Source organism: Mauremys reevesii, linkage group 1 (genome assembly GCF_016161935.1).
Source record: "Mauremys reevesii isolate NIE-2019 linkage group 1, ASM1616193v1, whole genome shotgun sequence".
Classification (NCBI taxonomy): Eukaryota; Metazoa; Chordata; order Testudines; family Geoemydidae; genus Mauremys; species Mauremys reevesii.
Window position 1 is genome coordinate 169161500 of NC_052623.1, and position 106579 is coordinate 169268078.

At 42.2% G+C, this 106579-nt stretch overlaps 2 protein-coding genes and 1 long non-coding RNA gene across 4 annotated transcripts; 2 read left to right on the forward strand and 1 right to left on the reverse strand.

Annotated features, from left to right (window-relative positions):
- Positions 1 to 338: 338 nt before the first annotated feature.
- On the forward strand, positions 339 to 12736 carry LOC120396138 (cilia- and flagella-associated protein 298-like). 2 transcript variants are annotated; one of them, XM_039521078.1, is made up of 8 exons: positions 339 to 486; positions 917 to 1100; positions 2388 to 2555; positions 3924 to 3991; positions 8046 to 8204; positions 8791 to 8922; positions 12118 to 12213; positions 12325 to 12736. In XM_039521078.1, the coding sequence occupies exons 2-8, from the start codon at positions 962 to 964 to the stop codon at positions 12433 to 12435; spliced, it is 873 nt and encodes a 290-aa protein (XP_039377012.1). In that variant the 5' UTR covers positions 339 to 486; positions 917 to 961; the 3' UTR covers positions 12436 to 12736. The 2 variants fall into 2 exon arrangements, with proteins under 2 accessions (XP_039377012.1, XP_039377011.1); XM_039521077.1 differs by lacking the exon at positions 339 to 486 and adding an exon at positions 710 to 841 and having other exon boundaries at positions 960 to 1100.
- Positions 12737 to 28994: 16258 nt separating this feature from the next.
- On the reverse strand, positions 28995 to 98212 carry EVA1C (eva-1 homolog C). Its single transcript, XM_039538976.1, has 8 exons — positions 97697 to 98212; positions 68264 to 68460; positions 64550 to 64673; positions 61561 to 61713; positions 43418 to 43561; positions 35110 to 35181; positions 33114 to 33203; positions 28995 to 29398 (listed from the first exon to the last, which is right to left on the reverse strand). The coding sequence occupies exons 1-8, from the start codon at positions 97821 to 97823 to the stop codon at positions 28995 to 28997; spliced, it is 1311 nt and encodes a 436-aa protein (XP_039394910.1). The 5' UTR covers positions 97824 to 98212.
- Positions 55616 to 68270, forward strand: LOC120405390. The gene is made up of 3 exons (XR_005598538.1): positions 55616 to 56012; positions 56913 to 56990; positions 66235 to 68270. It is a non-coding gene; the product is annotated as an uncharacterized LOC120405390 (long non-coding RNA).
- Positions 98213 to 106579: the final 8367 nt, after the last annotated feature.

The window sequence follows — 106579 nt, forward strand, 5'->3', positions numbered from 1 at the left end:
GCACAGCGGGGACCTAGGCTGGGGGAGCAGATCCCCCGCGTGGAGGTCGCTGTGCCAGGCCTGGGGCATCTGGGCCGGAGTATTGCGGGGGCCCCAGGGGCCTCTCCTAGGCCGGGCCTCCGCTTAGCCCCGGCGGGCGGGCCTGGTTCCAGGCCGGGACTGGCCCTTTAAGAACCGACTCTGCTCGGCCTCGCGACGCGGCCCCGCCTCTTGACCCGGTGATTCCGGGGCGGGCGCGCTCCCCCGGCGCATGCGCTGAGGTGGGGAGCCGGCCTGGCCCGGCCATTCGCGGAGGCTCCCGAGCTGCGCCCCGCCCCCCTCCCGGGTCAAAGCCCCGCCCCGCCCCCTCCTCCTTCCCGGCGGTTGGTTTCTAGGGACGCGGCGGTTGCTGCTGCTGAGAGGCGGCTCCGGCCCTTCCGGGGAGCGGCGGGTCGGACACGCGGCCGGCTCGTGCCGCTGCGGAGCGAATCCCGGGCCCCGGGCCGGGTGAGAGGCTGGGGAGGAGCCAGGCCGGGGCAACCCCCGTCCCGTGCGCCGCAAAGTGCGCGCCCCTCCCCCCACGCACCGCTATGGACCCCGGCTGCCCGCACGGGCCCCCCCACAGCGCCCCTCCCCGCGCGCACACACCGCGCGTCCTGACCTGCCACGCCCGGGGCTGTGAGCTCAGTCCTTGAGGGGCCGTTTGGAGAGCTGGGGAAAAATCTGCCTGGTCCTGGTCCTGGTCCTGCTTTGAGCAGGGGGGTGGACTAGATCCCTCCTGAGGTCCCTTCCCACCCCGACGTTCTGTGATTCCCACTCCTGGCTGCAGCTAACGGGGAAGTTGCTTGTCCCTTGTTAAAATGTTGGTAGCACACCATTGCCTGGCTCTCAGGGCTTTTGCTCTAATCTCTCTCTCTCTCTCTCTTTGATCTGACAGGAAATTGGAGCCAAGAACTCCCATCTTCTTTCTGTCTCTGCAGAAATGGTTCAGCTCCACGTGAAGCGTGGTGACGAGAGCCAATTCCTGCTGGAAACAACTTGCAGCATCTCCATGGAAGACTTAACGCAACAAGTCACCAGGATCTACAATAGCAGGCTCAAAGTGCAGCGTATTTGCTCAGGTACTAGCCAAATTCATACACCACACAAGCGACCGCTAATATTATCTCTTGTACTTATGTGGCCCCATTACCACAGTATCTGAAAGCCTCACAGCTATTAACGTGCAGTAGGCAAGTACTGCTATCCTCGTGTCACAGTTGGGGAACTGAGGCACAGATAGAATAACTAAGCTGGCGAAGGTCATACAGGAAGCCAGTGACAGAACTGGGAACAGAGTAGAGCTGAGCAAAAATTTTCATTGGCATGATTTTCAAAAAAAAAAATGTTTTGGAAAACTGAAATTTTTGGCAGGAAAATGTCAGTTTTGCTGAAAATCAAAATGAGAGGCTCTGTTTCTCTTCCCTCCCTCCCCCCCATAGCTTTGGGAGCTGGAGAAGCAGCTTCTTTGACCCCAGAGCATATGGGGAGGCCTGAACTCCCTGGCTCTCCCGAAATGAAATTTTTGTCAAAAAACCCATCCTGGACATTTTTTTGCGTTTTTGATGTTTCATCCTGATTCAAGAGCAGTTTTTTTTTTAATTAACCACAGAAAGGGACCCTTATGGTAATCGCTGATGATGTTACTTTGGCCAGGCCAGAGGAACAAGCAGCTTTCATTTATCTTTGCTATCCATGCTCCTGAATGAGTAGGGAACAGCAGCCATGTGCTGTCCTCACTTTTAGCTTCTGGATCAGTGCTTGTACCCATTTGTATGTGTTTCTCTTAGCTGGTGTAATTCTGTTGTCAGTCATAGGTTCTGTGTTGCTTTTTGGTATTTCAAAGTAGGGTTAAAACCCATTTCTTTATTTCAATGTATACTATTTTAATGCCTCGTTACTTTACAGTCATGAAAAGAGTTCTCAAAATTTCTCAGGCCTGACTTAACATAGAGACAGCATTTCAGTATAAAAATCAGGATATCATAATGCAACTACATTTTCCAGAAGCATGAAGTCTAAAGTTAGCAAAACCAAATTTCAATACTTTGGTGTGTTAGGTTCTCTTCCCACATCAGATTTTAAAAAAATATTATTAAACTGTATATCATAATAAAGTATAGTTGTGCCATTTTTCAAATTCGTTCCTTTAACTACTCAAAAAAAAAAAAGTGAAATTAAGCAAAGGAGATTTAGGAATTGTCATTAGAAAAAGGTGGTGGCAGCAAAACAGCAGGTGGCACTACTGTACATGTGCTTACAAAAGTTCCTCTTTGCAGCTCTTTAAAAGCTGAAACTCAGCCTCTTGTTCAAATAAGTGCCTTTGTAACATTGTTCTCTGCTTCTAAATTCTGACCTTGTTTTTTAAGAAATGGAGGAACTGGCAGAACATGGTGTCTTCTTGCCTCCTAATATGCAAGGACTGACGGATGAACAGATTGAAGATTTGAAATTAAAGGATGAATGGGCAGATAAATGTGTACCAAGTGGTGGAAGTGTCTTTAGAAAGGATGAAATTGGACGAAGGAATGGACATGGTAAACGCATCTTAAACATGCATATCTCTGTATGAGCATAACTAAGACATAGTTTCATGAGGAACTTAAAATTACTTGATATTTTGACTAAATGCTGTTGAATTTCATAACAATGAACCTCTAATTTAATCTCAAAACTCTTAAATGGGAGAAAAACAAGTAGATGTTAGCGTATAGTTAAAATTATACCAATTGGAATATCTGTCAGCCAGTCCATTTCCTGTAAAGTACATAATTATAAAGTTATTTATAAAGGCAGTTCAAGTAATATTGGACAGCAACTAAATCCATAGAAACTACTTGTTTGGCTGCAATCTCACAAGAAATGGGACTTGCCACATCAGGTCTTGGATTTAGACTTGACTTAATGCTGATATTAATCAAGAATAAATAACACTATACTGCTTTTCCTCATCATATATTTTAGATAACATCCACAAATAAATTGTTAAAAGAACAATAAGGTTGCAAAGTCAAGTACTCAAAAATTAGGAAATTTCAGAATTAAGGTTGCCTGTGCAGCCATTATTCAGCTCCTAGATACAGTTATTAATAACATGATCACATACTATTTTTTTCCACAGGACCCCAGCCTCATTTAGTGAATGGATAGTTATTTAAGATTTCTTTTTCTCCTCATTCATTCGATGGCCTCAGGCCTTATTTAATGAAGATTTCCCCCTCCCTTTCTTTTCTCTCCTTTTCCCACATCTACCTTAATTGAAATCAGGCAGCTTCCTCCTCGTTCTCACTGCCAATGTGCCAGCAGTGTAATCATTCAGATCACAGAAGAGAGAGTTTCCTTGTTCTCAGTTTCTGTGCCCAACACCATAATGACCTTTAACAAAAGGAAGGAGCAATGCCCCTTTTGTTTTTATTTTTATTTGTTTCTTTTTAAAAAAAAATAGAAAGTTACATTCATGTAACTACATTTAACATTAAAGGTCAAGAAATTCAAAGCTCTAGTTCCCATAAAAGTGTAGTTCAGAATTTTACACAGTATAGAATGACCAAAAATAATACATACAATATGAGCCAGAGCTAATACAGGAGAGTCAAGCTTTACATGATGTTTCAGTATAACAAGACCATTTAAAAGGCAAAGCCCTATCAAATTGACCTTCTGGGTGCGTGTCATAAATCTTACCTTCAATTGTAAAATAATGTTTTTGTTCCTTGTTTAGAGTACAGTCAAGAAACTTGATTATGAATTTGTAGAGTGAAACTAAGTAGGATGCCTTCTGGGTTTGTGATTTAGTAGTTTTTAAATTAACTTGCTTACAGTAGATATATATGGCATATTTAGGCAGATTTTTATAGCAAGAAATGTTCATGTATTGTATTAAAGAAGCATCTATTGTTTTTAAGCTCCAAATGAAAAAATGAAAGAAGTTTTAAAAAAGACAGTAGAGGAAGCTAAAGCACAAATATCTAAGGTAAGATTTTAAAGTGACACTGAATCTTTAAAAAATGTTACGGATGCTACATAGCTCTTCTGTTTTTCAAAAATAACTGATTTTTCATTTGAGTGCAAAGGACAGTAATTTCCAGTTGCAATGTGAAATAATTCGAATAGTCTGATTAAAAACTGTGGAACTCCTATTAATCATTTTCTTAATGACTTGTGGCAAGATTTTTTTCAGTGAGTTACAGGATCAGATATTAAACTCTGAGTGAATGCTGGCATCACAAATTTTGCATTAAATGATTAAACCACATTTCATTCCACCCACATGCTCTTCATTTTTTATTTGTTGTCGATGCATTCTCTGAGTGAATGCTTGTCAGGTTCTCTAGTGAAAAATTAACTACATTCAGAAATTTGTAGATTAAAATACATATTGCTCATTAATGTAGTGTGCTGTAGTTTTACATATAATTGAGTAAATATTAAAGTAATTGAAATGAGGTGGTCTGCAGTAACAGGGTATTGGACTCGACGACCCAGGGGTTCCTTCCAGTCCTATGTTATCACTTTTTCATACCATAGATGATTTAAGCCCCAATCCTTCCAAAGCTTATCCACATGCTTAAATTTAATCACGTGTAGCCACATTGAGTTCAATGGAACTAGGCATGCGCCTATGTCTTTGCAGGATTGAAGCCTAAATTATTCAATTCCACTTTAAGAATAGCTGCATATTTTATGTTGACACACTACTTGTTTATGACATAGAAGCACAAATGCAATAATGACTTTTTATTCATATACTTTTCCTTGTAAACCATGGCTCTTTGAAATTCTTCTAAAATATGTAAGCTGACTGAGAAATGTTGCAAACAATGGGGATTTATATTACTGTTTTTTAGTCCCCTTAGGTTTAAAATGAACATGCTAATTGATACTTTTTTTAGGTTGGGGGCTATTCTACATCTATAGTGGCATTAGTGCTGCATTATTTCTTCAGACCTGGGTGTCAATGAATCCTGTGGATTTTTTGGTCTCTGGTGCAAAGTTGTATCTGATAGCACCCCCTTGGTAGCCACAGGTATTGATCAGCTTACCAACTGCTGCTAGCTGCTAGAGCAGTGGTCTCCAACCTTTTTATGCCCAAGATCACTGTTTGAATCTAAGGGCAACCCAGGATCTGCCCCGCACCTTCCCCAAAGCCATACCCTGCTCACTCCATTCCCCCCTCTCTCCATCGCTCGCTCTCCCCAATCCTCACTCACTTCCACCGGCCTGGGGTAGGAGGTTGGGGTTCAGGAGGGGGCAAGGGCTGCAAGCTCTGGGAGGGAGTTTGAGTGCAGGAGGAGGCTCTGGGCTGCGGCAGAGTGTTGGGGAACAGGAGGGGGTGCAGACTCTGGGAGGGAGTTTGGGTGCAGGAGGAGGCTCTGGGCTGGGGCAGAGTGTTGGAGTGCAGGAGGTGCTGTCTCTGGGAGGGGGGTCAGGGCTGGGGGTTGGGGTGTGGCCTGCCACTGGGCAGCACTTACCTCCGCTCCGTTGGCTCCCGGTTCGGGGGCACATGGCTCCACACACTGCCCTTCTCTGCAAGCACTGCCCCCACAGCTCTCCAGGCCAATGAGAGCTGTGGGGGCAGTGCTTGCAGGCAGGAGCAGCACGCGGAGGGAGATCGTTGGCCGCTTCCAGGAGTGGCATGGGGCCGGGTAGGCAGGGACCCTACCTTAGCGGTAGCCACGCTGTGCCACCAGAGACCGCAATCGACCAGAAGAGCCTCTAGGATCAACTGGTTAGTGACCACTGTGCTGGGGAATGCTTGCAACTTGCTTACTGTATACTCTTTGCATCGTGTTCCCAGATGTCATAATGATTTCTCAGGAACCTATAGGATTTGGGGCACAGATTGGAGAGAAGATGTCTGGAGAGCCATCTGTAACCTGATTGTCTTCTATGCAATGATTTTATGAAGGCACACTATTGCACTGACTGAGGCGGAGATATAACTTGTCCTTGTCCATGGACATCGCAAAGAACCTTCCAGCTGAAATATTTGTTAGTGAGCAGTTTGATTAATCATGATTGACTCTTCACCCATCCCTCTCCATGTTTGTTCCTTCAGCTAGCTGATGTGATTTTTTTTTATTAGTAGTAGTAGTAAACTAGAACTCAGAATTGATCCCTGAGTCTATGACTAAGAGTGTCAGGAGTTCCTGAATTCCTGTCACGTTCAGTTTGGTTTCTTATTTTGATGTGTCTGGTGTTTTGGGTTTCCCGGCTGCATCACTTGACTCTGATACATCTTGGTTGTTTAAAACAGGTGATGTAACTATAATATCATCGCTGATAGGGATTTATCAGTGTTCTACTTAGCAAGGATGTTGAACATTTTGCAAACATGCAGTGCTTGTCCTCAAGAAATTGCTACTTGATTATAGATTTTTTTTTTCAATTGTTGTCCAGTCTCTTACCTCCCCATTTTCTGTGATGTGATTTGGAAAACAGTGACCATTCCATTCAAGGTTTAGGCACTACTGACATCTTACATGCATTCCAGTTTGGGTTCAGCAATCCCCTTGTACTGACCTTGCTTACACGAGCCAGGAATGATGATCTGGTTTTAGATTACTGCCATTCTGGTCACGCTGGACATCTCAGCAGCTCATATATATGAGGCCTCTTGGCAATATCATTTCTAAATATGAGGTAGATTATTAGAATAGTGCTGAGATGCAATTTTGTGTCCCTTGCTAAATTGAATCCTGCAAATTTGGTCTCTGCTCTAGAGGACAGCCTGCATGAAATTTGCAGCTAGATACTGTATTTTCATTTCCTGACCATAACTATTGCATAGCATTGCTGTGTTTCACCCTGGAGGATGCTGCATGTAAGTAGTGGGTTGAAATTGTTTATATATTGTATTTTTGTGAAGTGTTTTGGGTTGCTTTTGGATGAAAGGTGAAAACATGTTTTTTTTTTATTTGCATATACATTTATAGCTAAGTGCCTAAAAATATGGTCAATTTACTTGGGTTTGGAGATTAATTTGTTTTCAAATTATCAGTCCATAATGATGAAAATGAACACATACAGTACTTTTCTTGCCAAGTTTGGTCTTACAGATTGGGGAGCAATATATTGTACTTACCAGCTAATGACTCTAGTAACGTCCACAAGGAGGTATCATTCTTTTAGTCTCCTTTTTATAATTCTCTTTATTGGAAAACTTTGGTGAGGCAAAATTCATTAGTGAACTATAAAAGTTTCTTTCAGCTGCTTCCTGTTTCTTCTCATCTGTGCAATGATTATTCCAATCATATGTTGTATGCAGTGTTGGAGCTGCGTCAGTCCCCGGATATTAGAGAGACAAGATGAGTGAGGTAATATCTTTTACTGAACCAACTTCTGTAGGTGAGAGCTCTTCTTCAGGTCACCAACAGAAGTTGGTCCAATAAAAGATACTACCTCATCTACCTTGTCTCTCTTCCAATCATATGGCAATTAAGCGTCTATGCTGCTACAAATCTCTATATGAGCTGCACAGAGTGCTAAGCATTGCCTTAAGAGCAGATCCCATTTGTGTTTTGCTCATTCGTGTCTTTCATTTGCAGGTGCTCTTTTACCTGAAGTATCAGGTCTGTAGGACCCACTTTCTAGCCCTCACTGGACTTTTACTACTTTTTAACTTTTGTCCATGGATCACAAATAGTCAAAATAAGAGATTTCCCCCTCCAGTTTCTACAGTCATCGGCATGCTTATTGGAATGCCTGTGTTCAATAGACACCTACAGCAGAAACTTTGTTATTAAGTTGCATAGCAGGCATTTAATGGATATTTGAGATTTCATTTCTTTACCAATTAAAGCAAATAGAATAACAAGACAAAAGTTTACTGCTATGTGCAGCTGTTTTATGAATCGGGATAAAGAGAACGAAGAGTGATTTGCTCTGACATAAGTTTCTGTTTAGCCAGTTGGTTTCATTTAAATATCACACTGTTTATCATTATGAACTGACTGCAAAACAAATGCTTTCCTCCTAACTTAATTAGTTTGTTTAAATTTTAACAATGGCTCCTGTCTGTATCTCAGAAACAAGTTCAAGCTAACATATGTGTTAATATGGAGATGGTGAAAGATGCACTGGACCAGCTCCGAGGAGCTGTAATGATTGTTTATCCGATGGGATTGCCTCCACATGATCCAATTAGAATAGAGTTTGAAGATAAAGAAGACTTGTCGGGAACTCATGTATGTAGTAACATTTTTGGGTTATATACAGTGTCTGGGTTTAATTTATGCTCTCCAAAGAAAGGAAAGAGAAATTCTTCCTTTTTATATGACAGTGATTATTTGATTTCTTGTTGGTTTCTAAATATTTTTGTCTCTAATGGTTTTTAAAAGTACATGAAATGTCAATAAATTAATTAAAAATAAGATGAACAAACATATATTCAGTTAAAATGCCCCATACTAATGTGAGTTCGTGTGGTTTTGTTTGGTTGTCCATTTTAAATAGCTGGTATCTTTATAACACCACCTGTGAGAATTAAACATTTTGAGTGATAAAACTGGAGTCAGAACTGAGGAGGACAGTACTGTATTGGAGGAAGCAAGACACTACAGATGGAGATCAGAGGAAGAAAGATATAGCAGTAACCTTTTTTTAATAATGATAGAGTGTAAAACCAAGGGAATTTTAAATATTAACTGAGCTTTTTGTTGTTAATCCCAGAGGGATCATTTTATAAACTGACTATGGAAGGTTGCTGCAAGAGTCTCTGTTTATGCAAAAATTACTAGTGTCATTTTTTCTTTTAAATTATAATTGTCACAGGCTGGACTTGAGGTTATCGAAGAGTCTGAAGCACAATTGTGGTGGGCAGCAAAGGAGTTAAAAAGAACAAACAAACTTTCAGATTTTGTGGGCAAAAATGAAAAAACTAAAATCATTGTCAAGATACAGAAAGTGAGTATTACTGTCAGTCTCTACTTATGATTCAGCACTGACTTTTTTACAAAAGAGAATTTCTAATAGATTTAGAAAATGGATCTGGTTAATTTCAGCTTGGGTCTCTTAAAGTTATAAAACCAAAACTGACTTAAAGGCTTCAAATACCATAAGTCTTCTGTTTTCATTAATTCCTTTAGTCAGCAGTGAAATCCTGCCCATACTACAGAATATACTTTTGAAAGAACAACCAAAAATTGCAGATATTAAGGTTCACATTAGACTAAAAATGAAATTAAAATGTCATTTGATGGAAGTTGAGATTGTCCTCATGGATTCTCTTTCTGATACATGTGCATCCCATGTGCAATATCAGATTATTTTGGCCACCAGTGTCCGTTAGGGTTGCATCTGCACCTCGGATGCCTTGCCGCATCCCCTCACACCTGAAGTCATAAAGGGTGGAGTGTGCCCAACCATCCCTCCATTCCTTCTTACTGACTGTGGCTGCTAGACAGAACCCCTGCAGTGTCTGCTTCCGTGTGTGTGTGTGAGAAGATAAGTAATTGTTCCTCTTTTTATACCCATTAGCCCTCTCACTTTAAAAATAAAACAAAAACAAAATAACACTTTATTTGTGCTAGGGACTTCCCCAGTACCAGGATGTATCTAGGATTATGGCTGAAACAAAGCCCGGAGGGTTCAAAACTTACCTCGCCTTTGATGAGGCTTTTCTGGTCAATGACAGTCACTTAAGCTGCCTTTTTTGTCTTGGCGAGGGGCACATCATCCCTAATAGATGCTCAGTGTGTTGCTCCTTCACCAAGAGGACACACAAGGTGAGAGAGGCCTGTCTTAAACTCTTCCAGAGTACTCAGTGAGAGCATCCTTGGAAACAGAAAAAAGGGCTTGAACATTCTTCCTCAGAGAATGCTCTTCTGAGCTGTGGCTCAACTCCAACCTCGCTTCAAAGAGATCAAACCCTTCAGTGCCCAAGACTGTCAGCTAAGTCCTCCTCCACCACCCAGTCATGTGAAAGGCACAGGCAGGAACATTGTTCCCACAGTGAGCACAGGCCTAGGTCACCTTTCCCAGGGCCTAGTAAAATGAGGCAAAGATCTTTTCAGGACACTCACCGAAAAGGCAGTTTACAGCCCAGATTGGGTCCTCGGCTGTTTTTAGCAAAATCTGGTCACCAAGTACACATGGTACCCTCTGATATAGCAGTCCACAGTTCACTTGGTACCAACGTCTCAGTACTAAACTGTATTACTATTAGCACATGGGGTCCCGGTACCATGACTGAGGATCTGACCCCTGTAGTGCATATGTTTCTGGCACCAGCTTCCTTGATACTGACGTTCTTCTCAGTACCAAGTGATCTTGCAGTGACTACACAACATGAATCGCCATTGCTCTTCTCAGCCAATAGAACATGTTTTGCTTCATTGTTTAGTAGTACTGCGACAGTACTAGTCAGCTCTTCAGTTCCAGTGGTGGGGGGAACTCAAGATCACCAGATACGGTAGCTCAAGTCCCCTCCGAGAGATCTAAATGATTTTTACATATACCCAGATCCTGGTCACTGGTAGTGACATCAGCAGAGGCCCACAAAGATGATACTGCAAAACAAAGACCCCAAAAAGCTAGATTTATTTGGCAAAAAGATGCATTCATTATCAAGTCTGTAGATGTGTATCTCAAATTACCAGGAGCTTCTGTCAAAATCCGATTACCTTAATTTGGACAAGTTAACACAATTTATAGAGAAACTCCCTCAAGAACATAGGGAGGAACTGAAATTTATTGTCTTAAGGACTGTTCGTAGCTTGAACATCAGTATAGGTTGCATTAAGTGCTTAGGATCTGGCAGCACTCTCAGTAGCTGCTTCCATTGCCAGGGCTTCATGGCTCCAGTCTTCAGGACTACCAATAGAGTTCAAAAGGGAGATCCCTTATCTTCATTTGGAAGACTGTGATCTGTTCAGTGTGCATACAGCAGTCACGTTCCTGGCCCTGGGACAGTCTGCATAGTGGAGCTGCCTGCCCCACAGCTGCAGATCACTAGGAACAGCAGCACAATGAAACTGACTAGAATATCAATTTCATATATTTGGTTTTGGGAACACCATGTTTTGGTTTCCTAAATGAAATTTTCGATTCACCAAGAAATGTTGGCAATTTGGGTTTGTTCCTCACTGGAATGAAACCAGATTCCTGGTCATATTTGTGGATATTATACCTTAAGTATTCTACACATTAACATCCTGGACCAAGATTTTCAAAAATGAGTACCTAAATTTAGGAACATAAAACCATATTTAGACACTTTAGTAAGCAACCTGCCTTTTGCAAGTGCTGAGCAGTCACCTGCTGTCATTGAAATAGCCTATTTTATCATTTGTTATGTAGGCCTGTTTCTGGGATATGCAGAGAGATTTATCGATACTATTTAATTTCATACATAAATGTTACACTAGCATTTGTACCATCCTTCGTATCCATGATTAAAGATGAAATCTAAGTATACTTATGTTAAAATGTAAATTTTAATTTGCGTCTCATGGATTAAACTGTTTCAGTGTCATGAGTACAGTGTACATAGACAGACTGGTTGAACACGGATAAAACTAGTCTTTGAATTTAAAATTCAACCTATTTGGGGGGGAAAGCACATAATTTGTGATGCACATGTAGATACTAAGATTCTTATGCATATGAGGACAATAGTGAGACATCTTTAAGAATTTTAAATTGTGGAAAAATAGAATTTAAACAAGACATTTAAAAAAAGTTTTATTATTGAGGTTTTTGTAACCTTAAGAATTGCAGCCCTCATCCTGCACCATTAAAGCCAATGACAACTTTGCCATTGATGTCAGTGAGTATAGGCTAAAGCTTTCTGAAAGATTTTGTTAATTACTATTATAGACATTTCAATATTTTTAAGTTTGTAAATAAAATAGACAGAGGCCTAATTATCAAGCTCCCAACTCCCTTGACTTTAATGTAACTGATTGGGCCCAGAAGTAGAGGAATATTTCTCAGTTAAGTTAAACCTTAACGTTGATTCTTCAGTCTTATATAAATCCATGAAACTTGAGAAGACTTACTGCTCGAGGAAATATTTGTTTAGCACCTTAAGACTCTTGTGTACTATTTTTTTTGTACTGAACATACCATCATGAATACATTTTATCTATTTACTTCCAGAAAGGACAAGGTGCCCCATCACGTGAACCTGTGATAAGTAATGAAGAGCAAAAACAGATGATGCTGTATTATCACAGGAAGCAGGAGGAACTCAAGGTAACAAGTGATTCTACTGTGTTACATGACACAACAAATAGAGTGAAGCAAATATAACTAAGTCTCTTTTCAATTATTTCATAAAAGCTTCTTTGTTAATTTTATTTTCAGAAATTAGAAGAAAATGATGACGACTCCTATTTAAATTCAGAATGGGCAGACAGTCATGCTTTGAAAAGACAGTTTCATGGTGTAAAAGATATTAAGTGGGGACCGAGGTGAAGCTCTCCAAACAGACTTTTTGCCTCTTTAGAAATAAATAAATAATTGACCCACCCTTGTTATGTATATGACAAGCACATTAGTAAACCTCAGTTAGTATTTCTGACAAATGTTGTAATTTCCAGTTTCATAAGAGGTTCATTTTAAGCTTGAGTTTTTTAATGAAAACTTCACATTTCTATTAACTGTCTATAGCAGGACTCTTCTGTAGTATGACTATGTAGATTACACATTGTAAATTTTCATAATTCTATTTTTACAAATGTTTAACTGGAATAATTAAATCTTAAATTATTTTGCAGACAGCATTCATAGCTCATAAAAATAATTAGATGGTTGTGCTGGTAGCCTTAAAGTTTTCTTCGTCATTCTGAAAATCAGTTTTCATGTATACCATCTTGAATCAATGCAAATTCAGTGGTGTTAATTATTTGTTTGTATCTTAACAAGGTTAATTTTTAGCTATCAGTTTTTAAATGAATGGATTTTTGTTAGCAGTTATTTAAACAAAGTAGTTTTGTTTGAACACTGATAAAATGAAACTTTTTTTGTATGCTTCAGTTTCACTCCACATTTTCCTCTTTTTTCACTGATACTTATTTTTCTTTTAAAATGGCAAGCAAGGAACTGAGCCCAGTTAATATTATCTTGTTTTCATATATCATCATTTTCATGTATAGACTGAAGGAAATCCAATAGTAAATGGTAAGCATCACTTTGAATAGGATTGAGACAATGCAATAGTTGTCTATGTGAAGGTGAAATTTTTAAAATTATAAGTACTTAAGATTGTAAAACAAGCTCTGCTTTGGAAAATGTTACAGTGGTTATGTCAACATCACATTTTCTTTCAAACAGATACTTTTAATTTTAACGTTTATTATAAAAGTGGTCAGTTATAATTGAGTTTCCACTATAAGCTTGATTTTAGCCCCTCTCTGAAATCCCCACAAGTAGTTATATCACACTCAAAGTTCATAGCAGTAAGTCTGGGTTCAAGATACAGGGTGGTTGTTTTTTTTAATCAGATTTAAAGTAAACTGGACATGAGGCTTCTGAATTACGGCACCCTTCAAATAGGGATGTTCATGAGAGTTTACTTGTTGTCAAGTGGTAGAAGAAAAGGAAGATAAAACCCAGTTTATTGGATTCTGCTAGCTGAAATCCAGTGCACAGTGCCAAAGATTATTTGATTACAATCAAATTTGAAAATGTAATAACTTTTTCAGTAGGAAAATTGCTGTGGGTCATTGGCTCTGACAAATTTAGGATGTCAAATAATGGCTGCAGAGCTGTTCTTTCATTTGTTTAACTAAAATTTAAAAGGAAGTCTAGCCCTTCTTAACTTTCAATATATAACGCAAGTCATTTAGGGAGGTTTACCAATGGGAGGAGAATTTTTTTCACCAAGACTGAAGTTAAGACAACCTGTTTGTAAATTAACCCACTTTAAAGGAAAGTAGTCTTCACAGTCTTGAGTGATGGAGTCCATGTTACTGGCAGGCACTCTTTATCAGAATCAAAATTGCATAACTTTCTAGCTTTAGAACAAAATGAGACACAAAATCAGGTTAATTGGATTACTCCACTCAATGGGAAATTGGTAAAGTATGACTCCCTTTTATGGTGTCTCCCCCTCTCCAGTTCCCTGCTAGCCTTAGTACTCTTCTCTTGCACAGCTTCCTAAAATGTTCATTTCCCCTGGCTCTGAATGGTTTTGTATGAGGTGTGTAGGGGAGGAGAGCAGCTGGGAAGGGATTGGAGGCACGGAGGATTCCAGCAGAGCGGAGGGAATATAAAAAGGAACATGGGGGCAGCAGAATAGGGGACATTCCACCAGTCTTGCAAACTTCAGGAGGTTCCCCCATCTTCACGATCCTTACAACCCCATCAGATCCTATTTCCTTCCCCCCACAAGTTTTAATATTTATTTAGACTGTGCATACTAAAAAAAATGGGCCTGTCTATATACTATAGGTGCCCTTGACATATTTTAAGAAATACAACAAAATTATTATCCAGCTGTAACTAAACTGCAGCAGTACAATTAAATCCAGTAGCAGCAAACCAACACAAAAGCTTACCCTCCCACCTCTGTCAATTCCCCACACTTACCATTTTCCATTCATTTCAAATGCCTGGGGAAAAGGATGAGTTTTGCAGCATATGCTGATCTTTATGTTGTTCAGGCTACTTCAGACAAGAGGAAATTAAATTCCTCTTCATCACTCAACATGCTTGGGAGCTTTATTAGGCCCAGAAATCCCTTACAAGCCTAAACAGGGGCACTGGGAGACTGACAAGATTGCACATGCTCATGTGTCTGATCATCCATTTTAGCTTGTTGGAGGCTAACTGGTCTCCTAAGACTTGCAGTAGTTGGGGGCTGCATCCCTCCAGGAATTATCCCAAAACCTGTGAGGTTGTGGAGGCATGCATCTTCTAGTTAATAATTTACAGATTACAAAGACAGAAAAGACTACTCACTTGTCAAATGGCTGCTGAACTTACTTGGGTGGAACCCTGTTTCAGTATGCACCACCTAAGGTCTCAAGGAGTAGGTTTCCCCTCATGCATGTCTATATATATATATTGGTAGGGGAAGCAGAAGTGGAAAGAAGAGCAGCAGAACATGGACCCTGGAACTGATGGGCAAGATCCCCTGGGAGGCTATTATGAGGGGGAAAGGAGTCCAGGAGAGCTGGCTGTATTTTAAAGAAGCCTTATTGAGGGGGCAGGAACAAACCATCCTGATGTGCAGAAAGAATAGCAAATATGGCAGCCGACCAGCTTGGCTTAACAGAGAAATCTTCAGTGAGTTTAAACACAAAAAGGAAGCTTACAAGAAGTGGAAACTTGGACAGATGACTAGGGAGGAGCATAAAAATATTGCTCGAGCATGTAGGGGTGTAATCAGGAAGGCCAAAGCACAGTTGGAGTTGCAGCTAGCAAGGGATGTGAAGGGTAACAAGAAGGGTTTCTACAGGTATGTTAGCAACAGGAAGAAGGTCAAGGAATGTGTGGGACCCTTACTGAATGGGGGAGACAACCTAGTGACAGATAATGTGGAAAAAGCTGAAGTACTAAATGCTTTTTTTGCTTCAGTCTTCAGACAGAGTCAGCTTTCTCACTGCTGCACTGGGCAGCACAGTATGTGGAGGAGGTGAGCAGCTGTCAGTGGTGAAAACAGGTTAAGGACTATTTAGAAAAGCTGGACATGCACAAATCCATGGGGCTGGATGTGATTGCAGAGCCATTGGCCATTATATTTGAAATCTCGTGGTGATCGGGGGAGGTCCCAGATGATTGGAAAAAGGCAAATATAGTGCCCACCTTTAAAAAAGGGAAGAAGGAGAATCCGGGAAATAACAGACCAGTCAGCCTCACCTCAGTCCCTGGAACAATCATGGAGCAGGTCCTCAAGGAATCCATTTTGAAGCACTTGGAAGAGAGAGAGATGATCAGGAATAATCAACATGGATTCACCAATGGCAAGTCATGCCGGACCAACCTGATTACTTTCTATGATGAGATAACTGGCTCTGTGGACATGGGGAAAGTGGTGGACGTGATGTATCTTGACTTTAGCAAAGCTTTTGATACGGTCTCCGACAGTATTTTTGCCAAGTTAAAAAAGTATGGATTGGATTAATTGGACTATAAGGTGGCTAGAAAGCTGGCTAGATCGTCAGGCTCAACGGGTAGTGATCAATGGCTCAATGTCTAGTTGGTAGCCAGTATCAAGCGGAGTGCCCCAGGGGTCAGTCCTGGGGCTGGTTTTGTTCAACATCTTCATTAAAGATCTGGATGATGGGATGGATTGCACCCTCAGCAAGTTGGTGGATAACACTAAGCTGGGGGGAGAGGTAGCTACGCTAGAGGGTAGGGATGGGGTCCAGAGTGATCTAGACAAATTGGAGGATTGGGCCAAAAGGAATCTGATGAGGTTCAACAACAACAAGTGCAGAGTCCTGCACTTTGGATGGAAGAATCCCATGCACTGCTACAGCCTGGGGACCGACTGGCTAAGCGGCAGTTCTGCAGAAAAGGACCTGGGGATTACAGTGGACAAGAAGCTGGATATGAGTCAACAGTGTGCCCTTGTTGCCAAGAAGGCTAATGGCATATTGGGCTGCATTAGTAGGAGCATTGCCAGCAGATCGAGGGAAGTGATTTTTGCGTCCAGTTTTGGGGCCCCCACTACAGAAAGGATGTGGACAAATTGGAGAGAGTCCAGTGGAGGGTAATGAAAATGATTAGGGGGGCTAGGGCATATGACTTATGAGAAGAGGCTGAGGGAACTAGGCTTATTTAATCTGCAAAAGAGAAGAGTGAGGGGGAGATTTGATAGCAGCATTCAACTACCTGAAGGGGGGTTCCAAAGAGGATGGTGCTCGGTTGTTCTCACTGGTGGCAGATGACAGAACAAGTTGCAATGGGGAAGATCTAGGATGATTATTAGGAAACACTATTTCACTAGGAGGGTGGTGAAACACTGGAATGGGTTATCTTGGGAGATGATGGAATCTTCATCCTTAGAGGCTTTTAAGGCCCAGCTTGACAAAGCCCTGGCTGGGATTATTTAGTTGGGGGTTGGTCCTTTGAGCAGGGGGTTTGACTAGATGACCTTGTGAGGTCTCTTCCAATCCTGATATTCTATGAATAAAAACATCAGAGACCAAATCAGCTAAAAGTTTTTTTGACCTCCAAAATCCCTATCCACTCAGCCAGCTCCTTGGCTTTGCAACATGTTCAGAAGTCAACAGATCTGAGATCTATTGCAGCAAGGGGGAAATGAATTCCAGGTTCAGTAACTCCCCACAAAAAGTCTGGCTACCAAGGCCCAAACATACAAATCTGGGAACTGTCAGCATAAGGTGTCTCACCTGATTGACTAGTTGCAATATGACACACAGAGAAGGGATTTTCCATATATTTCTACATTATCGTTTAAATATTTAATATTCCATTTTATATATAGGACCCTTCGTTTTCTGTTTTTATTTTATTTTATTTTTCCCTGGGAATTTATCAGTGTTTATTACCACAAAAACAGGTGAAAATCAGTGCAAAAAACTATTAGTAATTTTTCTGGGTAAATATCTGGGTTTATTTTGGTGGATGGAAAGACAGGAAAAAGGTATTTAGTAGATTAATGCCTTAATGAATGAAATTCAACGTAATTTGCTGAAGAACTAAAGCAGAACTCAAAACACAATGCCACCTCTGAGTTTAAGAAAACCAATATATTTCTAGTCCCCAAATAAATTGTTTTCATTTGAATAAACAGTTTATGGTTGTAAACTTAGAACTATTAGCCTATAAATATTTACATTTAATAATTGGGCCACACCATTTGCAGCGCATACCCTCAACTTCATCCTTTTCTCCTGTTTTTGTTTTTTTAAACTTTCAAATACTTCCTTGTGTTCTGAACCATATTCTGATACAGATTTTCATTTTCTTCCCATTTTACTGTGTCAAATCTTTAAACCGTTATCTTGAAATGTGTATGTGGTGGGTGTGAGATTCTGCAGTACCTTCAAACGCGCATACACTTCAGAGCTTGCGTGCTTGTATATCGTGTGCATCTTCTAGACTAATACATAGCCTTACTTCAGCTGGCAGCTTTGCAGATCCACACAGACTAATATATTATCGTAATACATATATGCAATTTATTGTATTTTTCTAATGAAACAAGTTATTTTTCATATATTTGAATTATACAAAAGCAGGGTGAAAATTGGAAAAAATTGAATAATACTTTTTGTAAAACTCATGAATTTTTCGGTAAAAAACAGTTTAAGCTGAAAACGAAGGGGCTTAAGTGTTTTCCCCAATGATAATATTATCAGGCTACATCAAAATGTTGATTGAGCTCATGTAGCTGGAACACAACATAGTGTTGTGCTACTTAATAGATTGTTAATGGTCTTTCTACTTTGACCATCAATCAATAGTTGTATTTTTAGAAATAATTCTTCAGACTCACATATAAAGTTTAATTGATGGAAGTTGTTTGTCTCAAGGAGACACTACATAGACCCTATGGTCTTTAAGTTTCAGAATTAAAAATATATTGTCTTTTAATTGTTTAAGAAAAACTAATTTGGAATTATTTTAATATATTCCAAGAATGCAGTAGGTTATAAAAGAGTTGCTAATCTCATTTCTTCAGATGAACATCTGTGACCTTTGATAACCCATTCACATAGATCATAAAAAGTCTTCATACTATAAACATAAAATACATACTTGGTGTTACTTGCAAGGGTATAATGCGGGAAAGCCAGAAGTTCAAAAGTTGTAGCCATATTTGATTCCTTAGTGCCAATAGGATCACAAGCCACAATGGTTTGGGAATATTCATGTTCCATAGTGTCAGTTATTCCATGAGATTGTCGTTTTTTCCTTTTTTTGATGGTTTTAACCTGAAGTACGTTTTCTAAACATTCAGATAATTGAATTCGTAAATGAATAATTCACCATCATTGCAAATAGATCTATTTTTTTCCTTTTTTCTAACAATATTTTAGATATATGCAATGTACTGGAGGGGGATTGAAATGATCTTTGTTTGTGTTTTTGAGTCAGAAAACACATGAATTGCAGTCCCATTACAGTTGCTGTTTTTAAAGTATTGTAATTGGAGAGTTCTATAAAGTTTTAAGCACAATGTACCATGTATCCCAAAGAATGTTATAACCCAAAGGCAATGCCAGGGAGTACGGCTCTACTCTAAAATAATTCCTCAAAGGGATTGGCTGTGCTTCATAGTTTAAAAGGAACTTTTTTTAGTTTTATTGTCAAAACTGCATTGAGATCAATGTCCCTGGCGAGATGTTTCACAAATGTTTTGGATCAGTCTTAATGGATGCCTGAAAATAGCCAAATGCCTCCATTATTACAAAGAGGATTTTCATCTTAGATGTTCTTTTGAATAGTTTGTGCTGTTAGTTTCCAGGCCTATAAATAACTGAAGTCATTGTTGGCTTATAGCCATTTCACTAATTTCTATGATACTGTGAAAGTATAACAGAGGAAGAGGCAACAGCACAAAAAAATCAAAATGTGAATAACTGTACAGTAAAATGGTGTCTGCCCACTACACATTACTGCATTTAAACTCAAGAAGATTGTACAACTACTTTGGCTGCTTATGATGGCAGTTTTTCATTAGCATTGTTAGGTTCTTTTTTTCCAAGAACACTCCTTAGTACGCTTGGCAAACTTAGCAAGTCGAAGCAGCTCTGCTATGGTTCCATGTCTCCTTGAGAGTTGTCACTTCAGTGGAACCCCGACAGAGACCGTTTAATTACCATTGTAGGCTAGGAGCACTCTAAATGATGCCTTTGATTCTGTTGTTTACAATATATTATAATTTATTTATTTTTTTAAGAAAAAGCAAACAGTCATTGAGCTTATGGAATAAAAGTGTGAATGATTTGGGGGTGGGGCTAAAGGGTTACTGTCAACTTGCAATCTAATGATGTTTTTAAAATGAGTTCAGGCCATATACTTGCCTTTGCATCCCCTTGCTCATTTTTATGCTTTTACAAGCACATTTTCTCTTTTGTTGTGTCAGTGTGTCTGATCTTTCCCTGTTGCTGTGTGCAAAACCCACAAAAACAACAGGGGAAATTGACAGTTGGCACAATGGAAGGCTACACCGCAGTCAGCCTTGGTAAAAATAAATCTAATCCAAATTGTTCATTAAAATAAATTAGGTTTATTTTTTTGGTTTAGCTGCTTTTTCTAACCACTCTCCCTCTCAGATAGTTGTTTAATTGTGGGTTTGCTTAGTGACCTAACGGAACTATATTCTGCACTGCCATTTGGGAGACCTGGATTTGATTATTTCCAGTCTCTTGCTCCCTGAGCCAGCAGGAACTGGAAGCATGCAAAGATGATGAATTCAGCCCCTAAGGAGAGGGGTTCTAGTGAGCAATGGCTCTACTACTGAGTGGGGCTGACAAGCTCTCCAGGGAGCCCTGACAAGTTCTACTTGCCCAGAAAATTGTGGAGATGATGCTAGGCCATGAAGGTTGGTAAGAAATGAGCAGATCTTCAGGATCCTTACAAGGACATGAGGGACTCGAAGAATCAAAACACGGGAGTTTTATCTGCTTTGTTTTACACACAGGATTTCAGGATCAGTTTAACTTGCCACTCTATTGACTGACAGATAATTGCCGTTAGTTCAGTCAGAAACTGGGTGAAAACAAAGGGTCTGAGTCTCATCTCATACTAGTTTATAGTGATGTAACTCCATTGACTTCAGTGAAACTATTTCTGACTTAAGTGTAAGTGAGAAGAGAATTGGGCACAAAGTCTCTGAGCGTGCACCTCCGGGAAATATTTTCAGAAGTTGTAAATAGCAATATGTCTCTCTCTGGGATCGCCAAGAGTAGAAATGAAGACTTGTATTCCTAAAGCTCCTGCTTCCTGTCCCCATCAGGATACTGCAGGACATCATAAATGGGCTAAAACATAATAAAAAAAACCCTTTCCTCAGTAAAGTTAAACAAAATTAGTTTGTGGGGAGGGTTCCTGTGTTTTTACCAGAAAACACCTAACTGTTTCTTTCAAGGATTTGACCTGTTCTCATGTTGTAGTGAAACAAGTACATACTGTGCAGCAGTTTAAATGTTTTGGACTTAGAGGAAGTATATAGCAAAAATAGGAAATTTGGCACTTCCTTAAAAAACAGTAGCAGTTATTTTTTTATATATATATATTCCAAAGATCGTGAGAGAGATTTTCAATAGAGGGTGAGTAATAAAAGCCAAGTATAATTATGTATTAAAAAATTTCTAGTTGCAACATTTTTGTGGGGTTTATGAGTTTTCTTCAATCAACACAAAAATGCTACTCGTTACTAGTTTTGAGTCTTTTGTAGGGCATTGTCTCTTCTGATAAGTGGTTTGGTACCTCAGTGTGTCATGCTGGATTGGTATGGAAACATAACCCATACCATTTAAGAATTAATCCAACAGTTTTTCCATACTGCAGTGATCACTTCTGCTTTTGGTACCCTCCGCTTTCCTGTCTTTCCCTCAGCACCACTTTGCCTCCCATTCAGAGCAAGAACTGCTACTTCTTCATTTATCAATTCTGAATAGAGTTAGTGCTGATTTTGTGAGGGCAGGAAAAAACACAGGGTAAGGGGAACGCCTTACAGACCTCAGCTGACCTGAGGCATGTTTATTTTCTTCTCCAGAATGCTCTGCTTGTCTCAGTAGGAACTGCAAAAAAAAAAAAAAAAAAAAAAATGGGTGAAACGGATAGAACTTAAAGCTTTCAAAAATTGCAGCGGTGATTAATTAAAATCTCTCCATCTTGGAGAGTGAATGATTTAGGTTTATCTTCATCATGAGTGTATCATAGCTTTGAGGGGCCATCACTTACTGTCAAGTTTAAAAAAAATACTTAACAGAAGTCTTTGGTGGTGACTAACAAACACCGTGTCAGTTTCTCCCTACTCTCTGGGATTTTAATAAATTCTATATAACCTTTGTTCTGTAATAGGAATTGTTTACAGATATTTGCTATTGCATTTGATCTTAACCCATAGCTTTGTGGGGTAGTGTGAATGTCAACTTGAATTCTTAGGATCTAATTCTTTCCTGTTTCATAATCTGTACAAGCCTACTGGAGTCACGGGGATTGCATGGGCCGTAACTCAAATCAGAATTTGGCTCGTAGTCTATAAGGAGTTGAATATTCTGCCATTCTCTCTGCGCTTGATCTCAATGTTTTTATCCTTAGGGGAATTCCTTCTTTCCTAAGGATTAAGGAGGAGTTGCCAGGAGCTCTGTGCTGAGGGGTTGGAGGGTGGCTGATGCCAAGAGTCTGGCCCAGATCAGGACTTGCTTAGAATGAATCCCAACCCACATTTCCTCCTCCACTATGAAGCCTTCTTTCCTCTGAATTTGCTTCTGGTACAAGCTAGCTCACACTCACTGTCCCTCCCGACCCTTTCCGCCCAGGCTGGGAAACTAGCAGTGGGGTGGAGTGCACAAAGTCAAACAGAGCAGAACAGAATCAGCACATTCTTGGTGGGTTGTGTGTACCTTTAAAAAAACAAAACAGAAAAACTGTATGGGCTGCCATACTTAACTGAAATCAAGCTAGTGTGAATGAACCATTTTGCATGTGCTAGAATATTTCAGATATTCATGAGTGTACAGGTATTAAGATCAAATAGCCAGAGGTGTGCAGAGCAGAAGGTGCAATCATTCACATACACCTGTGGTTGTTACAACTGAACATATGTGCATTCATTTCTTGTAGCCACAGATATGTGCATCAGAAGGTGCAGCCATTCTGATACACACACCTGTGGTAGGTGTGTGCGTGAGGATGCTAGTATAATCAAATATAATCAGCAGTGGTTGCTGGCATGGTTAGTTAATACCCTTTATTTTAATTAGGTTTTTGGGGTGTCCCTCTCATAGGGCAAAACAGGTCACTGTAAACGGGGTCATGGATACTGGGACAGTAGCAGACCTTGGCTCCTAGGGTTCTGTGCATGGCAAAGAACACTGACCCCAGCTCTTGTAAGGGTTATGTAGAGTTTTAATGGTTTAACTTTAGGCTGCTAATATTTGCACAGTCTCAAAAAAAAAAAAATTCTTTGCTCCTGGGTTAGAATTTCAGCTTTATGGCAGTTGTGCTATTGAAGCCCACAGTGTTTGATGTGGAAAGCCAGCAGACATGTGACTGTTTACAAAGAACCTTAGAGCTCAATCCAAAATCACTATAGGCAGTGGGCAGATTCCCACTGACATCAATGAGCTTTGGAGGAGGGCCTGCGAGAGCCCTAGAAAATCTCTGCTACAAGACGTCTGCTTCACAAATGTTGCAAAATTGTTTTCATTGTGTGGTTGAACTGATCACTTCCAAGCTTGTCTGTGCTCAGCCATGTGACCAGGGGCAGCTCTAGACATTTCGCCGCCCCAAGCACGGCGGCACGCTGCGAGGAGCGCTCTGCCGGTCGCCGGTCCCACGGCTCCGGTGGACCTCCCGCAGACGTGCCTGTGGATGCTCCACCGAAGCCGCGCGGGACCAGCAGACCCTCCACAGGCACGTCTGCGGGAGGTCCACCGGAGCCACCTGCTGCCCTTCCAGGGACCAGCAGAGCGCCCCCCCGCAGCATGCCGCCCTAAGCACGCGCTTGGCGTGCTGGGGTCTGGAGCCGCCCCTGCATGTGACTATGAGAGAGGTTACACAAGGTTTCTGTGTTTGGTTTTTAAGCTTAACAATGTTTATACTGAAGTCAGGTCAGTTGAATGGTTTCTAAACCTGTTTTCATTCCCTACCTCCCAGGCACATACATTTTTATGCTTTCTCAAGTGCTTCAGGTTCTCACTTGAGAATAAGGAAAAGCTCTAAACTATTTTAATGCTGCACCGCACCTTCTGTATTGTCTTCTTCATGACACCTTTCAAGCAGCAGTGCGCAGCTTGGCTGATCACAATAGAGTCTTGCAAAACCTCTGTAGTGCAGCCTTCATGATTTTGGCTTCAGTGTCAGACAACTGTTGTACACGCACCAGCTGAGCGGATTTTGATGAAAGGCCTGGGTTTCAAAAGGATTCATTTTCAACCTCTTTCAAGCCTGGCACAGGGATTTCTGATCATTAACTTTGGGTTCCTGGGTGGTCTAGTTATTTCAAAGGAGCAAATTATTAATTTAAAACAGATCCATGCAAACTTGGAACAAAACCTTCCAGCTAACTTAATATTTCATGTTTGTTGTAATTGAATGCAATGTTTTCAAATGCAAATGTCATTCACATAGACAGGCATGTAATATAAACCTAATATGTAATGCCTTCAAAACACACACAGTCAGCCAACTAACTTGCAAGCTCTCCTTTGTAATATTTTCTTCTTATGCAGCTCCACTGAGTAGCAGCATGGAGTGTACGGCTGAGACTTCATCTTGTTATTAACTCCCGGCGATCCCTCCTGTAGTGATACTAGTGACCTATGCCACACAGGTTAATTGTGTCTCTGCCTTTAGCCTGCAAACAAAGTAGATCTTGGCTATATTTCTACTTATTGTTTCAGCTTATGTATCCCTCTGCTAGCTAACAAGAGTCAGTCACTTTTTCACATTGCTCCTGCAATGGTAAAAGAGAATAGGAATGGTACTGAAAGTGGTTCTCTCAGTACAGACCGTTTTATGTTTAATTATCCTACACGGGTATTCGCTATAAAAATTGTAAGTAATTTGTTATAGCATCTCTTACACTTGTTCCTCATTTATTTTCAGTTTCTTACACCAAATTTTGTTTTCAGTATGAGCTGTAACATCAATGAAACTGAAAGGATCTGCTCACTGCATCTTAGTTCTACCAAAAACGCTCAGGAAAAAGCAATGAACTCAAAGCTGATTAATTTTCTCCTGTTGTGATGCTAAACAACAACCAGTACAGTACTGGGAAGCAAATGAGAGACTCACTGAAACTTCACCCAATCTACTGGCTGTGAAGCTTTAGGTTTTAAATAAAAATGAAATAGCAAGTTGAACTCAAATTATAAGAAGAAAGGGAAACTTCCCTCAAGCAGGAGTGAGTCATGGTTTCCAATCTTATGCAAAAAAAACCCTCCCCTTCTACACCAGGCAATCCTGATTTTTCCTTCTCTCATCATCACTTGTCACACCGACTTAATACAAATGTATCCCTCTAATGTTTTATTTAAATACACTTAAATACCTGTCTGTAAGAACATTTTCAGGGTGCCGCTCTACAGAGACAGCGGTGGATTGTGGAACAGCTGCCGTTTCCAATCCATAGAAGTGCTTTTACCCAGTTGGGGCCTTTGGATGTTATCATAATTTAAATATTTACAACTGATCTAAGAATCTGATATGGCCCCTGCCACCGTCAGAGCTGAGCCACCTCACATCCTCCCTCTGAGAGTGGGAAGTGCTATTATCCTCATATTGTTGATGGTAACCTGGGGTACAAAGAGAAAGAACTTGTCCATGTCACACAGGTAGCTTACCTTACCCGGCAACTTGCAACATACATTGATTGGTTTTGGCTAAACTTTGAGCAGTAATTGATACCATTAACTACATTGAGAGTAACACCTGAAAGGGCCCAAACTCTCATATTCCTCCTTGGGAAGAATGTGTGAATTGAAAACTCAACCTCCTTATCACAAATTCTGGTGGAAATAGGTCTGCTAAATCCATTAGGAGCAAGTACTCTCAGGAGAGTGAAGAAGAAATTACTAACCTTCATTTTGATAGAGATGATTTTCACCCTAGCAGAGCAGAGAATTGTCAGCCTGGAAGAAATAAACCACCTCCAAATTTTGATTCTGGTAAGAGGTTAACTAAGCACAATGATGATGAAGCTAAGATCTTGCTTAGCCAAACTGGAACTTCAAAATGACCACTGCTGGACTCACATGGGCTTTGTCAGGTAACACATTGGCTTTCCTTTGTCTGCTGCCATCTTGGATGTTACCTTGTCAAGCATGATCATGGCTAGTTGTGGAGAGACTGGCCTTGTTTGTGTTCAATGTACAAAATATCCTTGAATAGGAAAACGTGTGGTCAAAAGTCAAACGCTTATGGAAGAAATAGAGAGACAATAGTCAGATGTGTCAATAGGGCTCCTTCAACTGTGCTGATGTTAAGTAAAAATCTGGGTTGAAGGACTAAGCCCAGAGCTTTAGAATACTGTCAAATGCAGTCACGTACAGGGCCAAACAAAGGAAGAGACACCGAGAGGCTGGGAAGTAAAAAGGTCTGAAGAATGTTCAACTGTCATGAAAAATGTGGTGGGCTGAAGGGGTTTCATTTCTAAAGTAGCCTAAATTACAGCTGTGGAAAGGAAGTGCGGGGTGCTGAAACGCTTCAGCAGGATAAGGGCTCCGAGGACTGTGGGGCTGCTTTGAGGCAGTCTATGTATTGCAGTACAGCAGAAAAGGACAATGTAAGCACATTGGCCAGATCCGCAGCTGGTATAAATCAGCATAGCTCTACTGATGTCAGTGAAGTTGCACTGATATATATATATTTAGCAGCTGAGGATCTGGCCTCCTGTCTTTAGTCCAAACTTCAAGCTGTTCCTGGGAACTGGTTTTAGGGCTGAGTCAACTAACAACAGTGAAAACATAAACCCGGGTCTAAGCTCTCTCCTTACACTTGGCTGCAGATGCATCTCTCTTAGGCCAGGTCTACACTTGAAACTGTTATTGCTAGAGTACTGTCTCTTAATGGTACGATATGTAGAGACATTTTTATACCGGCAAAACCATTAGGGCAGACACAGTTATGCTGGCATTAAAATGCTTTCACTGGTACAGCTTATTTAGTGTGAGAAATTGGTATAAGCTATACCGCCAAAAGCACTTTTTGGCCAGCATCGTGTGCCTCTACACTAGGAGGTTTTGCTGATGTAGCTGTACCAGAATAGCTGTACCTACAGATCTTTCCTAGCGTAGTGCAGGGTAGGCCTTAATCTGGTCAAAGAACTACTCCCATCTCCTCATAGGCAGGGTAAAGTTAATGAACCACAGCTGCCGCCCTGAGTCAGCTGGAATCAGGCAGCACTTCCCTGTGGGATAACACCTACTTACAGGGTGGGTCAACAGAAAAACCTGGCCTTCTCAGGCTAAAATAAAAATAAAAAAAGTCTTCCACTTTGCACTTCACCTTGCAAAGACCAAGTAATTCACTACATCTTTTCCAAACCGAAACCTGTTAAAGAAATGCATTAACCATAATAACTCTGCTGTGGCAAGGGGGCTCTCAAGTCCCAGCTAACGAAAAACTAGTGCGATCTCAGTGTACCCTGTATTGCATGCTTAACACAATGTGCATAATCTGGAAAAGTGGCCTAGCTCAATGAAGTGGGCTAATGTCATCCTTTCCCATCTCCTTAATCTGTGCTCCTTCCCTTAACAGGACAGTAATCAGCGTTCAGCTTTTCCAGTTCAGCATCTGATTGCTGCTAAGCCAGTTGAGCAAGTCCCCCTTCTCTTTTATAATTTTTCCCCCAAACTCAATTTTGAGTTTAAAACAAGCCATATTTTTTTCTTTCAGAGGATTCATATAACTACATTGTACATGGGGACTGAACAGGGACAGCACAGTGACCTCATAAGTATTACCACTAGGAAGTGACATTTTTCCTCCTTTTGTTCTGCTAGGTCCCTACAGACTGTAGTTTAAATATTGGAGACATTCTACTTAAAGGCAGGAAGGCTGCATTTTCAATGTAGATAAATTTCTGATTTAATTTTCTGGGTGATTGAACTAAATCAAACATGATTAGCCCATGAACACTTTTGAAGTGAAGATTGTGACCTTTATCAAAGAGCCTCATGAAGAATAACTTGAAATCAAGTTATCAGGCTCTAAAAATATACATTAGCAAAAATGAACTGAGGGCAAATAAATGGCCACAAGACTCACAAAAATATTTGTCTAACATGCTACCAATCCTAAGGGGCAGGAGGGAAGGGGGGGTTTATTTTGGCTCTTACAGAATTAAAAGGTTGCTAAACTCAAGGACAGATGTGACAACTCAATATGCCTCAGGTAAGTGCTCTATGACACTTCAATTTTTAAGCCTTTTCTCAACAGCACACGACAGTAAAGGTCCTGATGCCAGTTTACATTTCTTACCCATGTAGAGCTTCCCTGCAAATGGATTCTTTTTTTTCAGTGGGGAGGGCGTATGTGCCTGCTACCTGCATGCAGAAAAAAGAGCCAAACTGTGACGCTCCTACTCATGTTGACTAGCACCTTACTCTTGCTATTGAAATCCATGGGCCTACGTGTGGAGTAAAGCTTCAGCATACATCAGGGACTCGTGCGCTAGGCCTGTGTGCATTCTGCATGAGCATTAAGTGGGGTTTGGCTAACTCTGGTTCTGAACGAATACAGCACAGGTTTGAGAAAACACATGACTTCGCTGTGGCTTAACTGCAAGGGCTCCCACATTTTGTACCTCTTTTGCATACAACCCTCAAGAACCAAACCTGTTAACCTGCCTAAGGCTAGCAGGATTTTAGCTCCAGCTATAGTGAGCTCAGTTATATAGTGGTTTACTGGGGGGCAAGGTTGGGTTGGGTTGGGCTGGAGCACTAGCAGAAGGGCCTCAGGGAGCCCCGGCTGGTTTTGTCTAGCCCTGCCTTCCTCATTAATAATACAACTATTTTACATTGCTATAGCACATGGCAATTCCAAAGTACTGTAGAAGCCTGCCCTAATTAACTGTTAACTAATAAATGCCATGTCCTTATGGAACACAAATACCTAATCCTCTATTATGCTGCTTCATTACTTTTCTTTCTGCAAAGGTGTGTGTGTTTTCCAATTATTTACAGGAATTCATCTTCAACTAAGCCATTATAAAACCAAACAAACTATAAATCCTAGCAGAATTTGTTCCACACTGGGTAAGACAGTCAAGGGTTTGAAACAGTCCTTTTATTATTTATATATATATTTTTTACTTTACAAATAATTATATATAGTTACACATGTCCCTTCACAGAAGGTACATTAAAAACAAAAAGCTTGTGTCATCCAAAATAAACACTTTGTTGTTCATTAATATAAAACGGACTGATATTTCTAGTAGGAGACATATCCAAACCACTGTTCATCCAAATTTCTTGCATTATCTGTTCTCGGCGCTCTATCCTTTCAGCCAGTTCAGCTGCTTCTGTTGAATTATAACCCGAGTAATACGTCCTATAAAATCCTGTTAGCTCATTTGGCAAATCTGAATCTGAAGAATCTTCCTCTTCTTCATCATCACTGTGATCATCTGCTTTGTCGCTTTCCAGCACTGAATGGTCTTTCATTCTGTGCAGTTTTGGGAAGTGGTTAGTGCATGACACATGTATCACCAAAGCGCACAGTGTGAAGACTAAGCCCACACACACACTAGACACAAACAGGAGAGCCGCTCTTTCAGGGTGATCTAAAATTCAAAACAAAAAGCCAGACTTAAAACATCTGTAAACAAAAGCCGAAAACAGATAGAAAAGTCAGCGGTTGTTTCCAAAGAGCCCTACATGATGTTGAGTAAGTTTGGTGCTTTTTTGGCATTATCTGCCATGCAACAAAAAGTTTGCATACTTGTCATCTAAATCCTGCCTAGGCAATTTCTTTAATGACTGTGCAAAAAGACTTGCCCCTAAAAGTGTTACGCTGTATTTTATGAATAGTTTACTAGCACTCTTAGCCACTGGCTGGTGGCCATGCCTCCCTTTTCTAGCCCTCTTGCCATAGTGGGCATGGCCTGGGGGAAAGGGGGCATGGGCAGAGAGGTGCTGGGTTCTGGCAAACTCAGGTTGCCAGAATAGTCTCTCAGGCTGTTGCTGCCTTCAAGACAAAGGGTACACCTACATGTGAGCTGGGATTCCTAGCTAGCATAGACGTACCCATGCTAGCTCTGCTCCAGCGTACATGCTAGAAATAGAAGCGCAGCCAGGATAGCAAGGGCAGCGGCTCTGGCTCACTGCCTGAGTACATACCTGCCCAGCCCCCCTGGATACATGTTTGGGGGCTAGCCAGAACCATGGCCCTGCTAGCCCCAGATACACTGCTCTTTTTAGTGCTCTAGCATAAGCAGCACTAATGTGGGTACATCTGTCTCAGCTGAGAATAGCACCCGTTAGCTCAAATATCGATGCATTTGTAAAGCAGTCCTGAGATTGCTCTAAGTTGCCACTCAGGACCAGATGAACACTTGCAATCTGAGTATCAGGGAAACACAAAGGTATCTTACTCATTGCAGCTTTCCCATCCCCCAAGCTGTCACATGCCAAATGGCAAGTCCTGAGGAGCTAAGCCATAAGCAGCAGTCACTCCATCTCCAGCTGTGATCTTGTCAAATGTCATAAGTGAAGGCCAGGTGTGAGTCGAGAATGCCAATGTACAAGGGGGTGCAGAGGGCTACCCAAACCTCCTGATTCTGGTATATACAATCTGGTTCACCAAAGGATGTCATGGGAGGGCTCAAATAAAAGCTTGTGTCACACTGGTCAGCAATAGCATTGTGAAATGAATGTACAGATAATATGTAAGGAGTTACGTGTAGATACTAAAACTATGTTCTTAAGTTTGTTTCTAGAGATTAGTCACCAGCACAGGTGAAAAACAGGTTCTCTCCAGAAAGGTTTATCTATCTGACTGTTCTCATGTAAATTACATGTGATATGTTTCACAATGGGTCTCCTATCACCAGTCTGGCCTGAATGCAAATGAAGGAGTGCAAGAATTTTAAAAAGAAACTAACCAGGAAGGAAAAGCATGTGGGGCAGGTGGCGGGGGCAGCACAGAGAACTCCATCTGCAGGTTCACATCAAATGTTTGCCCCACTATATTTGGGAGGGAAAGAAGACACCTGGGCACCCTTCAGTGAGGAAGAAAAGGACAGCACTTTTGCTTCATGGAAAAAAAGGGGTCTCAATTGGGTTAGGTTGAAAACGCTGGAGTGAACTTGGGGTGAGATAAGCTTCTTTAGATAGAAGGTTAAGTTTCGTCTCTAGAAAGTGTGTTATGATTTTGTTTTATATGTAACCATTTGTTTCTGCTAGTATTACTCATTATCGCTTAAATCTCTGTTTCTTTGATAACAAACATCCTTATTTTCACTGTAACTAAGTGCTGGGGTGTAAAGAAAAATGCTGGTGCTTAGTTGAATCTTACAAGCTGTTCCTTTGGGAACAGCAAGTCTGGTCATTCTGTGAGTGTCCAGCGGATAAGGGGCTGGACACTGCTGGGAATGCTCTGGGAACTCAGGGGGCTGGTGTGTGCCGTCCCCACCTGTACAGCGAGACTAAGGCCTGTGGAGGCCTGGAAGGTAATGCTTGTGCTGCCAGAGGCTGTTGGTTTCAGGGAGCTGATGCACAGCAGGCAGAGACGTTGCTTTACGATTAAGGGCAAGTGCTGGCGAGGTGTCTCTCAACCCTGGCGTAACAGGGTTGGCATCCACCTCTCACATATGCCCCCTTTGGGGACAATGTGTCTGCAGTCTTTCCATTTATAGTGACCCATCAATAGTGGCTCAGGTGGTTTATTAGTGATTCAGCTCTCTGGTCGAGTCACACACACTGTGTATGTGAAACAGAACAAACCCCCTCCAGGGTATACAGTCTTTAACTTTCCCCAGATATGATATGGGTCGTACCCTCAAGGCTTCACCCCTGGAGACACTGACTTTTTGTGGCCCTCACTGGACTCAGTCCTTACTCAGTCCCAACAGCCAACCAGGAGATCCTTCTTTGCTCCCCCGGTCCCCGCCCGCAGACTGTCTTGGGCTCAATCCCCAGCAGCGACCCAGGAGCTCTCTTTTGCACCCCCAGTCCCTTCCCACACTGAGCTGTCTGTGGTCCTACTTCTCTTTCAGACAGTCAGGAACACAGTCCTCTCTCCTCCAACTCCAAGCAGCAACTGACTGCTGCTCTGCTCTGCAGCTCCTTTTATATGGCCATACTGGGCCCTGATTGATTGCTCTCTGCAGCCTCTCTCATTGGCTCTTTCTCCGCAACCACTCTTGGCTTCTTGGAGGACTTCTCTTCTGCTCCTCTCTGGGATGGAGTGTGGCAGGACCCTAAGGTCTCCAGTCACACCCGGGCACCCTTGAGGAGCATCACGTCAGGTCAGTACTTGTATGGCAGACCTCTAAAGCAAAGGTGTGCTACAGGAAGGTGTGATGGTGACTCAATAGTGAACACTCTTCTGTCTGAACTCACAACCCTGGGTTTAGCAAGCCAACGCTCTTCTGTCTGACTCACTATTTAATGACTTTCCCAGTACAGTGCTAGGGGACACTGTGCTGCAGCAGTGTCATGTTTCAAATGTGTTGTAAAACCAAAGCCGCAATTGCTTGTGCTCATTTACAGATCCCATGACCTCTTCTGAAAGAGTAGAAATGTTGGCTCCAGGGCTTCTCTCAAATTTCAACTCGTAGTGTTATATTGTGTCTGCCTACATCTTTTTCTGAGTTTTTGGTTAGCTGGTGATATTATTGTTATGAGCTAGGTGATACCTTGTTATGGGTTGAGTTAAAAGCCCATTGAGAGTGGTAGGTGTGAACTCATCCTTCATTTAACATAACTGTAAGCATAAGCCCCACCAAAGGCAAAAAGTGTGTGTGAACCCACTCAGGAGTTTTTGGCTGAATACTGTTTTGGGTAGGGCTGTGTGTGTGAGAAGAGAGTCACTGTAGTTAATCCACCTCCCTGAGAGGCAGTAGCTAAATCAACGGAACAATTCTTCTGTCCTAGCACTGTCTACACTGGGGTTTAGGTCAGTGTAGGTTTAACTATGGTTTAGGTTTGACTACGTCACTCAACGTTGTGGATTTTTCACACCTTTGAGTGATGTAGCTAGGTCACCTAACTTTTCAGTGTAGACCAGCCTTGAGAAAGACAGACAACCGAAAGGAGCAGCTGAAAGAAGGTGAGCACCCAGCTGCTCCGATTGAAATCACTCATTTTAAAAATCTTGTCTGCAACCTCTAAAAGAAGTTCCTTCGGGCTGGAACATATTACATAGATGTCAGTTGCTATGTTATGATTGTCTCATCCTCCCGGCAGTGTGGTAATGCTCTATCAGCACAATTACTAGAAGTAACAGGCTTACCAAAGACAATATAAGGAGGAAAAAAAAATCCAACATTTTCCTACCTCTAATGTAAGCAAATGTAGCCAAAGAGTTGCTAATAATAATTCCATCTTTCTTTGGAAGCCTTGATTCCCTGGGGTCAATGTTTATATCTATAATGTGAAAATACAAGACAAATGCAATTAGATTATGTTACTTTTGATAATGCTACTAAATTCTAATTTTTCTTACAAGTACACCTCTACCCCGATATAACGCTGTCCTTGGGAGCCAAAAAATCTTACTGCGTTATAGGTGAAACTGCGTTATATTGAACTTGCTTTGATCCGCTGGAGCATGCAGACCCCACCCCCACCCCAATCGCTGCTTTACTGCATTTTATCCGAATTCGTATTATATCAGGTCACATTATACCGGGGTAGAAGTGTAATTTTAAATCGAACAGGTCATCTAACTGAACTCCTGGAAAAATTTAGGACTGCCAGTGTTATGGTTTCAGGGACTTTGCAAAACATTAGATCAAACCCATGATCTACAAACAAAACATAATGGCTAGTTAGAAAACTACAAAATTGTTATTAAACAGCAGCTATGACCAATCCCATTTAGTGCCTGAACCAAAGCCCAAAGAGGCCAAAGGAAAGATTCCAAATGACTTCACTGAGCTTTCAATCAGACCCTAAATGAATCACTTCCCAAAGCAATCTCTGCAGTATCCTAGAAATGGTGGCAATAGAGGATGTGTGCTAGCCACACCATTCACTTTCTCTGCTGTTCACAAAATTACATGTCAGCCTTACTCATACATGGCTATCCAGTCTGAAACAATCATATACTCACTGTTACTGTTCACATCTCTTGACCACAGTTAAGAAAGATGTACAATAGTTATGGATGACCATGATGTGCCAATGTCCCAGCAATGGAAATGTCAAAATGCAATACGTTTAAAGTTCTGTTTAAAGTGACTTCAATGACTTAATTAAAGATCACAGTTCATAGTATGTAGTGTAAGGGGATGGTTAGCAGATAATTTGTTTTTTATTTGCAGTTTCCCCTCCACCTTATTCCAATCTAAATTTAATAAATTAATAGACAAGAATGAAATACGCTAAGACAATAATAAGATTATACTGTGCATGGCTACTTCCCAGGGAATGAAAGTGGCCAGACTGAGAAGCAGCTGAGGAGACCAGCAATGAAAATTAACAGTTCCAAGTGTTGCCACTCTGATTCTTGAGGAAATCTTGTGTGTATAAACACAACGTTGATCAAGATTGCTTTTTTTTTCAGAAAATCTTTAGCTCTGCATACAAACAACCACATTGTGTAGCTTGTTTGGTTTGAACATGCAGTTTCAGGCAAATGACTTCTCCACACTTTAAGGCACCCCTTTAAATATTCAGAAGCGCTGGCAGTGAACTACACCGCACATTGGGCATGTGCGTTCTGGAGTAGACACAAAATTCCAGGCTGTGCCTCTGTAAAAGGTGGCCAGAATGAGGCAGCGATTGGCACACTAAGGTCCTGGGGAGAATCAGTAGCTCCTCACTTAGCAGAGCCACTGAGCATCTACTGAGTCAACAGGTTCTTCCACAGGAACAGGTGTGGGAGGAATGCCGTAACCCGGCAGCTGCAAGCTTACCCGCTTCACCTCTCAAATTTAGGACCAAATCTTGCAATCCTTGCTTGAGCCAACATCTCATACATTTTTTATAGGCATTTGACCTGAGAAAAGGACAGCTGGATTTGGCCCACAATAACTTATTTAATATCAGGCCCAGAATCTTGCCTTTGTTCCTGAATGGATTTCTCATTGTGAAATTCCCACGTTACAGTATCATCAGAATCTAATTGTGTAGAACTCATTCTGTTGATGATAAAACACCTTTTTTTTTTTAACAACTTTCAGTGGTCAGAGCCAGTTTTAACACACGGTTTTACTACTTCCCCCTCTAATTATTCTAATACAACTATGTCCATCTTTCATCAAACATATTTCCTATTTTCACTTAAAGACAAATGATGGTAATAAACCATAAAAATTACCATATTTACCATTGTTCTGCTTTAGGGAAGGATTTAGATTAGAAATCATCGGATCAACTGCTGTAAGTATGATTTTGGGAACTAAAAAGAAAAAAGAAAAATTGTATACCGTCAATTTTAAGACTGTTACACTATCTGAGTTGTTATCTTAATCACACTGCAAATAGGGGAAATTCACTATAAACTATGGCCCAGAATAATAATCAAACCCATTATTAGTACATTTTAAATGTGCACAAGCAACACCTTTATGATCATTGTAACACAAAAGACCAGGGCTGTAATTCTCTGCTGGCCTTGTCTACTAAAGAACATTCATACAGAGGCTCCAGTCCTGCAGCTGGATTCGCACAGCCAGACCCTTGTGCCTGCATGCAGCTCAAGTGCAGCCAATGTGGCTGCATGAGGGTGCTAGGGTCTGCTCTTCTGGGTTGGACTGAAGGACTAGGGCCAGAGTTTGTGCTCCCAAAGCCACAGGTACTGAAAGAGCTACATTTCTCTTGTTAACAAAAGATGAATCAAATGGAGAGCAGAAGTTTTCTTTCTTTCAGGGGCAAGATCTTGCTTTTTCTGCTCCTCTTCTTATGTTCCTACTTGTAGTCAAAAGTAGTAGATGATAAAAGAAACAAGTCCTTGTTAAATCCCTTAGCGCCAGGTGAGAGCAAGGGTCTGGACTCCTGCCAGAGATCTGTCTCACAGGGCATAGTTTCCATAAGACATAACTATCTAATAGCTACATCCAGCTTTCTGGATCAAAAGGAAATACCAATGAACAGGAAATAATGAGGCACACTTTTGATAGACCTTAAATTGTGCCAATCACTGCTTTTGATGAGGAGAATAGATCAAGTCTGTAACGGTCAGTAAAGAAATGTTTGAAGCCCTGTGTGATGTGCTCTGTAACTTTCCTGACTAGAAGTTTTTGTTCTACTTCAAGTGGTGGACCCTATGGGTATGCCATTGTGGGTGTGCGTGCACTCCATATGCCAGAGAACCCACAGTGGAATATAGGGACCACACAACTTGAAGAACTCCAGTTACGGCAAGGTAAGTAACTGGAGAGTGTTCCAGATGGAATGAGCTCTTAGACCATGTCTACACTATGGTGCTGCAACTGTGCTGCTGTAGTGTAGATGCTTCATACAGCGATAGAAGGGGTTTTTCCATCACTGCAGCTAATCCACCTCTGAGTTCTGGTAACTATGTCAAAGGAAGAATTCTTTCATTGACTTAGCCATAGCTACACTGGGAGCTATTTCAGCTAAGGTGACCAGAAGTCCCAATTTTATAGGGACAGTCTCAATATTTGGGGCTTTTTCTTGTATAGGCTCCTATTCCCCTTCCCCCTCCCTCCCTCCCGTCCCGATTTTTGACACGTGCTGTCTGGTTACCCTAATTTCAGTTTAACTACAGCCCTCTGGGGTGTGAACTTTTCACCTGAGTGACGCAGCTAGGTTGATCAAAATTTTAAGTGTAGACTAAGCATTGGTCTGAGTAGCCAGAGAACTGTTTCCTTTTAATTAACTTCTTTTTCTTCTGGTGCATTTTAGTGGATTTAATTTGGAGGCTTTCACACTCTTCTTACAGGGATTAAAATGATCTAAAAGGAAGGCACATTGTGTACATGTTAAGAGCACACAATTCCTGTGTCAGATGAATGGGTTCTTCAGTTATCCTGATCTTGGCACCTATTCTCTGTACTATACAAAGACAGATTGATGGAGTTTCACACAGATTTGGAAAATGGAAGACATTTCAGGTATGAAACAAATGTTTGCCAATAAACTGTGTAAAAGAAGATTGAGAGGAACAGAGGGAGGTCCAGTCCAAGGGGCTGAAGTACAGTTTTACTCTGAAAAATAACTGTAAAAACGGCGCTTCTTACTGCCCAGCCATTCTCCATAGGTGTGGGATCAAAGTCACATCTGTTTCCTTTCCTGGTCAAGTTTTTAAAGTAAGTTTTAGTACTTTTGACTCCTGTAAATACTGCAAAGCCAACATGGATATGGGAGCGTAATTTGGCCTCTACTTTGGCTTGTGCATCATCAGATTTGTTAACTGAGTTCCAGAGGCAGAATTTTTATTATTGATGTGTGAGCCAGAAAATGAACAGCTTGATTTTCAGATTCCAGGCTGAATTTGGAGGGCTGGCACGTGTACAAAAAAAAAAAAATCTGTGTGTTCATTTGAAAGGTTGTGAGTCTGTCATGGAGATCATGGAAGTCACGGATTCAGTGACTTTCCAGGACCTCTGTGACTTCTGGCCATTGCTGGGGCAGTCTTGGGCCGCTGTGGCTCCTCCCCCGGCAGCAGCAGTAGGGGCCTGGGCTACCACCACCCGCCCACCCCGACACCAGTGGGGGCCCTGGGCCATGTGCCACTGTGCCCTCCCCCAAGCACCCACAGGGGTCCTAGGCCACGCGCTGCCTCCCGCCAGCACCTGCAATGCCCAGCTCCCCCGGGCCACCCCCAGAGCACTTGTGGCACACCCAGGCCAGCCCCCTGCCATCACCCAAGATTTAGTCAGGGGTCTATAGTACAAGTCTTGGACAGATCACAGGGCATGAATTTTTGTTTACTGCCCATGACCTGTTCATGACTTTTACCAAAAATACCCATGACTGAAACATAGCCTTATTCATTTGTAATAGCTGGTCTGGAAATAATGAGAGACACTAAACAAGGAACACCAGGCTTCTGCTTTTATCAATTCAGTTTTCAAAGTACAAGTGCATTTTAAATGAGATCTGGCAAGACATTCTTGGGATAACACTTATGATCAAAGGGGCCAAAGGCCTTGTGGTGTCTATTACCACAAAGGATGCATCTGTAGGGAGTATTTTTCTCTGTTTCTTTTAGAGAGACTCTCAGGTGGTGAGAAAGAAGGAAATATGGAACATATTCTAAAGGGAAGACCCAGCACTGCTGAGACAGAAAAAAAATCACATATTGTATTACATTTTTATTTCAGAGATCAGCCATTAAGATTTTATGACAGCATAAATCATTTATCTTGAAATTTTCAGAAAAGGGGGGTCTCCATTTTCTGTAAAACTTGGGTTTTACAGAAAATGGGTTTTGGAATTCTCTGGAAAGAACTGAGGTGTAAAACTAATACAATGTATACTACTATTTGATCATGCTGAGATGCCTTATCTAATGAAAATCACAAGTGAAGGATCTCTCCATCAGCAATCTTTGGTTTCTCCTAGTTTGGGAACCTTTCTCTTTCTAAAATAAGCAAAGTAATTCACAGCCCGAGTCCCATCTCTCTCTCTCTCTGCTGACTCTGCGTAGGGGAAGAAAGATGGATAATATTTTGTCCCATTCCTTTTTGTCAGCATAAGCAGTGTGGCCCTCATTCAGCAAAGTACATAAGGAGGCCCTGATTCAGCAAAGTGCATAAGCACTTGCTTAAGTCTGTCTTTATTCAGCACTGCATTATGGGCATGCTTAACTTTAAGCATGTGCATAAGTGCTTTGCTGTATTGGGATTTAAGTAAGAAAATTGTGAAGGATTTTGGGATCAGAGGTGCTATAAAATGTACATTAATTATTACTACAACAAAAGTGCATGAAGGAAAAGCCAATTTCCTCATCTTTCTCTGTTAGTGCAACCATACCAGTATCAAAGCCTGTGCTACATCAAAAGTTCTATTCATCGTTGCAGTAATACCAGTAAACCCGGCACTTAAGTTCCATAAATAAAGAAGACCATCAAGCTCCCATTGCTTAGCCAAGCATCCAGCAAAGCACTTCTAGAGTTTCTTCTTAATCGTTTCATAAATGTCTCCAACTCACTCGTCTTAAGAATCAGGTCTCAGTCTTGGCTCCACTGGACTTTGCTAAGAGGACAGGCTCTATAGCGAGGCTCTCTCAGATCTCTTGTCTCCACAAAACAGTTTCCAACATGAAACCTCAGCTCTTCTCTAACCAACCTGCTAACTGCTTCAAAGCTTCATGAAGCCTCTGCAGAAAACTTCTCTCCTTCACCTTGCCCTTGAGGCAATCACCTCAGTTTCCCACATAACTGAACAACAGTCATTTCTACTGAAAAGCCTCATATCCAACTTTCTTTTCTGACAATGGGGCCCTCATACTACCTCCTCCTTTTGTTCCTATGACAACTCACCTCTATATTAGTGTATGTCTACAAAGCAGCTGCAAGGGTGCTTCCCAGTGTGGGTAGACAGACAGCGTGGCCATGGTGACATGGCTGGCAGCTCACGATAGCCACCTGAGTACGAGCCTGCCCGATCCCTTGGGTACCTAGCTTCCGTTGGCCTAGCTCCATTGCTCGGGGAGGGGGTGTTCCTACAGCAATGGAAATACTACTGTCACTGGAAGCAGCGTCTACACTATCGAGTTATGCCGATATAGCTATGCCACTATAGTCCCTGTAGTGTAGACATGGCCGTGGCTCAAATTAGCACACTTGAGTTACTCCACCTGAGCTAGCTTATCTTGAGTGAGAGTGACCACATGGCAAAAAACCCAAACAAACACTTGAGCTACACAGAGTGATTGGATTAGCAGAATGATTGGACGAGCAACTGGAAGCATCCCCCACAGTGTTACTGCTCTAGCGCCATTAGCATGAGTTTCAGGCATGCTAGAGATTTTTATGTGTGGACAGGAGTTAAGATAGGTGCAAAACTTGAATTATAGATTGCACTAATGATGCAGTTAAGACAAACCCTGAATATGCACATAGGCAATTTCTTGTGTTAAAATCCTTTTTCTCTGATACTTTGGTACAACTGCTAAATAAAAATACTTTTTTAAAGAAGACTGTTGATTGCTATCACTGGTCACAGGTTCCCAATGGGAGGAAACCCTGGTGCTCAGAGCCCAGTCATACCTGTCAGATGATAAGAAGTTGGGACAAGCTGAGTAGCGTACCTGAGTCCCAGCCGAAGAGAGGCAGAATCACAAGATTCCACCCTGAGACAGGGAAAGACTTAAAGGACCAAACCCCGAGGTGGGTGCTCTCAGAGAGATCTGAAAGAGGACAGAGGTGCAGCTAGCCCTGTAACCAGGACAGATATTGTCTATGTTAAAATCCAAATCTCGGGTGGGGGAAACCATCATCTCATAGAGGAGGAGGAGGTGAGAAGAAATTCTGAGGCAAGATCAGGAACATCTCTCAAAGTACATCCTTAGTGGCCTTACAGTTGAGAACGTAGGCATTCCTTATCACTGATGTGCTATCAATTCAGTTCAGTTTGGCAGCAAGAGGCAAATTGCTTTAGCGAAGTAAAACTTGATTTACTGCCATAATCAGAAATTTCTATGGAGAGGTTTGCTTTAAAAACATATGACTGTACCTATCCACTGGGAGTCTTTCATCAAAAGGAGCTCCCACCCCGTGTGTGGAATTTCAAGAATTCCAAAACTCTTCTTTTCTCATGACTACTAGATGATCTATAAAATAATTAGAGCTGCAAATCACTTGCTAATGCTTCAGATTGAACAATTTAGTATTGTTTGGCAGAAAAAACCTGCAAAATGTGCCAGCAACACAGAAGAATGTTATCTACTACCTGGTGTATGTGTCTTTGCAAAACCACTACAATGATTAATAGTATGAGTTATCTTACCACATACACACCCCTCGGCCCACAAATAAAGAACAAGGTGTCATAATTATTAATAGAGTAATTAAAGGGAATTCCAATAACTCACTTTTATAAAAGGACCAACAATACAGCATTTACTGTCTAAGCATATTATGTATTAGCTCCATGGCAAGCCTCCAGCTCCTTCTTCATAAAAATAAATATCAATCTTAGTAATTCCTCTCACCTGAAGGCTAACATACCCTCTTTTAAGAGGGTAGATTCTTAAAAGCTCTAAAACATACCTTGAGAAATCCCCTATTGTGCCTACAAGGAACCTGCCTTCTAGATAATCCATAGATGATCATTGTTTTCTCTGATCTTCAGATATATGACACTGTAGAACTAAGTTAAGAATCAATCCCAAAATGGCTATTTATTACCAACCGTGCAAGTAAACTCCAAGTACTGCTTTTTTGGGCTGCTCCCATGGAAAGACCTGCCAGAGATAGACTCAGAAAACTCTACAGTATTTCCCCATAGAGTTAATTCAGCATATTCCTCACAGGGAGGGGAGGAGATTGCAGCTGCACAGAGAGGAAGGGGCAGGGTGCACAGCTGTCAAACCTATGAAGCCCAAGGACCTCTGGTGATATTGCCAAGTTAACACCTCCTTTCGACTGGCAGCACAGATTGCTGCTGTTGGCCTCACCATTTATACCGGTGTCTTACCTCAGTGCTCAGGCCAGGGGGTAAGAAAGAGCAGGCCTAGGAGGAGTTAATGATACTATTGCAGTTTCTGTAGTGTAGCAGCAGGGGCCTGATCCAAAGCCTTCTGAAGAAGTCATTGGAAAGACTTGGATCAGACTATGTAGGCTGCCTACAGGAGCTAGCTACTTCCCTTCTGGCTAGATGCCACCTTTACCCGGCTGCCAAAAATGCAGATCCCCAGTTATTTGGTGCTCAGGTGCAATTACATGTGCAGGCTTCAAGGGGGCACAGAGCATGCTCCCTCTCTGGTCTGGGGGCTTTTCTGCCCAGCACCCTGACCAACTGTTGGGAGCCTCTGGTGTTTTGTGAGCAGAACCATTAAAACAAACCCACTACTGGGCAAGAGCAGTTATTGATCAGGGCATACAGGAAAATGAAAACCCAGACACAGGGATGGAATTTAAAGTGGAAGGATGTTACGTTATCAATTTTTAACTTTAATGCCAATACCAAAAATGTATTTGGGTTCAATGTGGTGTTAATTGACCTCTATGCCAAATATCTAATGTTCAGGGTAGGACCTCTTTAGCCTCTACCCTAGGGCTCATGCCTCCCTCCCCATCCTCTGGCTCTCTTCCCTGTGAGGGAGAATGAGGGTACACATGTGGGCACCTGTCTGTGAAGACTTATGGTCTCCCCATTTTTCACCAGCCTAATAATTTCCCCCAGTTATCTCATGGGTCTCTTACTCTTATCACCTTTGGGAGCTGGCCCCTCAGAGCTTCTCATCCACACTGGACACTGGCCACAGCTGTGTCAAAATTACAAACTCATTTATAAACTTACAACTTTTAAATCCTGTCTTTTCTCCCTATTTACCTAAAACCAGGCCTCCAGGATGCTGCTAAGAAGGTGGAAAAACTCACCAGGAACCTTGTCAATCTTGCCCTGAGGGAAAAATTCCTTCCTAATCCCAAAACCTGGCAAACAGTTCAACAATTCAAACTATATCTCCACAACAGAACAGGGAGCAGCAACCACGGCAGAATTGCTACTGCATACTGTGAGGGTGAAGGGGAGAAGAAAGACACTGCCCGTGAGCAGCCCCCAGCCCGTGTCCCCACTCCCTGGGGCAAGTGGAGGGTTCACAGCTCCCCACAGCGGCCCAGCCCCCCCGGGTGGCTCTTACCACAGCTTGGCTCTGGCTTCTGGCCTGGCCAAGGGGCAGGAGCTCAGGGGGGAGGGGGAGAGGAGGAGCAGGGGGTGGGGTCCAATGGCAGGTGGGAGGTGTGGGGGGCCCAAAAGTTCTTTGTGCCCAGGGCCCCACTAAATCTTAATCCGCCTCTGGCTGCAGGGGTGCAGCTGCACTGGTGCTCCGCAGTAGTGCTTTAGTGGAGATGCTACTGCTCTGACAGGAGAGCTTAGTTGATCCACCTCTGAGAGTGACAGTAGCTATGTTGGCAGGAGACGCTCTCTGGTCACCATAGCACTGTCTACACTGGGGGTTAGGTTGGTATAACTATGTTGCTCAGGGGGTGGATTTTTCACATGCTTGAGCAACGTAGTTATACCCATATAAGTCTGTAGGATAGCCCTGGCCTGAGACTTTACCCAGAGTAAGGAAATTCTCTGTAGGGGGAGGAACTTAGGTTTGCCCCTGTGGATCATATTTCAGGATCAAGGCCTTTATACAGTGCTTTGATTATGTTGAAATGCTTTATAAAGGCTAACACAATGCAATAGTAGATTTTTTTTACTTAGCTTTGCTGTAGATGAATTATGTGGCAAACAATTTAATATCTAGAGCATTTGTCAAGCACTTATTTTAATTATTGCAATTTATGTTATGTAGGTCTCTAGCTATGTGATTGTACCTACATCTCAGGTATTTTGTCATGTAACTATAATAGGTTACAGATGCTAACAGGAAGGCCAGGTTTAAGAATCCAGCTCTGGGCGTGTGTGTTCATAGATGTATACACAACTTTGCATTATTATGCTCTGCAAGTAGAATGAGATCTTCAAAATTATCACATATTTGCTCTTACCACATGCATAGCTGACATTAAGATATTTTTTCACTCCAGGCAGGCACGGACTTCCAAAATGGTTGTTGTTGACAATAATTTTACACCTCTGTTTCCCATAACACTTCTTTGATAATACTTCTAAAGCTGTATAGGACAAACAGTCTGAAAGAAAAAAATCTGTAATGTTGATTATATACATATACTTATGTTATCAAAGACAGTATCTACTACATGGGTACTTATGAACCTTAACCTGTCATCCATATTCAGTCAAAACTCCCATTAATTTCCCTGAGTAGGACTGCAGAATTAGGTCTTAGGTTTGTTCATTGAATATAAACCTACCTTGCTAACTTCTACATTTGCCTTGCGTTTGTTAGGAGATGGGATTTGTATATTTCTGTTGCAGGTCAAAAATGTGCTCCCTGTTTCAATAACATGCCATGCGCAGTAATTTTATAAAAATAAACTCATCCACCTGGATTCTACATTGAAGGTGAAATTAACTGAATAGGAAAGGTTATGTACTGTACCTACCTGCTTTAATCTACTTCAGAAAAGGCAGAATAACTTTAAATGCTATTAATTTCTCATATGCACTAAACACAAATCCAACAGGAAAAAATGCATTTTTGTCTTGTTTTTTAAATACGAAACCTTCTGAAATTGCAAGTGAGAAGAAGGTCATTGTTTTCTGGAGCTCTCTGCTCCCAACCAATATTATTTCATTTCCTTTGTGGCTTTCCATGAATGATGGATGCTTTCTTTTTGGAGTCACCAGCTGGAGACTTTTAAGAGGTAAGAAATATATTTCACACCTTTTGATCACAAATATCAGACAAAGAAGGCAGCTCATTATCTTCTTCCTCTTCATTTCCATCTGGGTTGGCTAGTGCTACTTCAGAAGAAACATGTTAATGATCACAATGAGTTTAAATAGGATTCACAATAGATTTAACACAAGGCAAAAATCAGTCACTTTTGAAAAGAAAACAGATTTCATAGTGAGGTTATTGACAAAAATAAAAATTCTAAATTTGAAGTCCAGAGATGGAACAAATGTGTAATTTATAGATTTAATACTTTTAAATGCAGACTAGACTTAAGCAAAAATGAGTAACTTGTAAACCTGAGTAGCCAGTCTGAGGATACTGCATTATTTGTTTGTTTTTGGCAAATGGCTTAGTGACTGGTAATCTTGAGATACATATTCCCTGGAAAGCAATTCTTAGCTATAAGAAAAAGCTGGTGACTCTTAACTCCAGCACTGTACTTTTGATGCAAGTCGGAAAACTATTAGAAACAAAATACTTTAGTTTTCAAAATCTTCTGACCACATTACATATGATATCTGTCATAGTGGAATTTTATAAACTCAAAGCTGACAAAGAGAAGGAAGAGTTTTGATTCAATGACTCAGGGTACGTCCAGACTACCCGCCGTATCGGCGGGTAGCGATCGATTTATCGGGGATCGATATATATCGCGTCTCATCTAGACGCGATATATATCAAACCCCAAATGCGCTCCCCATCGACTCCAGAACTCCACCGGAGCGAGCGGCGGTAGCGGAGTCGGCGGGGGAGCCGCGGACGTCGATCCCGCGCGGTGAGGACGGGAGGTAAGTCGGGATAAGATACTTCGACTTCAGCTACAGTATTCCCATACCTGAAGTTGCGTATCTTACATCAACACCGCCCCCCCACCCCCAGTGTAGACCAGGCCTCAGCTGTTTTAGTCTCCCTTTGGTGAACTTGAACTTTGGAAGACTTAGCCCTGGTCTACACTACGAGTTTAGGTTGAATTTAGCAGCGTTAGATCAATTTAACCCTGCACCCATCCACATGACAAAGCCATTTTTGTCAACTTAAAGGGCTCTTAAAATTGATTTTTGTACTTCTCCCCAATGAAGGGATTAGTGCTGAAATTGACATCGCCGGGTCAAATTTGGGGTAGTATGGACGCGATTCGACGGTATTGGCCTCCGGGAGCTATTCAAGAGTGCTCTGTTGTGACCGCTCTGGACAGCACTTTCAACTCAGATGCACTAGCCAGGTACACAATAAAAGCCCCAGGAACTTTTGAATTTCATTTCCTGTTTGACCAGCGTGGCAAGCTCATCAGCACAGGTGACCATGCAGTCCCAGAATCGCAAAAGAGCTCCAGCGTGGACCGAATGGGAGGTACTGGATCTGATCGCTGTTTGGGGAGACGAATATGTGCTATCAGAACTCCGTTCCAATAGACGAAATGCCAAAATATTTGAAAAAATCTCTAAGGGCATGATGGATAGAGGCTACAACAGGGACCTACAGCAGTGCCGCGTGAAAATTAAGGAGCTTAGGCAAGCCTACCAAAAAACCAAAGAGGCAAACAGCCGCTCCAGGTCAGAGCCCCAGACATGCCACTTCTATGATGAGCTGCATGCAATTCTATCGGGGGGCCCTACTACTACCCCACCCCTATCCATGGACACCTGCAAGGGGGGAGTCTCACGCAACAGGGATGAGGATTTTGGGGATGAGGAAGATGAGGTGGAGGAGGATGAGGATAGCGCACAGCATGCAAGTGGAGAAACCATTCTCCCTGACAGCCAGGAACTATTTATCACCCTGGAGCCAATACCCTCCCAATCTTCCCAAGGTGGGCTTACGGACCATAAAGCCAGAGAAGGCACCTCTGGTGAGTGTACCTTTGTAAATATAATGCATGGTTTAAAAGCAAGTGTGTTTAATGATTAATTTGCCCTGAAGACTTGGGATGCATTCGCGGCCAGTACAGCCCCTCCTTTTAAATGGCCAACCCAAAGGGGTGCTTGGTATGGGAAAGGAGGGCACTGCTGTTTGAAACCATTCCCACCTGTTATGAAGGCTGAAAAAACTGAAAGACTGTGGCTTATCATGGCTGCCTGCAAGCCGAATTCTGTTGCCCGACCCTGCATGTGTGATCTCTCACACCAAACCGGCAGGCCCTCAATATAAGAGGCAAAATGTGACCTTGTACCGAAAGCACATGTGCTATGTAATGTTAACAGCTTGGTTCACCATGAAAGAGCCTACCCATTGTTCTCTAAAATGTGTCTTTTTAAATACCACTCTCCCTTTTTTAACTCCCACAGCTGCAAATGTTTCAATGCTCCCCCATCATCTCCGTCCCAGAGGCTAGTGCAGATAAGAAGGCGAAAAAATTGCACTCGCGATGAAATGTTCTCTAAGCTCATACAGTCCTCCTGCACTGAAAGAGCTCAGCAGAATGCGTGGATGCAAACAATGTTAGAGTCCAGGAAAGCAGAAAATGAACGCGAGGGCAGGAGGGACAAACGAGATAAGAGGTGGCGGGAGCAAGATGAGAGATGGCGGCAGTGTGATGAGAGGAGGCAGGATGCAATGCTGAGGCTATTGGGGATCAATCTGATATGCTCTGGCATCTGGTGGAGCTGCAGGAAAGGCAGCAGGAGCACAGACCGCCCCTGCTGCCCCTGTGTAACCTCCCACCCTCCCTTTCCCAAGTTCCATAGCCTCCTCACCCAGATGCCCAAGAACGCGAGGGGGCTCCCAGCCACTCCACCCACAGGACTGCCCAAGCAACAGAAGGCTGGCATTCAATAAGTTTTGAAGTGCAGTGTGGCCTTGTCCTCCTCCCTTCCCCTCATCCACCACCCCACCCGGTACTTCCCTTCTCCCCCACACCTCCCAGGCTACATTGGCAGTTATCCCCCTATTTGAGTGATGAATTAATAAAGAATGCATGATTTTGAAACAATAATGACTTTATTGCCTCTGAAAGCGGTGATTGAAGAGGGGAGGGCGGTTGGCTTACAGGGAAGTAGAGTGAACCAAGGGGGCGGGTTTTCATCAAGGAGAAGCAAACTGAACTGTTACACCGTAGCCTGGCCAGTCATGAAACTGGTTTTCAAAGCTTCTCTGATGCACAGCGCACCCTGTTGTGCTCTTCTAATCGCCCTGGTGTCTGGCTGCGCGTAATCAATGGTCAGGCGATTTGCCTCAACTTCCCATCCCGCCATAAATGTCTCCCCCTTGCTCTCACAGATATTGTGGAGCACACAGCAAGCAGCAATAACAATGGGGATATTGGTTTCACTGAGGTCTAACCGAGTCAGTAATGTGTGCCAGCGCGCTTTTAAACATCCAAATGCACATTCTACCACCATTCTGCACTTGCTCAGTCTATAGCTGAACAGCTCCTAACTATTGTCCAGGGTGCCTGTGTATGATTTCATGAGTCGTGGCATTAAGGGGTAGGCTGGGTCCCCAAGGATAACTATAGGCATTTCAACATCTCCAACAGTTATTTTCTGGTCTGGGAAGTAAGTCCCTTCCTGCAGCTGTTCAAACAGACAAGAGTTCCTGAAGATGCAAGTGTCATGTACCTTTCCCGGCCATCCCACATCGATGTCAGTGAAACGTCCCTTGTGATCCACCAGTGTTTGCAGCACCATTGAAAAGTACCCCTTGCAGTTTATGTACTGGTTGCCAAGGTGGTCTGGTCCCAAGATAGGGATATGGGTTCCGTCTGTCACCCCACCACAGTTAGGGAATCCCATTACAGCAAAGCCATCCACTATGAGCTGCACATTTCCCAGAGTCACTACCCTCGATAACAGCAGCTCAGTGATTGCGTTGGCAACTTGGATCACAGCAGCCCCCACAGTAGATTTACCCACTCCAAATTGATGCCCGACTGACCGGTAGCTGTCTGGCGTTGCAAGCTTCCACAGGGCTATCGCCACTCGCTTCTCAACTGTGAGGGCTGCTCTCATCTTGCTATTCTTGCACTTCAGGACAGGGGAAAGCAAATCACAACGTTTCATGAAAGTGCCCTTATGCATGCCAAAGTTTTGCAGTCACTGGGAATCATCCCAGACCGGCAACACTATGTGGTCTCACCAGTCTGTGCTTGTTTCCCGGGCCCAGAATTGGCATTCCACAGCATGAACCTGCCCCATTACCACCATGATGTCCAAATTGCTAGGGCCCGTGCTTTGAGAGAAGTCTGTGTCCATGTCCTCATCACTATCGTGATTGTGCTGTCGTCGCCTCCTCACCTGCTTTTGCAGGTTCTGGTTCTGCACATACTGCAGTATAATGCATGAGGTGTTTACAATGCTCACAACAGCAGCGGTGAGCTGAGCGGGCTCCATGCTTGCTGTGGTATGGCGTCTGAAGGAAAGCAGAGTTGCAGCGGAAGTGGTGGAAGACGACGGATGCCATGAGAATAGATATTTATACCGAACGACGAGAGGACCCGCAAGGCACCAGGACAGCAGAAGAGCAGAGTTGCAGAGGAAGCAGTGGAGGACGACAGTTAGCACCGCGCACATTTCCCAAGGAAGAACACATGTTCCCGGGAGCCCATGACAGACAACATGGAGAAATTCACTATCGATACACGAGCAGGAGAGCAGAGTTGTAGCAGAAGCAGTGGATGATGACGGGATGCCATGAAAATAGATATTTATAAAGAACGATGAGAAGACCTGCCAGGTGGATTCATGGCACCAGGAGAGCAGGAGAGCAGAGTTGCAGCAGAAGTGGTGGTTGCATGATGACGGTTAGCAGTCCTACTGCACCGTCTGCTGAAAGCAGTATGGCGTCTGCACGGAAAAAAGGCACGAAACGATTGTCTGCCTTTGCTTTCACGGAGGGCGGGGCAACTGACGACATGTACCCAAAACCACCTGCGACAATGTTTTTGACTGATCAGGCATTGGGAGCTCAATCCAGAATTCCAATGGGCAGTGGAGGCTGCGGGAACTGTGGGATAGCTACCCACTGTGCAACACTCCGAAAGTTGCCGCTAGCCTCGGTACTATGGACGTACTCCGCCGACTTTATGCGCTTAGTGGGGACACACACAATCGACTGTATAAAATCACTTCCTAAAAAATCGACTTCCATAAATTCAACCTAATTTCATAATGTTGACATACCCTTTGAGTAGATTAGGTGGACATTTTTAGGATTCTTTAGGCAGCTAAATAGTTTATCTTGGCAAGTAAGAAAGAATCTAAAGAACGTTCTGTAGAGGAGTTATCAGATGATCCATATGGGAACTGATCATGATTATAATATTGTCCTTGAAAGTTTAATTATATTTTCTACTACCTTTCTTGCTCTGCTGTTAATCTTATTTATATGAATTATGTCTTATATGAGGCTCAAGCTGTTGGCCTGATTATTTCATTCAAGTACAATGATATAATGAGGACATGTTTTATTTCAGTTTTTTTAGGTGTTGGTTCATGTTGCTGTTCAAGTTAATAGCTCCTTTTAGTCCATATTCATGTTGACTTTGGGTTAGGCTCCTCTACCTGAGCCATTCTTGGCACATCACATAGATTGATAGGCTCTTGGCATCTAAATGTTTTGGAGGAAATTCCAGAATCTGCCTGGTTTCATGTTGGGTGGATCCATTCCAACCTTTCATGCTAATTATTTGTCCTTTTTTCTTTTACAGGAAGGTATAGTTTTTCTAGGCCTTACATGCACAGTGTTATAACTAAAGAAAACTATTTAATTGCTCCCTATAGGCTATCCAATGTTTAACAGCGAAACAATTCAGTTCAAAATGTTCTACAACTTCATGTATACTTTTTGTGTGGGCTTGTAATCTTTCCAATAACTCCCCACAGTTAGGGTGCTGGCAAACATGTGGTTCAGTTGGCAGGAAGTCTGTATACTTAATATTAAAGAGTACATTTTCAAGAATAGGCTCAAAATGTGCTCCTGCAATTTTGCTCATGCAAACCTCCTCAAGCAGAAATTACACAGAAAAACAAAGAGATGCCTAACCAGGTGAACTGCATATGCAGTTGCTGTTCTCACATTCAAATTCAGGTTTTTGAATACACAGAATAGCAGGTGCAAATTATGGGACTGGATTGAGGTATCTTTGGAAATCTGGCCCAAGTGAGTGAGTCCACCCTCTTCTTGACTGAAGCACCAACTTGTAGGAGTTGGTGCCTAGTTATTCTTCTTCCGCCATGTATCACACTGTATTTTGGTTGTCTCACCTATTTCCTCTCTCTCTCTCCACTGTCCATTCCGAGCCTTTTTCTCTCTGTGTTCTTTTCCCCCCTGTATATTTCTAGTAGTTTTGTCTTCTATCCTTCATTTTTGTTTTTGTCCTTTACCTCATTTTTTCATGCTAGCCCTTTCATTCCACTCTGTCCTCCTCTTGTCTCCAAGTTCCCCCACTTCAGTCTGTCATTTTCCCCCTCCCTCTCTGCTGCCACTGCTATATGTTCTCTCTCAGGCCTTATTTCACTGCTAATAAAGGTACACTTTTTACCTCAGGGTAGCTAACTTGCAGGCACTATCCTAAAGTAAAAGCACAGAGACCAGGAACTTTAGCTTTACTGTGAGGTAAACTTGATGAAGTCAATTCTATATCCCTAATTCTATATCCCTCAACTAGTTTACCTCATGGTCTTCACTGTGCATTTACTACAGGTTAGCTCATATCAGCGTTTCTCAAATGAGGGCACTGTAGCTGCAGATTTTTTTGCTGCCACAACAGCCTCCAAAGCCTGGGCGGAGATTGGAGGTTGGGGGAGAGGGGGGGGGCAAAGCAACAGCCTCTCCCTGCAGCACCCTGTTGTTACCAAGGGCAGCGAGATTTGTTGCCTTGGTGTTTGTGCTGGCATCGCCAGCAGGGATTGGTGCTCTGCACCACGCAGCCTCCCTGGGGGCTCCAGGCAGCATGTCTGCACACATGTGGGGCTGGTGTGTGCAGCGCTGGAGGGGCTATGGTGTTTGGTTGCTGGGACACTCCCTTGGCAGCTCACCCACTCCCACCTGGCCAGGGCATTGGGAGCCTGGGATTCCACAGGCAGCCAGTGAGTTCCAGACCCACCTTCCCTGGGGCAGGCTCTTGCTGAAGGGCCAAGGGAGGCAGGGACAGAGAGACAGGTTTATACAAGAATTGGTGGCCACACTCTGAGGCCACCACAAAATTTGTTGTGGGAACCCTTGGATCATATGCATCTGTGACCCTAGATACCCCTTGTTTTCATACCCTCCACACTACTGCAATAATATTTGTGCAAAATATGCCTTGTGAGGTGCAATATGAAAGCTAATAACATGCTGGTTATTAATATAATTTTACAATGCATATGTTAACATTATATGTAAAGTTAAGAATTCTGTCTGCATGATGTTACTAGAACATGTTTAAGACCAGACAGCCTAGCCTAGGTAAAAGATGATAAACTGCTCTGTCCTAGACCAGTGTTTCTCAAACTGGGGTCGCCACTTGTGTAGGGAAAGCCCCTGGTGGGCCGGGCCGGTTTGTTTACCTGCCCCGTCCGCAGGTCCGTCCGATTGTGGCTCCCACTGGCCGCAGTTCACCGCCGCAGGCCAATGAGAGCTGCTGGAAGCGATGGCCAGTAAGTCCCACAAGGCACCCAGGGTTACAAGACAAATGGTGACTAACCCCCTCACTGGCCTGTGTGAACCCCCAAATGTCACAGTGTTAGCTATCCTGAGGTAAAAAACACACCTTTTTAAGGAGTGAAAACAAGTCCTCTCTTTCCCTGAATCACTAGTGCTACAGGGCTCTTTGCAGTATGTCTCTTGTCACAAACACTACGGGGATCACCCTCATCTAGCACCACTCAAGGGAGGGGAAGAATAAGCATAGCTTAAAGGAGGTTTGGAATATGAGAAGTATTCCTAGGGGAGATGGATTAGTGGGCAAAGTGCAGGTGAGTCAGTCAAAGATACATAATAAATGCAATTTATCATATTACCACATCTGTGATGGGTAGGTGTGCGTATAAATAAATATGTTCACTTGTCATTCAAAGGGAACATTTAATAAAGTAAAATACAGTCTAAAATATTTCTGCCTCATCTGACCTGTATAGTACATTATACTTGAAAAATTCATTTCTATGTCCATGTTATTTAATAAGAAAAATAAATCAACTTTCCTTCAGTAATGGAAAGCAAAGAATAACGCCCTCTTCAAATGAGAGACATTAATTCAAGATTGTGCAACCTTATGATATTTCTGGCAACAATGGTTTAAACACAGTAAGTAGACTGTATTCTGCAAACAGGATCTGTTTTCCAGCTAAAGAGCATTACTTCAAAAAGAGGTTTTCTTTGAGGACCCAGTTCAGCAAGGAATTTAAACAAGTGCTTAACTTTAAGCATACGAGTGAATAATCCCATGAACTCAACAGGACCAAAGTGTGTACATAAAACTAAGCACATGTGTAAGAGCTTTCCTGAACAGAGCTGAATTTAAGCATACACTCAGGTTTGAAGGTAAGCACATACTAATTTTTTTTCTGGAATGCCTTAATGCTTAAATTAGATGTGTGCTTGCATAGCTTGCTGAACCGGTACTTAAATGCTTGAAATGAATTGCTTGTGAAAGGTGGCTGATCGATGGAGCTGGAGGCTGAAGTCTTCTATCCACAGAACACAGACAATATAGAAAGTAGCAGTATAATCATCCCCACACTGCCAGTTTACCTCATTCTTCTCTGAAGGGTCCCTCTCAAGAGAGAGAAGACAGTTAATTCTCCAGGCCTCTCTGCTGAGATTGCCAACTAGGTGCCAATAGTGTTGGGTGGTGGGTTTTGTGAAGTGGACACTTAGCTGAGTGGAACTGAGGAATATGGTGCCTCAAAAAGGGAGGAAAATATTAGCTCTGACCTCAGTTATTTAACAAATTAGAAAGACTTGTTTCCGGAGGAAGGGCTCTTTCAGCTCGTAATTAGCTTTAGTCAGAAATGTTTTGGCATGCAAATTACATCTAGCTGCCGTAGCCATAAATTATTCAGGATTTAATTAGTAGCAATTCTTCTTCTGATTTCTTAAAGCTTCTCACATTTCAGCCTGTACTCTCTTTTGCCTTGCACACAAAACCTGCAATTCAATGGAATGGACAGAGCGGGCTGTAGCAGCAATTTTAGCCAAGCCTGTGAAACAATGTTCTGTCACTCCTTACTAATTGCTGTCCAGTACTATCCCACTGCCTTGCACAGAGCTGGCCTAGCAATTATGGGGAGGGTTAATAAGATGGTTTTTTGGGATGCACCTCAAACATAGACCCATTTTACTTAGATTGTAAGCTTTTTGCATTCAGGGACTGTCTTTTTTGGTCTGTGTTTGTACAGCCCCTAGCACAATAGGTTCCTGGTTCATGATTGGGAGTGCTAAGTGCTATGATAATACAAATAATAATTAATATATGTGTGTATGGGAAGAGAAGATCCTTGCCAACTTCCTACTGCAGAAATAGAGCCCAGCTGCTTGCTCCTTTCATCCCTGATCATTGGTTTTCATGACTTTGTTTTCAAGGCTGTCTCCTCAATAAAAAAAGCTAGTCAGGACTTGCATTGTAAATAGTGTGAAATCTCTGCTTTCAGTTTATCAAATCAGGATGGCTCATGATTTGCAAAGACCAAAGGTCACTCTGGGGATAGGAATTGACTGGGGGAAACAATGCAATTCAGGAGCACATTAATGCTGGAAATTTCAAAAAGAAGGACAATAACATGGCCATTTATGCAGAAGCATATTACATGAGGCCCAGCTTGTGCATCAGAAGACTCAGTTAGGTTGCTAACTGTAGCAAATACATGGAATACACTGTATTCATGAAACCAGGGGTGGCTCTAGGCATTTTGCTGCCCCAAGCATGGCAGCTTGCCTGCGGAGGGTCTGCTGCTCCTGTGGCTTTGGTGGACCTCCTGCAGACATGCCTGTGGGAGGTCTGCTGAAGCTGTGGAAACAGCTGACCTTCTGAAGGCAGCCTGCCTGCTGCCCTTGCAGCAACTGGCAGAGTGCCCCCTGTGCCCTTTTTTTTTTTTAATTGGAGATATACCAATCTCCTAGAACTGGAAGGGACCTTGAAAGGTCATTGAGTCCAGCCCCCTGCCCTCACTAGCAGGACCAATTTTTGCCCCAGATCCCTAGGTGGCCCCCTCAAGGATTGAACTCACAACCCTGGGTTTAGCAGGCCAATGCTCAAACCACTGAGCTATCCCTGCCCCCCCCCTTTGGTGTGCTGGGGCCTGGAGCCACCCTTGCATGAAACATTCCTGATACCTTTCAGTTTCAGATCCAAGTATGTGAGTAAACAAAGCACTAAATCAGGTTAAAATACCACTTATGACTCAAACCATTCCTTGGATGTAGGTACAATACTGAAAGACTAATCTCTCTCTTTACAGAGAAACAGTTTATGTGCTTATGCAGACAGCATCAGTCTCCAACATTTTGGTCCTATGTTTAAGTGGACCCGAGTTCAGTATCCAGCCCTTACGGATTTAGCAAAATTTTTATCTATCTGACACACAGAAATTTACCAGCACAAGTGTGCAGGACAGACATGTGGAGTTCCTCATTCTTTGTAGGGTGATAACAGAGTACTGATAAACTAGAATTTGTTTGCTGCAAACTTCTTAAATGCTTATCACTAAAATTTTCAGAATTCAGCTCCATATGTACATAGATTGGTTAAAGGGATTTCTTATTTTATTTTAAACTACAGTACCCAGAATACATTTTCAAGTAGTTCAGAAATCTAAGCTTCCATTAAAAAAAACCTAACCCAACCTACAGTAAGTTGTTAATCTTTATGGTTGCAAGGATATGGACATTACCTGATACATCTATGTCTGCCTGAGTCTGCAGACAACTTGAAACAATCGCTCTGAGGGATGCAATCTGCCCATTCAACTCAACAGAATGTCAACTCTGAAGCCTAATGAGACATTTTAAATATTATAATTGTTAACTGTTTTACTGCTAATTATTTCAGCAGAAACTTCTCCACAGTGGTTGGATGTAGCAGCAGGCATTTGGGCAAGTTGCAGTGGGACAGGCTATGACTGCTGGCGTGGGAAGGGACACAAATTCAATACATTCCCCTTCGCTGCAACTTCCAAAAGTAAAGTCAACTTCCAAAAGAGGAAGGGAAAGAGAAGATGTATCTCCTCCCCATATCAAAAGCCTCTCCTGCCTTTTGGTGGCAAATTCACATCTAACATACATGAGCCACACAAAACAGCATAGGCAATAGGAAGCTGTTTTCATATTTCTGATCTCATACATCTTGGAGAGTGCTGCAATTCAAATACAAAATCCAGCACTCTTGAGATATGGTGCAGATTTGTGCTAGTCCCAAAGCCTAACCTTCATTGGCTGCCTACAGCAGAATCAGCATCAAGATTGATTCCACCTGCTGGAGACAGCAAACAACGGTGCTAATGCAGCAAGCAAGTTCTTTTCTTATCTCTGTCTGCTGCTTCTTGGAGGAGGCATAAACCAAGACACCTAGGCTAGTACAGGAGGCCACTGAAGGAAACCACTCCTTTAAACTTGTAGTCACTGGAGGAAGTAGTTGTAACCCCACAAAATCTCAAGCTGGTCTCCTCCTAGTGAAAGCCTTGATATATTAATGAAACACATTACTGCACAGCTAGCATCCATATACTGTAGTTGAGTTTGTAACCTGGGTTTACAGCAAGAGCAGTTAACCAGGTGCTCTCACCTCAAAAAGTGCAAATCCTGACTTTATAATTAAATTCAGAGGGAAAACAGATCAGAGGAACTGTCTGGAAAATAAACAGGTAAGAGTGTGGATTGGATTTCCTTCTCTCAGTAGTTCTGCTTGGATTGCAATGACTATTTTTTGAAGGGAAACATATTGAAATACATGTATAGCCAACTGAAAACAAGAAACAATATCTCTTTTAGAACTAGGGATGTGCAAACTGATTCACATAAAAGGAAAACTGGCCCCCAATTTTTCCTTATCTCTCAAACTGATTTTGAGGTTCAAAAAGTTTGGTTAATAATTCCTCATCTCTTTCCCTCTCCAACTCCCAGCACTGAGAGGGCGGAAGAGGATTCAAAAACAGCTGCTGCTTTCTTCCTGCCTTTAAATAACACCACTAATCTCCCCCCAGTACTGTGGATCTCTCTCTCCTCACAACTTTCTTAATCTCTTTCCCTTTTTACAGCTTTCTCATGAAACAATCTGATTGTGGGCATGCAGCAGTTCCTGGCAGTCTCTGTACTAAGCCCTGAGCATTAAGTATTTTTCCCAGTTTGTTCATGGTGAGAAGTGTTCCAAGAGTGCTCCATGTCTATGTGTATGCAAATAATTAGTTAATACATAAATTAGTAGTAGATGGCACTCAAAAATAGGTAGCATGGTCCCTGGGTTTTGTAGGAGCAATAATACCTGTGTACTATAAATTGCTTCCCTTTACATAGCTCTGTACATCAGCTCTTGACAAGAAGTGCTTTTGAATTTGCAGCAAAATAGTTGAAGATTTCCTTTAATACATTGAATGATCCCTGAATTGCTGGTATTTAAATGCCTAGCAATTTCCTAGATTCTGGTTGCATTAAACTGTTCATGATTTCTGGAAATTAAAAGTGTATAGTTAATAATGGGTATAATTACAATGATGTATGTGTATTCCTTGAGCTGCCTGCAGTGATTTGTACTTTTACTTCTTTAGGGGTTGTTCTTCTCTCAGTGCACAGAGGGCTACATGTGGAAATCCCTCACACCAAGAGGACAACATACCCCTTACTATGTAAGCCACAAGCTTTTTGACAATTATTAATGAATAAACGATTTAGGGCCAAGTTCTTCCCTTAGCAACATTCACACAACTCCCACTTACCTTAGTGGGAATTGAGCACACATATCCAAGGTCATAATTAGGTTGTTGGTGCTTCAGGAAATGTATGTGTATGATCAATAAGGGAGACTAGATGTAATCTGTGTAAAAGTACATTTTAGTATCTTACCTTCAACATTTCAGCTAGGGGCTATCTATTATGCACCAACCGTTCTTTCAAGTACTTTCATGTGTTAATAAGAGTAATTTATGAATTTAGGAGTGTTTGTTGACCTGAAGCTTCCTTGCACTCTCTATGGTAACCTATGTTTTGGCACAATGCTTTATTTTCCTTTGGCTAATAAATTTTCTCTATTACATCTTGTTCCCATTCACATGTTACTAGGAATTTAAAAAAAAAGAAAAGAACAGAACATGTTAGAAAATACAATGCTGTATACAGAAAAAAACTGCTACAAACGTCTGGATTGGCTGAGCCCAGTTAGAGTATCTTAAAAATATCTGGCACCATGAATTTTTAAGCAAAATTGTGCCTCACTAAATTGAGCTCAACAAGTTCTCATTTCTATTATGATGCTTTTGATAATCTTTGTGCAAAAAGGAAGTGACTTTCAATATATATTTGCCATACAATGTAGGAACATGTTAAAGGTAATTAAAACGCATTTGCACAGACATTTCTTTTCTATCTGGATAATGATGTCACCACAGTATGTTACCTCCTCACATTCACAGATGGATTGTCTTGTCAGAACACCCCTATAATATAGGGATGTATTAGCTTAATTTTACAGGTGGGGAACTGAGGAACAAGTTAGATTAAGTGATTTGCCCAGGTCACACACAATATCTGAGACAGGGACTGAACACACATCTCCCATTTCCCTGTGTCCTACCCCACTAGACCATCCTTCCTCCCCATTGTTATGGGCATCATATATAGCGCCTGCTTCTATGTTCCTTGTACCTAGGGTGACCAGACAGCAAATGTGAAAATTCAGGACAGGGGGTGGGGTGTAATAGGAGCCTATATAAGAAAAAGATCCAAAAATTGGGACTGTCCCCATAAAATCGGGACATATGGTCACCCTACTTATATCCCCAAAGCTCCTGTTGAAATCAATGGAAACGTTGGGGTTGCAAGGAATGCAGGATTGGGCCCACAAGTTCTAAGTATTTGTCGTCTTATATATCTTTTGACTTGTCATTTTTTCTAAAAAGAAAATAAAGAAATAAAAATAAAGGCCTGATATTGCTCCACCCACAATCCAGGGCAGGACTCTTATTTCAATGGGAGCAGGTCATTCATGCACTCTTACTCCCCACTCCTTCACAAAATAGGATTTAACTTTCTTCCGTCAATTCAGATGCTTTGATATGTATGCAGACACAAGAGAGAGAATCATGTCTTCATCTGAAGATATAGGCATTCACACACACTTCTAAATCAAAATATCTGTCTAGGTTTTATACCATGCATCTCGCCATGGTCCCTGGGTATCTAAGTTAAATACTGCCGTCAATATGGAGTTTGAATAGTCCTGCTTGAAATGAAAATCTTTGTTTTTTTTCTGAATACAACGTTCAAATATTTCTGGAGTTTGTGCCCTTTCCTCCAGTGACTAATATGTGCGGCACCTCGAGGCTTGGCAGTTCGTAGCCCCGGCACTTCTGGGCTTGCTGCATCAGTTATGAATATAAAAAAATTGCTTGAGCCCAGGCACCTCTTTCATTACAAATTAAGCACTGCTTTCCTCCCTCATATCTGAACCGACTCTACTCTTGGAACACATGAAGGGTAGGATTTTCAAAAGCACTCAGTGCTAGCTTAACTCTGCTCTGAAGTCAGTGGGACCATGACCTTCAAGAGGTAGAGTTAGGTCAATGCTTCTGGTGTCCCACTGAAGATGTATGGGGTATAAACACTCAGGCTTCAAGGTATAAGCCAACATCTGGTTAATGGAAGCTAGGAAGAAACTTTTCCTGTGGGCAGGTTATTCCATAATGGCCTTCTGCAGGGTTTCTTGCACCTTCCTGGTGCTGGCCAATGTTGGAGACAGAATACTGGACTAGCAGGACCACGGGTCTGACCTATGGCAATTCCTACGTTCCCTTGTTAAAGGCACAGGAAGCTAAACTGGACTGGTAAGCATGACTTGGAGCATTCCCATCAACTCAGCTGGGGCCAAATTCTCAGAGGTCCTGACCACCTGCCACTCCTGCTCAAGTAGTGCCTTTGGAGCTGGCTCTCAGGGGGGCTCATTCCCAGAAGCAGAAGTGGCAGTGCAGGATCAGTAAAGGGGCTCAGCAACTCAAAGAATCAGGGCAATAACATCTCAAACTTTGGAACAAGAACAGCTTTAGATCTCATGTTCATCCTTCAAGGCCGGGGAAACTAAACAATAACAGAACATTCAGCATGGCCTAGAGGATTCTTAGCTTGTATTTATGTATGAGAGAATACATTTTTTTGCATCTGTTTTTAATTCTTAAAGTGTTATGTACTTTATCTAGGCCCCATTTGAATCAAGCCTCTGAAAATCAGTCAATCGGCTTTACAACTTTAGGGAGAATTTAGAATAGTTCTATAATAGTGTCAGTTCTAAGCTGCTTCTTGTAATGAGTTACTTATCAACTCTATTCAATGGGATACAAGGTCACCAAAACCTAGAAAAGATTCTAATTAATTCAGTACCCAACACCACTGGCAATTTGACCCAGTACTGAACGACTGAACGGTGGTGAAATCCTGGCTCCGTTGGAATCAACTGGAGTTTTGCCATTGACTTCGGTGGGGGCAGCATTTCACCTCAGGTAATTTCTTCCCTGATGTAAACTAAAACATTCTCATGTCTGCACTGTGAGGCAAAGAAAGTAATTGTAGGATTCAAAGGTCTTAGGGCTGATCTGCACACAAAGTCGCACAGAGATAACAGGTGTGAATTAAAACTAATTTAATTATTGTGATGCAAGTCAGTCTGCAGGCACTCTTATTTTCTAATAAAAACAGCAAAAAGAAATTGAGCCAAAATCATTTTGTTATTGACTTTAGCTAAATTGACTGTAGCCTTTTTTGTTCTGCCATTAGTGTAGTTACACATAGCTGTGCACTGATAGAACAAAATCAGTTTTAGGAAATCAATTTCACTACATTGGTGCAAGTTTGCATGTAGACCAGGGGTTCCCAGACTTTTTGCTGGCATGACACTATTTTATTTCCTCCCAGAATCCCAGACAGCATGGATGATGCCATTTTGAAGAGCAAAATGGCATCCTCCACACAACATGACCTTGCATGCACTGCCGATTTGTAGTACCACCAGAGGATCTGAACTATTTGCATAAAAATAATCATAAGCTTTTATCTGCTTTTTTGGTACTGATCTTTTTACTGAGTTTTTGTATATAATTTTCAGCTAATACACTTTTTAATAGTACATATAAAGCTAAATAGAAATATTGGCTTGCAGACAAATGGTTTTGTAGAATAATTATTGATCCCCTCTTAATGTTGTAAGTATTTCTCACTACTGGATGAAATACACCTCTGTGCAGAGGGCCAGCACAAATTCTATGCATCAGTTAAATCCCACTGAACCCCTCAATACAGGGCTTCAGTGGGACTCGACTGGTGCACAGATCTTGTGCTAGTCCTCAGAGTGAAATTCTCTCCAAACATCTTGAATGTCACCCACTGAATATCTTTCATTTATTCAGTGGTTTGTACTAGGCTTAAGCACTCACATAGCTACAGTTTAAGGTTACCTAACTTAGAGGCAGCTGCAGTAATATACTTTAAATGGTCTATTTCCTGCCATGCATCAGCTGAGTTTATGAGTTTGTTATTGACCGGTTATTATTTATTAATTATAGTAGCACCCATAGGTTGCTTTCTTTCTATACATTTGAAAAGGGTATAGTCCCTGCCTGAAAGAATTTCACAGTCTAAGGACAAATACGATTATTTATTTGTATGACAGTAGCATCTATAGGCCCCTACTACGGACCTGGACTCAGTTTTGCTAGGCGCTATACAAACACTGAACAGTGAGACAGCCCATGCCCAAAAGACATTACAAGCCAAGTATAAGACAAGAGCCAGCAGTGAGTACAGACAGACAGGGAGCACGGGGCAAGGATAAGGCAAGCATTATAAGCAGCTGTCACAGCACATTGGCTGCCTAACCATTGTCAGAAGCAGTCAGAGGTTAGGGGGGAAGGGAAAGCAAACAGGGATATTTACTACAAGTTAATTAGATTCACAACAGACATCAGGAGTAGAACTTTTAAAACTATTGCTGGACCACTTTCTAGACTGCAAGAAAGTATATCTCAGCTACACTTCTGATCTCATTTTTGTTCTTCAGCCTGGACACTTTGTGTTTTAAAAACACTAGTTCTCATTAACAGCTGATCAGATGCTATTCCAACGAACCGTGGATCTTGCATATCAACTTTTCTATCTGTTTTCTAAATTTCCACATTTCTTTTAAGAAGGCTGTATAAACACACTAAAACTTACCAAACTGAGGGGCATGGCCCACTTCTGTAGAGCAGATGTCCTTCTCATGTGCTGATCTGCCATATGTGGCAGAATAGATGTTAAGAAACTTTGACTCTTTACAGTGGAGTTTCAGTTCTTCGTTTTCACACGCTGATTTGGTTTTATGTTCGGCTAAAATAGAAACCAATAACAATGCTATATTACGAGGTGGACTGTTAATGGTTAATTAATGAAATGTGGCATACCTACAAGGAGGAACTCAACCAAATAGCAGAAGGGAAAGTTAACTCCTCCAAGATTGTTCCCTCATTTTAAATTAATTAAAAAATAATTTTCCAAGTCTTCTCTCCCACTGGCTCATCCTCTATGGCTGGCTATAAAAATACTCATAATAAATCTAATCTCTCTTTGCTTCTCCAAAGGACATGGCCACATTCTCCACTGCTTCGTTGCTGAGTGGCTCAGCCCATGCATTAGTAATACAAATGGTCTGCATCACTTGGTGCCACCACATGCAGCTGAAGTGAGCACCAAAGAATTCTAGGCACTGCGGTATAAATGGCCACAGCCATTAACTCCAGTGACGGCAACGGGTTTGCACAGGTCTGACTGAGAGCAGAGGTTAGCTCATTCTGTTGAACATCTTTCAAAATGGGTCATGAAAACGGGAAAAGAGGGTTACACAGCTGAAAAGGGGTGAAGGAAAACCCTATTGTTATTGGGGATGTTGATGAGAAGTACTAAGATCAGACTGGAGAGAGGAAAACTTCATATCTATTCATAAAACAAACTTAATCATTTCATCTGAAAGACAAGAGACATAGCTTTGATTTCCTTGGGAATAATCCAATTCCCCACATAAGAGCAGACAGAAAGTAGTCACTCTTACAACATTCTTTGTATTGACTTGCTGATTATTAGTTGTGTAGAAGTGCAAATGTTGCTGCACAACAGGAAAGTTGTGTGAAGCAAACAAAAAATGTTCTGACCTGGGAGGCTACCAGCCTAAAACTATGTGCTGGATTTGTACAGCACCTAGCACAATGGGATTCTGGTCCATAAATGAGGTTCCTAGAGGCTACCACAATACAAATAATAAAGAAACCAGAAGCTGTTATACTACAGGACAAGCCAAGCCAGTCGCCTAGGATAAGAATATAATGAAGACTTTTGTAGCTATACCATACTAATAAAGAAAAAATAGCGTTCCTAATGAGCCTAAAAACTACATGAAGCTGAAATCTAAGAATTTGGAAAAGTACTTAAGCACATGCTTTAAGACAATGGGTACATCTACACAGGGATAAAAGACTCCTGGCACGGCTGCAGTTGGCCCAGGTCAGCTGACTTGGGCTGCGAGGCTAAAGAGTGCTGTGTAGACCTTCGGATTCAGGCTCGAGCTGGAGTCCGAAGTCCAGGACCTTCCACCCTTGCAGTGTCCCAGAGCTTGGGTTCCAATCTGAGCCCAAACAGCTTCACAGCAATTTTTCAGCCCCGGTGCCTGAGTCAGTTGACCTGGGCTAGATGGAGGTTATTTATCCCTGTCTAGAGCAAGGGGCTTGATGTTATGCATATGCACAAGAGCTTTCCTGAATATAGGGATGTTTTCCAAAATCAGGCCTAACTAAGAATGTTAATATCATACTGAGAAATATAAATCTTATGTTGAGATAGATTGTTCCCACTAACCTTGAAACCTATTACTTAAAGTAATTCTGCAGACAGGAAACTCCATTAAATATACTTTGGGTAGCTTTTGTAAAAGTGAAATCACAAAGTCAATCATACATATGAAATATCTGCGCTACAGTAGATGAAAAGTATCAAGTGACTTTAAAAAAACAAAGAAAATCCCAATCCACTGAGATCCATAAAATGAAAAAGCTTTTTAATGACATAGACCTAAATATAATATCCAGAATATATACAAATATAACGGCTAGAAATCCTAGAAAGTAAGTATGCAGGCACATATTTATTTTTCTGAAGACAGGTTCACCTATTAATATCAGTGATGGGAGTCAGTGTGTTGGTGCTATTTCAAAGTTAGTGATTCCTTATCTGAGCTTCCTGTCCTTGACTTTGAGGTCCTACACAATTCAGTCTCTCTTCACCTATTTGTATCTTGTATCACCCCTCCCTCCTCTCTCCTGTTCCTTATTGCCAGTCTTGATGCTCTGTTTCCTTGCTCCTTCCACAATCCCCCTTGTGCTTTGATGATGCTCCCCCTATACATGGAATATCTTCTCTGTGTGGCAAAGTCACTACTCTCTGAAAATGCAAATACCTTCTTGAAGACCCATTTCCACTATACAAAAAATTTGCCAGCAAATAATGGCTAGGTGCTGGGAATTCACTCTTATATTTAATAAGATAAAACTTTAAAAAAAAAATCCAAACTCTTGATTGTTGTTTCCCTGTTCTCCACCCTTCCTATTTTTCTCTTGTGTTTGTACAATGAGTGCCCATTGAGGCAATGACTGTCCCTTTACATTTGTTGTAAGAACCTACTGAGGTTCTACTGAAATATAAATTGTTTATCATGTATATTTATTCTTACATGTCCACTGAAAACAAATCTCTGTTATGCACAAAAACTGGTTATGGCTGAACTTCAAAAGATTCTGAGGTTTTGTTCCAGCTATCTAGGCATTTTTTCCCACACTCATCACCATGGTATCTAGCCTTTTGACATTTGTATGCTTTTAATCAAACCACTTTTTGTGAAAAATGTCATAATATTCCTCTCTAAAGTATGAGCTTTTCCAGCTTTTTTTTTTAACTTTATGTCTTAAATTCTGACAAACTGTACTAGCAGTAACATTGGTAGCAAGCATGTGAATATTGCAGACAAGATGGAAAGCTAAGATAAAATAGAAATACAATTTGCTATTAATCTTAAAATCTGAAAACTTCATGTAGATTTATGCAAAGCTTTCTGCACTGGCATTATAACCAAAACAAATGAAACACAAAAATGAACTCGCCTGTTGTAGAAATTACTTACTAGGTTTGCATTTAAAGGAGACAAGGAGGTATTTAGTGGTTCCTGGACATAGATCAGGTCCAAAAACCCGACTATTGACAAGGAGTTGGCAGGCTCTCTGGTTCTGGCATTCATCCAGTACTTTCTAGAACAACGGGCAAAAAGGATAGTCTTGAAAACAAGATATAAAGCTATACAGCAACCAAAACTCTTAGCTGTATTTTTCTCTATACATGAAAGAAATTATTCAGTGGTACTGGGTTTTTGTCATAGATGCATTTAAAAAAAAAAGATATATTACAGGAATAAGACCATGTCCACGCTGGGCTTTGATTGGTGGCTGAAAATCCTGGGTGAGTTCATTTGAAACACAGTTCAAACTAAGGACTTGATGCAGCAAAGTACTTAAGCACATGATGAACTTTAAGCACATGAGTAGACTCAATAGGGACTTTTTGTGTCCTTAGAGTTAGGCACATGTTGAAATATCTTCCTCAATCAGGGCCTAAATCCATTTCAGACATGATTTGGTTAGCCAGTATAGATGTGACCAAGCTACTTTAAAACTATTTTTAAAAAACGCAGACTTTTATCTACATCGATTTGTTTTTCTAATAATATCTTGCTATTCCTTTTGTGCTGCTCCATCAAGTAATCAGTAATTGTGAGGGTGAGAGGAGTAGAGTAGAAAGGCTTACAATGTTATAACCGTGTTGCCAACTAGACCTGCTCTGAGCAGGGTGAAAGAACATGGTGGTCGGCAGGCCAGAAGCTGTTTACACTAGCACTTACACTTGGCTACTGCTGCTGGAGCGGGAGCTGTATCAGTGGAGGCGATGGTGGGAAATCTTAAGGAAAAAAAGATAGTGTAAACACCGCCAAAGATGGTTTTGAATCCAGTTTTAATAATACAATTCTGCCACACCAAATCATGTCTGAAAACAGTTTGGGTGTAACTGTGTTTAAACCAAGTTTAATAGGCAGTTTGTTTAAAACAAACAAAAGGAAGTATTTCTTCACACAACGCACAGTCAACCTGTGGAACTCTTTGCCAGAGGATGTTGTGAAGGCCAAGACTATAACAGGGTTCAAAAAAGAACTAGATAAATTCATGGAGGATAGGTCCAACAATGGCTGTTAGCCAGAATGGGCAGGGATGGTGTCTCTACCCTCAGTTTGCCAGAAGTTGGGAGTGTGCAACAGGGGATGAATCACTTGATTATTACCTGTTCTGTTCATTCCCTCTGTGGCACCTGGCACTGGCCACTGTCAGAAGACAGGATACTGGGCTAGATGGACCTTTGGTCTGACCCAGTATGACCGTTTTTATATTCTTAAAACTCAGTTTTCAAAACATGGTAAAAAAGCCAATGTAGACAGGGATTTTTAAACATTATTTCTGAGTCATCTGTATTATCTCCATGCTTTCTTATGCTTAATAACACAGCAAATTGTGATATTTGGTATATTCTCCTTATGTCATCAATCTTAATCCAGACAGTAGTGACTGAAAAGCATTATTCTCTGATAGCTGTAGGTGCCACCGTAAAATGTGTTGGCCATTACTGTCTAGTTTCTAGTTAGAAGGCGCTAAATTCATCCCTGGCATAGCTCTACCAACTTCAGTGTATTTATCCCAGGGATGAATTTAAACCAGGTGTTCAAATCACAATTGCACTAATTGACACTCTTGTTTCCACTTTCAGAAAAGATGCCAATAGCTGAACTATCATCATCCTTGGACACAGTCCCTCCAGAACAGAAATGATGCACATTGGCAGCACATCACAATGAGCCTATAAAGTTCTGGCCCCTTTTGTTCCTTTTGTGGCGAAAAAGGACTTAAATCCAACACTTTTCATGAGCATTACATTCCTATTAAATTGTTTAAAAGGGGAGCAAAAGGACTGAGAACTTAGTTTGATCACTCAATTCTTCTTTTAAAATGTTTCAAGTCAAATCAATAATCACTACCAACCTGGCAAACCTTCATTGGACTTGTTCAGGAAAGAGTCAGTTAAAATCAGGAGAAATTTAGCTCTTGAACAAGTAGGCATAAGTGACTCCCATTGAGTTCAATGAACATTGCATCCGTTTACACCTGAGCTGAATCATCAGCTGTAAATCTCTTTATAGTGGTATCTCTTTATACAAAGAGTCCTCACATTTTGCACTGACTCAGCTGTGCAAAAACATCCAGCTCCTTATAGTATCATAATTCGATAGCATTATTAGTAAGGTTATTAACCTACTGGGACAGATCTAACTTTGCCTTTATCCTTTCACTAGGAGGCTACTGTATAAAATGCCAGCTATTCTTTCTCCTTTCTGTAAAATAATACTATGCTTGATTATGCAAATCTCAGACTCTGTTCCACAGAGAGGGATAGAATGAGATCATCAGCGTTCTTTTCCAAGAATTCCATTTACAGTATGTGTCTTTTCTATTTGACAGAGTCAGAGCTTTCTGGGATGCAAAGCCAGACACTTAACTTTCATATCTGTAGTTCTGAACAGTGAAAAAGGAAAATATCTGTAAAAGTTTATATTATTTTACAAAGCAGTTGTCAGCTGAGATTTGTTGTGTACTCAAGAAAAATTGTTCATGGAAACCTCACAGAGACCCTCAGGACTCAAGAACTCAAATTAATCATGGGTGTCACTCCACTGAAGTCAATGAAATGACACCAAGGATGCATTTGGCCCCACTTTTTTTTAGTGGACAGCTGTACTTTCACATGGCCCCAAGGTCATTCATGGAATATCTTTAGATGTCAGTTGCAGTACGGCATGGACAAGTCATGTTTTTAAAACTCTGTGTCACAACACGTTTTATAAAAGGATGTTGTACAAAATCACTTATTAATATGGTTATTAATGGATAGAATGGAGATTCCCTGCTGACATGAAGCAATGGAACAGCTGTAAGCACTAAGGCCTTGATTCTGCAAAGCACCCCTGTTCGGTAGAGCTCTTTAACACATCTTTACTTTAAGCATATATTTAAATCCCATTGAGTTCCCATTGACAATGCTTTGCTGAAGCATAACCTAACAGAGGAACTCTAGATCTTCTTTACTGTGATGAAACAAGCTCTTGACTATACTCGAAGGGTGGGCTTCCTCAACTTATGTAAAGAAATTCCCATGACAGCAAGTAATGAACTGCAGTGTAAGCCATACTCTACTCTGTATGTGAAGCAATTCTTAGGATATTACTGGTAAACCTCAGTATTCCTGTCAAATTTATGATAAAGTAGGTTGCTATGGCCAGAGAGTTTTCTCAGCCTTGCCATGCTGGTGATCCAGGTTCAAGTCCTGTTATCTGACATTCTGGGTGATTAATTTGGCTCAGTACGTTCAGCTGCTGGGGTAAGGAGTGCCTCATGTCAGGGGTCCTTAAGACCATTCTGACTAGATCGGCTTGGCTAAAAGGATGGGTGCTGTAGGGCCTTGAAAATGGGGGGTTACGTGTGGAAAAATGGGGAGGTTAGTGTAGAAGGAACCCTGAAAATCTTTTACAAGCCTACAGGAATAATACAACCTATTCGCCTGAGATCTCTGCTGGTCTAATGAGCGCTTCCAAGTTTGCCATTTTATGTTATATACAGTTGAAACATTGTGGAATTCACTCAACATTGCGAATACTTGGCATTTTCATAGAATATGGGTCACAAAACTGAAATCTGATCTAAAAACATTCTGCTTTTAAAAAACCATCTACAATATGTGATACCTGCAAAGTGGTAGACGCCACACAGTTTAAGGGGTCTTTCATCACGGTTTCAGGCTGCTGTGTACTACACATTTGGTAATCTTGCCCGTAAAATGCTGATTGGACACTTATTGTTGAATGTCGAGGACACTGCAGGCTCAAACGATCGCCATCACAGGCATACACAGAGTGATTTTGCAGAAGTTTGGTTAGGTAACCTAGAAAATATTTAGCTATGTTACAATTAGTACAGGCAATGATAAACTCTTTAGGTAATATGAAAACTGTGTTCATCTTCTGGAAAGGGCATAAAATCAGGATTGTAAGCATGGCCATACTACACGACATCAGCCTTTACAGCCTAGTCAAGATCAGGTCTCAAAAATATCCAGATGCTACAGGCAATCTTGTTGGTGATCCAGTAAGTGGCACCCTTCCCACTGAGTCAGTACTAAACCAATGCTCCAGTAGGGGGCACTGTGCTGCTGGGGATACCATTTTTCAGATGAGGCCTCATACTAGGTTATGGCAACCTGTGGTCATTAAAGATCCCAAGGCACTTTCTCAAAAGTCCAAGGTGTTATTCCTTAGTTTTCCAGTCTATCTCCCCCTGCAGTCTCAATTGGATAAGGTATTCTTTATTTCCCGTCCTAAACTGAGGTGTATCTTACTGTACTGTTAAACGGTTGCTGTGTTTCATCCAAGTGATGTATAAAGTGATTCTCTCTCTGTATAATTTGCATATCAGAGTCTAAAGTAGTGCAGGATCCTTCCTGATGAGAGATACTATGTAACTGTTAGACATTATTAATTGTTTGCAGTGTTGTAGCTGTGTTGGTCCCAATATATAAGAGAGACAAGGATGGGCAATATCTCTTATTGGACCAACTCTTGTTCGTGAAAGGTACACATTTTCAAGTTACACAGAGCTCTTCTTCAGGTCCTTCCACCATTAGAACTTGGTCCGGTAAAAGACATTACCTCACCTAAGTTCTCTCAGACATTATTAATAAAAGTGGGATATACGAGTCTGATGTGCATGTAGTTCTGTGTTTGCTAGCATGTAACTAACACAGAGGAAGAGGTGGAAATTCATATGCTGCTGTCAGAACTACAGTTGCCAACTTTCTACTCGCACAAAACTGAACTCCCTTGCTCTGCCCCTCCGGAGGCCCCGTCCTTGCCCCACCCCTTCTCCAAGGTTCCGCCCCCCTCTCACTCCATCCACCCCCCCTCTGTCACTTGCTCTCCCCACCCTCACTCACTCATTTTCACTGGGCTGGCTCAGGGGGTTGGGGTGCGGGAGGGGGTGAGGGCTCTGGCTGGGGGTGCAGGCTCCGGGGTGGGGACAGAAATGAGGAGTTCAGGGTGCGGGAGCAGGTTCCTGGCTGAGGCAGTGGTGGAGATGCTGGAGGAGGTGAGGGCTCTGGCTGGGGATGTGGGCTCTGGGGTGGGGTGAGGGGTTTAAGGTGCAGGAGGGGGCTCCAGGCTGGGGGGTGGTTCACAGTATGGGAGGGGGATCTGGGCTGAGGAAGTGGGTTGGGATGCTGGAGGAGGTGAGGGCTCCGGCTGGGGATGCAGACTCTGGGGTGGAGCTGGGGATTAGGGGTTTAGGTGTAGGAGGGTGCTCTGGGGCCCAAGGTGTTGGGGCCCAAGGGGCTGGGGCCCAAGGTGTTCAGCAGGCAGGAGGGAGATCAGTGCTGGAGCCTGCCTTAGCCCCGCTGCATCGCCCTCTGGACTTTTAATGCCCAGTCAGCGGTGCTGACTGGAGCTGCCAGGGTCCCTTTTTGACTGGGCGTTCCGGTCGAAAACTGGACACCTGGCAACCCTAGTCATAATAGCTGCATTTACCATGTGATTTCAGGTAATATGCATGACCACATTCCCTACTGTCTTAAAATGCAGCAAACTCCTGTATTTTTAAACCTTCCACATCACACATTTGAAAGTTAATGCATGTTCAGCACTCAGCACCCCTAAGTATTTTTCTTCTCACATTTAAATTTAAACAAAGAAAATGTTATAAAATTAGGGGAATCATTCAATGAAATGGCCAAGAAATCAGAACTACAGTTGTTTTTTTTAAAAAGAGTTGTTTGATTAATGTCCCATTTGCTACATTTAAAAATTATCTCCAATTATATTCTGTTTTAATTATCCAGTCTTAACACACCCTTATGTCAATGTGTATACAACAATGGTATTTAAAGGAGCACTTGGAAGTTTGTAAGCCTAACATTTGAACTTTTATCTTTATATGGACATGAAATTCTATATATTTGCTCCCTAAAAAAAATCAAAACCTACAACTCTATGGCAACAAAATAGTACATATTCCTGACAAAAACATCTGCAACATTTTTAATAACGAGTGACCACTTCCAGTGAGTGATTTGTTTTAAACTGGGAGAAATAGAATTTTAAAAATCAAGCTAAATAGCACAACAGAGTCATTTTAATTCTTCAATACACAATTCAATTCTCTACAAACAACTTCTAAGAAATTTCAGGGGAAAAACAGGAAATCCCTTACCATAATAACAATTGAATACTGTATGTTAGTACAGTCTGATATTTCTTTCCACATTTTGATTTTTTGTTGTTAAAATTAAGGTTGGTTGTTCATAGATGATGTACAGATTTGGTGGTAAGGTAAAGGTAATAATTGGAGATATACCAATCTCCTAGAACTGGAAGGGACCTTGAAAGGTCATTGAGTCCAGCCCCCTGCTTTCACTAGCAGGACCAATTTTTGCCCCAGATCCCTATGTGGCCTCCTTAAGGATTGAACTTGCAACCCTGGGTTTGGTAGGCCAATGCTCAAACCACTGAGCTACTCCTCCTCCACTCCCTTCCTCTGATGTGAGTTTAGGCCACATCTAGCAGCTAGCCCCATTTTTTATGTTCTGCCCTACTTGGGAAATTTGAGAATGCCAGAAAGTAACTGTTACAAAAACCCGACTACAATTCTGAATCTGCACCATTAAAGTTAGTGGGAGCTTTGTCACGGATGTCAGTGAATTTAGGATTAAGCCCTTATAGAACTCCACTTGCAGCACTAAGTTTGGAATGAGAAGAAGAAAGTTTAATTATCAGCCCATTTTCACATGCTTATAAATCTGAAAATAATGACCCTTTGGGTTGAAAATGTTCATTCTTGTCACTAACTCAAAAGCATTTCTTTCTTTCTTTCTTTCTTTCTTTCTTTCTGCAAGTTTGGTAAAATTCAGTTTGGCCATTTTTGAGTTACCAGAGCACAACAAATGATGGATTTTACACATTAAGAAAGTTACTCAGATGCTTTCTGTGCTCCTATATCTCAAAACCAGCTTTATTTTAAAAGTTCACATTTGTCATGACTCTAGATATCAATAAACACACACACACCTAAGACATGATTAAAGAAGTCTGGTTTAGGAATAACCAAATTGTAAGTCTCAACAGAATGTGTTGAACATGCACAATATATTACTTTGCCACTGTTTTTTTTAGGCATGCACTGAGGTGTAAAACTGTAGATAAGTGGTTCTCAACCTCTGCATGCTGAGACTTCTCTCCTGTTTAGCAACATGAGAAGGGCAAGATGGTGACAAACCCCAGGTTGAGATCCCCTGCTTTTGATTTACCCACATGTTGTGAGTAGATATCTGGAGCAACGCACACTGAAACAATGATTATAATCATTCTGAGGCCTACCTGCACCGATGCCTTCCCTCTGTCTTTATTCATACCTCTCCCTGTCCTTAATTCTGTTGATCTGCATGCAAGGGCTTGGCTACATGGGGGAAGCTAGTGCAAAATAAACAAGGATGTGAATGTAAAGCTCAACAGCTACTCTGTACTAACTGCCCATGTGGACGCATTTACTTTGCACTAAGAGTGCCATTTTGCAGTTTAGCTTAATCTACTTCCAAAACAGACTTGGAAGTGGATTAAGCTAAACTATAAAAAGAAACTTTTAGTGTAAATAAGAGTGACCATATAAGCAGCTATTGCAGAATAATTATTCCTCAAAAGTTATTCCAGGCAATTTCCCACGTAGACAAGCCCTCAGTTCAAAGATCATGTGCTCCAGGGCTTTGTGCTCCAGAGTGAACTAAAAAGAGCATGGGAAATTTTAAATTTCCAACATTGAAGCCCAACTTGAAAAATCTGTTCAAGTGTCCATAGCTCCTGGAGGCCTCCTCATCTTAGTCTGTGCAGAGAAGAGAGAAGAAAGAGCCCTACTAGACCCGCCCTTTGAGGAAGTGGAAGGAGAGATGAAGCACCAGAGAAGATGGAAAGAAGATTCCCCATCCTCTCTGGGAGAACTGATAGAAAAACATCTTCTGCTTCTGGGTCCCCTCCATTCCACAGAAGGAACTGGGGAACAGACTCTCAGGCCTGGTCTATGCCTAAAACTTATGTCAACCCAGCTACATAATGCAGGTCTGTGAAGAACTGCATGCCCTGTGTGATGTAGTTAGGACAATTTAACCCCTGCTTTAGAAGCAGCAAGGTCAACAGAATAATTTTTCCATCGCTGTGGTAAAAGTCTACATACACTACAGCACTGTACCATTGTAGCACTTGTAGGGTAGACATAGCCTTATAAGCTAAACACACCAGCTAAGGCCAGCACTAAATCAACTTACTCACACTTCTTTAAGGAGATTAAGCAAAGGGATGGATCTGGATGTGTGTCTGCTTGTTAAAACAATGAGCAGATTTGGGGAAGAGAGGGTATGTGTAGAAAAAGGATTTATGTGCTTGTGCAGTGAGATGTGAGAGATTATTGAGAGAGGAGAGAGAGAATGAACATAGGGTCAGGAGGGAAAGAACACAGTGCAAGGAATGAGAGGAAGGGGGGGGGAAAGGAAAGAACCAACAATCAGAGGAAAAATAATACACCATGATATACAGTAAAGAAGAGGCAAAAAGTGACTAGAAGGAACAAGAAACAAAAGAGACTTAGTATGGGATTTTATTATTCTAATTTTAACAGTTTAATGTCAAATTATTATAGTAAATAGACAGAACGGCATGATACTATATGCACCTGGCCTGGGGTTTTCAAAGAGCCCTAAAATATTCATAATTCCCCTAGATTTTCAGTAGGAGTTCAGTGCTGATCTCCCTTAGGGTCTTTGAAAATCCCAGCCACTGCTATCATCTATCTATCATGTGTCCATTCACTAGAAACACAGAAATAGTTCTAGGAGACTGAAGACAGCTAATGAGTCCTTATCTGGCAGATTATCAGACACACAGATGATGTTGTTACCTAGACTATCCACTCTCACCAATCTGCTTCTTTTGAAAAACGTTCTTAAAAGGTGAGAACTCTGAAGCCATGTTGCATTTTCTGTACTCTATATGAGTACGTCTGTAACCGTGCCTTAATGGGTCACAACTGAGAATGCCAAATTCAGGACGAACTGCTGAGAGATAGGGCAGATACACCCCCAAGACTAGTGTCTAATCCCCCATAGGATATACCAAACCAGCCACAAAAGTAAACTTCTGTTTCATCATGCTGGCTAACAAGAAGTCATAAAAGCAGTTTTCTTGGGCATTCCAGTTCTTATATCACCACCAAAAACACTGGATTCAGAGATGAGTGGTTCTTTACAACCAGTCTCGTCAAATGAAAGGTTTTTCTGATCCCAAAGGACCAGCCACACACCCAGGTCAATATATAACTTAGATCTTACCCAAAAATCGCACTGATGCCAATCCTTTAGTATCTAAAATCTAAAGGTTTATTCATAGAAAGAAAAAAAGAAAGAAAGAAAGAAAGGTGAGAGTTAAAATTGGTTAAAAGAATCAAATGCATACAGTGCTAATAAGCAATGATCACATAAACACCACCCTATACCAGAAACCTACTGACCATTATACTTACCTACATGTCTCCAGCTTTCATCCAGGCCACATCACACAATCCATTGTCTACAGTCAAGCTCTAAGATACAACCACATTTGCTCCAATTCCTCAGACAGAGACAAACACAAGATCTCTATCAAGCATTCTTAAAACTACAATATCCACCTGCTGAAGTGAAGAAACAGACTGACAGAGCCAGAAGAGTACCCAGAAGTCACCTACTACAAGACAGGCCCAACAAAGAAAGTAATGGAACGCCACCAGCCATCACCTTCAGCCCCCAACTAAAACCTCTCCAGTGCATCATCAAGGATCTACAACCTATCCTGAAGGACCATCCCTCACTCTCACAGATCTTGGGAGACAGGCCAGTCCTCATTTACAGACAGCCCCTCAACCTGAAGCAAATATTCACCAGCAACCACACATCACACAACAAAAACACTAACTCAGGAACCTATCCTTGCAACAAAGCCCGTTGCCAACTCTGTCCACATATCTATTCAAGGGACACCATCACAGGACCTAATCACATTAGCCACACCATCAGGGGCTCGTTCACCTGCACATCTACCAATGTAATATATGCCATCATGTGCCAGCAATGCCCCTCTGCCATGTACATTGGCCAAACTGGACAGTCTCTATGCAAAAGAATAAATGGACACAAATCAGACGTCAAGAATTATAACATTCAAAGGCCAGTCGGAGAACACTTCAGCCTCCCTGGATACTCAATTTACAGCCCTAAAAGATGCAATTCTTCAACAAAAAAACCTTCAAAAACAGACTCCAATGAGAAACTACAGAACTGGAATTAATTTGCAAACTGGACACCATTAAATTAGGCTTGAATAAAGACTGGGAGTGGATGGGTAAAAACTATTTCCCCATGCTAATTTTCCCCCTACTGTTACTCACACCTTCTTGTCAACTGTTTGAAATGGGCCATCCTGATTATCACTACAAAAGTTTTTTTTCTCCTGCTGATAATAGCTCATCTTAATTGATTATTCTTGTTAGAGTTGGTATGGCAACCCCCATTTTTTCATGTTTTTTCTGTGTGTATGTGTGTGTGTGTGCGTGTGTATATATATATATAATCTTCCTACTGTATTTTCCACTGAATGCATCTGATGAAGTGGGTTGTAGCCCACGGAAGTATATGCCCAAATAAATTTGTTAGTCTCTAAGGTGTCACAAGTACTCCTCGTTCTTTTTGCTGATACAGACTAACATGACTACCACTCTGAAACCTATCAAATGCATACAGTAATTGCAAAGTTCTTGGCTCAGGCTTGTCGCAGTTATGGAATAAACTGCTTAATTAATAAGTCTCTGGTTCCTTCCAAATCATTGGAAGGACCTCAGTCCATTGGTTAGAATTTTCCCATTAGTATAGTCCAGAGGTTTGGGCAAGAAAGAAGCAAAATAGAGGGGTTTCCAGGGCCATTTATATTCTCTGCCATGTGGAGGAAAACTCATTGTTTCAAACAAAAACCTCAACCCAGCTAGTGGAGAATCACAGGTGATCAGATAGTGTTTGGAGTCACCTGGCAAGTCACATGTTCATGCCCAATTTCGCTCAGTCCTTGCAGGAAGCCATTACCTATATTCCAGACAGTGTAGATGGGAACCTCTCATGGTCCATTGTGAGTTAAGTGTCCTTTTGATGGGCCACTCAATCTGAATAGTCCCTCCAAGATGTGTTGGCTAACTACTTCCTGGGTATTAGCCCAAGAGCAAACATTTGAAATCCAGGTATAGAGCTAATATTCATAACTTCAAATACAAAAATGATACATGCATACAGATAGCATAATCATAACCAGCAAATCTTAACCTTTTAATCTTACATGCCACATTTTGTACAAGATTTATTGCAAATATATAATAGTGGTTGCAACATGACAACATGAGTATTAACGACTGGTCCAGTGACATGTTGTCGGTCAGAGTGCTAAGGAGAAACTTCCACTGTGATTGTTAATCACGGAGAATCAATGATATTGTAAACATAATGATTCTGTTTTTAAAACTAGGAACCTACAATTAGGCTCCTATGGTCCAGATCATCAAAGGTATTTAGGTGCCTAACTTCCAAGGATTTAAATGGGAGTTAGGTGCCTAAATACCTTTGAGCATCTGGGCTCTACTTTAATATTAGACAGAGCTGGACAACATTTACCAAAGTTTAATTTTGTCATTTTTCATCAAAATTTGAAACGGAAAAAAATGGGGGGGGCAATTTTTTATTATTTTTGGTGTATTTTTCAACCAACTCTGAGATAGTCAAATTCTTTTTAGTGTCAAATTTCATCAACGTTTTTAATTTCCATGATCATTTTTTCCAAGATTTGCATTAATTATTTTAAAACATTTTTTAAATCAGCCCTGTTTAACTGATTTTCAAAAATGCTGACTGCAGCTCACCAGAGGCTCCTCTAAGGAAGGGAGGCCTGCGAGATGTTTGAGCCTGTTCATTTGTTTTTCCTTTCCTTTGTTCCTTTTCTCCTAAACCCTGGAAGGAGCAAGCTCCGGCGGACCCCAACCAGAGGGCTGAGTTTCCATTTGCAGACTTAGATGACAAGAGACTGAGTAGAGGACCCCATCAAATCCTAGGGAGGTGCGGTGGAGGGACTATGACCATGAGAGTTCCACTGACTTTCACTGAGGTTTAGGCTCCTCAGTGCTTTGATCAATTTTGTAAATGAGAGTTAGGTTTCTAAGGCACAAAAGCGCTTTTGAAAATATTAACCTATATTTATGTAGGGATTCACCTTACTACTGAAATGCAGCCACCCCTGAGACACATGAGAAAACTTACTGACTAACAATTGCACCTCTAGAAAGACAGGAATTATAATATTAAAGAGTGGTTTCAGAGTAGCAGCCGTGTTAGTCTGTATCCGCAAAAAGAACAGGAGTACTTGTGGCACCTTAGAGACTAACAAATTTATTTCAGCATAAGCTTTCGTGGGCTACATATGCATATGCACCCGAAGAAGTGAGCTGCAGCCCATGAAAGCTTATGCTGAAATAAATTTGTTAGTCTCTAAGGTGCCACAAGTACTCCTAATATTAGAGTGTTACACTCAAAAAAAGATATTCTCATATGCTGAAAACTTCTAAGTCATCAAGTTTCCTTGATTTGTCATCTCTTTACCCTCTAAAAATAGCCAACAGTTTTGCTTTGGTATTTTCTGAAGTTTTATTCCCCTAGTCTTGTTAATTTTGACTTTTTTTTCACCCTTAGAACTCACTAAGGGCCCAATTTTGCTTCCATTGAAAGCTCCACTGACTTCAGTGAGAGCAGAATCAGAGCGTATGGTAGAAAACCCCTGGCTAGAAACAAATCAAACCTCTATATTTAATTGCCCTAGGGATAGATTTCATAAGGGAATAGATGGCTTATAGAAGAGATATGAGACCCTTCACATCTAGGTCACTGCATCAGATCTAATGTAGCTATTGCTATCTGCTGGCTGTGTGGTGGTTTATGTGAAATGATTTGGCATTCTTCATCTAATTCCTAAGGACAAACATCTGAAGTGACACCTTTGTTGGCAATCAGCACACTGGCCAAGGGCTGTAGGGACATGAAGACTCAACTACCCTCTCATGCCTAGAGTTGGTAAGTCCAGAAAAAGTCTGAGGCATGGGGGAGTTTGCACTGTCTTTACTGTATGGTAAACAGAGGGCATGAGTCTGCCAGGCTGTCAGTCTGGCATCTCCCATAGCACCAAAGACACGGGGTGAAATCCTGACCCTGTTGAAGTCAACGGGAGCTTAGGCATTTACTTCAGGGAGCCTAGGATTTCACCCCATCATTGCAGCCCCTCCCCTGTGTGACTGTCCTTTTGAGGTCAACGAGGCTGCTCACATGAAAAAGTGTTGTCAGGATCAGGCTCTACATTCTCGTTTAAAACATTCTCGTTAAACAAGAACTTTTCTCTACTCAAACTCTACAAAAATAAAGTATCTTCCCTGCCTGAGACACTTCTCTGTGGGCCCAATGCCAAAAGGTGCTGAGGCCACCTGAGAGGTGCTGGGCTTGTACTGAGGATAGGCCAAATTCTCATTTACACTGTGGCTTCTTTGCACCACTCTAATATTGTAAAGGGGCCTTAAATGTAATTTACTGCTACTTTAAGGACTTTTTACACTACCAGAGTGGTGTAAAGGAGCCATAGTGTAAATGAGTATCTGGCCCAACATGCATCCTGGATACTCAACACCATGAAAGATTTGGCCCCATAGTGTAATCATTTCAATCCTTTAGGTTTTAAGTTACTTGGAACCAAATGTGCTGTGTACAAAACAGCCCAGTATTCCCTAAAGAATATCAGTGATGATGTGATTTGGATGAGTTCCCTGGCATCTTAACTGCCACTTTGATCCTGCAAATTCCTAATCCAGGATCTAAGCACCTTTCGGCAACAACCACAACTATTCAGTTCTAAAAATGCTTTTTTAAAAATCTGCTCTGATTTTATATAAGCAGGTGGATTTCTCTCAGAAAAGAATGTTAAAGGGACTGACACAAAAAGAAATCCTGCTCTCCAGCCTTCAAAGTGGCATTTAAAATGCTTGTATATTTGCACACAATAAAGGATAAAAATAGTCATGGAAATTGGCTGCTAACCTTTGATAAGAAAAGTGGTGACGTACTGGTATCTGGATTGTTTTACTCACATGGTAGACTATGTAGACGTGCATTTTTATTATTACACAGAGTACTACACACACAGCCTTTCACCTCCTAGAGGGCTATATTGAGACTGAATGTCTCGCCTTGTGTAAGGGTTGGTACACACAGCAACCCTGGGAAGGGATGGTGACTCAGAAAGCCACAATTATCTCTCTGCTTCTCCTTAACTCCAGGAGGAAATAAGTCACTGCAGTCCTTTACAAAGTGCAGCAGACCTCTCCCTCAAGCTGACTCAGTTCCACTGATTTGTGCCTGGGGGGCATGGCTCTACGCACTTTCCATCCACTTGCTCATGGAGGGGAATAACATTCCCAGGAAAGCTGCTGTCTCCCAGGCGGGCCATGCAGACAGTAGCAGTTTCCAATTGCTTCCTTCAACTTCCCCAGGAAGTGTGACTTCATAACACCTCCAATGCAGGCCTGTGCCTCAGTGACAAAATGTGCTTCTGTATTGTTTACATAATCCTGTGCAGAGACCAATTTTCCTAAAGGCAACTACTCCAACCAAAGGGCAATGTCAGGTTAGAAAAAATGTCCTTATCTCTGTAACTAATAACAGCTGGGATTATTCAGAGAGAGAACATTTTAGCAATTGAATGGACTTGCCAGTCTTTATGATCTCTGTTTACTTTTCTGCAGTTCTCTGCACTGGGACAATGAAGGTAGGCAACTGGTCAGTTTCACGTTGCTTTAGAGTCAAGTTGTTTCACTTTGGGTTCTGATACAGGCTCTGCAGTGTAGTCTGAACTATTACAAACATTACAGGGGAATGTTTATTTGTGTTATAAGATGTCTCTTTTTTGTTTAATATGGTGGAAGTATTTCTATTGGTCGTATGTTCTATAAAAGTATATTTTAAAAACAAATCTAAACTGGGAGACATAGCCAGCCTGACAGGGATAGTATTGCAGAACCCAGGCATACAAAACTCACCCGTCAGGCCCCCAAAATCATGAGAGATGCTTAAAAATCAAGATTTTTAAAAATAATAAATGTTGGGTTCTTTTGATTTGTCTTCTGGTTTTTGAGACATCAGGGTTCACATTTTCAAGTTTTTTTCTGAAACATGAGAGCTAGAAACTTCCTTTCCCTCCCTCCCTCCCTCCCCCTTCCCACAAATGAAAGTAGAGAGTCCAGTGTAATAATGTGACTTCAGCAGCTGGGGCTTTAAGGAAAATGACTTTTCCCGTTGGCTCAAAGCATCGTTATAAGCATTATATGGGCTACACTGTGTGTAAAGTAACCTAAAAACCTGTACAAACCTACTCAGAAGTTAAGCCCGAACCACAGCATCATAAATTGATTTATAGGTTCAAAGATTTTTAAGATCAGAAGGAACCATTGTGATCGTCTAGTGTGACCTACTGCGTAACACAAGTCAGTAACTGAATGCAACATTTTACTAGGACTCAAAAGGCATATGTGAAATCCAAGCTGAATCCTTTCTTCCAGAATTGACCAGCTCAGTTACAGTGTCCACCGTGTTGACAAAGAACTCTGACTAAAATTCACTACAATACACAGATAAAGCATGAAATACATGCAGATTGAGCTACAGTATTATGTTGTTTTTATGTTGTTATTATTCTTAATTATTATTAATTATTTTTACCATAGGAGCTCTAAACATGAACCATGGTCCATGACCCCACTGTGCTAGGCTCTGTACAAACAGAACAAAAAGATATCAATGCCCCATAGAGTTTACAGTCTAAGTATACGATTAGAGACACCCGCTGGATTCAGACAGATGAGGGAACACAAATAAATAATGACACAGTATTGGCCATCATGAACAGGTGTGGTCTTAGCACACCAGCAACCTAATCATCGTCCAGTGTTTTTGTAGGCATCATGGCAAAGGAGAGTTTTAAGGAGCGATTTGAAGGGGGACAATGAGGTAGCTTTGTGAATATTTATGGGGAGCACCTCCCAAGCAAGAAGGGCAGCATGGGAGAAAGCACAAAGGTGCTCGTTTGACAATGTAACAAGTCAGCAGTGAAGGCTGTTATTATGGGGCGAGTGGAGGCAAGGATCGACACCATGATGATGGATGAGATGATGGATAGGGGGGATTGATTGTGAAAAGCCTTGAAAAAGACAACAAGCAGCTTCTGTTTGATGCAATTGCGAAAGGGGAGCCAATGGAGGGATTCAAAGAAATGTGACATAGTCAAAGCAATGGACTAGGAAAACCACCTAAAAGTGGCAGAAGGTTGCTTTGAATGGGAGGGGTGGAGGCGCACATGGAAACCTAAATGTACTAACATGGGGAGCGGGGAGACTCAGAGGGAATGGGAGGAAGTTGGGATGTCAGGGAACATTAGGATGGGTGCTCCATGTGGGGAGACGGGGACAGTTGGGGTGCCAGGGATAGGAGGGGGAGCAGAGCGGTGCTCTGCATGGCATGTGAAGGGAGCTACTGAAGATTTAAGGAGGGAGACAGCTGGCACCAGGTTGGGAAGAAGGGTCTTGTGGATTTGGGCTGGGGTAGTTGCTCCCACCCCTGGCCTGATCACCTCGGTTCCTACCTGCTCCCCAGGCCAAGCCCAGGTGCTGCAACAGCTGCTGTAGCACCCCCAGTCACACTCTTGCCTCCACATCCAGCAGTCTCAAAGCTCCACCTGACCTGAGCCATGTTGAGCTTGAGCTGATGGCTAGACATCCATGAGGGGATGTCTGAGAGAGAGGCCTCTGGTGTATTGAGGACTGTGTTGAAATTGCAATCTATCACTGTAAGAGTGTGAGGAATGAATGAAGGGTTCCTGGTCCTGCTTGCAGGCTAGGGAACTTTGTAGTGAAGTGTGTGATCTGGGAGCAGCAATCAGTCTGCAGCCAGACAGCTGAGTTGGTTTAGGGAGCAGCCTGCTTTGTCACTCTTTGGTTTTGGGGTTCTCATATGTTACCTGCATTCTAAGAAATAAAGCAGTGTTACAGTTTTGTAAGCAGTATTTTTTTTGTTTGGCTTTTCTGTGTGTATGCTGTGAACGTAACTAGGCTTTTCTGTGTGTATGCTGTGACTAGGCCAAGATTTTAGTTTGGACAGAAGGAGACAATTCTGGAGTAGAGAGGTAGATCTACAAGTTAGCACAGAGATGGTAGTTAAATTTGTGCTTACAAATAAAATGACCAGAGATAAGTTTTGGAGGAAAAAGAAAAGAGGACCAAGATCAGCGCCTGTGGAATCCTCACAGACAACTGGAGGGTAGATGAGGAGGATCCTCCAAAGGACATGCTGAATGAGTGACTAGAGAGGTGAAAGAAGAACCAGGAAAGGACAGAGTTATACAAGCTAAGAGAACAAGATGTCAAGAAGAGCACGGTGTCAAAGGCGGCTGGCATGTCGAGGAGAATTAAGGTGAGATACTGGGTCTGAGCTTTAGCTAGGAAGAGATCATTAGAGATTTGGCAAGTTGGCCCCTCACTGTCACTTCTTATTGTAAAGAGGACATGGCACTGATCAACCATAAAGACAATACCAGCCCAAAACCACCAACCTTGCTTAAATAGAATTAAGATTGTAAATAGATCTCTCAATTTAAAATAACATTCTTAGACTGCTGAAGCAGTTAATTTAAAAAACTTTGAAAGTCAGGAAATTCAGGGAGAACTTTATTTTTAAGTTTGAAGGTCTGGAAATTGGAATGTTGTAGTTTACAAATGCAAACATCAGAAAGTCTGGAAACACTCACTCACAACTCCAGTGCATCATAAAATAGCACCAATACTGTAACTGACAGTACAAAGCATTGGAATTCATTAGTTTATTCTTATGCAGAACAATATCATTCCATTTGGAATTAATTCACCTCTGTGTAGGTGGCCAGCATAAGACCTGTGCACCACTTATCTCTCTAGAAATAAGGTTAAAGTGATGCATAAGCTTTGTGCAGGCTCACTGCACTGGGGTGCATTTCACCCTTAGTGAAGAATGGCACTGTCAGAACATAATCATGAGTTCTGAGGATAATACCTGGCACATATTAAAAGTAATCTGTTTCCTAATAGAATGCCTTTTTATCAAGAATGCATTCTGCAAACATTTATTTTTAGAGCCTGAATATGAAAGGCCCACAGCATTTAGTAGCTCTCTCAATCAAGCCTTTATATAAGTTTATTATATTGGTTATAATTCATAGTTAAATGTAGCTTGATTAGCGTAGTAATTTGTTCTCCATTTTTTAAAAGATGCTAATTCATTTCAGATCAAAATAAACTGAAATACCTCACATATTATTGCTGGAGTCCCAAAAAGCTAATCCATTTTATAAATCTCCATCAGCCCCTGCAGTTTTTCCAAGAATTGTGCCAACAGCCAGTAAAAATTGTATGGGCAGGATTGACAGACTCAGAAGAGGAGAACTCTCCCAGTGATGACTAAGCCACTGATAAGCTCTCCTACAACTGAGATATTAATCAGTTCTTGAAGAATTATCTCTGGACACTTGCTATTCCATGGGTGAATTTTTAGCAAAAGCTACCCAGCGACATTTCCATTATTGATATGTAGAGAGACAGGATGAAATCCTGGCCCCGTTTTGAAGTCAATGGCAAAACTTCCATTGACTTCAAAGGGGCCAGGATTTTTCCAACTAAGTTACCAGAAAGTGACTGATTCTCAGCTGGTCTGCAGTGGCAACTGCTGCCCCTCAAGGAACAAGGTGCAGGGCTATTTAGCAGTGTTAAGATAATTGATTAATATTGCTCCAAGAATTATAATTTCTGTACAGTCTGCTTGACCATTTCTGGTGGCTCTAACCAGCTAACACCACAGACTATGTGCTGCAGCTTCATCCCTTTGCAGTGCTGAAATGAAAGTGGCTAAGGTTTACTCAGCTCGGTTTCACTGTGCTACAAGACAGTACTATTGTAGCATACAGTGATCTCCACTCATGAAGTCACAAAACCATTTTCAGAGAAAGTTAATCTTCATTACAATAAAACAAAGGATTTAAGGTGAAATTTGAAGTGGGGAAGTCATTCAGGGGGATGAATGAGGGGGAAAGGGCCATAAAAAGGTCAGCATAAATGAATGAGTGATTCCCTACCTCTGGAGGTAAGAGAGAGGAAGACAATATTGGAGGAGATGAGTGAAATAGACAGGAAACAGGCAAGCAAACAGAGAGGTAGCATGAAACATGTCCATGGAGAGAGAATATATATTGGATTTAGAAAAAACTACAAAGCCATTAGAAATGACAGAGGGTTAGGTTGTTACATAGTGTTCCTGCTTCCTGGAGTGAGAAAGTCATTTGGCTGCAGAGTTCTGGACACCTGAAGTTTGAAGAAGAGGCATTTAGGAAGAATGTAAAAGAAGGAACTATCATACTCAAGACATTAGAGGACTGATTTTCAGACTGAGATTATGTGATCAAGTGCGTGACAGTTTACGGCAGGCACTACCACATACACATGTGTAAATCAAAGACTTGAGCGTGTGCACTGGATAGCTATATGGATAGTTGCCATCTAACTCTGTGGGCATGAAAATCCCTGCTTTTGTGCATGCACATGCTTGTTGTACATATGCAAAGTAGGTGGCAATTGAGCAGGCTGAAACTGGCATGCAATCCTGGTCTGAAAATCAAGAAGGAAAGAAAGTTTGGGGTTAGAGATGGCTTCAAGATTTCTGCCCATCAAAGCAAAGTTAAGGTTCTCGTTAAGGACAGTGATGTCTTCATATTGGTCTAGATAGAGCCTAGCATGTTGTAGGCACTGCTGCAAATACAAATAATATATATTAATAACAATAATGAAAGATAACAGCCAGGCACATAGAGGAACTGCAGTGTAAAACCTCCCTCCACCCTCCCCCGAATTTAAAAAGAACCAGTTATAGAGGTAGGCTTTATGCAAGAAGAGAGTGCTGGAGATGGCAGCAGTGTGTCCAGTGATAAAAGAAAGCTTTGTCTAGTACAGGTTTGGCAGGTAAAATGGGAATGCTCCTCTCATCAGCTCTGTTTCCAGGAAAAAAAATTAGTAGTGGCAGACATAAAGGGCCTGATTCATCTCTCACTTATGCCAGTGTAGATCAGTTTTACACTGGTACAGGTGGGAAAGTGAGAGGAGAATCAGGATCTATATGTGTACATTAACTCTTTTGATTGTGATGTATGCAGCGAGGGACCTTCCTTCTCATTGCCTATAAATTAGCTAATATTCTTCACAAAGGGACCTCTCAGCTAGTAAAGAGTCAATGTAACTGTTATTAGTCCATCACCCAGGGGTTCTTTAAGCTCTTTCTATAGATATAGAGGATTCTCTTTAATATTAATGCTTAGGACAGAGGGGGAAGTCCTCCATGAAAAACATTACTTCCAGGAATTCAGAGCAATCCGATTTGTCTGTTCTTCCCCCAAGTTCCCCAAAGCAGTTTTCTAGGATGCATAGTTCAAGTCACCCTAAAAAGTCTTAGTCTAATATGGTAATCTTCTTTGGAAAGGGACCTTGTCTACTCCACATTCTGTACAGCACTGAGCATAATGCCAGAGTGCCCACTTTGCTAGATTTTATTTTTGCATATACTCATTAGCTTTACTTAAGTTTTCTCATGTCCTTAGTTTTTCAGATACAATTCTTCCCCCCGCCTCTTCACAACTTGCAACACGGAGCTAACTCTATCCTTTTTGTTTTCACTGTGGATTGTAAACATTTCTGGAATCCCTATGGAGTCCCCCAGAGCTGCGTGGGTTGGAGATTCCCATTCCCACAGTGGCAGCATGAGAGGCTGTGTTGTCATGCAAGGGAAAGAATGCTTGTATAATCGTCTTATTTTTAATTTTAGGCATTGTGCCAGCAGTTGGTGTTATCTTAACCCTTTGTAACAGGCAGATGTTCACTTTGAAAGCACAATGGTAAACTGGTGACCATAGAATTCTCTGTTCTCAGATGTCTAGTCCAGAACTCAGCAAAGTTGCAACCAGCAAATGCTAGTTCCAGATCTTACGTTCTGACTCTGTTGCTTTGTTAGGACCAGATCCTGAGTGTTTTGCCATTGACCTCAAGGAGAGCTGGAGGAGCAGGCTGTTCATAAGCAAATATTAAAAATAAGTGGTTTACCACTTATTGGAGGTGCAACAATCCAAGAAGACTCTAGTGATAAAGATTATAGTCGCTAGCTACAGTAAAATATTTTATCAACGTGCATTTTCCTAAAGGAAAACACTTCTTCTCCTTTATTTCATGAACATGTCTTGTGGATCATAATTATCTGACATATCATAACTCATTACATGTCAAACTTTGACGGCCAAATTCATCATGGGTGTGACTCCATTGAAGTCAAAATAGAGGATCCAATGGAGTTATATCAGGAATGAACTTGCCTCAAGACCTCAATCTTACCCTCAAATATATGAGGGCAGTAGCTCTGGCTAGAACCCTGGTAAATAAAAGATGAAAGAAATAAATAGCTGGTGACATCATCTTCTGAAGATTGAGGAAGGGGGCAACCATGTCCAGGAGATAGCAGGAAACCACTACACCCCAAAAGATTTTAAGTAGGTGGATCCTAGAGTCTGGAGGAAAATATTTCTTTGAAAATTTGGGTTTGTGAACATGAATCTCCATGCAATCTTGCAGGGATCAATCCCTCAAAAAACACAATGCAGTTCAGTTTGCAAACACCATTGTGAACGAAACCCTGCAGGGTTTAAACAGACCTAGTTTATATCTGACCCTCTAAAATTCACATGACATAGGATCACATGAGTTAGAGGTGAGGAATGGGATCACTTAATCCATTCCCTTTCAAGGGTGGAGATGTCAGTTAACAGTACTCTAGATCAAGGCCGAAAAGCTATCTTCATGGCCGAATTACTTTCATTAGAACAGCAATTGGCTTCACATTTTTTTACTCAATTCAACTTTAGGTTGGATAAACTGAAAGACTAAAAATTCTTCTGTGGTTCAAAAACACAAAGTGATTCTGAAAATCTAACTTGTGTCTTCCAGCGTGTGAACAAAGAAAACAAATATAAATTTAAAAAAATATTCTACAGTTCTTTAGGGCCCTGATCCAAAGCTCACTGAAATCCTTGGGAATTGTTCCACTGACTTCAATGGATTTTGCATCAGGCCTTATGTTACAACTTATGTTTTAAAATTAATTCTAAATTAGTGTCCAAACAGTGTTGGTATTCTTTTTGTTGCCAAAAGCTGCACAATGGATCTTTTAAACAACTCTCTTAAAATGCTCAGAAATTCAGATGAAGTGACTCACAATGCTGAACAAATAAGGCACAACCATGCCTACTTGTGCCTCTCCAGCTCTCTCTAAGACAATACAATATTTTTTCTATATTTGGTGACAAAGAAAAATATTTTAATTATAATTGTTGATTGGCTGGAAGATGAAAAAAGTCTGATTGTTGGTGACTGATTAAAGTGCATTTTCTTGGGCAGTGGTTGGTTATAAACCTAGAGAACATTACTGAGAAATGTGAAACATATTGCATAAGAAATGGGATTAGTATTTCTATGGAATTAGTACCCACTTTCTTTAATAAAGCTGAGGTCACCTGGAAGTCCTATCCCACTGAGAAGTTTATCAGCTTGAATTGTAGTATAAAGGCAGGAGGAGCTAATCAACAAATTTGTTTTATGAAATTTGCTTCTCCTTTGACTTACAGAATATACAATTAGTTATGTGCCAACAATATGCTCAATGCATTAGAAGACACAAAAATAAAGCAAGTTCCTGCCTCAAGGAATTAACAGTCTAAAACACAGACTCAAAAAATATAGAGATGGTCCTGACACAAAACACCCACATCTAACTAAACCCTCACGTTTCACAGAACCAAATCCGACATCCCACAACCTCAGACCAGCTCAGTCCAGAACTCTGAAGTTTGCATCCCTTTCTTATTGACATGGAACAAATGTTTTCCTTTAAATATAGCAACCAACACTTGCACCTAACCTTTTCAAACAATATCAAGAAATTACATCTCTTACTATCTCTCTTAATATTTTGGTTGAGATCCAAGCATCACTTACCACAATGAGTCAACAGAATTTACTCAGTGGATTTATACAAGATTCTATCTCCTGCTAACACGGTAAGTCAACAAAACAAATGCTGCATCAATGTGGCCATTGAAATTCTTAGCACTTTATTAAAAGCCCCAAATAAAATGTCATTCACTTGCTTTCTTTGGTGTAAAGTATCAGAGGGGTAGCCGTGTTAGTCTGGATCTGTAAAAAGCGACAGAGTCCTGTGGCACCTTATAGACTAACAGACATAGTGGAGCATAAGCTTTTGTGGGTGAATACCCACTTCATTGGATACATGTAGTAGGCCACTACATGCGTCTGACGAAGTGGGTATTCACCCACAAAAGTGTATGCTCCAATATGTCTGTTAGTCTATAAGGTGCCACAGGACTTTTTGTTGCTTTTTGCTTTCTTTGTGTTTAGGAGAATCTGGATTGTGTTAATTAATTAAAATTAATGGAAACTTATTGTGCAGGAGGATTGCATGGTCAGCTGATGTTTCTTGAGTGTTTTTGTTTACTTTTCATTGACTCCATTTGCTCTCTATTCTTGGAGTAGAAGGCCAAGCCTAATTTGTTAAAGCAGTGATTATTTTTGCCTGAACTGCTCTTGAAAAACCAGATGTCTTTGTGAGCGAACTAAGACAAAAAAGGTTGGAGCTAGCAAAACTACAGACTGCTTCTTTTGCCTCTTCCACCCCCCAAATAATTATCCAACCCAGATAGAAGATCCCATGACTACTCCCTTTTGATGTGTGCACATCCTGAGGTTCCATTAAGATTCCTTTGGTTTTCTATTACAGACTTACTTCTTGGAGGCTACACAGAAGAAATGGGTTTCCAGAATAAATCTGGATGAAGAGAGGGTGGTTGATTGATGAACTAGGGTAAGGAGGTCATTCCGTATATAAGGGTCAGATGACCATAACCTCCTTGAAACCCTTGTGACCCACCACAATTCCAGCATTAAGGAGCAGCAGGACCCTATCCGTGGGCCTGAACTCTCTCATCTGGACCCCTGTTGTAGGCTCATTCTTGGTCCTCATGGGTCTGCAGCAAGTTTTCCCAGGGAAAATGCCCCTAACGTCTCCAAATCCTCTTGCAAGCAGATTATGTATTGGACCACTCTGTGTTTAAGGGGTGGCTGCTCATCTCACATCCCCTGGAGAAGGTCTAGCACCCCATGGGGTAGTCTCCCATACAGAAGCTCAAATGTTGAGGACCCCATGGAAGCTTGAGGCACCTCATGGATAGTAGACAGGAGGGGGAGCAACTGATCCCAATGTCATGTGTCCTAGGCGATGAACTTCCTCAACATCCCTTTTAGGGATTTATTGAAGCACTCCACTAGCCTGTCCATCTGAGGGTGATAGACTGACATCTTTAAGGTTTTAATCTTTAAGAGATCACATAGCTCTTTTGTCAATTTTGATGTCATGTTGCTCCCCTGATTGGTTAAGATCTCCTTTGGTACCCTGACCCGGGTGAATAGCTTCAGCAGCTCGGGGATGATGTGAGTGGCTGTGCTAGCTCAAAGAGGGATGTCCTCGACATAGTCCACTATCATTCAGTGTGCTGGTACCCAGTTGTCATCTTCTCGAGCAGTCCCGCCAGACCCAGGCCGATTCTTTTGAAGTTGGTCCTAATCACTGGGAGGGTGACGAGCGGGGCTTTCAGGAGTATTGTGGACCTGGTCGGGTGGCACTCGGGGTATGACACACAATAATCCTTGACTTCTCCATGTATCCCCAGCCAGTAAAACCTAAGGGTTACCTAGTTGAAGGTTTTCTCTTGCCTAATCTGACCCACACAGGGTATTGTATGTGCCAGCTCTAGCACCCGTATTTCTCCTGTTTGGGCATTCTTGGCCATCCAGTACATTCTCTCCTCTCATAGCTCAAAGTGAGAACATAGTTGCAGCAGCCATGGGTCTGCCACTTCCCACTTCACGCCTGTGAGGTGCTCATATGCCCGTCTCAGAGTCAGGTCCTCCTTCTGCACACTTATAAAATCTATTTTGGACATCAGCAAATCCCAGTCTTGAGATTTGCGGGCCTTCTGCCTCCCTGGTAGTGGTTCCGGTTGTGACAGGCTCTCTTTGGGGTCCTCTTTATCCCTGACTCAAGCTAGGTTTCCTGACCCCAGGGCTTTGGGGGTCCCTCCCTGGGGGTCTTCTTCCCTCAGCAGGTCATTATCCCAGGATTTTATAATCTTCTTAAAATCTTCCATGTCTTGACCCAGAATCACTGCGTAAGCTAGTGCAGAGGCTACCCCGACCCACACTTTCCTCGAGTGTTCACCTATCATGAGCTGCACTTCCCTAGTGGGGTATGGGCGTATATCTCCATGGACATACTGTAGATAGATGGTGTGTAGGTTGTCTCCCAGCCTGGCTAGGTGTACTCGGGCCATTGTCTGGCTACACCCAGAGCCTATCAACGCCAGCACAGCCACCCCATTAACCTGCACAGGAATTACCATTTTGTCTGGCCCTTTCTTTCTGGCTTGGGTATCGGCCATCCAGACCTGCCCATAGGAGCAGTCCATGTAGAGGAACTCTTGACAGAAATGGCCTGGCCTTTCACACAAGAAGCAGGGTTTGGTCAGGGGGCTCACTCTATCCCTTCCCAGCATTGGCGGTGGGGTGTCCCCATGGATTCCCCCATCAGGGCTGGGTTTCTCCTTGGGGTGCTTGGCCCCTTGGGCCCAGACTCCCAGGGTCCCATCCAAGCTGTGGCTGGGTTGCAGGTCAGGGTAGAATCCTGAGTTCACTGAGGCATGCTCTCCTCAGTAGTCTCTGGATCCCCGGGGCAGGGAGATCCTGTGTCTAGGGCCTTCTGGTCACCGCCCAGCACTTGTGGTGCCACCTGCCCCCAGAAAGTTTTCCACCAACCTAATTGCATCAGCCAAGGCCCTACTGGTGTCATAACACCCATTCCCAGCTGCTGGCGAGCAGAATCTGTGTAAATTGCTTCAACTCTACTTGTTCGGTGATCTGCTCCCCAGTTTGCTTTTCGAGTTGAAATCACCTCCAGCAGTGTTCCTTAAGGTGCTGGGCCATAGCCTGCAGACGGGCACCCTGGGGAAATCTTTCCTGGTAGAAACATTGCCAGTGGATTTTGGTGGTGATATCAAAAACATGTGAGATGGCTGCCTTGACGCTGGTATAGTCTTGGGCCTCCACCACGTCAGGGCTGTGGTAAGGAACTTGGGCTGGTCCTCATGGGCGCCAACTTATATGGGCTCCTGGGGCTAAAGTCCTAGGAATATTCAAAGTCAGGGGCTCTGCTCCACCAATATTTGGAGCTAGGTTTCTCCCCTTTAAATCCCAGCCGCGGCCGGGAATTAAAAGGCTCTGGGTTGCCCACAGCCGTGGGGAGCCCAGAGCCCTTTAAATCTCAGCCGCGGCCGGGAATCAGAGGGCTCTGGGCTGCCCGCAGCGGCGGGGAGCCCAGAGCCCTTTAAATCCCAGCTGCGGCCAGGAATTAAAAGGCTCTGGGCTGCCTGCAGTGGCGGGGAGCCCAGAGCCCTTTAAATCTCAGCCGCGGCCGGGAATTAAAAGGCTCTGGGTTGCCCGCAGCGGTGGGGAGCCCAGAGCCCTTTAAATCTCAGCCGCGGCCAGGAGTCAGAAGGCTCTGGGTTGCCTGCAGCGGCGGGGAGCGTAGAGCCCTTTAAATCCCAGCCGCGGCGGGGAATTAATAGGCTCTGGGTTGCCCGCAGCCGTGGGGAGCTCAGAGCCCTTTAAATCTCAGCCGCGGCCAGGAATTAATAGGCTCTGGGTTGCCTGCAGAGATTCCAAGCCGTGGCTGGGATTTAAAGGGCTCACGGCTCCCCGCAGCTGCCGGCAGCCCAGGGCTGTTTCAATCCCGGCATGCAGCCGCTGTTTGCCCCCTCCCCAGACCTCTGCCCCAACTGCCCCCCAGGACCCCCACCCCCTATCTAACACAGCTGGTGGTCCTTATTACCTGATACCCCTCTCCTGGGACTGCTGCCCCTAACTGCCCCCCAGGACCCCACCCCCGATCTACATGCTGCTGCTCCTTGTCCCCCGATTGTGCCCTCCCAAGACCCCTGTTCCAACTCCCCCATCCCCGCTCTCCGCCTCCCTTCTCCTTGTCCCCAACTGCCCCCTCCTGAGACCCCCAGCTTTCCCCAGGACCCCATCCCCTACCTGTCCCCTGATAAACCCCTGGGACTCCCATGCCTATCCTACTGCTGCCTGTCCCCTGACTGCCCCCCTGAACCTCTGCCCCATCCAACCACCCCTGCTCCCTGTCCCTTGACTACCCCCTGGAATTCCCTACCCCTTCTCCAGCCCCCAGCCCCCTTACTGTGCCACTCAGACCAGCGTGTCTGGCTCCATGCAGCTCCAGACACATTGCTGCCATGCTCCCCCGTGGAGCCCACAGGCCCCCCCCGCCCAGCACCTGCCTTCCAGATTTGAACACCTCAACATTCAGGAGTGCTCAAGCTCAGTTTGGGCAGCTGTTACTTCATTTCACTCCCAAATCAAATATACTGATCCACTGTAACTTGCTGTAGAAAAAGCAGGATAAAATTGAGCAAGAAATGCTTATTAGCACTGGAATTGCTATTTTCAACAGCCATTGCCTTTTTGTTTGTTTAAGGAAGACAGTGATATTGCATTGGCAAATTCCCCATAGAAAGAAAGAGTGGAACAAAAGAATAATAAAGGCACCTCAACTTTTCCTCATTTATGGAGGACAGTCTTATAATATGCATCCAGATATCCTCCAATCACACAAGCTGAAAATTGTTCCACTTTACTGCACCTCTGTAACCATATGGGAACCAATCCTGTCTGTGTTTTGTGCACATACAAAATTCCTACTGAATGACCTGCCCTGGGAGCGTTACCAGTGACCCAGGGCTGGGGAGGCAGGAGGTGTGTGTGGGGGGGAGGCACTGGTGTGGGGGAGCCCAGGGCTGGGGCACTGGTGGGGAGGAAAGGGGGAAGCCCAGCGCTGGGGCGGCAGGGGGTGTGGGTCAGTGGGGGGAGAGCCCAGGATTGGGGCAGCAGGGGGAGCCCAGGGCTGGGACGGGGGGCAGACAAATTTTTTTTTGCTTGGGGCAGCAAAAGACCTAGAGCTGACACTGCCGGGTTCCCCCAGCTGCCGGAGCCCCGAGCCCTTTAATTTGACCCTGAGGGCTCCCAGCCACCTCTTCAGCTGGGAGCCTCCGGTTGATTCAAAATAAGGTATCACCTCCCCACTCCCAACCTTCCTCTCTCGGAGCAGACTGTCTCCAGGGAAAGAAGCTTACACCTTCCTGGGTCTGACCTCGGAGCATTCAGCATGCCCTTCCACATCATGCACTTTCCACAGTGAGTCTGCCCAGGCGGGTCCTGGGGCAGCCAGAGGTCCCTGCACTCCAACTCCGCAGTCAGATGTGACTCTCAGCCAGACAGTAAAACAGAAGGTTTATTAGATGACGGGAACACAGTTTAAACAGAGCTTGTTGGTACAGAAAACAGAACCCCTCTGTCAGGTCCATCTTGGGGGGGTGGGGAGGCCAGAACCAAGTTCTGGGTCTCTCCCCATTTTCCCAGACAGCTCCAAACTGACACTCCCTCCTCTGGCCTCTGTGTCTCTTCCGGACAAGGAGGCCACCTGATCTCTTTGTCCCCAACACCTTCAGTTGGCATCTTGCAGGGGAAACTGAGGCACCCACACAGTATTCAGAGAAAATATTAAGAACATTCCCACTTCATCACAACAGGTGCAACAAAATATAATACTGTATATTGAAATAGGCAAGTGCTGCTTCTGACTTTCCACTTTTAATTGACCGTTGTAATCTTGTGGCACTGACGCGTTGTAGCTTCATTTTATATCGGCTTCCAGGGCGGGAGCGGGGGGGCCCCACCATTTTGGGCCCCACCAAAAATTATACAAACCTGCCGCCTATGCTGGTCCTGTTAGGTACGGAGAAAGCAGGATAGTTCTGCGGGCCATTGAGCTACTGTAGTGACCCTCTCGAAAATGACCAGGAACACTTTTAAAAAAATAAACCCCTACCTTTCCTGTTTTGCCTAAAATGTCATTGTTCTTTTGTTTCAGAGTGGTTGCTGTGTTAGTCTGTATCAGCAAAAAGAACAAGGAGTACTTGTGGCACCTTAGAGACTAACAAATTTATTTGGGCATAAACTTTCGTGGGCTAAAACCCACTTCATTGGATGCATGCAGTGGAAAATATAGTAGGAAGATATACATACATAGAGAACATGAAAAAATGGGTGTTACCATACCAAGTATAACGAGACTTTTCATTAGTCTCGTTATAGTTGGTATGGCAACACCCATTTTTTCATGTTCTCTTTGTATATTAGTCTCATTATAGTTGGAATGGCAACACCCATTTTTTCATGTTCTCTGTGCATATATATCTTCCTACTGTATTTTCCACTGCATGCATCCGATGAAGTGGGTTTTAGCCCACGAAAGCTTATGCCCAAATAAATTTGTTAGTCTCTAAGGTGCCATAAGTACTCCTCGTTCTTATTGTTCTTTTGTGTATCTCTCCATTGTATAAGTCTAACTCTATGCTCCAAACCTTTGCATGTGCTGGGAGAATTAGGTTCTGTGACCAACAAAGGACTAAACAATTTCCAGGTTAGTACTGACAGCATAATTTAATGTATTTAAAAAGGGAAAGGGTAAATGTACTGTTGTTTCATGCAGGCTCTCACAGCAGGCTGGGAAGTGATTAGGGGAAATCATCAGCATGCCAGGAGAAGGAGGAGAGAGAGTCAGTTCAGTTTGGGGCTGCTGAGGTAGAGATCTGATGCTAGAATCACATAGAGTGAAAAGATCAGTGAACCAAGAAAGTATGCCACCTGATAATCTGAGTATAAAAGCACAAGATCTGTGAAGAGGAGAAAAAGCTTAAGCAACTTTCCTTCCAACTCCGTGTGCATCACTAATCTCTCACTACTGGATCCAACTGTACGGCACACTTAAATGACCCTTGACTCTTTCAGTTTCTTTTGCTGTGACATGCTTTTCAAAAGGAAATGCGCACCAGGCCGCATGGAGATTTTGCTGTTAGATTCACCTTCTCCAAAAAGTGAACATGCATGTGGATTACAAAACACTGAGAACCAGCTCCTCAGCTGATGTAAATCAGCACAACTTCTTTTAACATCTGTCCTTGAGAGGAGAGGGGACATGTGGGCAGGGTGAGGGCCCTATCAGTAGGCACAGGTCACCTCTGCCAGAGAGAGATTGTTTTGTTTCTTACTAGTCTTTGTGCCAATAGTGTACTGTCTCTTTAAAAGAGGCAGATTTGTTTTCACAAACTCAACAAGGCTTAAGAAAATCAACTGTGTGCTTTTGCTGAGGAAGGAAGGGAAAGTATAAGGAAAGTCAGCAACTTTAGAAGCTCAGTACTTGTGTTTGCTGTTGCATAGCCTGCAGCTCCTTAACAGGTATATTAGTTTTAAGCAGACTCAGGATGGCATTTACAGGTTTCATCTTACTTCTTGAGAATTTTCTGACAGCTTTTGGCCTGCATTACCTGTTGTAAGTTTCACTAATTCGGAGCTAGTGAAAAACCTGCTTTGATTGTTCTGGATAGCATTCTTTTTTCCCTTAAAGGGATCGCTAACATTTTGATTTTTTTCTTTATCACTATGGATTACATCCCTGCATTAAGAAAAAATGTGAGCAAATAGTAATGCCTACAAATGTCACCAGTTTCTGCTGGCAATAGATTGCAATTTAAGAGGCTCTTCTACATTTTACTTACACAGTTGTCTCAATGGCATATTTGTAATGCTGGATTCTGGGTTTGGGGTGTGGGGAATTGTCTTGATTAATTTCATTTATTTGGATAGATCTATGAACATGAAATACTGAATACATAAGTACTTTTGAAATTTATCTTGGATTTCCTTATCTAAATAACTTAATTTCAAGTTTTGAATACTCTTTTGTGAGAGGATCTAGGGATATTTTTGAATTCAGTTGCTATTAGAAATGGAAAATGTGAACTCTGTTATTTTTTTTTCTTACTTATAGACAGTTACATTAGTAATTCCAGTACTACTACCAATAACTGGGAGTCAAGCCACAAAACAGCTAAGAGTAAGATAACAAGTATTTAAAAGCCTTTTACATGTGAAAGGAATCTAAGGGTAGTAATAGAACATATAAATCTGTTATTTTGTTCTCTACAATTTAGGTATGCTTGTTCAGGAAAAGGATTTTCACTTTTATTCAATTTGAAACAATAGTACAAACTATTTTTCCTACATTTGAGAAAATAAACACGTCCAGCCTCTGCACAACCACCCACCAGCATTTTAAAGAGAATTAACATTAACTATGTTAATATTTATAATAATGTATTAATATTATTGATGATGTATTAACTTTGTCCCAGTGCACCTGATTAGGATTTCGAAAGTTAGACTCTGCTTTTTAATTGTGAGGTTTACCTTTTGCCATAGGAGAAAACACTGGATTACAGTTTCGTAAGGTTGCAACTATGAGGGGAATACTAAGCATACTATTAAATATGCAAAGGCAAACAGCTGATCTTCTAAGTACTTTCATAACAACAATGAAATGTCCTATGTCATATAACAAAAGAAATGAAACAGAAATAGTAATCTTCAATAGAAATGTTGTCCTTTCTGCTGAAAATAAGCAGCAGCATCAGTACAATTTCCAAAGCTATTTAAATTTTGCATTATGAAATAGTTCCCTTGCATTATCAGCCACATGTCATTTTGATGGGGGACTGGTGTGTCCACTGGTCTCAGAACTGACCTTATATGATATCTTCACTTAGGCCTTGATCTAAAGTCCATGGAAGTCAGTGAGAGTCTTTCCATTGACTCCCATGGACTTTGGCACAGGCCTTTACTCACTACCAAATTGTGTTCTCATAGTTTTATTTGAAAAAAGATTGATGGTACTGAATGGTTAAAGTTTGTCACACTGCTTCCCATGCCACTTCCCTGAAACCCTTAACTCCCTCTTCCTATGTCCTCCTCTTTAAGTAATTCTACAGCACTAGAAGGTCTGAATCATGGTCTTATTAACTTTTGTGGTGTTGGCCTAACAGCCTGTCAGGATGGGCATGGTCTTGCTAGATGCTACAGTTAATGGGTCTCTCCTTTTAAGTGATCTGTGTTGAAGAGGTAGCCAGTGTTCTTCCTTTGACTAATCTTTGCTCTGTGTCTAAATGTGAGCTTTGTACAGCTAACATCTATGCCCAATGCAGGCCCAAAGGCTAAAACTGAACCCCTAAATGTGATTTCCAAAGCAATGGTAACAGAAATTTCACTGATTCCAAAATCATCCTTTATGACCTGAATAGCTCAAATGGAAAATGTAAATCAGAAATTTAGCCAAAGTAAAATGTCCCAGTCTTCTCATCTATCTATCTATCTATCATTATACCTTTATACCAGAGCATGCACCCTAATCCCCAGCATGCACCCTAGTAAGGAACCACTCCAGGGTGCACCATAGGCCTGGGCACATGTTCTACTTATGAGCCTCTCCCAGACATTCACCTAACTACTCCTAGACATGCACCCTAATCCTATGCACACATCCCTGCTGGGCACACACCCCGCCCTAGCCCTGTGCACATATCCTGCTGAGTTGAGAGCTGGGCACCCTAATCCTGGACATGCACCTTGCTGATGAGCCAGTGCTGGGCACGCATTGTATTGAGGAGCCCCTCCTAGGCACACCTCCTGATCCTGGCCATGCACCCTGCTTGTTGGGCAGGCAGACAAGCTACTCTCTTCCCCCCAGTGCATGCTAGTGAGGTGCCCACCTCCCTGTCTCCTCCCAGCCCCAGGTGGGTTCTGCCAGCCCTGGGCAGGGCATGGCCATGCTGCCTTACCTGAGAAGTCTGTCAGAGCCTCGATTTCCTTGGTCCCCACTAGGAACACGCAGTACAGGAGATTGAGAAGCAGCCCGGGCTCTACCTGTCTCCGGCTTGGATGCTGCCCAGCATCCAGTTCACTCATGGTGCGGGGAGGAGGGGGGTCTTTGCAGCCCGGGGGAGTCACATGATGAACCCGGCCCCCAGCTGGCAGCGCATCCTCCCCAGCAGCCACCTCCCCGGCAAGCGCCCCGTCCTTCCCGGGACTAGAGCGCGCTGCCCCCAGCGCCAGCCGGGAGGAGGGAGCCGAGCGCCGCCGCCACCGAGCCCGCGCCTCCGCGCAGCTCCCCCCGAGAGGAAGTCCCAGCAATTCCTAGTCCCTGGCACAGCGCTTTGCTGCGCGCGTGTGTGCGTGTGTGAGGGGAAGGGACGAGCCCTTCCCCAGGGCACCGCTACCGTGAGAGCCTGCGGGAGTCAATCCCGAAGTGCCCCCCCCGCCCTTCTCTCCACCCCCGGCTGGGCATTTCTAGGGCCCGGCACCTCCCTCCGGATTCACACACATCGCTGCTTCCTAGCCACGGAGTGGCGGGCTCGGTAACACCCGTGCGCGGCGTCCCCGTCTGTCTGACAGGAGCCCCCCTGCCCGCGCACGCGTTACATCGCGTGGGTACATGTCCCCCTGGTGTCTTCACCAAGCTCAATCAAGCCTTCCCAGAACCCCGCCTTGGCGCTGGCACCGAAGCGGGCACCACACTTTTCTTCCTTCTCTACTTCAGACTTTTTGACACGATCATTAGCAAAGCAGAATCTGCCAAGTTCATTGGTCTAACCCAGCAGATCACTGCTTTTTAGCCTGTCTTATGGGTCTCTGAGGAAAACCCAACCAATCTACAGATTTCCTCCCAGGATCAAAACTCAGGATGGGAGGAATTCAGCTGAAATGTATCAGTTTTAAGAAACAATACCAAACACACGTATCAAAACAATCTTGTTTCCCTGATTTCTCTCCTAATTTAGATCCTTCTCTTAGCAAATATTGTATTGCTTCATTTAATATCCCGTTTCGCAGATGAGTCCCCCCTCCATTTTGTCCCATTAAAGTTTTAAATGAGCATCGGGAAAATATTAGGGGGACTGCAGTCTCTTTTGCAGGAATAAAAAAAACTAGTGGAAAGTAAGGGATCCAAAAACTGCCCTTACAATGTTCTGTACTGCCTTTAAATGTTCTTTCCAGTTCTTTTAAGCCCATCAGTAGGGAATTGCTGAAAATGGCTTAGTCTGTGTGCATCTCCTTTTGACATTATTGGGACTAATTAAGTAATAATTAAGCTAGGGAACTAGTTCCCCAGCCCCTTTAAGGCTTGCCACCATGAGGGCGAATAGAAACAATATTGGAAATATGATAAGGAAGCATCTGCAATCAACTCCCTGCACTGAGGTTGTGTTCAAAGATAAATATGAAAGTGGGAAGGCATGAGCATTTCACAGTTTGTAGCTTAGTATGCACAGTAACACTCTACAACTTATTTGTTAGATGACATTGATGAATATGTAATAGGAGATGGGACCAAACTAGCACTGCAGATCGTATTCCAATCCCACACCTCAATATTTGCAGTTCAGACCAGATCCAGATTGAATTTCCCAGCTCTGGCATCTCTCTGAAGTGGGCCAAACTGGAACATCTTTTCTGACCAGTTTGAACTTTGTCAGAGTTTGTATTTGGCTCTGAATACATATCCTAATTTCAGGCCCATCTCTAACAGAAAATTCTTTCTTTCTTTCGTTCTTTCATTCTTTCTTACACACATACAGAGTACACCAGTTGATTACCACATACATTATATTCATGCTTCCCTGGTCTTAGGCAGATAAAGGCCAATTAAATTTTGCATTAACCTATCTGTGGTTGTGAGCACTCCACTAATTTTTACTGAATTCAGCTAAATAAGATAAAAATATGTTAGTGGTAGCCATGCATGAAAGGCATTGATAGTGGTTGGTTCTGAAGCAACTACTTGTAACTGAACCAGTTCTCCTAATATGTTGTGGAATTTGCCTGACTCCCTACCTTTCTCTCAATTGACTGACTTACTCAACAACCTTGTCTACACTGGGATTTTTTCCCTAAAATGTTGCACTGGTTCAGCTCTGCTGCTGTTAGCAATGAAGGGAGTGATAAGATAGGCAAGGCACCAGCAGACACTGATGTTTTAAGTACCATATTTTTTATCCCTCTGCCTGTTAAGCCAGGTGCTTCAGCAATCATGAGTCCAATGTACACTCAGAGGGAGACATAAAAACTTCTAAAATGACCTAAAATAGCTTTTCTATATTTAACCATTCACATTTTTATGATTTAATATGTAGGGACCTTCCTGGGCTGGGAATCTTCCCTTTCCTATGAGATAAAGCTCACATTTCTATCCCTATAAGCAGGGCTTAAATTCAGCCGGAGCTGTCTGGAGTGGAGCTTCAGTAAATATTTTCAACCCACCTGGAGTTTTTATAGCATGTTGGGGGAAAGTATGGGGGGCCCCAGGAAATACTTTGAGAGTGTAAACCCTGCCTATAAAGTTATGAGAAAAAGGACCTTAAATCCATCAGTGGTTCAGGATTGAATCTGGTGCACACTAGCCCTCAGGCAGATGAAATTTTTGGGAGAAGATCCACATGATCTTGGGGAGAACATCCTCATTAATGATCTGGAGGATGGCATAGACTGCACCCTCAGCAAGTTTGCAGATGACACTAAACTGGGAAGAGTGGTAGATACACTAGAGGGTAGGGATAGGATACAGAGGGACCTAGACAAATTAGAGGATTGGGCCAAAAGAAATCTGATGAGGTTCAACAAGGACAAGTGCAGAGTCCTGCACTTAGAACGGAAGAATCCCATGCACTGCTACAGACTAGGGACCGAGTGGCTAGGCAGCAGTTCGGCAGAAAAGGACCTAGGGGTTACAGTGGACGAGAAGCTGGATATGAGTCAACAGTGTGCCCTTGTTGCCAAGAAAGCTAACGGCATTTTGGGCTGTATAAGTAGGGGCATTGCCAGCAGATCGAGGGATGTGATCATTCCCCTCTATTCGATATTGGTGAGGCCTCATCTGAAGTACTGTGTCCAGTTTTGGGCCCCACACTACAAGAAGGATGTCGAAAAATTGGAAAGAGTCCAGCGGAAGGCAACAAAAATGATTAGGGGGCTGGAGCACATGACTTATGAGGAGAGGCTGAGGGAACTGGGTTTGTTTAGTCTGCAGAAAAGAAGAATGAGGGGGGATTTGATAGCTGCTTTCAATTACCTGAAAGGGGGTTCCAAAGAGGATGGATCTAGACTGCTCTCAGTGGTAGTAGATGACAGAACAAGGAGCAATGGTCTCAAGTTGCAGTGGGGGAGGTTTAGGTTGGATATTAGGAAACACTATTTCACTAGGAGGGTGGTGAAGCACTGGAATGGGTTATCTTGGGAGATGGTGGAATCTCCTTCCTTAGAGGTTTTTAAGGTCAGGCTTGACAAAGCCTTGGCTGGGATGATTTAGTTGGGGATTGGTCCTGCTTTGAGCAGGGGGTTGGACTAGATGACCTCCTGAGGTCCCTTCCAACCCTGATATTCTATGATTCTATGTATGAGGGGAGAAGGAAACAATTCTCTGAAAGGTTGCTTTTTAAATATGGCAGCTGTTTGAAACTGCTAGGAGTTTGGAATATTGCAAGTGATCTCAGAGAAGATGGATGAGTGGGCAGAGGGCAAGGTGAGGTAGTCAAAGATGTATGATAACTTCATATCTATGTTATATGGCTGTGCAAGTTATCATATGGATATCACCACCAGATGTGTTTGGGGGAATCTATCTGCCTATCTATCTGTCTAGATAGACAGACAGATACAAATATAGATATATAAGCCCCAGGTCAGGAAAGCATCCCTATTCTGAAAAGCATTTTAGGACTTGAAGTCAATGGGACTTAAGCACATGCTTACAGTTAAGCATGTATTTAAGTGTCTGACTTTCCTGAATCAGGGCCATAGTTTGTTAGAGTTTACCTCTAACCTTTTTAGTAGGACTTCATTATTATGTTGGAGGAGTTCAGATACTGCATTGATGGCAATATAAAACCCTAACACAGATAGTTAGAAAGTAATATTTACAGAATGTATTTTCTCCTTTCACTTCTGGTAAACCCTTTGCCTATGAAAGCAGTTTTTGCCAGCTGACAATATCCACTAGTCAGAGGGAGAACACAGCTTATGTGTTTGTTTACACACTTCCCAAACCCATGATGCTGTAATCTAGACCCATACAAGTGGAATGACATCATCTTTTGCTTTCCTAAGTGCTTCCTTAGGAGCAGCAACACTTGAGTCTGTTTATTCCTGAGTACAGAAGTTAGCATCTGAGCTGGGTACTCTGTCTGCTCAAATCAGTTTACTTTCTTTTGCACTGAGGAGAACAGAAATAATTTCATAATGTCAGAAATGTGGAAAAATTGCTGTTTGTATGAAGTTACGATTGGAATGGCGAGGCAAGAAACATACCATACTATATCTATGTTTTACTCATTTTCTCTGAACCGCTGCCAATTTGAAATTCATATCACAGTTTCCTGTATGGAAACTCAAATAAAATTAGTGTTGTCAGTTAGAAAAGAAGCCATCAGTGTGGAATAATAGAAGAATCTTGAGTCAGTTAGTAAATATTAGACTATTAGTAAAAACTTCACAACCAGGCAGATTTATAGCACCATGACAGTGACACCATAGTTACTGCACTGGAGATATTTTAGTTCTAAAATCCCTATTTTCAGGCACATACAACTCTTCTCCCCTCAAAAAAATCTTTTCATGCTCGTTCTCAGCAGCAAAAGTGAGGGTTTTGAAATGTTTAGTAAAATTTTGTTTGGTTACTTTAGAAAATTCTGAGCATGAAAAATAAAAAAACCCAAGATTTTCCCACCACTTAGGACATTTTTAAACACTTTATTTTCTTGCACTCTGACACAAATGAAATCTACAAGAGAGTTCTAACAACTGGGCTGCCACAGTCCATTGGGTTTCTATGGCAATGAATGTCAGACCAGTTAAAATAAAGTAAGTGCTTGAAAATAATGACTATATGGTGGTTATTTAAAATAACGTGTCCCATATTTGCTCATTCAACCTCCATTTCTATGGAAACAAGAATAAAAAAGGTAACCAGTAAGGGAGAACTCTCTCTTGTATATTTCAGCTGTGGCTGTTTTCTGACTGCTCAAGCTCTACTTTTCATATAATATTAAAGACTGTAGGATCTAACAAGGTCTTCAAGTCTGCAACAGTTTGACTTTGAAAACAACAGGCCAAATCCTGCATGCTCTACTCAAGAAAAATTCTTATTGACTTCAGTGGATCTTGGCCCAGGGTGTTTAAAAGCAGGGGAAACATCTTACCATCCCCCTGCCACTCCTCCTTCACAGAAGTAATGATCTCTGATGTGATAGAAAAGACAAAGTTATCTAACACTGTGGTTTCCAATCTGTGATCCACAGACTCCTAGGGGTCTGCAAACTATGGCTAAGATTTCCGAAGGATCTGCATCTTTATTCAAAAATGTTTAGGGGCCCACAAATGAAAAAAGATTGAAAACCATTGATCTAAAAAGTTCTGCACTTTGTGGTTAAAGCAGTTCCCTGCACCGTCAGCTTCTTGCCCAGCTAATCATAACTTTCTAATGACCATGCCCACTCTGTAAGAAAGAAGTAAGACAGAACAGGGTGTGCATTCATATCAGTTAGTTAAACCAATCACCTTCTCTTTGGTTCCCCTCTAAATTCCATCTTTACTCCCTCATTGTAGGGAACCTCCCCACTTCCCATCATGCTGCCACTGTCATTGGCAGCTCTCCTGTAATCAGATATTTTTTCTGATAGCACTCACAGCATGCAAGGCACCACTGTCCCAAAGAGCTTACAATCTAAAAGAACAAAGCAAAACAAAAAGGAAGAAAGAAAGGGGTAAAACATAGATATAGAGAGGTCAACGTTTTGATTGTCCATATCTCAATAATTCAGAGCATTGATGGTGTAGATCGGGGATCGGCAACCTTTGGCACACGGCCTGCCAGGGGTAAGCCCCATGGTGGGCAGGGCTGGTTTGTTTACCTGCCACATCCGCAGGTTCGGCTGATCGCAGCTCCCACTGGCCACGTTCATCGCTCCACGCCAATGGGGGCTGCAGGAAGCGGCGGCCTGCAGATCCCTCAGCCTGTGCTGCTTCCAGCAGCCCCCATTGGCCTGGAGTGGCAAACTGTGGCCACTGGGAGCTGCGATCTGCCGAACCTGCGGATGTGGCAGGTAAACAAACCAGCCCTGCCCACCAGGGGGCTTACCCTGGCGGGCCGTGTGCCAAAGGTTGCCGATCCCTGGTGTAGATCATCCCCAATTGCTCCTCAGTCTAGCCATTATTAGTCAAATCATTTCTTGTGCCACAGTAGCAGTGGGCTTTCAGGAGGGATCAGAATGCAGGAGAGAATGTGATTTGAAGACCAGTTCTGGAAGGACATCAATAGGAGCTGCTGGTATCCATGAAAATGAAAATCAGCCTACATGTTGATGCTCATTTTGTCATTGCTTGTATTGATGCCTGCACTGATACTCTTTCCCTCTGGACTGCAAGGGTTCAATGATGAATTTGGAGGAAATAATCACTTTATACAGTCAAAGTGGCTAAAGCTTAATGGTAATTTAATCTTATTCTATTAAAATAAAGTGAGTGAGATTTTGGTATTTGTGTAAGCTACCCTTTTTCCTTTGTAACCTAACTACAGTGCAGAAGATGCCAGTGGGCAGAGGGGCTTATTCTATTAATTACAAGTGATTACAATTGATTCATCTTATACTGCTCCCCGCTCTTCCAGGTTTGCTCACTTTGTTTGTTGGTCCCCTGTCAGCTTCCTCTCCTATCTTGATCTTTCCCCCAGTTCCTGTTTTCTGAGCAAGCAGCCAATTCCCAAATCACTCTGAGTCCTGGCTTGAAAGCCTAGCATGTCCACTGCTGCTGACACCACAGCAGGTTGGTTGCTTTGATACTGATATAGCTCGAGTGTGACAGTGAGGAAGATAAACCCCCATAAGTTGTATTTTAAAATGCAGTCCTTTAGCTATTTAGAAAAGTGCTGCTCAATTTGAAACAGCTAAAAGACTGATTTTTTTTAAGATTAAACCAAGTGGTGGTTTACCTAAATTGCTGCAGCTGCTTATCCTTGTCAATAACAGAAAACGCAGCTTGGCTGCATTGGCTCAGCAGTGGAGACACATTAAGGATGTAATTGCAGGTTGGCACTCCCAAAGAGTGAGATTTACCCCAGTTCCTGAGCCCACACAAGGCCTTATGCACTTCTTAAGCCCTGTGTCAAGGCCAATGTTTTCAGAAATGACTTCTAACTGGGTGCAGGGCAGGGCTAAAATCATCTCAGGCATGATGCTCAGAAAGGCTGAGCAGCTACAGCTCTTCTTGGAATTGTAGGTGCTCAGTACCTCTGAAAATCTGCACCTAGGTGACTGATGTGGGCATCTGAAATTAGTGGGCACTTTTAAAAATATCAGCTTTAACATAGGGCTTGTGTGGGGCTTCTTCATGGGGGTGAATTTCACCCAGTATGCTACAGGAGCTGGAGAGCTTACCCATAAGTACAGATGGGAGTGGTGGAAAAGAGGATAGTGTAGGTGTGAGTGGAGAAAACCAGTAATGGAGGAACAAGAGAGGAGGTCTGGGTTGAAAACAACTCTTATAGTTAATAGGATCTGCCTTGCCTCCTTTGTCAGTAACTGCAGCAGCTGCTCAGGCACTCGGGGGAAAAGGATGACATGACTGGCACAGAAATCGAAAAATATTAGTGCTTTTGGTTTTTATTAGTTACTTTTAAATATTAAAAACCCCATTTTGGACAGAAATGTAACAATTTTTGTTTTCGGTACAATCATAATGCAACATCACATCTTCTATATATCTCACCCTTGGTTTAGCTCCCTATGTTTTATATCGACAGTATATCAAACCAGATCTTTCTGTAAAATGGGAGCGCAAAAGCAATAGCTCCCTTAGCAGAAGCGAGAGCAACTGAGAGGGAGTGTCAATGTAATAGAAATATATCCCTACAAGTGGTATGATAAAAAATAATAAATGCCTAGAACTAGAAAATTAAAAATTACCTAAGAACAACTGTCTTGTAAAAAAAGACCAAAGGTACATAGTTATAGTCTATATACAAACATTACTGTACTTTATTTGACAATCATTGTACAGTCATAAACCTTGCTCATTTCACTTTACACATGTAGTCCCCCAGAAGTCTATGACTGAACAAAGTAAGCAACATTTGGCTACATCTCTACTAAATATTAAGTTACTAAGGAGATCAGCATGAATTATGTCACTATCCCATGCACCAAACTCTCACGATTTCCACCTTTTTTAAGACTGAAGAAATAGGAAGTTCTTTCTTATATTTTTTTGTATTGTTTCAATGAAGGGATAATTTTTTTCCACTACACTCCATCCCAGCATCTATAATAAATCCTTTGGGCCTATTCCTGCAGTCCTTACACAGTCATAGTCCTACTGACTAAGCCACAGAGCCTTCAAACAAAAATATGCTTAACTTTAAGCACTAGAAGTGAGTGGGATTTACTGACATGACTGGAGTTAACCACAAGCCTAAGCGTCTGCAGGGTTTGGGCCTTAAACAGGAATTTTGACTACCTCAGCACTACAAGATCTAGCTCTTAATCATCACTCAAAAACCAGAACACTGGAAGAAGGTTACAATTATTTTAGTCAAAATCTTGGCACGTCAAACAGTCATGTGTAACTTGGCACATCAAACAGTCTCTACTTGTGTAAAATGTTGTTGTTTCATTGAA

What these genes read in the sequence shown, in the direction of transcription:
- LOC120396138 (XM_039521078.1), top strand. Translation starts at nt 962, where the DNA reads ATGGTTCAGCTCCACGTGAAGCGTGGTGACGAGAGCCAATTCCTGCTG. An exon ending in AGTGCAGCGTATTTGCTCAG is followed by an intron (nt 1,101 to 2,387) that starts GTACTAGCCAAA and finishes TTGTTTTTTAAG; the next exon opens with AAATGGAGGAACTGGCAGAA. An exon ending in GGAAGCAGGAGGAACTCAAG is followed by an intron (nt 12,214 to 12,324) that starts GTAACAAGTGAT and finishes TTTTATTTTCAG; the next exon opens with AAATTAGAAGAAAATGATGA.
- EVA1C (XM_039538976.1), bottom strand. Translation starts at nt 97,823, where the DNA reads ATGAGTGAACTGGATGCTGGGCAGCATCCAAGCCGGAGACAGGTAGAG. An exon ending in GGGCCATGCCCCTCAGTTTG is followed by an intron (nt 43,562 to 61,560) that starts GTAAGTTTTAGT and finishes TTTTTCTTTCAG; the next exon opens with ACTGTTTGTCCTATACAGCT. An exon ending in TAATGTCAGCTATGCATGTG is followed by an intron (nt 35,182 to 43,417) that starts GTAAGAGCAAAT and finishes TTTTCTTTTTAG; the next exon opens with TTCCCAAAATCATACTTACA.